Raw genomic sequence first — 144,179 nt, forward strand, 5'->3', positions numbered from 1 at the left:
TACACAAAAGAGGAAAATGAATTAATGAGAATTAATGAATTAAAGAGAATTTACAGTTTTGGACAAAGTTCTAACTAAAAGAGTGTATCATATAATGTAACCCCCTCATTTAATAAATATGTTTTTCATATTGATAAATACAACTCGTGGTGTGGAGGCTTTCCATAACTCAGAAACAAGGAAGAAGGACATGGTAGTAGGGACGCAAGAGGAAGCTCACTGACTTATATAAGGTCCAAATATGATACTAAATGGTGTGAGAATCCATCTCTTCCACAGAAGCCTTGTGATTTATAATTTGATCAGTTTATTTCCTATTGCCATATGTGAAAGGAAAATCACCTCCACTTTTTTTCTTTGCCATGAAAAGATGAAAAGAATCAATAAGTGTTTTGTATGTATTCTTGAAGAAGAGTTAGGATTCCTTAAAATAAAAGGTTCTGTCTTTTATATAATAAAAGAGCATGGATTATACTTTAAAACATCATAAAGATACCAGGAAGTATCATAAAAGATATGTTTTACATGAGATTCTATTACAAAATGCTGTTAAAGTGCGAGTGATTTGAAGAATCATTTCTTGGATTCAAGATAAGTTCATACCCCAAAAGTTACCTTTCAAGGTCAGTGACATCTACATTTCAGTTCTTCGCAAGAGAATCCAGTTTTTAATTAAAATCTACACATTCTCAAAATTAAATTCTCAAGCTAAATTATGGGAATAGTTGCGTTTTAATAGCCAGAATTTTCTTATAGCCTTCTGTGTGTGTAAATCTTGCATGGTATCACATCTAAGTTTCTTAATTTCATCATTGCTTGTTGTCCCCTTCTATTAAATGCATCATTTCCTGTGCCACACAAACTGATTTGTTTGTTCCCTGACTCCATAGTCATCACCATTGGCTTCCCAAAGAAAAACCTTTACTCTTTTTCCTTCCTTTTCCTTCCTTCAACCTTAACCTCAAATATACTGCTTCCATGTGAGCATTTGCCTATTAAATAGATTGATTCCTTTTTAGTAATATTTCCCTTGACTAGGATTCCCTTCTAGCCTAGCAATGGGAGATGATCTATATAGGTGTCTAACCCTTATGGCTCAAGGAGCCAGAAGAACTCCCTGAAAACAGAAAGGAGATATCCTGATTATAGATTACATCCTGATTATAGATTACTAGTTAAATCTGCCACCTGGGAAGCACCAACAGATAAATCACCCAGTGTTAAAAACTGGCTAAGCCAGGACAATAGTTGACGTTTACTTTTAAACACAGCTGGCCTACTGTTATAGCTTTTTCCAAAGTCAGTGCATTTTTAAAAGCTAAGCATTTCTTAAGCATTTTAAATGAAAAAATCCAAAATAACTATGTTGGAGACATTATGCTGCTGCTGCTGCTGCTAAGTCACTTCAGTCGTGTCCGACTCTGTGCGACCCCACAGACGGCAGCCCACCAGGCTCCCCATCCCTGGGATTCTCCAGGCAAGAATACTGGAGTGGGTTGCATTTCCTTCTCCAATGCATGAAAGTGAAAAGTGAAAGTGAAGTTGCTCAGTCTTGTCTGACTCTTTGCGACCCCGTGGACTGCAGCCCACCAGGCTCCTCCGTCCATGGGATTTTCCAGGCAAGAATACTGGAGTGGGACGCCAGTGCCTTTTCCGGAGACATTATGAAACGAATGTATTCATGTTGTATGAATTTCATTGTTTTTCTTTTTTTTTTAATCCAAAGAGCAAATTACCAACTATATGTTTTTAATACAAACACTACAGGTGAATTAAAAAAAATTAAGCAAGATATCTCCAGCCTTCGTTATGAACTTTTGGAGGACAAGAGCCAAGCAACTGAGGAATTAGCCATTCTAATTCATATGCTCAGTGAGAAACTGAGCCCCAGCATGCTGAGATGTGAATGACTCAGTAACCTGGAATTATGGCTTTGACTATAGCACAACTGTGGGCAATAATATTTCTAAGTATAAAGTACTTGAAAAACTATGGTGTAAATTTTTAGTATTAACTACCTTTATCATGTGAATCTTTAAAAGTTAGGTTTTAATTATCTTACTATTTTATCACATGCAATGGTCTTCATGTTAATGGCTTGCTTTGACACTACAAATAATGACATGCCATTGCATGTAAAGGCCCAGTATTAGCTACATTACTGACATTTTTTGTCCATTTTAGAATAAACACTATGTCTTTGCACTACCTGTTTGCCTACAAGTGACTGAAAGCTCCTGGGGACAGGAACCATGTCTTATTCATCTTTATGTCTCCAGGATCTAGTACAGTGCCTGGCACACAGTAGGTGCTCAATAAATGTTGTCAAAACCAACCAAACTGCCAACAAAATACAAATAAAAATTAAAAGGCCATCACTATGTAGCATACCTTCCCTTGTGCAAATGCTGAAGAGGTGTCTTTGTTTTTCTTTCAATAGAAACTGAAAAAATTTATAAACAGCTATGACTTGGTCAGATTTTCTTAGATTTTTGGCATCACTGATACTCTTAGAACCTTTGAACCCTGAATGAAGAATTTCACAATGAAATGGGTTAACAGAAAATATAATTACATTACATATTTGTTTCATAGAATTGTTCAAAGCAACACATTAAAGGTTTTTCTAAAGTATATGCTGTTTGCTTACTGTCTTAGATTTTCATTTGTTGTTTTTCAGTAATGTGAATTTAGTCAGCAGGGTGGTAAATTTTCTTTTAAGTTGAGGGGTATGCAGGGTTGTTAGTTATAACCTCCTAATTTCTACATCTGATGATTTAATGCTAATAAGTCATCAGCAACTGACTTCTTATCTTGGCTGTGAGCAACACTCCGAGTTTTGGAGGGTACACCTTGGGAAGGAATGAAGCAAAGGCCACGTACCTGGAGAGGCATGGCCAAGCATCACCAGGGGTGCTTCACTTCCCTTTGAGGCATCTCTTGTCATCATTGCTTATGCTGAGTAACATCTCTCTTTTTTTTTAATCAAGGCACTTCAGTTACACTTGTTACACAGAATAGATTGTGATATGTCTGTATCTGACTTACTATGTAAGTGGGCTGAGCACTGGTAATATTGAGGCTTCTTGACTACTAGGAAAGGGGATACAGGCTGGTAAGCTCCCTCATCTTTTCATAGACAATAAAATATGCAAAGTATTCTTTTTTAACCAGCTAGGTTTAAATCTTTCATTACCATCCTGATTCTCTTCCATCTGTTCCTATCAAATCTATGCCAGAATACAAATTATGGTCATAGCTCAAAGATCATTTTATAGGTTCTAAAAGTCAATTAAATATATAGCATTTTAACAGCCACTACATCACACAGAAAGGCTTTCTAGACATGAAGACAAAAATGAACATTAAAGGAACTACATAAAAATCTTTAAAGATTATTTCTTAATTTCTACTTTTGGAGACTTAACTAAATTAAGAAAAGAACTTTATACATTTTTGCTACCATTGTAGGATATTTCATTAACTTTTGTGCTATGCTAATAGTATTTTGTCTTAAACATTTAAAAAACTTTATGTATTTTATGTTATGCCTCAGAACTGAATAAAATGCTGAATTTTTTCATTGCTATATGTTAACATACTTTATATGAAAACAGTAAAGATACGAAGCTTCCGTGATATACAACACTTTGTCTTACATATAGTATTGTTTAGGATTCCAAGTGTGAATATTTTTTATTACAGTTATGGAGCAGAATACTAAGTAATAGTTTGGGGTGTAAAGATGTGGAATGTAAAAGTGTCAAATTCAGCTAGTTTAGGATTCTTAGAGTCTTGAGTGAAGATAAAATTCATGTGAGTCCATACATCTAATATTTTAGTACATGCCTTTTGCAATTCTAGAACTCTCAACATAGGTTGTTTTTCCATTATGTTTGTGTAAAATTAGCATTTTTTTCAGTTTATGAATTAATTTATTCAATCAATATTTATTGCATGTTAATAGGTGTTTAATAATGTTCAAGGGGAAAAATCAGTGTAAATAGCAGACAAAAATCCCCAGTCTCCTGGAGCTTATATTGTAGATTAATCACAGTCTAACATGAAAATAATATATAACAAACATTTATGTCACACAGAAGCAAAAGTTTCCTTGCTGGTGGTCTGTTACCTTAGAGTCTCTTCTTGGGTCATCTCCCCAGGGGCTCCGATCTCAGCATTGTGTGTAAAATTAGTATGTTATTGATACTTCACATTTTTTCTCTCTTTATACTTTCTGGGTGAGCTTCAAGAGAAGGATGTGATGCCAAGGCGTGGTAGATGCTATTGCTACTACGGATGCCCCCCTGCCCAGATCCCTTTTAATGGACCAGTGTATGTGTCTCTGAGATCCTGAGTCTTTGCTCCTTAATAGTTCCAAACTATCCTGTTCCCCAGGGAATTGCCATCAGCTGAAAGAAAGCAGCCTCATCCTGGTCTGGTAGTAAACAACCAATTTCCGTGAACGCATGAAGTGCTGTTTTCTTGTGTCAAGGTAGGGCCAACTCTTTTGTTCCAAGTCATGCTTCAGAACTCTGGAAAGGATGTAGGCTTCGGCTAGATTCCAGCTGGGCTTCCCTGGTGGCTCAGATGGTCAAGAATCCACCTGCAATGAGGGAGACCTGGGTTTGATCCCTGGGTTGGGAAGATCCTCTAAAGGAGGGCATGGCAACCCACTCCAGTATTCTTGCCTGGAGAATCACATGGACGGAGGAGCCTGGCGGACTACATTCCATGGGGTCGCAAAGAACACAGCACTCAGCACAGCAGAGACTCCAGTTGAGACCAGGTCTGTTTAGCTTCTTCCCTGTCACCACTTTCAATGGCTGCATAACGGCCCACAAAGTGGATGCACTATTTCCCTACTTAGTGGATAGTTAGGTCTCTGTTTTAAATAATGTCTTGAGTGTGGCTTCTAACCTATTTTTTTGTGGTTTTCATAGACTAAATATCCAAAATTGGAATTATGAGTTAAAACTATAGCCACATAATTTGTAGATTTGGATACATATTACTAAGTTGCTTTTGAAAATGGTTTTATTAGTAGTTTAAAGCATCATGGTTGAGCTCATGTTCTCTCTACAGCATATATAGTGGTATCATTTAAATGCTTTTCTCATTCAAAAGGCAAAAAAATGTATCTTTAGTATTATTGATTACAAGTGAAGGTAACACACACGGTTGTGTAGCAGCCATCTTCTTTGTGAATTGTCTGTTCATGTTTTTCTGATTGGAATAATTGTATTTCTTTTTAAAATATTTGTAAGAATTGTTTATAAGGATACTAACTGCACACATTTATCCCATTTATTTTTATATTTTCAAATTTTGTGACACATGAAATGTCTAATCTTTATTTTTCATATTTGTTTTCTCCTTTGTGGCTTCCTCTATTCCTTTTGTTGTTGTTGTTATAAACCTTTTTCTTTGACATCCAGTGGTCGCCCTCCAGCTGCCAGAGTCCCTGCTTCCTTCCCAACCCCTTCTGACACATGTCCTCTGAGAAACAGCCACTGAACTCCCACAGACCAACGCCCCGCCCCGCTCCTCTCCTCATCTCCAAATTCATCTGTTGAAGTCCTAACCCCTAGTACTTCAGAATGTGACTGTTTTTGGAGAAAGGACCTTTAAAGAGATGATTAAGTTCAAATTAGGTCACTAGGGTAATCCATTATCCTTCACGACTGGTGTCCTTACTAGAGGAGATTAGAACACAGAGGGAAGACCACGTGATGACAGAGAGAAGGTGCAGTGTATGCACCAAGAAGAAAAGTGACTTCGAGGACTGGTTTGGCTCCCTGCTGACACCTTGAGTTTGTACTCCTAGTCTGTGAGGTCGTACAGGAAAGTAAGTTTCTGTTCTGTAAGCCACTCAGTTTGTGGTACTTTATTATGGTGGCCCTATTTAAGTAATGTAACTTCCAACCCCCTACATTCCATAAAATTCTATAAATTTTCTATTTCATCTTCTTCATGGCTTTATTTTTCTATTTACTTCTACAATGTATATGTATTTTTATTGAGTCTAAATTGATATTTTCTCCAAATTGCCACACAGCTAAGCCATCTTCAAGCATTGTCATATATTTCCATACAGAGTTATTTTAGCCTCGGAAAAACATTGTCTGCAATACCCCGGGACTGAGGTAGAACCATCTCTGATCTCTCTGATAGGAAATCTTTTGTTTTTTTAAGAAACTCTTCTCAAGGGATTAATTCTTGTTTCACAAACATTTCTGAACTCTCCCTTAGTAGACCACAGAAATCATTTGTGAACTCTCTCCTCAAAGACCACAGAGACCACTTATCCATTTGCAGTATTTCTGCAGGCAGAGTATGATAGGCAAAGGACGGACTGATGAAAGTCAGTCAAGGAATGTCAGTGCCCAGACCTGGGTCACCACGACAGGCCAGCAGTAGTGTGAGGATCCCTTAGGCCTTTTTGGAGATCTGTGATTTTGAAGGTATTTTCATAATACTAAGATCCTATTTGCCCTTTTCACTGTGTTTACATTTGTACTGATGGTACAAAAGCAAGGGTTAATACTGGTGGTGCTTAAGCCTGGATCAAGGTAAGGGCTTTAAACTGCTGTTGTAGTCATTTTGTCCTTCTTTCCTTTGTTACCGACAGGAAACAAATGCTTCACGTATTAATAAAAATGTCCTTTATGAAGCAGTGGAAATAGTTAATTTTAAGTCTCTATGCTGGATTATCTTTTTTAATATTCTGTGGGGTGACATGTGAAGTATGCACAAAGAATTTCTAGTGAATACAGAAGTACATTAGTTGTTTCAAGGAAAAGCACTTGGTAGATTATTTGAGTTGCTGGCTGAATTCACTGATTTTTTTCAAGGTACATTCTTTTTTAAAGCATGACTGACAGGCAAATTATGATTATTTAGACTTGGCAACTTGGCATACACTTCCTTGTTAATTCAAGAAGAGAAACTATCACTTAAAGGAAAATAATTGACATTTGTTGCCAATGCTTAAAATTCAAACTTTTAAGCACACATTAGAATTTGTGTCCATCATCTGAGGCTGAAAACTTTCCAACACTTCAAAATTTTTCTGATGGAATCTTTGATGACATAATACAACATCCTCAAAAGTCTGTTTGTTAAATGAAGCCACATTCCACACTGCAACTAACTTTTCAAAAACTACCAGTTGTTGAGTTTGGACTTCATTTTCTTCATATACTAACAACAACAAAAACTACCTATACCAATAGATGGTATGCAGAAGTAGATCTGGGACTCACTCGCTTACTTTTCAGGTGGGCAGTCAATAGATTTGCAAACAAAGCCAGTCTTTTTACTTTTATTTTAGAAAAGAATGATTTTTCATTAAAATATATACATAATGAGTTCATCATTTTTTAATATTTTTTTAGAAATTTAGTTCTACTTGGTATCAACAGATAATTCATATAAACAAACGTCTTTGGAGTCCTCAACAGTTTATAAGAGCTTTGTAAAGGGGTCCTAGGGCCAAAAGTTCGAGAACTGCTGCTTGTAAACTAACTCCTACAGCGGTGAAACATTTCTGTGAGTGATCCTTTCCAGGGGCGGTGAAAAAGGTCAGAATCTACCCTGGCTTCAAGTCAGGGCTCCACACACAAAGACTTAGACGGGGCTACGAGCAGCAGCAGCGTCGTAGCTCGTCAGCGTCTCAGTCTCCCTGGAAACCACTCAACCGCTGTCTCCTGAACCCCGCCCTCCTTTGCTCTCCGCCTCTCATTGGAGCGGGTTCAGTCAGTGGGCGGTCTGTCGGGAGGTGGGCGGGGCTTAATCCCTCCGGAGCCCAATCGCAGGAACGTCCTGACGTCACGCAGGACGCCGCTGCCCTGACGCTTCGCCCTTGCATCCCCCGCTGAACCCGCAGTAGCTGGCGTTACCCCTCAAAGGAGTCGCGAGCATTTTCCCCTGAGGCCTGCGATACCGCGCTCTCTGACCCACCTTACCTGGCCCGGCGCTGTCCGCCGCGTCCGTGCCGCCGTCATGGATCTGAATCTAAACCGAGCGGATTATTTGCAGGTAAACCTGAGGGGTTGGGGCCGACGCTGCGCGAGGTGAGCCCCGCTCTAAGAGAGGATTCGACCCTTCCACTGCCGTTGGTTGCGGTCTGTGGGAGCCGAGCGGCGAAGGAGCGGGTGTGAGTGGAGCCCTCCAGACGCCGTCCGCACAGGCTTGTCCGCGGGGCCGGTCCACCGGCACTTGGGAAGAAGAGAACCGCCGCCCCGCCCCGTGGGCCGGCGTCCTGCAGATGCTCCGAGTGTCCTGACGCGATCCCGGATTCCTCCCCAAGGCGCTTCTCCGCCCTTCTGGCTGCAGCTACCTGTGGGGTTCAAACTCCTGACTCTCCTTCTCTACCCAGTCTCTCGTCCCCAGGGCCAGACACGTATTTCTTACTGTGGGCTGGACCTGGCGACTCGGATCGTAATAAAAGCAATGGTAGCCGTTTTCGAGGGTCTAGTTTATTCTCAGAGCTTACCTTTTGTACATATATTTTGTTGTTTTCGTCGCTCAGTCGTGTCAGACGTTTTGGGACCCCGTGGACTGCATGCAACATGCCAGGCTTCCCTGTCCTTCACTGTCTCCTGGAGCTTGCTCAAACTCATATCTGTTGAGTAGGTGATGCCATCCAACCATCTCATCCTCTGTCATCCCCTTCTCCTGCCCTCAGTCTTTCCCAGCATCAGGGTCTTTTCCAGTGAGTCAGCTCTTTGCATCAGGTGGCCAAAGTACTGGAACTTCAGATATATTTTCCTTCACAAAAATTCTCAAAGTCGGTACGTGACGATCAAAGGGATTCTGAGAAGGCAATTTGCACAATAGCCAAACGGATGCGGTTCCTCTGTGAAACAAAATCTCTGTTACACCACCCTGCCTCTCAGTATTTTAGCCCTAGACTTTCCCTCTTCTCCATCCCCTTTCCCAGTAACCCTCTTTTGGCTAATGGTACAAATGTTTGTCCTGCCACTTGAGACTTATGCCGGATACTTCCCACCTTAATATCTTCCATATACATCTGGTCACCACATTTTGCTGTTTCTATCTCGAAAGTATCTGCTGAATCTGTCACGTTTTCTCCTTCCATCTCTGTTATCCCCAGTTTAGTCCTCATCTCTTGGATAATGGAAATAGCCTCCATCCTCACCTCCCTCCAAGCCATCCTTCACAACACTGGCTAGACTGATGTTTCAAAAATACAAATCTAAGTAGACTAGTTTAAATTTTAACACTATTCCATAGAATACAGAATAACAGGATAGATCTGTATGCACAATATGTAAATTCTTTCATGGTCTATTGTCTCAATTTCTCTCCCTTTGGTCCCATTCTCCTCCCCTAACCATGCCCAACTAGTGACATTTCTCTGCTGAGCAAACCATGCTGTTTTCATCTTCTGTACCTTTTGTAAAATGATCTTCATCATCAGTTAGATTGGATGTCGTTGTCATCAGCATGTTGCTGTCTTAGCAAAAATCTTCTCTGTTTCATTTTCAATAATCTATTTCTAAAGATTTTTCATTACAAACTCTTCTTTAATAGCTGTATGAAGTTGTAAAAAAAAGGCTTCTAGATATAATTTTTATGTGTGAAGTACCTTACCAGTAATGTCACATAATTATGTTTGACTTGACAGCTTTATAGCGTGAATTTTACTGCTTTTGATTGTTTCCTATATTCTGACTTTTGTGGCATATTTCATTAGAAAATAAGTTCACTGCTGATAACAGTTATTTCATATCACTAATTGTAATTAAAAAACTAAGGCTTACTATGATTAGAATCTGCTGGTCCTTTTACTCTTTGAGGTATAACTTTAAATTAGTGTATCAGAAAACATTCACTAGGCAGCTGATGTGTTTCCTTAGGTGGGGGTGACCTCTCAGAAGACTATGAAGCTACTTCCTGCCTCAAAACATACAGCCACACAAAAGGTAATGTAGAGACGCTGATTCCGCCATATCTCTCTAGCTCTTACAGAGGTTTATATGCCCCTCTTTATTGGTAAGTTTTTTTTTTAATTTCAAAGCTAAAGTGGAAATGGATTTCTGTTAATTTGAACAGAGGTTGAAATACCAAGGGACACTTATATACAGTAATTTTCTTGTACATTATAAGTATCATGTACAGTCAGTAAGTAGTATTAGCAAACTAGTTGAAAACTATGTTCCATTTTTCTGGGAATAATTTTCCCTGCGTGTGCTTGTGCATGCCAGATTGTATATATAAAAAAAGAAATATAAAACACAATATGCTGTAGAGAAAATACTTTTAAAAAACTTTGTCATATTTTTAAGAGTAATTTTTAAAACTTTATATTTAACTAACAATATTGATTATTTTTATAGAAATATTAATCCTGTAATTTCTGTAAGACAATATAATTTCTTAGTAGACTAATGGGATTCTTTAATAGCTGCAAAATAAATGCAGTATTACCATATAATACATTTTATCAAGATAAATCAACAGATTTTTGATTATCATTTCTTGTATTCAGTCTACTAAAGCAACACTTTTCAAACTTTTTGGTTTTAGGACTGATTTATAGTATTTTTAAGATCACTTGATTATTTTGTTTATTTTTTATTGAAATATAGTTGGCGTACAATATTATGTAAGTCACAGGTTTGCAATAAAGTGATTCATAATTTTTAAACATTATATTCCATCTATAGTTATTATAACATATTGGCTCTGTTTTCTGTGTTACACTGTATATCCTTGTACCTAATTTTATACACACTGGTTTGTATCTCTTAATCCCGACTCCTGTGTTGCCTCTCCTCCTTTCCTGTCCCCACTGGTAACACCTGGTAGTTTGTTTTCTATATTTGTGACTCTGCTACTTTTTGTTATATTCACTAATTTGCTGAGTTTTCCAAATTCCACATACAAATGATATATGGTTTGTTTTTCTCTGTCTGACTTATTTCACTTAGCATAATGCCCTTTAAGTCCATCCATGTTGTTGCAAATGGCAAAATTTCATTCTTTTTTATGACTGAGTAGTATTCTTTATCCATTCATCTGTTAATGGACACTTATGTTGTTTCTGTATCTTGGCAATGATAAACAGTGCCATGAACATTGGGGTGCCTGTATCTTTTTGAATTCATGTTTTTGGTTTTTTTCAGATATATGCCCAGGAGTGGGATTGCTGGGTCATGTAGTAGTTCTATTTTTAGTTTTTTGAGAAAATTCAATATGTTTTCTACAGTGACTGCACCAATTTATATTCCCACCAACAGTGTACAAGGGTTCCTTTTCTCCACATCTTTGTCAGCATTTGTTATTTGTGTTCTTTTTGATGATAGCCATTCTGACAGGTGTGAGGTGATATCTCATTGTGGTTTTGATTTGTATTTCTCTGATGATTAGTGATGTTGAGCATCTTTTCATGTGCCTGTTGGTCATCTGCATGTCCTCTTTGGAAAAATGTTTATTCAGGTCTTCTGCCCATTTTTTAATCAGGTTGTGTTTCTAATATTAAGTCGTATGAGCTGTTTATATATTTTTTATATTAACCCTTTATTACTTGTATTATTTGCAAATACTTTCTCCCTTTCGATAGATGATTTTCTTTTCTTTTTTCCTATGGTTTCCTTTGCTGTGCAAAAGCTTTTATTTAAATCAACTATAAATCAACTATATTCAATCAACTATATTCAGTATAATCAACTATATTCAATAAAATCAACTGTATTCAATAAAATCAACTATATTCAATATAATAAATCAACTATATTCAATAAATATTTAAAAATCAACTATATTCAATAAATCAACTATATTCAATATAGTTGAATCAACTATATTCAATAATATAGGTAAATCAACTATTCAATAAAAATTAAAAAAACTAAAAAAGCTTTTAAAAATATCAAATAGGTCTGTCACAAACTTATTTTGATAATGTTTTAAAAATTAATCTTACAACATTCTTATGCCCTGGTGATGGGGAAAAAGTCACCTCCTTGCCAAATCCATCTGTATTCTCTCGTTCTCTTTACCTTGTAGGAAACCAGCTACTTCTGTAACAACTCCCACGGGCTTCTCTTTGGCCCTTTCTTATAATTCTTTAGTGAATATTTTCTTATAGGGCTGTCTTTACTAGGTTTTCTGATCTCTATTTTTTAAAACTATAATTTATATATTGTGGATCTTGTTTTCCCCATATAAGTTAATAAGGCATAATAACAGTGATTTTAGATTCTCTTCAATCTGTTACAGGTGGTTGTTGGAGATCATGATGGAGTAGTTATGTGCTTTGGCATGAAGAAGGGAGAAGCAGTGGTATGTGTATGTTTTGAATACTCCCAGGTTGAGCTTTTTCTAAAGCACAATGAAAAATGGGTTAAAGGAAGTAGTGATATGAAGTATGAGACTTCAGGCAGCATAAGAGTCATTTGCTAGCTGTTTGTAAAACATATTTGACATTCTAAGGTGATATATTAGTTTTTTTCTGCTGTGTAACAAATTACCTCAAATTTAGGGGCTAACAATGAAACACATTTATTATCTCTCAGAGACAGGAATCCAGCCTCGAGGCCTCATGTGGCTGCAACATAGATGTTAGCCAGGCTCAATTTCTTTCTGCAGCTCAGGGTCCTATTCCATGCCCACATGGTTGTTTAAAGAATTCAGTTGTTTATTTTTATTGAACTGAGATCCCCACTTTATTGCTGTCTATAGGCCCAGGCCTGCTTTCATCATGTGAGGCCCCCACACTTCCTGGCCGTGTGGTCTTCTCACAGGCCCTCTCACAACTTGGCAACCTGCTTCTTCAGGCCAATGGGAAAGTCTGTCCAGTCTGCTAAGATAGAGTCTTACATAACAGAGCGCAACCTGGACGTGACCATAGCATCATCTTTACCACTTAATACAGGCTCGTCACGGAGTGATTATTACATTATCATGTACACAGACTGTAGTTTTAAAGTGATAGGTCTGAGATGTGAACGCTTATCTTCATTATACGTTATATGGAATTTGCAAAAAGATGGAGCCGGTAAAAACTATCAGAAACTCAGTGTTTCCATTATCCATATATTCTTCCAGATACTTTATTCTCTGTGTATAAAGGCATTGAGGGTGAAGGAAGAAACCAATGCCAATAATAAAATAGAAATTAATAATGCAAATACTTCCAATTAGAGAGATATGAAGTTATACACTCGGGTTTTCAGTAAATTCTGTTCCTTTGTTTATACTACTAAAATTGGTAAAATTGTAAGGGAACCATGAGAAATTAGTTTTAAAAAGATGATTAAAATACTGGAGGAGGTAGCCATTTCCTTCTCCAGGGGATCTTTCCAAGCCAGGAATCAAACCCAGGTCTCCTGCATTGCAGACAGATTCTTAGCCAGCTGAGTCACCAGGGAAGCCCATAAAAAGATGATTAAAGTGTAAAATCATGTCCATTGGAACCAGATGGGGAGTCTCGGTAAAATGCAGATTCTCATTCAGCAGATCTGCAGTTGAGCCTGAGGGTCTGAATTTCTAATAAGGAAAATATGCTGTGCTGCTGCTTAGTGAGCCCTACTTTGAGTTGCAAGAATTTAGATTTTAATGATGTTATTGAAATATGTGTGGGAATAAACATTATAATGTGTGAAGATATTTAGCAAAAAAAATCCACAAGATGATTGAAGTAAGCACATTTCTATCTACAAGTTTTCCTATATAGTAAAACTATAAACTTTTGTAAGTTTAAAATCACCACATTTTTTATGGTAAAGGAAAATATTTACAATAAGTTTCTGTACTTAATTTTTCCCTTAACAATTTTTGCAGACAGTGTTCAAGACTTTACCTGGGCAGAAGATTGCAAGATTGGAACTAGGAGGGGTTCTTAATACACCCCAGGAGAAAATTTTTGTTGCTGCAGGATCTGAAATTAGAGGCTTCACAAAGAGAGGAAAACAGTTCCTCTCTTTTGAAACAAACCTCACTGAAAGCATTAAAGCTATGTATGTTTATTCTCTCTTTATTTTTACATGTTCATTTACAATATTTTGGATAGGTGACAAACATCTGATTAAGTATCATATCTTAATAGGTTATCTAGGAAATAACTAAAAATACTTTATGAGTCAGAAACTGAATTTGACCTGGAATCAATATATAATCAATTGGTTATTGAAATCTTTTCAAGACATTTATAGTATTTATATTCAGTTATGATTCATAACCAAAGTATAAAAGAAGTGAAAAAACTCTCCAGATATTTACATTCAAATAAATATACTCTTTATGATCACAATTGATGATAGCTATCTAATGAAAATAATATACTAGTATATAATTTTTGTCAAATATTTTACCTCCCCCAATGAAAACTTGATTCATTCTAAGAATTAGAATATATTTATGATTATATACATTTTATTAAATATAATTTTAAATGAACTTCTTTTTTCAACTTAAAATTCTAATGAAATCATTTTTTTCCACTGTTTATTATTTAGTTTCAGGTAGATTCTGTTTAGATAGCCTTATTCTATTTAGTGTGGTAGTAAGAAAGATATGGAGTAGGAAATGGCAACTCACTCACTCATTCCAGTATTCTTGCCTGGAAAATTCCATGGACAGAGGAGCCTGGTGGGCTACAGTCCATGGGCTTGCAAAGAGTCAGACACAACTGAGTGACTGAGCATGCAAGAAAGGTAACTGTCGAGTTAAAGCTACCTGAGCTGCAATCCAGTCTACTGTCTGCTGTGTGTTTAGGCAAGTCACTTCACATTTTATTAATATTATTCCTCTTAAAAAGGAATAATTGTTCCTAGTTTATAGAGTTATGAGGATTGAGCTAATATATTTAAGTCACTTATGACAGTGCTTGGCACATAGCACACATTGAAAAGAAACCTACTTTTTGATATATTAATTGTCTTCAGGTATAGACAGGTGAATTACCATTATCACGTCTTTGTTTACAGTTTTTCTGAACTCAATTTTTGAGAAGCTCGAGACCTTAAGAACCTCATTTTCAGCTTACAAAATCATGGCTGTACCAAAAGTCTAGAAATTAAGTATGGGAAATGAAAACAAACTGTGTTCTCTGAGTCTATGATAAAATGATAGTAAACTGTAAATAAATAAACTTTTGTTTTCATCTCTGAAAATAATTCAGGAGTTTCTGATGCTTATTTTTAAAAATGTGGATGTCTTAAATTACTTTTCCTACTCTCAGGCACATATCTGGCTCAGACCTTTTTCTCAGTGCAAGTTACATCTATAACCATTATTGTGACTGCAAAGACCAACATTATTACCTTTCTGGGGACAAAATCAATGATGTCATCTGCCTTCCAGTGGAAAGACTCCTTCGTGAAGTACCGGTGTTGGCCTGCCAGGACAGAGTACTCCGAGTTTTACAGGTTACTGTTGTTTGCATTTTTATAGTTTTTCATAATTTAGGCATGTAAATATTGATGAACAATGTATAATTGAGATAAATTACTTTAGTGACCACTACCACTTTAAATATCTTAAAATTATACCTGAAATTTTTTTTTAATGTTTTACTTGACTAATATTTTTTTTTTTTACTTGAGGCAAGTGTGTTGAAATCTTCAGCAAGTTTTTAGAGAGGCATATATGGAAAAAAGGACACTTTTGTCCCCTTCACCCCATACATGATAGCTGAGTTAGTTCAATTAGAATGTAGTACCTTTGCTACATTTACTTCCCCACTTTTATTTTTTTTTCGTCTCTCACCCTCAGTTCAGTTCAGTCTCTCAGTCGTGTCTGATTCTTTGTGACCCCATGGACTGCTGCACACCAGGCTTCCCTGTCCATCACCAACTCCTGGAGCTTGCTCAAACTCATGTCCATCAAATCAGTGATGCCATCCAACCATCTCATCTTCTGTCGTCCCCTTCTCCTCCTGCCTTCAGTCTTGCCCAGCATCAGGGTCTTTTCTAATGAGTCAGTTCTTCACATCAGGTGGTCAAAGTATTGGAGTTTCAGTTTCAGCATCAGTCCTTCCAATGAATATTCAGGACTGATTTCCTTTAGGATGGACTGGTTGGATCTCCTTGCAGTCCAAGGGACTCTCAAGAGTCTTCTCCAACACCACAGTTCGAAAGCATCAGTTCTTTGGCACTCAGCTTTCTTTATGGTCCAACTCTCACATCCATACATGACTACTAGAAAAACCATAGCTTTGACTATACGGACCTTTGTCGACAAAGTAATGTCTTTGCTTTTTAATACGCTGTCTAGGTTGGTCATAGCTGCAGTCACCATCTGCAGTGATTTTGGAGCCCAAAAAAATAAAGTCAGCCACTGTTTCCACTGTTTCCCCATCTATTTGCCATGACGTGATGGGACCGGATGCCATAATCTTAGTTTTCTGAATGTTTCTATCACCCTCTCCTCTCCACAAAAATCAAACTAAAAGAGGAAGTTGGGTTGGGGAGAAGGTATTAGGCTTTAACAAGGGAGAGTTGAGATCAAGATTGTATCATCTGAGTTTATCCAGCATTTATGACAGTATGTTGAACAGAATAAGCATGCAGTAAATATTTGAAAAATCATTTATTATTTATATTCCTATTAAAAACTGTAATTGACTAAAGCAATTATTTAAGGCCATTGTTATTAATAATACTAGTTACAACTGTCTTCTTGAAAGTGACTTTTTTTTGTTTTGACCTTGCTGTGCAGCTTGTGGGGTGTTAGTTCCCTGATCAAGGATTGAATTCAGACCCTTGGCAGTGAAAGTGCAATGTCCTAACCACTGGACCACCAAAGAATTCTGAAAGTGACTTTCAATAAAATAGACACACTCTCTCTCACACACACATACACACATCCAGGACCCATAAAACAAAGTTTAAATGTAAATGACAAAAATGTAATGAAAGTTTAAACATAAATATAATGGATGAATTAATTGGATCAAAATTTAGGATGATGATAGTGCAGTTGAACAAAAAGTCTAGCTATTTATTCTGTACTACCAGATGGCCATTTCTCAGCATCAGCCCCCCCTTTCTAAAATTAATTTTTATTGATGTTTATTTGCTTTACGGTGTTGTGCTAGCTTCTGCTGTACAGCAAATGAATCAGCTCCATGTTTAGACATCAGTTCTTTTTTTTTTCCCTGTGGGTAGTTAATGTTCAAGGTTCTCTCTAGGAGCATGAATGATTGATCTTTCCCCTAGCCTATGCTCCCAAATATGAGTTGTTTGAGTAAGGCTTTTAATAGGAGCTGACTCACATCTATTTAGAAATTGATCTGACTGAACTCTAGGATTCTGCTTTGTTTAACCAGTGATCCATGTGCTTACTGTGGAAAGTAAAAAGTTGAAGTCTTTCCTCCGACCTGCACACTTTTCCCTACTCCCCCTCTGCCTCTGTATGCAATCCATTACCCCAAAGGTAGCCTTTTTAAAACAGTTTGTGTTTATATAGTTAGATACAGTTTTGTGTTTATATAGTTAGATACAGATATCTGTGAATATTTAATGTTATTTTAAATAAAGTATAAAGCATATGACTCATATTCTATATGTATTTAAAATCTTTAAACAAAATAGTATATCAGATTTACTGTAATTTTGCAAATGTTTCTTCATTGAGAGATTTATTGTATTTTTTCTATGTGAATTTAATACTTCTACCTCATTCTTTAACAGCTTCACAAATACTCTGCACCAAATTAAAGCATTAATAAGTGACAAAAGTGAAAAAAAGACAGAATCTAACTTGTTTTCTTATCTAAATAGCAGGGCATTCTGCCTCTTTCTGGAGTGGGTTTTGGAGATACACAAAGGCAAGGCCAGAATTTTCCTTAGGAAATAACTTTGAGTCTGTTTGAATGTGCCCCAAGTTAGGGCAGAAGAAAAAGCTTGTTCCTAGAAAGTTTTGATAGGGAACTTTACCAGTGTCAAGTTTTCATGCAAAGTACCTAAAATGAAAATTATTCAAAGTGGAGGATACTTGAAATACTTATTTCCTTGCTCTTTTTATATATATATATAAAATGAGTCAACATGCAAAGTTGCTAACAAATAAAAGTTAATATTCACAATCTAGTTTTTTTCAATAGTTTTATTCTAGAGTTCTTTATATAAATATTGATGTTATCCATGAATCCTTTTATTATAAATATTTTCAATTTGTATTCTGTTTTAGTTTTAAAATACTTGTTCTCCTTCAGGGATCTGATGTGATGTATGAAATTGAAGTTCCTGGTCCACCTACTGTTTTAGCCCTACACAATGGAAATGGCGGTAATCAGGGTTTGATTTTTGACAATCAAATAAGGGAGTGAGTTATGTTATTTAAGTTTAGATGTTTCAGGGTTTTAATCATTTAACTATATATTAAGTGAAAATGGGAAACTGTAAAAAGAACTTGAACTGAAATAGAGAAAGTTGTCTTCTAACTTGCCAGTAGCTAACCGTAATGAGTCACTGAACTTTACTTTTCAGTTTCCTCATCTTAAAATTAGTTAATGAGGAAACCATCTCTTATGGTTATAAAATTCTGTGAATGTATAACCATCTTTCTAAAATAAGTAAATTAATTAAAATCTGTCTTTTCATAATATTTTAAATGAGATTTTTATATGGAAGCCAATATATATGAAAGTATTTTAATTTTAAAGGAATAGTGTGAGCTATGAGATAACCGTAATATGTTGACTTTAATTGTAACTAGGTGACTCTGGAGAAGACCTTTTGTTTGGAACGTCAGATGGAAAACTTGGGCTTATTCAGATCACTACAACCAAACCAATCCACAAGTGGGAAATTCGAAATGAGAAAAAGAGGGGCGGTATGTTTTTTATATAACTCTGATTCTGAATTTTAGTGATTATTGAATAGAATATCCTGGGAATTCCCTGGCAGTCCAGTGGTTAGGACTTCATGCTTTCACTTCCAAGAGCATGAGTTTGATCCCTGTCGGAGAACTAAGACCTTGCCTGCTGCATGGTGCTCGGCCCCAAACAGATAAATAGATCCACCTGCATTGTATAGTTCATCCTGCTTTCTTTATTCATAAGGTAGAGCAGACCTAGCAATGTACAGAGCCACCACATGTTTATTTACTGTTTGTATATTTAGCAGGTCTATCAGTTCTGCTGTAACTTTTTAAAGTAAGATGTACTAATGGGGCTCAGTGGTAAAGGATCCACCTGCCAGTGCAGGAAACATAAGAGATACCGATTCAGTCTGTGGATCAGGATGATCCCCTGGAGTAGGATGTGGCAACCCACTCCAGTATTCCTGCCTGGACAGTCCCATGGACAGAGGAGCCTGGTGGGCTACAGTCCAGGGGGTTGGAAAGAGTCAGGCATAACTCAACTGCTGAGCATGCACAGGATATACTGACAGTATTTTGGGATGGGTGGGCTTTTATGGGCTAATGTTTATCTATAACATCAATCTCTGCTCAAATCCAGTTTTCATTGTTTGCTGTAGGAAATTAATTAGAATTTGGGAGTATTTGGTATGAGTCAAAGAAGTGCAATGAGATCAGAGAATATTCCTTTTTGTCTAAGGAATTTATACCTTTCTAAGGGGAGTTTTTATCTGACTTGGTAAATTTGGGTAAATTTGGGTGGCTATTTATAAATACAGCATGAAATCTGATTGATGAGAAAATGTGTTAACAATGCAAAACATTTAAGGGAAAAGAATGTCTGGGAAAAGGAAAAAATAAAGGCAGAGAACTTGAGGCAGAGGTAAATTCAATTCATTTGAGGAGCAGAAGGAAGACCAGTGTGGCTAAATATGGCATGAAATGAATGAAGTCAGAGGTAGGCTAAGGCCAAGTCATGTAGGTCCTTGGGAGCCTTGTTAAAGGGTTTGAATTTTAGTCTAGGTGCAGTGGGGAGTCATTGGAAAACTGTAAGTGGGAATATGATGTGATCTAATTTACCAAAACTAAAACAAAAACACTCCATAGAGAGTGGATTTGCCTGGGAGTAGGTCGAAATTAGAGACAGGGAATTTAATTAGGAAGTTATTGCTATAGTTGTAATTTACTGGGGTTTTTTTTTCCCTACTCTGATATATAGATTTTTTTCATTCATAGTTAGTATATTTGACTGCAATATCAGTATTATTGCTAATTTATCACTTACCTTTTTTTAAAGGTATTTTGTGTGTTGACAGCTTTGACATTGTGGGTGATGGGGTTAAAGATTTACTTGTTGGAAGAGATGATGGAATGGTGGAAGTATATAATTTTGATAATGCCAATGAGCCTGTTCTACGATTTGATCATGTAAGTTCATTTTTAAGAAGACTATATATGTTTATCATTCATCAAACAATTATAGAAATGGCTGACAGTTTGTGTTTTATTAAATGATTATGTTAAAATCTTGTGTTTGGCTTAAAATATTGCTGCTTTGATATTATCAAAATCTTGTCTAGACTGCTCTTATATTTAAATAATAGATACTGCCCTCAAGCTAAACAATAAATTACTTTTTCATTTGATTTCTAAATATTCTATATCTAAAGTACTAAGCTTACAAATTTTAAGCCTAATTAGGCTTCTTTATCCCAAGGTATGGAGTCAAATGGAGATGCATTCTCACATAAACTGAATCTTTCATTTTCATAAAGTGGTGTTCTCCTGTCCAGGGTTTCCCTCTTCTGCCTCACGTGTGATGTGTTGAGGCTGTTTAAGAACAACAAAAAGCCACAACTCAGTATCAACTTTTCTTTCTTTGTCTAGTTTCTCTAATTGTGATAGAAGATCTCCCAGTACCTCCTTTAATTGCTTGTCAGTAAATATAGATGTTTTGGTGCACAGATAAAGTATAGTATTATATAGATAACATGGGGATAAAAACATTATACAACATATTTTCTAGATATATTTCATATTCATCTTACTTTGGTATAAAAAGTCACCTTGATAATGATGCAAATAATAGTTTAGGCTTAAAAGTACATTATAATCCTGTGTTGGGGATCTCTTGGTTTTTCTCATTAACCCTTGGGAAACTTCCCTATTTAAACCCCAAGTCTCCTCTTTGACTTCTTTTCCAAATGCCAGTAATGACATAGCATGTGTCCCCTCTGCCAGGTGTGGCACTAAGGATTCCTGTCTTTCAAGTCTTTCTTCTGTTTGATGATAGAGGTACTGCTTTCACATTATGTTAAGGCTGCAAATTTGTTGTCTCATCTTCATTCATGATGTCACTTACTTTGTTGTCTTTCTAATTAGGAGAAGTTCTCTTATCTGACACAGTCTGGACTGACAGTTGGTTAATCAAAAAAGTTAAGGAGCAGATCATAAAAAGATAATATATGCATACCTTAAACACTGCATTTAAAAATATATTTTTTAATTAATTTATTTTTGGCTGCACTGGGTCTTCGTCCCCATATGCAGGCTTTCTCCAGTTGCAGTGAGTAGGGCTGCTCTCTCGTTGGGGCGCGTAGGCTTCTCCCTGTGGTGGCTTCCCTGGTTGCAAAGCATGGGCTCCAAGTGTGCAGGCTTCAGTAGTTGTGGCGTGTGGGCTCTGGGATTGTGGGCGCAAGGGCTTAGTTGCGCCACACCATGTGGAGTCCTCCTGGGGCAGGGATCGAACCTGTGTCCCCTGCATTGGCAGGTAGACTCACAGCCACCGGACCACCTGGGGAATCCCAAACATCACATTTTAACTTAAACTTATAAATATATATTTACTCACCAATATTTTGAACTGTGACCAAGGTCTTTTTTTGTGAATTCCCCTAATTAGCATTCTATGTTGTTACTTACATAAGCCATGTCTATACTGTGTTGCCTAGGATCTCTTGTTTTATGATGTGTGACTGGTTTTACAAAATATAAGTTGAATTAACTAATTCTGCAACTCTAGTACTTTTATGAAAAGATACTTGAAGTACATAAAGTAAATGAATTTCATTAAAATCTTGTATTGGCAAAAAAATGTAGAAATTACAGTTTTTTCAATTTTTTAACTTTTTCTGAGTACATTAGGTTAAATAAGGTACTTCTAAGTGAGGAGAGAGTAAGCTATAATTAATCGTCACTTGAGGGGGTTTCCCTGTTGCTCCAGTGGTTAAGAATCCGCCTGCTAATGCAGGGGACATGTGTTCAATCCCTGCTCCCGGAAGATGTCACATGCCTCAGAGCAGCTAAGCCCGTGAGCCGCAACAGCTGAAGCCCATGTGCCTCCAGCCTGTGCTCCGCAGCAAGGGAAGCCACCGCAGGGAGAAGCCCCCGCACGCCTGCAAAGGGTGGCCCCCACTCTCCGCAATTAGAGAGAGCCCACAAGCAGAAATAAAGACCCAGCACAACCAAAAATAAATCGATAAAAGAAGAGAGGAAGGGAGGGAGGGAGGGTGGAAGGTAGAGAAGAAAGGAAATGGCTAAAAACAGTAACATAATGAAATAATAAGAACACAGTTCTTATAATATTGGTGATAAGAGAATTTCCTGAACAAGATTAAAAAAAACTTCAGAAGTCAGAAAGCAAAGACCAAATGTTAAATAATTTAAATATAGTAGTGATGAAAATCTGAAAGTTTAAAAATGTACACAGAAATGGATGCAGTTTTGTTTTTTTCAGAATTAACTTTAGCAGGAACATGAACAAACAAGTTCAAAGAATTCTAGTGTATATTAAGTACACTGGGATGCTCATTAAAAATGCACTTATACCAAAGACTTCCCTGGCAGTCCAGTGGTTAGGACTCTATGCTTCTGTTGTAGGGGGCATGGGTTGAATCTCTGGTAGGGGAACTAAGGTCCTGCAAGCCATGTAGCATGGCCAAAGGAAAAAAATGCACTTATGAACCTAACTTTATGCAAATATTTAATCAAGCCTCTGTTCCTTGAACCCCTCAGGAACAGCTCAGATAGTCTGCTTTGCGGAGTAGCTCAGTGGTTTGCCTTCTACGTTTTTGTTGCTGGTGTCCATTCCCTCTACCTTCTCCTTTAGAACAATGGTTTTGGGCTTTGCCTAGTAAGAGATACCTAGCAGAGCTGCTGGTCAAACCCATTAATGGGTTGCCAGCCCATTTTTTTTCTTAATGAAAGAGAATAGATTAGAATAAATCAGAGTACAATACAGAGTACAATACTTAAGCCTTTTAAGTTATTTCTGTTGTTGTGCAATATAAAACTTATTGATTACTTTTCAAATAACTTGAAAGCCACTGACCTAGAGTGTTTGTTAAAAACACAGATTCCTGGTTGACTCATCCAAGTAATTATTGTCAGACAAATTTGGGAAGTATTGCTTTAAAGATATATAAACTGAAAAACATGGTTTCTCTCCATAATAGCAAATTCCCTAAAGGTCCCATGTTAGCTATCATTTTCTTTATTCTAAAAAGCTACTTGGAGAAAACACATGAGAGGTGGTCTGTAGAATTCAGAAAATAAACTAAATGTGTTAAGAGTTTTGCTTATGTAATGTTTTTTAAAAAAGAACTTCCTTTTATAAATAAATTATCTTTGCTTATTGATGACTACTGTAGCGGTGCGGTACACGCAGGTAGATGAGTCATTTTTAGTCTCCTTTCCTCATATTAGAAACACTGGAATTTCTGGCCACTTGTGCAGGATTTTCACCTTTCCAATCTCAGTGTCTTAATAAGTATTCAGTAAAATTATATTGAATGTTGGGAGATAGGAAAATAAGTTTTGTAGCTTATTTAACTTTGTGAAATTTTATTGATGACATGCTTGATCTTAAATTCATTGTAGACGTTATCTGAGAGTGTCACATCAATCCAGGGTGGTTGTGTAGGGAAAGATGGCTATGACGAAATCGTGGTATCCACATACTCAGGTAAAGCAAATGGAAATGGTAATAGCTCATTGAAAGAATCAATCATAAAAAATATAAGTTTGATAATTTGCTTTTGAAAAAAATATAAATTTGATAAATTTCTTTTGATTATTTTTTTTAAAGTTTATTAGTAAGTAACTCTTAACCTCTAGCATTAAAAGCTTTATTGGTTAAAAATAAGAAAGAAAGGAGTGTTATTGATTTATAAAATAATTTCTTTATTATTAATGCTTTTTAAAAGTCTTTAGTATATCTCTAGTGTCTTTGAAAATTAAATGATATCCTTTGACTTAAAAATTATTATTTACTGAAATTTAGTTTGTTTTGTTACTATGTACATTTCTTATAAAACTTACTTTCTTCTGAGTTGGTCATTTTTGTATTTTCACAATAGTTACATGAGATTTTAACTTTCCATGAAAGTAATTTTTGAAAGGCAACTTATACTCATCAGCTCTTTTTTGCATTTGCTAGACTATGTTGACTTATTTCATCCTTGAAAACTAAAGTTATAAATTAAGAAGTAAAGGATTTCTTTAATCGCAGTATTACAGCATTTCAAGCAAAGCAAAAATGGTATCCGAAATAATTTCTTTATAGTTTGAATATCTTCCAGCTTGATTTCTTTTGTATTTTGTTTTGTTTTGCATATGCTTTTTTGAAAAAGAATAAGTCCAAAACTAAATGAGGTTGATGTTGGTGGACAAAGGGGCATGTATTTTGGGTTTAACACTGGCAGCACTTAATGGTACGTGATTTAATTCATCTCTGCAGGCTGGGTTACAGGTCTGACAACACAGCCTGTTCATAAGGAAAGTGGACCAGGAGAAGAATTAAAAATTAATCAGGAGATGCAGAATAAAATTTCTTCTTTACGGTAATTTTGGATTTTGACTCACCTTTTTTTTTTCATTTCATGAAGTATGTGATTATTGTTTTTTTCTTACTTATTGGTACCATATATTTTACTGGAAGAAATTATATAATTAATTAGTTTATCACCTTTTTAAGTGAAAGTTTATCAGTTTGAGAACATTAGCAGTAAATGCTGATTAATATTTGGAGTTAGAAATACACTTTTTATGTGTTTTTTTCTATGTTGATTTTTTTCTTAGATTCTTGATCTAAGAAAAAACAAAATACAATCTAGATTCTTAGATCAAGAATCTAAGAAAAATCTAAGAATATGTTTTTGCATTTGTCTACTATAGAGTGTTTTTTTTATAGACATTAGAAAGTAGCCAATATAGATGGCTCTATTCCTCATTAATTTTAATATTTACTGCTATTGTGGACCTTTCTAAATCTATAGCTTTGGCTTATAAGTTTTCTTACTGGAAATGAGTAATGTTGACTCCTTTAGACACAAGGATCGCTTGTTAATTGAACAAATCTCTTCCAAGATCCTTCCCAGACTTTCCCCTAAACTTAGGGTAGCTAAACCTCATATTGTTCTCTCCCAGTTACTATTTGCTTCATTTGCATTTGGCCTTTCCCTTTAACTGGAGCAACTCAAAGCAGTCACAGTTCAGTCTCCAACACTTGGTAGAACTTCAGCTGGCTCGTGATTATCGTTGATACTCTGCAATCTATGTTGTCTGTCTACTCTAATATTTTTCTGAAAGGTACATGTTTATTGATTTCACACATTTTGTTTCTTCTCATTAAATCTAAGGTATTCTACCCCAGAACAATCAGTTTGTCTTCTGATTAGTACTACATGTAACTGAAACCAGACTCATGTGTATTTGCAGCTTGCCTTGATTCTTACAACTTTTAGTTTAGATATTTTAGTTTTTAGATTATAGATAAATAATATGGAACCAGTTGGTCAGTGATAGGCAAAAATTTTGTTTCTATTTGTGTTATAGTTCAAATGCAACCAATTAAAAAATCCATTTTGCAGAAGTAAATGTCTGTCAAATTTTTGTGAACATTCTGAGGACCTCAAATAGTATATAGATGACAAAGTTTTATATTTTCCTCTAGGACTGAATTGGAACAGCTGCAGTATAAAGTGCTACAGGAGAGAGAGAAATATCAACAGTCTTCTCAGTCAAGTGAAGCAAAATCAGCAGTACCTTCATTTAGTGTAAATGACAAGTTTACATTAAATAAAGATGATGCCAGCTACAGCCTTATCTTAGAGGTGCAGACAGCGATAGATAATGTCTTAATACAGGTAAGTAAAATGCATAATTACTTTGTTTTATGACTGGATCTATTTTAGTGTCCACTAATTATTTTGGACACTTTTAGTTTTAGATAGTGATTTTAAACGTTTATCTTAATCTTCCATTAGATAATCAGTTTTCTTATAGATTATTTAAATTACCTCTTTACTTTCACCCTATACATATTAAACAAAAGGCCAGTGAACTTAAGTTTCAGAAAGATTCAGGAAGGACATTTAGGATTTTTTTCTTTGGATAGCCTTTAGGAAAATTTTAACAGAGATGTGATTTGTAAAACTTCAGTATTTAATATCCTGAATAGGATCTTTAAGTTCCAAATACTAAAATAAGAGTTTACAGTACAAGCTGCTCATTAACTGTCAGTTTCCAGATGGGTCAATAGGCAAAGCAGATGATTTCGAAGAGTGAAACCTAGAGATAATAATCTATAGCACCATTTTTCAATATATTTAATTATTTTTTTCTTATACTAGAAGATAGAGAGTGGAAAGGGATGATAGTAGGATGAATGGAAAATAAGAGTAAAGAGGAAGAAGAAGACAAAGTTTGAAAAGATATGGGGGAGAGGGAGGATTATTAATTAAAACTTACAGGCAGAAATTTCTCTTAAGTAATGTTAGCTCAGGGACTGCTACGCTGAGCAACTCTAGGTGCATCATTTATACAGAGCACAGTGCAAACTCATTCTCCTGGAAGCTACCTCTCCAGAGTAGATTAAAAATCACCCTCTTTCTGTGTTACAGGTGAAATAAAAAATTATAAAAATGGACTGATATAAATAAGCATTGGCTTCCCAGGTGGCACTAGTGGTAAAGAACCCGCTTGCCAGTGCAAGAGATATAAGAGACTCGGGTTCAATCCCTGGATTGGGAAGATCCCTGGAGAAGGGCATGGCAACCCACTCCAGTATTCTTGCCTGGAGAATCCCAGGGACAGAGGAGCCTGGCGGGCTACAGTCCATGGGGTCACAAAGAGTCAGACATGACTGAAGCTACTTATCTTGCAAGCATGCGTAATAAACATGACCATAGGTAGCCCATGGTAGCATTTTTAGCACTTAGACTTTTAGTCTAAGAAGACTATACTTGAAAAAGAGCAGTGAGAGATTAAATTCTGTAATCTCTGATTAATCCAAATTAGAAAAATAAGTCATAATATGACATTTATTCATATTATATTTATTTTCTAGAAGTACATATTATCAAATATAAGTTAAGAGAGTTCATACTCATATTTAGAGATTAACATAAACTAGAACCAACGAGAACCGTAAGAGAAAATATGCGTTGGAAAATTTCCAGTTTTCTACCTGAACCTTTCTTTTTCTTTTAATATTGATTGTAGAGTGATGTTCCAATAGATTTACTTGATGTGGATAAAAATTCTGCTGTTGTCAGCTTTAGCAGCTGTGATTCTGAGGTGAGTAAAAAATATAAAGAATTATTTAGATGCTTTCATTTCATTATGCCATTTTGTATAAAACCTGTAAATGCTATTAGAGTCAATGTTCCTTCAATATTTCCTTCCATAACCTTTCCCTCAAAATCTGTTTGTATTCTCTTTCTCTGTATTCAGATAATCCAGAAACTGGCGTGTTCTTTTAAATTCTTTCCTTTTTCTGATCTGTTTAATCGAAGTATAGTGGATCCCTCCCTCTTTTCTGTTGGAGATACTGTGCATTCTAAAAGCCCCAGTGGACGCCTGTAATTACAAATAGTACGGAAGCCTTGAATGCTGCCGCTGCTGCTGCTGCTGCTAAGTCACTCCAGTCGTGTCCGACTCTGTGCGACCCCATAGATGGCAGCCTACCAGGCTCCTCTGTCCCTGGGATTCTCCAGGCAAGAACACTGGAGTGGGGTGCCATTGCCTTCTCCGACCCTTGAATAATACTGTGTTTCTTTCAGTATCACTACTTTTGCACTTTGGAGCTCTTAAGTAAAACATGGGTTACTTGAACACAACATGTCATCTGATAACAGAGATGGTTACTAAGTGACTAATGGGCAGGTAGCATACAACATGAATATGCAGGATAAAGGACTGATTCATGTCCCAGATGAGATGGAGTGGGATATTACAAGTTCTCATCACACTACTTAGAATGGTGTATGATTCTGTAAGCAAAACTTATGAGTTGCTTATTTCTGGCATTTTCTGTTTAATATCTTCAGACCACAGTTGACCATGGGTAACTGAAGCCCCAAAAAGCAAAACCACAGATAAGGGGGAGACTACTGTAGTCACTGATTTCCGTCAGTTCCCCCTCCTGCTCTTTGCTGTCTGCTTTGCTTCATTTCCCCTTCTGTTAACCTTCCAGCTCTCACCACACTTGCTTGAACTACTCATCCTCCAGTTTCTCTACCTTCAGCACTGCCTCTCAATCACAGGAGGTGCTGTGCACCGCCATCCGAGAGGCCTTCCTAAAGTACAAACATCATGGTGTCATTTCTTTTCTCAAAACCTTTTAAAACCTTTCTTGAGCTGCATGTAAGTCGAGATCTCTCACTGTAGCATAAAAAACTTTCCATAATTCAGCTCTTGATTACAAGTCCAACTTAATCTCTCACTAGCTGCTACCTTCCCTCCCATGCACATGATTTCTGCCAAACTGAAGTTCCTAAAATTTCTTCAAATTGCTATATAGTTTCACACATTTCCTACAGTTAAACACGATCTGTTCCATCTGCCTGCCTTTCTGCACTTTTTCTTGCTGACTCTTGCTTACCCTTCATTCAGCAGACATTTATTGAACACTGACTCTGTGCAGAGTGCCTGGGATGAGCCCATATCCAAGCTTTTGGGTGCATTTGCTGCATCATTCCCTCTGTGTGGTACTAGCCGACTAGCCGTCTCCGCGCTAGGTGTAGCTCCTGATGAGTTAGGGTACAGAGAAGGTCTGGGGAAGGCAAGCCAGAGAAAGTGTGACTGGAACTGGCATTAAAAAGAGAAGGATAAAAAGAATAAAGAACAAAGTTGATAGTTATATTAGGGAATAATTTTCAAAATAATGTCAGAGTAAAACTTTTTTTAACAGCAGTTGTATTGTTATCATATATGCTTTGCCATCCCTGTTTGAGAATAAAATGCAAAAGATTAAGACCTATGTTTTTATGATCATTTAAAAAATCAAGTTAGTATGAACTTCAGATCTTTAATTCCTAAGTTACAGTGAAAGATTAGCCTGTTTATATCAATGCAGGATTCTTTGAGTATTTTATACTAATTTAAAACCTGTTTTCTAGAATGGTGACTTAAAAAACAAATCTTACAAAGATTTCCAACATATACAAAAGGAGAAAGAATAGCACAACCTCCATGAACTCGTCACTAACTTTTACATATGGCCAGTCTTGTTTTGTGCTCTTTACCCTCTCTCTCTCCCTTCCCCAAACCTAACTCCAGACATTTTATCTCTTTTAATTAGTCATTTTATCTGTAAACACTGAAATATGTAACATTTGTTTTTAATTACACAAAAGTATATTTATTTTTAAGTTGACTTATCCTCTGTGCTTGCTGAGTTTAAAACATTTGAATTTTCTTTTAATATTAGCATTCTTTTTATTTCTTCAGGTATTTATTAAAATAGGGAAATAGTACATGAAAATTGCATACCAAATAGTTCATGTTGTTTTGCCTGATTTTGCAATTCATGCACCTAGATATACTTTTTTTTTGTATTTAGTAGTTTATTATTCTATTTCAAGAACTTATATTACATGGAGTAACCTCTCCAATTTTATTCAACAAACATGTATTGAATGCCTATGGTCTACTTGACACTGTGCTATTTGCTGGAAATACATAGATGAGATATTTCTAAGTTGTCTGTACGTATGTGTGAAAATCAAATATGTTCAACACTGAACATTTATGTTTTTTGCCTTTATAACATAAACATTAGGAATTTTGCATTATCAGTTAAGTTTTTGGAAGGACAATTAATATTTTAAAATGCTGTGGGAGAGACTCAAGATGGAGAGAGCACTGAGCTATAGATTTGAATTTGAAGTCCAGTTATTACTCACTGGCTTTAGGAAAGTTACCTAACCCTTCATGCCGCGTTTTCTTCATCTGTTAAAACTTGTTGATAGGAGTAAGCATAAAACTCACAGCACAGTGCCACCCAGTGATAGGTGCGCAGTAACATGGTAACAGTCATTGTTGTTGTTGTTGCTGTTATTATTCTTAGAGGCATGGATTCATTCTCCTCACTTTTTGAATTATTCCTAGTCAAATGACAATTTTCTCCTCGCCACTTACCGGTGCCAGGCAAACACCACAAGGCTAGAGCTCAAGGTAAAAATGTTTGAAATTACCTTTACTTGAAAGTTCGAGCTTTCTTTTTCCTTGGGAAATCTTGCAACATGTGATATCATTTCTTTGCATTAAATTTCCCCCTGAAACAAGCATTCTGAATAATGTCTTTTGAATGACCTGTTTTTGAGAATCTGAAGTTGCTGTGCTGTGCTCTGCTGTGCTTATTTGCTCAGATGTATCCAACTCCTTGCAACCCCATGAACCATAGCCCGCCACGCTCCTCTGACCATGGAATTCTCCAGGCAAGAATACTTGGAGTGGGTTGCCATTCCCTTCTCCAGGGGAATCTTTCCAACCCAGGGACTGAATCCAGGTCTCCTGAATTGCAGGTGGATTCTTTACCTATTTGATTTTAATTCAGCCCAAACCACTGTCTCTTCTATTAACACTCAACTAATCACATTCACTAAGGTTTTTACCAATCCTGAATTTCCTCTAGTTGGAAATATTTTTTCTAATTTTCTATTATGGAAAGTTTCAAACATACATAAGAGTAATGATTCCTGCTTAAGCAATGATCAGTTCATAACAATCTTATTTATGCTGTAACTATCTGTTCCAAATTATTTTGAAGCAGATACAGGATGTAATTTTTTGGTAAGTATTTCAGTATATATGTTTAAAAGATAAGAACTCTTTCTAAACATAATCACAACAGTGTTATCACACCAAAGAAAATTTAATAATTCCTTAGTATCATCAAATGTTAAGTGTAGTGGTTTTTGCTTTTAATTTAACGTTTGATTCAGTCATAGTCCACATAAGGTAATTTGGTTACTGAAGTATCTGAGCATTTGCCCTGTATTTTCCTATTTGGATTTCTCTGATTGCCTTCTAGTGATGGCATTACTATCTATCTATTCCAGGTAAAATCTTTGAAGTTTCCTTTTGCAATGTACTAGGATAATCACTTTTATAATTAAATAGTTTGTAGCACACAAATATATTTTATTTATTTAATTTTTAGTGTGAGATTAAAAAAATTTTTTGGTACATTTGTAATCCAAAAATTAAGGACCATATAACTTTTTCCTGGTATTGCTGATGTTCTGAGACTCAAAATAAGATTTTCTTCAAGAGAGATGCTATTACACAGTAACTCTTTTCACATCTGGTTAAGGAACTTCCAGTTTCTGCTTGTCTAACAGATTGGCACACATTTAGAGAAAGCAGTATCATTAGTGACAGGATGAGGAAAAGGACGCTGTCAGTCATAGCTGAGAGAAATAATTGTTATAGCCACTTTGGTAAAACAGGCTATAGTCCTACTTGTTGGAATCTATTTCATAGCCATAAAGTCATAGTATTGTATCCACAGATATGTGTATAATTAACTGAAGCATTATTTGTAGAAGCGGAAAGGTGGAACCAAAGTGAACACTCAGTATTTAATGTTTGAATAAGTAGCTGTTTATCCATTCCATAGAATATTGCACAGCTGCAATAAAGAATGAGTTGATCTATTCCTTTTGTGAGTGATAGTTGCTCAGTCATGCCTGACTCTTTGCAACCCCATGGACTATAGCCTGCCAGGCTCCTCTGTTCATGGAATTCTCCAGGCAAGATTACTGGAGTGGGTTGCCATTTCCTTCTCCAATTCCTTTTAACATGAGAAAATTCCATGAAAAACACAAAATACAGATAAAAGTTCTCTCTCTGTATATATACATATTATCTATAATATGAAGAAATATATGAAAAGAATCATAGCTGTCTGATATGACAGGTCATACGATAGGGGGAAGGTTTGGGGGGGATGGGAGAGGGAGGGAGTATTAGGAGAGGCAGAGATAAGGGAAGATGTAGTTATTAGAAATAAAAAATATGTCTATGATATAAATAGAATTTATTCATGTGAAATTATGCATTTATTTTTGTACATCTTCATAGAGAGATATATGAAAAGTTGACTATCAAAATAGCAATAATGATCATCTCTAGGTGGTAGGATTTTAAATGACTCATATGTTAATCCTAATTTTTCTTCATTGTTTGGATTTTTAAAATAATGAATATGAAGTATATAATCAGAGAAAACATGACTTTTTAAAAATATTATGAACAATTGTGTTCTTTTTTAAAAATTATACTCTGTTTATAGTTATTATAAAATATTGGCTATATTCCCTGTGTTATACTAATTACAACATTCAGAAAACTAAGATCATGGCATCCGGTTCCGTCACTTCATGGCAAATAGATAGGGAAACAGTGGAAACAGTGGCTGACTTTATTTTTGGGGGCTCCAAAATCACTGCAGATGGTGAGTGCAGCCATGAAATTAAAAGATACTTACTCCTTGGAAGGAAAGTTATAACCAACCTAGACAGCATATTAAAAAGCAGAGACATTACTTTGCGAACAAATGTCCATCTAGTCAAGGCTGTGGTTTCTCCATTAGTCATGTGTGGATGTGAGAGTTGGACTATAAAGAAAGCTGAGCACAGAAGAATTGATGCTTTTGAACTGTGGTGTTGGAGGAGACTCTTGAGAGTCCCTTGGACTGCAAAGAGATCCAACCAGTCCATCCTAAAGGAGATCAGTCCTGGGTGTTCACTGGAAGGACTGATGTTGAAGCTGAAACTCCAATACTTTGGCCACCTGATGCAAAGAGCTGACTCATTTGAAAAGACCCTGATGCTGGGAAAGATTGAGGGCAGGAGGAGAAGGGGATGACAGAGGATGAGATGGTTGGATGGCATCACCAACTCAGTGGACATGAGTTTGAGTAAACTCCGGGAGTTGGTGATGGACAGGGAGGCCTGGCGTGCTGCAGTTCATGGGGTCGCAAAGAGTCAGACATGACTGAGCGACTGAACTGAACTGAACTGATACTAATTATGAATTTATTGTGGAAAAATTTATGTGCCAATGTAAGCTTACCCCTTAAAAAGAAGCTCTAAAGATACAGCTTTATCAGATGGATTTTTTATTTTCCTCCTGTATTTTTCTTCTTTAGCCTTTCCTTATGTTTTCTCTCTTTGCATTCAGAGAAATATTTTCAGTGTAACATTTGCAAAAAATTCTTGTTTTAAACTTTTGTTTGTGTTTTCCATTTAGGTAAAACATTGATTATTTTTTCCCCCTCACATGCCAGGGAAAGCGTGAGTTGATATGTCAATTTGATTAGAGAACCTGCCTTTGTAATATAAGAGGTTCTACAGCCCGTTTCATGAACTGGAGCAGGGAGGAGCTGAAAGGGGGGGCAGGAGAGAGAAGCTGGACCTCTTTCTATTTCCTTTAAAATTAGGTCTTCACAGTTATATGAATTAGAGTTTTCTATAAGTGTTTTAAATTTTCAGGATATCCAACTAAAAAGGTACAAAGAATTTCCTAATCCAAATATGTCATAATTAGATGATGAGTATGCTTCTTTGTTTTCATAGAAAGTCAAGAATTAAGTTATTGGAAACATTTTGGGTTTTTTTCTGGAAGTAGATTTTTTAAAAAAATTTTGGCTGCACAGGCTCCTTATTGCAGCATGGTTTCTCCAGCTGCAGAGTGGCACACAGGCTCTAGAGAGCTTGGACTCAGTAGCTGCAGCTCGCAGGCTTAGGTCCTCTGTGGCAGGCGGCAGCTTAGCTCCCTGACTAGGGGTTGAACCCGTATCTCCTTCATTGGAAGGCAAATTCTTAACCACTGGACCACCAGGGAAGGTCCCTTTCAATAGATTTTTACAAGAATAGCCATATGCTGTAATACCCCCATTTCTAAGAGAACGAAGTGTTAGTTATTGACTCACTTATCCTTTCAACAAAAATGTGTAAATTTTACCATTTTTTAATGCGAATCTTATACAGTGTACTATACACCTATGTTTTTGGATGTGATAAGGTGGTATATGAGAATGTTTATCTTTCAGAATGACAAATCTATAAATACTATGGTAGGGATGACTTCAGCTCCATTCAGTTCACTCAGTCATGTCTGACTCTTTGTGACCCCATGGACTGCAGCACACCAGGCTTCCCTGTCCATCACCAACTCCCAGAGCTTACTCAAACTCATGTCCATTGAGTCGGTGATGCCATCCAACCATCTCATCTTCTGTTGTCCCCTTCTCCTCCCACCTTTGATCTTTCCCAGCATCAGGGTCTTTTCTAAGGAGTCAGCTCATCTCATCAGGTGGCCAAAGTATTGGAGTTTCAGCTTCAGCCTCAGTCCTTCCAATAAACACCCAGGACTGGTCTCCTTTAGGATGGACTGGTTGGATCTACTTGCAGTCCAAGAGACTCTCAAGAGTCTTCTCCAACACCACCATTCAAAAGCATCAATTCTTGGGCACTCAGCTAACTCTCACATCCATACACGACTGCTGGAAACACAACAGCTTTGACTATATGAACCTTTGTTGGCAAAGTAATGTCTCTGCTTTTTAATATTCTGTCTAGGTTGGCCATAGCTTTTCTTCCAAGGAGCAAGCATACCTCCTTTGAGTGTTTGAGTGTCTCCTGTGGAGGTCCGGGTCAGAGGGATGACTGACAAATGGGTTAATTTTGCTTTGGATTGCTAAAATCTTTTAAAATTTTCTTTTACTGTAGTGGTAAAAAGTTCCTGTTGAATAGAATGTCATTATTTCCATCAGCATGTTACAGAAGAGATTAAGACCTAAGTACTTGATTACTTGTGTTGAACATTTTAAAGATAGCCATTATGTTTCTAGATTATTCTTACTTTCTTTCCTCTTTTGTGTTGAATCAGATTCGCTCAATTGAAGGCCAGTATGGCACACTTCAAGCATATGTGACTCCAAGAATTCAACCCAAAACATGTCAGGTCCGCCAGTACCATATCAAACCCCTTTCACTCCATCAAAGAACTCACTTTATTGATCATGACAGGTAGGACAAAGGGAGAGTTTATTTTCAGGATATTACATGATGCATATAAACTTTCTTGTTATTTTAGTAATATAAATTCTGGTAGCAAATTTGTACTTAAAAAAAAAAAATTAAATGCTATGTACAGGTTTCCCCCGCTATCTGAAAGTAGGGCATTTTAATGAAACCCTTCATAAGCCAAAATAGCATAAAGCAGAGAAGCCATTACCTTAGGACAAATCTTCTAATGGATGCTCCGAATCAATTGCGAGAAAGCACAGATGCTCACAGAGTTCAAAGCTGTGCCGCCTGGTGCTCAGAAGCTGAGTGTAGCTCCTGAAGGAGGGGCTTGGTGGGGCCTGTCTCGGGGCTTCTGGGGTGCAGGCTACTTCTCTAACAGCTTGCTGCAGAACAGACACTGAGGCTATTTTTGCTTTGTACCCTTTTTTGTAAAAGCAAAAATCTTCTTTAGATTTTTTTTGGTTACTGAACATAGGTACTCATGTAGGCCTTTCATAAAGTCAAAGTGGCATAAAGGGAGCTTTCAAAAAGTGGGGGATACCTGTGTTAATATTTCTGATAGAGATGAGTCTTTGTCTTATTTTAGTGGCTGATTTGAGCTGGGCTCTCCTTGGATTATGGGCTTATATATGTTCCTACATGACATTATGGAAATAATTTAACTCTCTGGGTTTTGGTTTTTTTATATCTGAAAATAAAGTTGGTGTGGAGATCTCAAGAGTTTCTTCTATTCTGTATTTTCTTAAAATTCTTTCTGTACCTTTAATTCGATAAACTTGTATTTTCTTAACTATCCATTTGATTCATTTTACATTTATTTAATTTACTTTACAACCTTTTTTGTGTATGTGTGATTTGCAGGATTAATTCCATATCCTTGCAAAATAGAAGGTATCATTCCTTAACTTTTCTAGTGGCATGCAGCGAGTGTTTCAAACCCACGTCTGTCTGTCTTTAAAAAGCCCAGTCCTTTGCTTTCACATTATGCTGATTTTTTTTCCTTAAATGTGTAAGTATGTTTGTAGTTTGTATAATAAAAATACTAGATGAACTTATGAAAAATGGAATTGACCTAAGTAAACTGAATTTTTATTTGTAAAGGCATGTTATAATGAAAACAAGCTATTTATGTCATTTAACTGTTAAAGTACAGGTATAGCAAAATGTTTATCTGATGGGTAAGATTAACCTGAGAAAAATTAAATGGCTGCTTTTATGTTTGTAACTACTATTGCAAAATTCTGTTTTTTAATGTATTAAGTATATATAATACTTCTATGTATTCCCACACAAATATGTATACTTCTATTAAATTGCAGACCCATGAATACACTGACTTTGACAGGCCAGTTCAGTTTTTCTGAACTTCACTCCTGGGTGGTTTTTTGCATGCCTGAAGTTCCTGAAAAACCTCCAGCAGGAGAATGTGTGACATTTTATTTTCAGAACACCTTCCTGGATACACAACTTGAAAGTACCTACAGGTGAATAAAACTTATTTGTGGTTCACATGTGTTTTTACATAAATGGAACTTCTAAATTTTCATATGTTTTAAGACAGTAATTTGCAAATAATGTAATTTGAAAACTATACTGTTCAAGAGAATCTATTGAAAAGCAAGTGGGATTAATGATTGACTAGCAATAAATATGAAAGATTGATATGTTTTCCATTCTCAACCATAACCAGTTAGAAAATAAATAATTTTTTAAAAATGTTTCAGAGCAACAATAACAAAATATTCATAAAAATCTGTGGGAATGCTCTTTTTTAGAAATATGTAGAACTTCATGAAGAAAACGTTAACATTTTATTGACATAAAAGACTTGATTAAATGGAGTAATATATTCCATGGTTATTAATGTGAAGACATTGTAAACATTCAAGTCCTTCCCAAATTGACTTGAACATTTATCCTAATTCCATTTTGAATTACAAGAAGAATGACCATGAGTTTCTTTATGCAAAAATAAGAAATGGCTCAGAATTTGAAATCTTCGAACATGCAGGCTTTTGACGCTACCACAGTAGGAGATGAAGGCCATTATACTCTCATACTCTTCCTCAGACTCACAGCTGCCCTCCTGCCCTCTTCACTGTCCCTCCCTCACATAGGCCCCCCTACTTTCTGTTTCTGGATATAGTGGAGGCCAAAGTTTTCCTCTCCTGTGTTCTTTTTCTGAATGTGTTGGGTAAGGCTGGTTTCTCTGTAATCTGCTTTGACCTTGTACCCTTAAACTTTTTCTTATTCTCTCACAGCTGTAGGTTGGTATTGTCTGTTTGATCTTTTATTTTAATTTTGTTGTTTGGAAGGGAGAGGGCTTCTTATCTTCCCTCTGTCTCTGTCTCTTAAGATTGTTTCCCTGAGCAGTTTACTGAGGTATTATACTTCTTGCTTTCTAGCTGAGATTTTACCACACTAACTTTAGCAAACAGCAGTGAACATGTCATTTTCCCTTTGAATAATAGCCTTTGGGATCAAGGCTATTGATCCCAAAATCTAATTGGGATCTAAATCCCAAATCTAAATCCCAGAAATCTAATTGGTTTCTTTTTTTAATGTATTTATTTCCCCAAATCTTGCTTATATAATTGGTTTTCGCATCAGTTCTGAGGGGCCATTTCACTGTACCCTCCAGGGGATCTTATCTGTGTCTAAGCCTGGAATCATGGCTTGTGTTTTGGAGTATGACAGCGAACCTCACACTTTAATCATAGTAGACAATTTGACAGGCCCCTGGCATGTTATATATTTTTATAGTAGCACATCTTTGCTTTTTATCATTCTGTATCCTTAAATATTCTTAACAGTAAAAACTCTGCTTATCTTTGAAGGTCCAACTCAGTAGCAACATTTTTGAAGTTTTCCTGGATGTTCTTCTCTGTTCCCATAGCATTTTATTCTTACCTGTCTTAGATTTTTATTGTTACTTGTTTGAAGTATGTAATAATTTTTATGCAAGCTAGTCTGTAAACCAGATTGTAAGCTTCTGGGCAGAGTTTATTTCTTTATTATTTTTGTTCGTATCCTTACGTGTCTAACACGTGGCTTTGAACATAGTGTTGTTTAGTCGCTAAGTCATGTTCAATTCCTTTGCAACCCCATGGACTGCACCTGGTCAGTCTCCTATGTCCATGGGGATTCTCAAGGCAAGAATACTGGAGTGGGTAGCCGTGTCCTCCAGGGAATCTTCCCAACCCAAGGATCTAACCCAGGTCCTCTGCATCGCGGGCGGATTCTTTACCACTGAGCCAGCTGGGAAGCCCCTTGGACATAGTGGTACACTCAATAAGTGTTTTTTGGCTACCTGATTAAGAAATATATATTGAAGAAGTATAGGAGTATATACTCTGGAGACAGACATGCTTAGGTTTGCATCTGGTCTGTGACTCACCAGCTATTCGACCTCAGCTAGGTTACTTTCTGAGTTTCAGTTTCTTTTCTGAGGAATGGAAATAATAGCACTTACTTCACTGAATTGTAACGCTTAAAGGAAGATAAACTGTGTAAGTCGTTCTACAGTGCCAGGTACTGTATATGTATTTAATGTGAAATTTCATTAAAGTTGAAGACTAGTGGGAAAAATCTCATGATATCTAAAATGTAATTGGGATCAAAATAAGTATGTATGATTAATCTTCCTAGAAAAAAAAATTAGCATTTGTCTACAGCTAGCCAGGGGCAACGGAGCCTGGTGGGCTGCCATCTATGGGGTTGCACAGTCAAACACGACTAAAGTGACTTAGCAGCAGCAGTCAGTATGAAACCAAATAAAAAGGCCACATTGAATTTGTAAAGATAGTATATATTAATTAGGTCATCATAAAAAGGAACCAAATGTAAGCAGGCTTAACAAACAAAAGGAATTTATCAGCTTGTATAACTAAGTAGTCTGCTTTCAGACACAACTGGATCAGAAGCTTAACTGATCCCTTTACCCCTCTCCATCCTAAGACTTCATCGCTTGTCATTGTTCAACTCTGATTCTGTCTGCTCTTGGTTTTCCTGTGTGGTGCCATGGGGGCCACCAACAGCTCCATCCAGCTTTATGTCTTTTCAGCTACCATAGCCTTGCTTTTCCACTAGTTCCAATAAAAGCCCCACGATTATCATCGTTAAACCATGAACCACTGTGGTCATGAACCACACATAAAAGCTTCTTCCTGAAGTCCCAGAAATAGGGTTGAGGCCAATGAAACTATAAGGATTGAGAAAAAGGGGAGAGAGAGGACAAAGGAGTTCCCTAAAGAAAAAGAAGGGTCCTGTGATTATAGATGTTACTCTTAGGTTTGATATTTAAGGATGAAGCATGGGGTCATGCTGTTAATCTATGTGTTACATAAGAACTGATATGAAAGTAAGCAATTCTAAATGTATTTTATATATATAAAGTATTAGCTATTAGAAATTTTATTAGTGAAAATGAATAAAAAAGTTTTAAATGAAGACTTAAATTGTCGTATCTTTAGGAGGCATATGTCTAACATCTTTTACTCAGTTTTACAACTATGTATAGAACTTGAATTACTACAACAGTAATAGGTTACATGTTTAAATATGCTTTACATTAATAGTGAGATGTGTATATAAAGAAATTTAAAACTAAATGACGTCTAAACACAAGGTTCTAGTCACAAAATATGTGTTTACGGGACATATTTATTGGATGTACTTCTTTCTAAAACTGTTTCTTTAAAATATTAATTTTATAGAAAAGGCGAAGGAGTTTTTAAATCTGACAACATTTCTACTATATCCATCCTAAAAGATGTGCTCTCTAAAGAAGCGACAAAAAGGAAAATTAACCTCAACATGTCTTATGGTAAAAGAAAAGCATAAAAAGAATCATTCTTTCTGTTTTAGGGGGGGTTGTTGTTACAATAAGAATGTTCCTGATCAAAGTGACTTATCTAATTGTGCCTGCCTCAACTTCTTCTAGAGATAAATGAAGTATCAGTCAAACACACTTTAAAACTAATCCACCCAAAGCTGGAGTACCAGTTGCTTTTGGCTAAGAAAGTGCAGTTAATTGATGCTTTAAAAGTAAGTATGCCTGCCACAGATTCATGATTATTATTTTATTGTGATTGGATTTCTAAAATGGTAAAGAACTTAAATTTTTATACTTTAAGTCCACTTTACACTGGACTGAATTTTGAAATTAAGGTGCTTTTATTTTTAATTTTAAATAAGGAATTGCAGGTTCATGAGGGAAACACAAACTTTCTGATACCAGAATATCGCTGTATTCTAGAAGAGGCAGATCACCTACAGGAAGAATACAAAAAGCAACCTGCACATCTTGAAAGACTCTATGGTTAGTTGACTATTCTAGTATACCTTGTCATATTCTTTTCTATTGGCTGTTTGCAAAGGATCATATGAGGGAAGCTGGGTGGAAGGAGACAGGGGAATATCACAGCAGTCATGACTGAGACAGGAACAGCAGTGTACTGCAAAGTGTATTTTGTCAAGCTGGTTTTAATGTTTAATATTTTTACTTGAGAATATACAAGTAAACATTAACAAATGAAGTAAATGTAATGCAGTTAATTTATATATATGAAGAAACCTGGTATGATACCTTATGAAACATTATAATTTAGGCTATATATCATACAAATACTATTCAGTTTTCATTGCTATTTTGAAATATCAAAATACAGCATTTAATATTTTTATGCAAAACTGAATAAGGGCTGTATATGTGATGTGTCAGTTTATAGTTTAGAACTCATTTTGCTTTGGTGAAAAGAAGTTGAGTGTTTCACAATATATTGAAAAAGCAAGAGCAAGAGGGAGATGTGAGGAGGCAGAGAGAGAGGAAGGAAAGAACAGCTTAAGGAAATTTTTTTTTCAATCTTTACATAAGACCTGATATGCATAGTATACCTATTTATTTATGCATCTTTATAATCAGGTGGGATATTTAATCCTTACAACAGCGCTGCAAGATAGATGATGCTGTCTCTGTTTTTTCACATTTTTTAAAACTGAAATCTGAACTTAAGAATTTGCCATATAAGTAGCTAGTGGCAAAGCCTTCATTAGGACCGCCTTGCCCCAAGATGCATGCTTTTTGCACTGTGCCAAGTCTTCTATGGAGTCAATTGGTATCATCTGTCCATATTGATCCTTAAGATCTTCCTAATAATTTATTTTATACCCAAAGACTTGCTCACAAGCTATAACAATAATATCTGATATATTAATATTTGCCACATGGCAAGCACATGATCTTTTATCCTCATAATAACCTAGAAGATGGGTGGTACAGAGCTGCCATCTCTTATCACCAATTTTGCAGTCCAGAAAGCTTTGAAATCAAAAGCATGTAACCAGTTGTTAGGAGAGTTATTAGCCAAACGATTTATATTTTGAAATTTGCCATAAAATCCCCCCCAAATAAATATTTTTTAATGCACCAATCCTTTTAGGTGTGTATGTTAATACAAATTACAGGTGTTAAGAAATTCTCAAGCAATCACGTTCATTAAATAATGTGTGGTTAATCAATTTAATCAATGACAAAAAATTATTCTTTTTTCTTTGTAGGCATGATCACTGATCTTTTCATAGATAAGTTCAAGTTTAAAGGCACCAATGTAAAAACCAAAGTGCCTCTTTTACTGGAAATTCTGGACAGTTATGACCAAAATGCACTGATTGCTTTCTTTGATGCTGCATGAAATATAAACAAGGTAAAGTTCCAAAGAAGTTGTCTGTTTAAATGAAAATTGTTAAAATAGAATTACAAGCTAACTGTACATACTTTTATTTCAAGTGCTTTTTAATACCATCTAAATATAAACGAAGTATAACTTGTTTTTTGTAGCACTTTTTTTTTTGGCAAATGTAATTTTTTTAAAGAGAATTTTTATTTTTTTAAAAAATGGAATGATTATAACAGATTTTAATGAATTTTTTTTCAAGTGGCTGTTTTAACTCTCAAATCAAAAAATATTGTTTGGAAAATAGACACATTTAAATTTTTAACAAGCTAACACATATGTATAAACTGCTTTACAGTTTTCAAAATGTATATACATATGTGATCTCAATTGATCTTCACAGTATGTTGATTATTTTGTCAAATCATGTAGGAAAACTGATTCTCAGTGAGACTGTGTTTAAGAGGACATGCTGTTATTTCATAAATGTGGGACCCAAGTTCTGGTGCCTCAATTATGTTTTGGTTACTATGTGTGTTGTCAACTAGGTGATATAACCTATAAATTTTTTTTCTAGGAATTGAGGTTGATTTACAACTGATTTTGCTGTTGCTTGGTAATGTTTTGTGACTTGTACTCAGTTTGTTAAATACTTGGGTTGGCTCACTGCTTTAAATTGTGGCCAGGGAAATCAGCCCTTGCACAGATTGGGGGGATTTTAACTTGATGTGCTGTAACCAGTAGGGCTATACAAATGTACTACATATGAATAGTACAGAAATAGTGATGGCTTCTTAAGATTTTCCTGCACTAATAAATACTAATTTCCTTTTTTATCATATATGGAGGGAAATATAACTTTAAGACTATGGAAGTCATCAATCTTAATTCCTATTTATTCATATTCAGGTGAATATTATACTTAAGATTGTGCTATTTTAAAGTGGCATAAGGATTATAATAGAAAATAAACTATTCTGTGTTTTCAAAAAGGGCACACTTATTAATTTGTTGGAAAACAAGTATATTTACTAGTTATGTGCAAGCCTTGTATATTAAATGTGAAAATTTGTTAAAGGCACATATTTCTATCAGTTTTATTTTAATAAGGCCATATTGTTTTCACTATATTTAAACAACCTTCATTTCTAAATGGAACACAAATTATATCTAGGTCACTGGAATTTCACTCCGTGCTTTTTGTTGGCTGCCATACCTTGGGGGGAAAAAAAAGAGATAAAAATTAATGGCTGTCTAGTTGAATTTCTTGTATATTAGTTTGTTATGTATATCAACAGTAATTCAAGGTGGCAGTTTAATTGAATCTTCATGAAGAAAAATAAAAAGGATAAGACTGTGAAGAAGCACGAAAATGGTAAGATGACACTATAGTCATCCACTTGAGTGTCAATTACATAAGCAGTGTGTGAAATGATTTATGCACGTTATTTAATACTAATGATAAGTTATAACATGTAGACATTATCACCCCGGTTAACAGATAGGAAAACTGAGAATCAGAACATTGAGTAATTTGAACAAGACCACCAGGCCAGTATGGCCGGACCCGATTTCAGACCTTGAGAGATTAGTCAGGCTAACTGGAGGTCCTAAGGCTAAAGGCCGGGTGGTGGCGGTGTGGTCTTTAAGTCATGTTTGACTCTGCGACCCCATGGACTAACCCGTCAGGCTGTAGGCAAGGCCCACTAATAATCGCTAAAAGGTACCCCACCTTGTACTAGCGGCAGCCCCTACCCTAAGACAGGAACCGCTTCGCTGCGGTATTTAAAGCCACCATAAGCATAGGCCCCGCCTCTCCGCCCTGCGCAGGCGTCTTTCCTTCTGCCGCCGTTCGCTGTTTCTTCGCCCCGCTCCGCCCCTGCTCGGCTGCCTTCGCAGCCGCCTTCATTCGCCTGCGACCGCGGCGCCCCGAGTGACGTCACAGGGACCGGCACCTTTCATTGGTCCATTTCAATAGTCGCGGGATACTTGAACTGCAGGAACAGCCGCAGCTCCGGCGGGCTGCTCGCTTCATTTCGGGGGCGTCCTCGTCCCTCCACGCCCGCCAGTTCTTGCGTCCGCCTTTCTCAGTCTCCTCGGTCCTACAAGGTCCCGAGCGGACGGGCAGGCTGGCTCGGGCTGCGGCGGGCGGGTACGGCTGGAGTGTTCCTCGGCTGGTCGGCGGGACGCAGTGCACGCTGCTTGGCGCCGGGCTGATCCCGCCGCGCCCCCGGGAGCAGTGATGTTGGGCAGCTCCGCGCACGGGCCTGCAGCCCGCGAGGCGAGTTCGGCGCTAACATTGCAGCACACGGCGTTCCAGGAGGACCAGGAGAACGTCAACCCCGAGAAGGCGGCGCCCGCCCAGCAGCCCCGGACCCGGGCTGGGCTGGCGGTACTGAAGGCGGGGAACTCGCGGGGTCCAGCGCCCCAAAGGCCTAAGACGCGACGGGTAAAGCAATGAGCGATATCCTCAGGAGGGAGGGCCGAGCGGGGGTTTTGCACGGGTTTAGTCGGCAGAGGAGAGTGGCGAGAAAGCATTCCCTGGGATTTAAGCGGGAGGCCAGGGTCTGGAGTCCCTTGATCCCTGGGTTTCTGTAGTGTAGGACGCCACATTACTCCCATTAGTTACTCTCCCATACTGTCCCTGACAGCACTATGCTTTCATGCTGCCTCTCACCTCTCCATTGGGAGTATTTTTCCATAGATAATGGGATCAAACCAAGCCCCACAACGTTGCGTGTGGTCTTTGCCCGCCTCCGCGCCTTTCTACTTTAAACCCCAGGTACTATTCCGACCTTCTTCATCTTCCCCATATGGGTAAAGAAACTACCTCTACTTTGGGCAAAGGTATAAAAAAATATTTTGCTTTTGGTCAATTCCGCCATCTTACTGAATTTGCTCTGTTGCTCCACCCTGGGGTGAAAGAGGAAAACCACTTTTGTTTTTTGCCATCTCTGTTAAATTTGGCATCTTTCGGCCTGCCACTCCAGCCATCTCGTGGCCTAGTTTTGCGTAATTCCAGTTGGTGTGACTCTGAAATCTTTGGTGTCACAGGAATGCCTATGACAAATTGAAGCATCTCTTCTTTCTCCAGCTACTCAAATTTCCTTGCCTAAACTTTGCCCCCAAAAGTTTTAATTTTCCTAATAGAGGATTTGGGACTAAACTCAGCAGTATAAGGGGGTGAAAGTAAAATTCCACTTAATAGGCTCAAAGCAGTTAATTATTTCATTTTAGGTTGCACCTCTTAAGGATCTTCCTATAAATGATGAGCATGTCACTGTTCCTCCCTGGAAAGCAAACAGTAAACAGCCTGCATTTGCCATTCATGTGGATGAAGCAGAAGAAGAGACTCAAAAGAGGCCAGCTGAATCTAAAAAATCAGAAAGTGAAAATGTCTTGGCTTTTAATTCAGCTGTTACTTTACCAGGACCAAGAAAGCCACTGGCACCTCTTGATTACCCAATGGATGGTAGTTTTGGTAAGTTTTAAAGAAAACTTGAATAAATGTAATTATTAAATAGGTTGGATTAACATTTTCCTTTTAAGACGTTTTACCTGAGCCTTACTACTAATGTAACAAGTTTAGAAAGGGTGTGACTTATCTCAGACCTCACAGCTAATCCGTGACCTGGTGACCTCCAAAAAGATTCCAATACTGTGCTCCTTCTGATACACTGCTGGTCACATCAATTTCATTAGATCCCAAAGACTTAATTGTCCCTCGAAATATTTGCTTGGTTGGGAGAATATATTTCAGTTAACTTTTTTCGTACCATTTCAGAGAATGCCATCTGAGGATGCAGCTTTAAATACTGAGATAGCCAACATCCCTTCCAGCTCTAAAACTTTGTTTCTGTAAAACCCGTCTGAGTGATTGTCTGATATCAGAGAAGGACAATTGTCTTCCTGTGAGTCAGAGTAACTGCTATGGACAGCTCTGTCTACAGTTTGTGCTGCTTTGCCATCAGGCTATGGGTTCACTCGACAGCTCACTGAATTCAATATCAGTTTTAGTTGTATAAATGAGAGGTATAGCAGAGAAGAACTTTGGAAATACAGTAATTTGTGTATTCTTATTTAAAATTTGCAGCAAATTTTAACCTCAAAGTAAACTTTGAGCTGAAATAATAATGGACAACATTCGTTGCCTCCAAAGATGAATTTACCAGTCATCCATAAATTGTACCGTTAATATGTTTGAACTGCCCATGACAAATCTGATTTCCTCTTTAGCACACTTGTGAGCCCTGCTTCCAATTGTTGCCTGGATTATGCTTTGCAATGTTAGACTTTGGTGTCTGCAAACTCTCTTATGACAAATCCTAGATATTATCTCAAAGTTTGGATTTTAACCTTGTTCTAACAGAACCACTGTCCTGCTATCATGTGAGATGAATGATGGTTTAACTTAATAACCTGCTCCCCAAATTCATTTTCCTGTAAATGGTCTATCGATATTTTAATTAAAATCATTCCAAAAGTAAGTGGACAGAGGTACTGAGAGTTAAATCTTATATGTATTTTGTCATAAAAAGCTCTTTTAGTTGGATGAAATAAGCTTATTGGTAGTATGGGACTCCTTACAAGGACAATCATTTTTAGCTCTTACTTCAAAAACTAAGTGAACTTAACTGTATTTTTTAATTGTCCCAGAGTCTCCACATACTATGGAAATGTCAGTTGTACTGGAAGATGAAAAGCCAGTGAGTGTTAATGAAGTACCAGACTACCATGAGGACATTCACACATACCTTAGGGAAATGGAGGTAACTGCTCCCTGAATCTACTCTTGATACTGCTGTTTATTTACTGTGGGGAAATGAAATTAAGATGATGTTTTTAAATTTTTTAACTGCCAGTTAATTACTCTAATACTATATTTAAGTTTCTAGCATGTAGCTAGTATCTGTTAATGATAGAATGTCTAACTGCAATTTTAACACTCAACAGGTTAAATGTAAGCCTAAAGTGGGTTACATGAAGAAACAGCCAGACATTACTAACAGTATGAGGGCTATCCTCGTGGATTGGTTAGTTGAAGTAGGAGAAGAATATAAACTGCAGAACGAGACCCTGCACTTGGCTGTGAACTACCTTCATAGGTTTCTTTCATCCATGTCTGTGTTGAGAGGAAAACGTCAACTTGTGGGCACTGCTGCTATGCTTTTAGCCTCGTAAGTCCAACTTGGTTCATTGGGTTAAAAGTGATTAAGTAGTATTTTTCTGTGTAGGGAAGAAATTGTGATTTAAAATACATATATTTGGCAAGTGTGATGTTTTAACATATAACACAAAGCAGGACTCAAAACTACTTGAGGGGTGGTAGTGTAGATGAAACTACAAATTTAGGACATTAATTTTCCTAGATCTGTCTTTCAGGGCACTTGAACCTACAGACTGGCAAGATTTTAATACACTAGGACCAGGTTACAAAGTGTGGTTCCTTCCACAGAAAAGTACCTTCTGTTAAATAAGCAAAATCCTACCTTTTCCCCATTAAGACATGAAAACTAAAATATAAAGCATTTCTTTTTCTAAGGAAATTTCCTAAATTTTCAGTTACTTGATGACCTTGCTCCCATCTTGGGAAGTCAGTCTCTCATTTCCTTGGACTTCAGTAGATTATATATCTGGGGCTTTTAATTAGCATTTACCCAATTTCAGCTAAAAATGGTCAAGTATCAGTGGAAACAGCCAATTGGTTTCAGATTCATTCCGTTTATTCTGCTTAAGGGATTTCAAATTGGGATAAACAAGCTTGCTTTTCTTTTAGGACTAATTACGTCTTTCATTGTAGAAAGTTTGAAGAAATATACCCGCCAGAAGTAGCAGAGTTTGTATACATTACAGATGACACTTATACCAAGAAACAAGTTCTGAGGATGGAGCACCTAGTCTTGAAAGTCCTTGCTTTTGACTTAGCTGCACCAACAATAAATCAGTTTCTTACCCAGTATTTTCTGTATCAGCAGCCTGCAAACTGCAAAGTTGAAAGTTTAGCAATGGTAAGTTCTTTTCATTCTGTTGAATGAAGATTCTAAGGTCACAATTGGGCAAGCTCTAGTTTCATTATACAGTCTTGCAAGGAATGTAGTATTCTAGGACAGATTAGTGCTACAGCACAGGAAAGAAAGCCTGTCACTCGCAAAAGATAATATAAATTGAGAAAGCACTGGGAATATGAGAATGGAAAATGAATGGTAGCCAGAAGGGTTGTTCTTAAGGCCAGAGGAAAAACACAGGATGAGAATGAAGCAAAACAATGCAGTAGTGGATATATTTACAGATGTGACTGTGAAAATGTTTTATATGGTTGTTATACAGCCAGTCTTAAAAGACAGGAAAAAATTAGGTCATAAAGGGAGGATTTGAAGTTTGAATTCCAGAGCTCTTATGATCATGAAGTTATTTACTTTTTCATTCCAGTTTTTGGGAGAGTTAAGTTTGATAGATGCTGACCCATATCTAAAGTATTTGCCATCAGTTATTGCTGCAGCGGCCTTTCATTTAGCACTCTACACAGTCACAGGACAAAGCTGGGTATGTATTACAACATCTTCACACATCTTACCTTGTGATTTTAAATGCCTGTGCCAGATAAGTAACTGTACTAGACAATTGATAGTTGTCTAAATGTACTGAACGGGAAGAGCTGTTCAACCATCTACCCTGTTTAAAGTGTCCTGTCTTACCTTTGTTAGGTAGAAAGCTTAGTTACTACTTGGATTTGAAAGATTACTTAAAGAATTTGGGTGACAAGGCCTGCCACTGGCAGGGAAAATCATTAAAATTGAAGTCAGCAAAAAGGAGCTTAAGAAAACTGGAAAATGTTCAGTTCAGTCGCTCAGTCGTGTCCAACTCCTTGTGACCCCGTGGCCTGCAGCATGCCAGGCTTCCCTGTCCACCATTGGAGGTGTTAAATACTGAAGTTTAACAAAACTCAAGCTTAATGCCAACTAACTTGTGTTTAATGTCTGTTACAAAAACAAAGTAAAATGGTTTTCTCCCCCCTCCTGCAGCCTGAATCATTAGTACAAAAGACTGGATATACTCTGGAAACTCTAAAGCCTTGTCTTCTGGACCTTCACCAGACCTACCTCAGAGCACCACAGCACGCACAACAGTCAATAAGAGAGAAGTACAAAAATTCAAAGTAAGAATTAACAGCAGTAGATATTACACAAGTTTGCTTTTCCAGGCTATCCTACAGTTCAGAGCTCCTTAATATTTTAACTTTATTATTTAAACAACCGCTCTCTTAGCAGCCATGTGTTCTGAGCTTTCTGTCCTATATTTGAGGGAGAAGAGGGGAGAGGAACAGGGCATGCATGCATGTTTGGGGGACCAGACTGGCTTTGTAAATATTAAATCAAGTAGGCAGAAATTTGTGAGTTCCTGATATGTGTATAATCCCATGATCTGCTTCACCCAATGAATGTTTACTAAAAATGGATTTTTTTTCCCTACTTACAGGTATCATGGTGTTTCTCTCCTCAACCCACCAGAGACACTAAATGTGTATCAGTGAAAAGACTGCCTTTGTTTTCTAAGATGTAAATCACTCAAAGTATATGGTGTACAGATTTTATCTTAGGTTTTAATTTTACAATCATTTCTGAATACAGAAGTTATGGTCCAGTACAAATTATGGTATCTATTACTTTTTAAATGGTTATACTTTGTATATCTTTTGTGCATGTACCTATCTTAGATATTTGGCTAATTTTAAGTGGTTTCTGTTAAAGTATTGATGTCAGCTGTCAGGATAATAATTAATAAATTGATTTGGAAAATTTGGTTTGTAAGTCAAATTTAATTTGAAGTAAGAATCTGACTTCAGGATTTCACTCATAAAAATTCATATCGGGACTGGGAAGGCTTCTCCTTCCGACACACAGGTACTGACATTCACTTCCTTAAGGAACTGGGCCAGCTGTGACTTGGGAATAGTCTGAGACTCTTTCAGGCCTGTGTACACACTATGAAAATACTTTTTCATTCGTCAGCTTTTTCACTTGTACACTTGACCTACCAAAATGTTATTTAAAACCTGTAGAGTTCTCCAGACATTTAAAGCGTAATGTAAAAAACTGTATAAAGTAGATTTTATGACGGATTTGTGAATAAAGTACTCAAGGTTGTTAGCGCTGAATAAATACCTCTTTAATAGTTATATACACAAACATACAACTGTGTGAGCCTTAATTGGCCGCTCTCTTCTTTCTCCTCCTCTTCACTGGCTTTTTACTTGCTGCTCTTACTTGTGCTGCACTGACGGTCTGTGTTCTGTGAACAAAGTAAATAACAGTATTAGTACTATGAGCTGATTCCACAAATGGCTTGCCAACTTTACTTCCTACACTGCCCCCTACTTTGGTGATCCAAACTTTACTTTTTCCAGTAGGTTGGATGTTTGCCAACTATGGCAGAATACTGTAACCTTGAAAGGCACCCATGCAGTTGTATAGAGAAACCATAGAAAGAACATCTGAATTGCTAATGAAAAAGGTGTCTGTTTAGAGGAGGGTAAGATGACAATAAGGCCTCTAAAGAGTCTTGAGTACACATTTGAAATAAATCAGAAAATTGTTACCTTATCTTCTTTGGATTCTTATCTGGTTCTAAAATGATCATTTCTTCTTCTTCACTGTCCGAGAGCACTATAGGGGCATCTTTAAGAAAATGTTAGAGGAATCAGATTTCAGATAGAAGAGGCCCAGGTGGCATTTGGCTGGAGGTTCACAGATCTGTTTGGTTCTTCCCTTCCCTGAGTCCCTTCCTTGGAGCTCTGAAAAACCATGTGTGCTGCTTTCACAGAAAAGTTAGGGGGGGTAAATCTATATATTTTATAAATATAGTCCATCTTTTATAGAACTAATCTGGAAGCAGTATGCCAACTGAAGTCCTTGTGCTTTCTAAAAGATTTCTGCCAAACTCCTCCAGAAACTGTCAATTTAAATCCCAAAAAACAGCCAGGACGTGGAAGCAACCTGGATGCCCATCAGCAGACGAATGGATAAGGAAGCTGTGGTACATATACACCACGGAGTGATACTCAGCCATTAAAAAGAATTCATTTGAATCAGTTCTAATGAGATGGATGAAACTGGAGCTTATTATACAAAGTGAAGCCAGAAAGATAAAGACCAATATAGTATACTAACGCATATATACAGAATTTAGGAAGATGGTAATGATAACCCTATATGCAAAACAGAAAAAGAGACACAGATGTATAGAACAGACTTGTGGACTCTGGGAGAAGGCGAGGGTGGGATGTTTCAAGAGAACAGCATCGAAACATGTATATCTAGGGTGAAATAGATCACCAGCCCAGGTTGGATGCATGAGACAAGTGCTCCCAGCTGGTGCACTGGGAAGACCCAGAGGGATGGGGTGGGGAGGGAGGCGGGAGGGGGGATCAAGATGGAGAATACATGTAAATCCATGGCTGATTCATGTCAATGTATGGCAAAAACCACTATAATACTGTAAAGTAATTAGCCTCCAACTAATGAAAAAAAAAAATTTAAAAATAAATAAATAAATTCCGAAAAACAGTATATGAAGAAACCATTTCCTATAAATCCACTTCCGATCCACATAAGAGTTTTCCATTCCTTTGTTTGTATGTGTGTGCTAAGTTGTGTCAGTCGTGTCTGACTCTGTGCGACCCTACAGACTTGTAGGCTCCTCTGCTCGTGGGACTCTCCAAGCAAGAAAACGAGTGGGTCACCACTTCCTCCTCCAGCGTATCTTCCCCACCCAGGCATCAAACCCACGTCTCCTAGGTCTCCTGCTTTGGCAGGCAGGCCACCTATATATATGTATACAGGCATATATAGTTTAAAAAAAAAAAGTATCAAGCTGAGTAAGGGTCCCAATCAATGGGGGTTTTTTTTTTCTTGCCTTACCAAAAAAAACCCAGTAGGTTCTAGGTAATATTTACAGGCAATAATCTTCCTCAAAGGCAGGCAGGTATGTGCAACTATTTTCTCAGATTTAGTAACTGTCCTTTAGTTTTCTACCAACCTACTTTATGTCTACATAGATAATTCATGATAGAATGTAACTGTCCATAAAATATCCACAGTGAGAACCATTTCTATAGTTCTGTTGCTTTCAGGATGTCAGAACATCTAGGACTACTACTATTCACGCACATCTAGGATGCTGTGGGTTCTCATACAGCCTGACTACGGTAGCCACATGCGGCTACTTCACTATATCAATTAAAATCCAGCACTCAGTTACACAAGCCACGTTTCACCGCTCAACAGCACTGGCCTAGGGGCTCTGTGCTGGACAGTGTAGACGGAACATTTCTAACACTGCAGAAGGCTGTATGGACAGCACTATTCTAATACACGTTATGATACTTCCTTTTTATATTTGAGGCTTCCCAAGTGGCTCAGTGGTGTAAAGAATCCGCCTGCCAATGCAGAAGACAGGTGTTTGATCCCTGGGATGGAAAAACTGCCTGAAAGAGGAAATGGCAACCCACTCCAGTATTCTTGCCTGGGAAATCCCACAGACAGAGCCTGGTGGGCTATCGTCCATGGGGTCGTTAAGAGTCAGAGACAACTTGGCAACTGAGCACACACTAAAAACTATACCAAGGAAAAACAGCATGCACAAATGAGGTTTAAGAAATTTATCCTTTTAAAACTGGCCTGGATATATAATAAAAAAAAAAACTAACTTATGCCACTCTCTTCACATATCAAAGAATACCACCATTCTACAAAGATAAGTATATTCTTAGAAAAGAACTGGGAGTTAATATTGCAGTTAGCCTCAACAGTTTAAATTAACATTTAATCCCTCTAAATAAGTAACTGCTGATATTAGATTCCTAAGAGAGAGAAATATATATATACACACACACATTACATATAGCTAAAGTGTCACATACCTTGGCTTCCAATATTAGAGACTTCTACACCTGGGTCCATTTTTACACCATCAAGAATGACAGCTTCATCACTGCCACCTTCATCCTCGTCTTCCTTCTCAGAGTCTTCAAGATGACCCCAGGAGTTTTCTATTCCCTCTCCGATTTGGGCGGTTCCAGGAGTCCACAGCACAGGTTTAGAAACACTTAGCAAGTTAAGAAAACTGAATAACAAATATACTGCTATTTGATGCAGTTTTGAAAACAATTAGAATGAAAGGTCTCTTCTGTTAAGTCTGAAGTTCACCTCAAATTCTTAGAAAAAAAATTATTAACGACTACACTATGGATGGCTGAACAATGAAGAAAAAAATGTGTAACTCAGGTGAAGATTTTATGGATAGAATGGGTGACAAATATCAAGACACACACTGGCTTGGAACATTTCAGTTAGAGTAATAAATCTGGTGAATGAATCAATTTTAAGAACAATGTAAAATGTTTGACTATGTCACTGAGATTCAAGAATTTTTCCAAAGGAAAATGAAACACTCTAAGTTGTTAAAATATAAAATTTTCTGATTTCTGAGGAGAGTTGAAGAGAAGGTAGATGTTACACCATCAATTTACCGCATCACTATCTTGTTTTGTAAATGTTTTTTTCTGTTTTCAGAAAACAAATTTCAGTATGCACGCACACAGCCCTAATCATGCCACAAGTATTATAAATCGTTTTTACTGAAAAAAAAAAAAATCACCCCGTAAAGATACACTTCTGAAGGAGGTTCAGCTTCAGAAATGATTTCTTCTGCTTTCTCTTCTACATCAGAGGTATCAATAGGGGCCTTTTCCATTTTAAATGCTGTAATCCTTTGATTTGCCATAGACTCTGCAAAGCCAAACTTGCCACCTTCTTTCCTATGTGGATTTTTTTAGGGAGTGGGGAGGGAAAGGGAGAATGAGATGGAAGAGAAGACAGGAAGGAAAAAAAATTAACTATTTTATCCTTTGGATAGATGAGACATTGGATGAGAAATTATTTGACTAACTTAATCTCACCCATTTATTTGGCCTATCAAGTGAGATAACAGAAAATTAATATAATTAACCATTTATTAAACCACGTGCCAAGCATGTGCTATGTGCTTGAGGTATACTATTCTCCAATCCTCAAACCAGCCCCACCAGGTAGGCAGTAACCTCCCAGGCCAGAGCAGACACTGAAGTGCCAAGACATAGCTATCACTTAATGTCATAGAGTAAGAAGAGACGGGGATCAACCCCAGCTTGTGTTCTGTTAATATAAGTTACCAGATTCTCTTTTTCCTAAGAAAATGTTAATTTTTTTTTAAAAGAAAATCATTGTGTGGCTTTTCAGTACAGATTATGCTTAAATGGAATGCAATACAATAAACAGTTTGATCAACTTTCAAAAACATTAAGTAGTATATTCAACTGCGACTATTACATAAGGAAAGATTTGAGTGTAAAAATTGTATGAGTATGTTTGTGTGAGAAAAGTCATTAACAGAAAAATTTATAACAAGACCATTCAATTCTAAAAAAAATTAAACTTACCTAACTTTCTGGTCGTTCTCCAAAGCTTTCTGTATTAGCTCTGTAATTTCCACTACTTTCACACCAGCTATTTTACTACATCTCAAAACCTCAAAAAAAAAAAAAAGACAACAAATCAAAGAGTTTTCTTTAGCAAAACTAAAAACATAAGATTAGTGTTTCTAACTTTGCAATTTAAGCCTTACTTTTTTTAAATTAGAAAATAATACAATATAAAAACACAAATTAAGACAAGATGTAAGAGACTTTTAATTAAGGGAACTGACCCAAAAATTTTTCTATGACAATGTAAGATACCGCTGAAAAGGCCACAGATACACTCACTTCCTTTCTGTGAGTGATCACTATCTCTGCTCAAGACAGAGCTGCAAAGTGTACCCTCAGAAGCTTTTATAAAGCAGATTCCCAGGCCTCAGGAACTAGTGTATCAGAATCTCTGGAAATAACACTTACTGTATACTTAATTTATGCCATACAGTCCAAAGTATCCATATTGATCCTTACATTCTCCTAACAAGAAGGTGCTGACATTAAGATTACTTCCTATTTTACAGATAGAGACTGAAGCACAAAAAGATGAAATAATCTGCTGAAGGTCAGTTAGTATAAGGCAGAGCTGGAATTCCAACCAAGTAGCTTTTGTGCTCCTAACCAGCTGCACCATGTGCTACGTGTCAATCTATTTTCTAAAAGCCCCAACATGAACCTTATATGCAGCTGGATTTGAGAATTTCTGCCCACTGTACCCAAATCTCAAAAGTAAAATTTTTACCTAAATCTACTTTACGGCACTTTATAAAAATATAAACCCCTTTCCTCACTGGGAAGAAGATTCCTCTATGTGGAGGGATTAGACTGTGGAGCGCCACCCAGGGGAGGGAGGGAGGAAGAACCCCTTGTAGCTAGCCACACGTCAAGAGCATCAGGACAGTCATGAAACCAGAGTCTAGCAGAGTCTAGAATTAATCACAGAAAATACCTGTTGGATTTTAGGCAAGAATCAAGAAAAAGCTTCTAAAAATAATAGACCTATTCTTAATGGAACATTAATCAAAATACTGACTTGATCTTTTAGCAGCATTATCCCACCACTGGACTGGATGGTACAAATCTCTCGATGCTTATTCATGGCAATCACCAGCAAGCCATCCATTACACGTTCTTCTCGTTCACTGGGATCCACCAATAAATACGTTCTGAAATGAATGTTAAGTGTACCTGAACAAATGTGATACTGAGTGCTTGTCAATTTTTTTAAATTGGATAACTGCTTTATAATACTGCGTTGGTTTCTACCATATATCACCATGTATCAGCCACCAGTTCAGTTCAGTTCAGTTGCTCAGTTGTGTCTGACTCTTTGTGACCCCATGAATCACAGCACACCAGGCCTCCCTGTCCATCACCAACTCCCAGAGTCTACCCAAACCCATGCCCATTGAGTCAGTGATGCCATCCAGCCATCTCATCCTCTGTCGTCCCCTTCTCCTCCTGCCCCCAATCCCTCCCAGCATCAGGGTCTTTTCCAATGAGTCAGCTCTTTGCATCAGGTGGCCAAAGTACTGGAGTTTCAGCTTCAGCATCAGTCCTTCCAATGAACACCCAGGACTGATCTCCTTTAGGATGGACTGGTTGGATCTCCTTGCAGTCCAAGGGACTCTCAAGAGTCTTCTCCAACACCACAGTTCAAAAGCATCAATTCTTCGGCCACAGGTATACCTCTGTCCCCTCCCTCCCACCTCCCCCCCCACCCCACCCCTCAAGACTGTCACAGAGCACCAGGTCTGAGCTCCTGGGTCATACGGCAAGTGTCCACTGGCTATCTAGTTTTACGTATGGTTAAGTATGTGTTTCAAAGCCACTCTCAACTTGTTCCCTCCCTCCTTCCCTGTGTCCACAAGCCTGTTCTCTGCATCTGCATCCCCACTGCTGCCCTGCAAACAGGTTCATCAGTGCCACCTTTAAGATTCCGTATGTATGTGTTAGTATATGACATTTGTCTTTCTCTTTCTGACTTAGTTCACTTGTGTAATAGGCTCTAGGTTCATCCACCTCATTAGAACTGAGTTAAATGCTTTTCCTTCTTATGACTAATATTTCATTGTGTATATGTACCACAGCCTCTCTATCCGTTCATCTGTCAATAACCATCCACGCTGCTTCCCTGTCCCAGCGACTGCAAACAGTGCTGTGGTGACACAGGAGTATATACCGTCTTTTTCAGTTCGTTTTCTTAGGGTATACATATATATATATATATGCCCAGTAGTGAGACTGCTGGGTTATGTGGTGGTTTTAGTCCTCATTTTTTAAGGAAATTCCATACTACAGTAGTTGTATCAATTTGCATTCCCACCAACAGTGCAAAAGGGTTCCCTTTTCTCCATACCTTTTCCAGCATTTATTATTTGTAGATTTTTTGATGATGGCCATTCTGACTGGTGTGAGGTGATACCTCATTGTAGTTTTGATTTGCATTTCTCTAGTAATGAGCGATGCCGAGCATCCTTCCATGGGTTTATACACTGTGTATACAGTAATGAGCAATGCTGAGCATCCTTCCATGGGTTTATACACTGTGTATACAGTAATGAGCAATGCTGAGCATCCTTCCCATGGGTTTATACACTGTGTGTACAATAATGAGCGACACTGAGCATCCTTCCATGGGTTTATACACTGTGTGTACAGTAATGAGCGATGCTGAGTATCCTTCCCATGGGTTTATACATTGTGTATACAGTAATGAGCAATGCTGAGCATCCTTCTATGGGTTTATACACTGTGTATACAGTAATGAGCGATGCTGAGCATCCTTCCCATGGGTTTATACACTGTGTATACAGTAATGAGCGATGCTGAGCATCCTTCCCATGGGTTTATACATTGTGTATACAGTAATGAGCAATGCTGAGCATCCTTCTATGGGTTTATACACTGTGTATACAGTAATGAACGATGCTGAGCATCCTTCCCATGGGTTTATACATTGTGTGTACAGTAATGAGCGACACTGAGCATCCTTCTATGGGTTTATATACTGTGTGTACAGTAATGAGCGATGCTGAGCATCCTTCCCATGGGTTTATACACTGTATGTACAATAATAAGTGACACTGAGCATCCTTCCATGGGTTTATACACTGTGTGTACAGTAATGAGCGATGCTGAGCATCCTTCCCACGGGTTTATACACTGTATACAGTAATGAGCAATGCTGAGCATCCTTCCATGGGTTTATACACTGTGTGTACAGTAATGAGCAATGCTGAGCATCCTTCCCATGGGTTTATACACTGTGTGTACAATAATGAGCGACACTGAGCATCCTTCCATGGGTTTATATACTGTGTGTACAGTAATGAGCGACACTGAGCATCCTTCCATGGGTTTATACACTGTGTGTACAGTAATGAGTGATGCTGAGCATCCTTCCCATGGGTTTATACACTGTGCGTAATGAGCGATGCCGAGCATCTTTCCATAGTTTATACACTGTGTACAGTAATGAGCAATGCTGAGCATCCTTCCATGGGTTTATACACCGTGTGTACAATAATGAGCGATGCTGAGCATCTTTTTATGTGTTTATATGCCATGTGTATGTCTTCTTTGGAGAAACGTCTGGTTAGATTTTCTGCTGATGTTTTGACTGGGTTGTCTGTTTTTCTGCTATTGAGCCTGAATGCTGCTGTTGCTGCTAAGTCGCTTCAGTCGTGTCCAACTCTGTGCGACCCCACAGACTGAGCCCACCAGGCTCCGCCGTCCCTGGGATTCTCCAGGCAAGAACCACTGGAGTGGGTTGCCATTTCCTTCTCCAATGCATGAAAGTGAAAAGTGAAAGTGAAGTCGCTCAGTCGTGTCTGACTCTTAGCGACCCCATGGACTGCAGCCCACCAGGCTCCTCCATCCATGGGATTTTCCAGGCAAGAATACTGGAGCGGGGAGACATTGCCTTCTCCATTGAGGTGAATGAGCCATTTGTATATTCTGGAAATTAATCATTTGTCAGGTTTGCTACTATTTCTCCCATTCTGTGTCAATTTTAAGATAATGGATATTTTAAAAAGATTTGTTATTGTTCACCCAAGTCATGTCTGACATGGGTGACAGACATGTCTGACATGAGCTGTAGTCCACCCAGCTCCTCTGTCCATGGGATTTCCCAGGCAAGAGTACTGGAGTGGGTTGCCATTTCCTACTCCAGGGGATCTTCCCAACCCAGGGACTGAACCCACATCTCCTGCACTGCAGGCACATTCTTTACCACTAATCCACTACGCCTGCCAATGCAGGAGGCATGGGTTCAATCCCTGGGTCAGGAAGATCACCTGGAGAAGAAAATGGCAACTCACTTCAGCATTGATGCCTGGAAAATCCGATGGACAGAGAAGTATCAATCTAATCACACCATTTTTAAAAAACAGCAGTATAATAAAGTCAAGAGAGTGTATGCAGGTCTGAGCCTATGAATTTGAGTCACTTTAATGTGAAGAGAGAAAAGAATTATTAAAACACTAATTTGGTTAATTTTAAAGCTTCCTTAATATCCTGTACTTTGAAATTCTTCCAGGTTCTGCTTATGGCTCATTAAAAAAATGCAAAATATCTCAGGAATAATTTTTAAGATACTGATTATATATTAAAATAATACTTTAGATATACCACATAAAATAAACTATATCAAAATTAATTTTACCTGTTTCTTTTTACCCTTTTAATGTGGCTACTAAAATTACACATATGGCTTACGTAGTAATTCTACTGGACAGTGCTATTTCCCTCTAATAAAATTCAGTGACTGAAAGATGAAAGTTTTTCTCCAATTCTCAGTTATAAAATTGCTAAAATATTTATACTTTTGTTTCTAAAGAGACTTAAGGCTCAAGTTTTCATTTAAAGGCACCTAAGCACCATTTAAAGGACCTAAGATTTCAGGTTTTCTGTTGTAGGAGGAGTTAGCAGTGCGTTGTGAAGAAACTGCTGGAGAGCTGAAGGAACCTAGATTTTTACCGATCTGTGAACCATCCCCCCTTGTGACCTGCTCTTATCCTATAACTATTCCATCTAATAGGCTCCTCAAATATACTCCAAAGTCTTCTTCCATTAATCCACAGTAAGTCTCACCCGCGCTCCAAAATTAGAGCCTAACATCTGTATCTAGGGAAGATACACTAACATGGTGTAGTAAACTCAAATTTCTAAGTATGCCATGAAAAGAAAAATGTGAAGTCTCTTCATTAGAGGAGAGTTTATCACTTCTATTGAGGAAACTCTCAGTACTGAGCATTCATCAACTAATGCTCTTACAAAGAAAGAAAAGAACTATAAAGTACTTTAGTATTAAAGGAAGGATTTGTTCATTTGCCTATGGAACATCTGAGTGGAACAAAAAATTTCTAGCTTCATTAGTAATTTTGGCCATGACGAGGATGAGACTTACCCTTGCTGGAAGAAGGCAAAACTGACACAAATGGGCATGTGATGGATGCTCAATGGTACAGGATCACGTTCTTCAAGTGTATACTGTTTGAAAATAAGTTTCAATAATTACAGTCACTAACTTATATACACACAAAAAAATCATCTTGTACATCAAATATTAAGGTAAAAGATGAAATCCCTTTAATCCTGAGTATCTAAATAACTTCTTTTGCAATTACCTGTTTGACTTTGCCATTCACCTTCCTTATAACTTTATGTATTTGTCAAAAAGGTTTATTGAGGTATAATTTACATGCCATAAAGTCCACTAATTATTTGTAAATAATCCACTTTCTAGTAAATATATCAGTTCAGTTCAGTTGCTCAGTTGTGTCTGACTCTTTGTGACCCCATGGACTGCAGCATGCCAGGCCTCCCTATCCATCACCAACTCCCAGAGTTTACCCAAACTCATGTCCATTGAGTTGGTGATGCCATCCAACCATCTCATCCTCTGTCATCCCCTTCTCCTCCCGCCTTCAATCTTTCCCAGCATCAGGGTCTTTTCCAATGAGTCAGTTCTACGTATCAGGTGGCCAAAGTATTGGAGCTTCAGCTTTGACATCATAGTTGTGTAATTATTAGCACAATCCAGTGATTTGTTTTAAACATTCTCATTACTCACCTCAAACCCCTTTAGCATGTCTGAAGTTGATCACTCTCACTCCCAGCTCAAAGCAACCACTGAGTTACTTTGTCTCTAGAAATCTGCCTTTTCTGGGCATTTCATGTAAGTGGAATCAATTTTCCATCTCCTGCATCTACCTCCTTTCAACTAAGCCTGTTTCATCTACCTTGAGGTATACATGACATCAGCAGCTTGATCCTTTTGCTGTGAGATAATATTCCACTGTGTAGATATACCACACTTTGCTTTTCCATTCACTAGTTGATGAACATTTGGCTAGTTTCCAGTTTTTGGCATAGCAAACAATGCTGCTATGAACATTCACATAGAAGTCTTTGAGTGAATGTATACTTTCAATTCTCTTTGAGTACACTCTTAGGGATAGAATTGGTGGATGTATTAAGTTTACACTTAACTTTTTAAGAAACTGCCAAGGTCTTCCAACATGGCTGTACCACCATCAATATCTGTTGAGTATCTTTTTTAATGAATAATTAATTTACTTAGTTTTAGCTGTGCTGGGTCTTCGTTGCTGCGTGGGCTTTTCAGGGCTTACTCTCTAGTTGCACGGGCTTCTCGCTGTGGCGGCTTCTCTTGTTGCACAGCACAGGTTCTAGGCAAGCAAGCTTCAGCAGCTGCAGCACATGGGCTCAATAGCTGCAGCTTATCGGCTCCAGAGTGCTGGCTCAGTATTTGTGGCATGGCGGCTCAGGTGCTCCATGGCCTGTTGAGATCTTCCTGGATCAGGGATCGAACCTGTGTCTCCTGCATCGGCAGGCAGATTCTTTACCACTGGGCCACCAGGGAAGTCCTGTACAGTATTTTTTAATCAGTGTCTTTTTTGCCTACTAATCATACTATACTTTCTTTTTTACTTCCTTATACCAACTCCCTTCCCTAAAAGAACATCTCCATTGTTAACAAAAATCTGTCTATATCTCTGTTCTTCAAGAGTCTGTTCCAACTTAATTCCTAAAAATAGCATCATGAATGACAGCTTAGAGAATCTGGGCATCTAATGTTTCCTTTTGTAAGTTCAAAAATCAAACTATCACCACAGTGCACTTTCAGTATCCTAGCACGTAATTTATATAAACTGAAATTGAGATACTCTGTACACACAAAAAAGGACAATGTAAATAGTCAAAGTTCATGGTTTTCGAAATGTGATCCTTATACCACCACTATCAGTATCACCTGGGAACGCTGTTAGAAGTACAAAGTCATACATCCTATCCCCATCCTACTCTGAGGATGGAGACTCGCAATATGTTTCAACAATCTTTCCAGGCTTTTCTGATGGCTTTTGCCACAGAATAAGAAAAAGCATCTCCCTGTGAAAATACTGAGAACTGTTTATTTTTCACACACCCCCTAAGAATAAGCCAGCCACTTTATCAAATGTTCAATCCAATCTAGTTCTATTCTAGAGCATCAAGATAGAGTGTACTTCCATTGGCAAAACTTCTGCATAGGAGATTTAAGAGATTTCAAGGGCGATTATGAGCACATGTAGTTTTTGCCTTGTGAGCAAATTTTAGAACATACCTAACTGCCATTTACAACAAAACTTCATTAAAAACAAGTCGTCCTGCACGTCATTCATTCTTAAGAAGGAAACTGGCTCACACCATGGGAGCTTACCAATGTGACTTCATCTCCTTGGACAGAGACATCAGGCCTTCGGAAGTGACATAAGGCTACAATTGCAGCAATGCTGGCAGCATCGATAATATTGCCATCATGATTTAATAAATGCAGGTCCACGCGTATTTGCCAAACCTGAATGTGAATTTAAAACAAAAATAAATCCTAAATGGTCACAAGCACAGATTTACAAAGAAAGATAACACTGTGTGTAAATTTTTCTCTTGCTGTTAAAACATGCCTTTATTCGTTCCAGTGTACCAGTAAAAATATATTTAGAAAAATATTAATCCAGACCAACACCTGAAATGCCAATAGTTCACCTTTCTATGAGTCATTTGACAACAGTAAAATATATACTCCAACTGAACAGAACCACTCTTATGTTTAGTACTAAGATTTTCCTAACTCCCAAGACTAACGTATTATTCTCTCCTAACAAAAAACTACAACACTTAGGTTCCTGGACAATATTTATGATAACCTTACAAGTAAAGGAAGTATAATATTCAAGTATGAAATGTGGAAAGATTAAGTGACTTCTCTGAAGCCAAAAAAAAAGGTTAAAATACCCTAATCAAGAATAAAAATACTATTAAATAGCACAATATGTTGACAGTAATATTTCCAATGTCAGACTACCAGTGACTCACTATGAGGCTCGTGTAGGTCAATGAACTTATCCAAATGAAGGACTTAATCAGTTCTTTAGTTCTTCATCCATACAGAAGGATAGCATTAACTGCTTCCATCAACTCATAAGAAAGAGATATAAGAATATGTAAAAACCACAAGTTCTTTGAATAAGGAATTTGTATACAAATCTAAGCTGTTATTTTCACCAGTGTTTTTTGTCCCTCCAAAGAGAGATTCTATAGAAAGTTCTATAGATAGCACTCCATAACAGCTGAAGTGAACCAGAATAAAACTGAATTAACTGAAGCTCTGAGAATGAAACTACTGGTACAGAGATTCACAAATCAACAGTACTTATCAAAAGATTAAGAATTTGGGGTATATTCCCCACCTTTTCACCAGCAACAACACAGAGAGATTCAGTGTCTATACACTTTGAATTTCTTAGACATCTTTCCAAGAGGCGATTCAACTTCACCAAGAGATCTGACTGCCTGTGAAAACAGGAATAGGCTAATGTCATGAAATGTAACACCAGGCATTAAGTCAATAGCTCATCCCTGTTAGGCTTTCCTTTGGTTAAAGCAGTTTTAAAAAAAAAGATTTAAATACCTGCCAGGTTCAAAAGCTGGGGCAGCCATCTGAGAGAGTTCAAGGTTAAAAAAAAGAATACCTTCTGTTGCCCTATTAAGTTTTGGAGAAACAAGTTCACAGGAAACCTGTCCAAGAACTCTGCAAAAATAAAGTACAAATCTGTTAATTAAAATGTTCAGTACAATATATCTCTATGGTTGAAGTTACATACAAAGTACAGTAGTAGAATATATACAGAAATAAAACATATATTGGCATACCCCAAAACATCTCTTATTATAATATTTACTATTCCACAGATTTTTAAGCATCAAGGACCATTACTCCTCTTTTCACAAATATTTAGTGATACAATCAGACATGCAACCTTGGGACACCTTAAGTTTTCATATGGCATAGTTCACCAACATTATCTGACCAATATCTCCACAACTTCCAAATGAACATTAAAAATCAAATTCTCACGTCACTCAGGAAAAGGAGGAAAGTAGGCCCTTCTCATGACAACAAATGTAAGGAACAAATTCAGTGCAATCACTGCTGGCTGTATATATGATTCACAGAGCTCAGAAACAACTGTGTATGACAGAAAATATATTCATGATTAAAAATGTAAACTGTAGTTATAAAACTAAAGTCCTACATTAAAGAAAATATACTTATTTGGGGCAGCTAAACAAAGTACTGTTCAGACTTCTTATCTGCTTTGTAAACTAAGTCAATAAAGTTCTTTTAAATTTCTCCCTATTGAGCTTATGCCTAATTTGAATTCAGTTACCTTGTTTTCCCAAGCTCCACAATGCAGCACCCATAATCTGTTCCAAATGAAATCTTGATGTTTCTATAATCATAGGTTTGTCTGCCATCCAGCCGCTGTAAGCAGAACATTCATTCGTTTATTCTTAATACAAATATCTATTACTCTTTGCTAGGCAGGCCCCGCGGAGAAGGCAATGGCAACCCACTCCAGTACTCTTGCCTGGAAAATCCCATGGACGGAGGAGCCTGGTAGGCTGCAGTCCATGGGGTCGCACAGAGTCGGACACGACTGAAGCGACTTAGCAGCAGCAGCAGCAGCAGGCAGGCCCCGGGCTAAGTATTTAGAGGTGTGATACTAACTACTCCACAGGGGAGAGTGGAAACTAGGTGCCCGGGCACTGACAGTCGCTGGCATGACCCGAGCCTTGAAAAGACCCCACCTGAGCCAAATAAATACTGGGGGTTTGGGGGGAGCACCAGCGGCTCCTCCTGGGGTTCCCCGGGCCTACGAGAGCTAAGTCCAAGCATCCAGGCCGGAAGGCTGCGAGCTGCATGCAACCCAACCGCTGACGCAGCGCTAAATTCCCAGTTTACCTTTTTCTCTTCAATGGCTCGGAGCAGAAAGCGGCGCTCGCAGTTTGACATTGGCGTCTCCTTCATGCTGTCGAATCAGGAGACCAACAAGTACTGGAATCCGCGGGGAAAACAGAACTCGAACCTCTTCACGCGCGCCCAGCTCGCACCGCGGCGCAGAGGATTGACGTCATCAAAGCGCCGTGCCTGAAGCTGTGAAAGCCGAGGCTGGAGGGGCGTCGCTAGTGCGCAGGCTCAAGGCGAAGTTACGCCATCCTGACTGAGCTCTTCCTGCTAACTGGAGAAGCAAAAGGAGGCGAAATTGAGAGAAAAACGGAAAGATCTGTTTGTTTTTTTCATTACAAAATAAGCGAGAAAAGGACCCTGACAAAACCACCAGTGACAGAAATTAATATCAGTAGAGCACTCACACTTTTACACTTCGGTCTTCAGTTCTAGCGGAGTAGACTAGAAGGTATTATTGCTACTTTACAGATGAGGAGGTTGAGATTTGGCTACTAAAAAGCTGCAGAGGCAGAGTTTGCTGCACATTCATTGGAGAAACACTGAAATTGGAGAAACGCCGTAAGTGAAGAGTAGCGGAAGAAAGTTGAGATGGTGAATTAGGGTATTACCGGCTGACGGTGTAACCTCGTAAGCCTTGAAAAGCTGACAAGAATTGAGAATGTTCGCAGTTTGTAACTAATCGTGTTATACCTACCACTGACTGAAACAAAATTTGCTGTTTTCTTACAGTCTCCCCAGTTATTTTAAGGTATTAACCTCCTTTTATAGCAGGCGTAGAGGAGTTCTAGTGTGTCTGTCTGCCAACCACTTGCCTTTTGGGGAGAGACAGAATCACGAAGTACAGATCTTCCTCCACTTAGAGTAGAGTTATGTGCAGATAAAGCCATGTTAACTCGAAAATATTTTAATACACCTAACCTAAGAATGTCATGGCTTAGCCCAGCCTAACTTAAACTTGCTCAGAACACCTACATTAGCCTACAGTTGTGCAAAGTCATCCAACACAAAGACTACTTTATAATAAGGTGTTAAACATTATGTGTAATTTACTGAATATTGTCCTGAATATGAAAAGCAGAATAGATGTGTGGGTACAGAACGGTTGTATCAGTTGTTTGGTGGTGGTGTAGTCACCAAGTCGTGTCCAAGTCTTGTGACCCTATGGATAGCAGCCAGCCAAATTCCTCTGTCTGTGGGATTTCCCAGGCAGGAATACTGGAGTGGGTTGCCATTTCCTTTTCCAGGGGATTTTCCTGACCCAGGAATCAAACCCAGGTTTTCCTGCATTGCAGGTGGACTCCTGGATGGCTAACCGAGCTGTGGTCGCTGCCAGTGTCCAACATGACCATAGAGTATCGGACTGCATATCCATTGCCTGGGAAAAGATCAAAACTCAAAACTGGGAAGTATGGTTTCTACATATTTCTTTCAAACCGTGGAAAAATTGAAAGTGGAACCATTGTAGTCTAGGACTGTCTGTAGTTAAAAGCAGGAGTTAATTCCACACTGAGCCCAGATTCTGACTCTGCGTTTTAATTGTTCTGTGACCTTCGCCAATGTAGCCTATATATTTCACTTTTACTCATCTGCAAAACAGCAATGATAAACTTATTTATTATGAGAAAAACAGGTTAGCACATGTCAAATGCTTAGAACAGGGCCTGGCTTGGTGTTGGGCACTAGTATTCACATATTACTGTTGTTTTATATGCTTTAGTAATAGGCAATGTAACTCCTACACAGGCTCCATTCCACTTTTGTCTCCTCTCAAGTGTGTTTTCCTAACAGTGATACATTATAGTCTCAATTTATACCTCTTGTAATAGGTGTACTCAATAATTACGTCTATTACTTGTGAGAGCTTCTTATGTCCTAAGAATGATTCAAGAGCTGGCATAAACAGGGTGGACAAACTCCTGACCCTTAAAAATTGTATATTCTCTTTGGAGGAGATAAACAATTAAAACATACACAAATAAAACAGTTTCACATACTAAATATTATCTGAGGAGTCTATTTTAATAGGGTTAGCTGCTGGAAGAGGTCACTATGTAGAGGTGACATCTGAGTTAAATAAATCATTCATGATGAGAAGGATCAGCCAGAATATCATCTGCAGGAGAGGAAAAGTCTTTCAAGAAGGAGGACCCATGTGAACCAAGACTGAGGTAAGGAAGATCTTGACATTATCCGGAGACCGAAATTGTGAAGAAGGGAATTGAACAGATCTTATTCAGACAGCTGACTGATTTTTTGAAAGGGGTAAGGCAATTGCAGGATATAGGTCATTGAAGTTCTTTAACAGCACAATTCATGTTTATAGCTTTGCAACAGAACTCCTAGCTACTAAGTTTATCATTTAAATCTTTGGGTTATTTTAGTGGGCATTTGGTAATTTCTCTTTCCTGTCAGAAAGGGTATAGGCCTTTATTGAAATAGTCTGTCTTTTCTTGGAAAACAACTTGGTGGTAGAAAAAGAATGGGCTTTGACTTCAGATAAACTTCAGATCAAAGGGACTCTAGGTGAATTAAATAATACTTATGAGCTTCAGCTTCTGTGTCTTTAGGTTGGAAACAATTGTTCTGTGTTAAGTGGTCTGAATAAAAGCCTCTGACGTGTTTTTGACATAATAGCTATTCAGATTGTTAGTTTTCTTCCTTTTTTGATTTGGCAAGGCTTTGCATGAACCTGCCCCAATGCACCTTGTCTGATCGCTATTCTGAGATTGCTGCTTGATTGCTTTGCCTGTGCTCGCCTACCTCTCCCTTTGCACCTTCCACTTTTATATCATTTCCATCATTCCTTCCTTCTTTACTATCTCAGGATTGTAATTTTAGCACTTCAGCATTTGCCTTTTATTGGAGTTAATCCAAAGGTGCATAATCCATTTCTACTCCCATGTACATACTATTATAAAATATATTTACTTCATAACCTTGTTTTTAGTAAGACATTTTTGAACTGCCCAAGGAATATTTGTTTGCTTTCAGGGGGAAATTTTTTTTGTAATTTGAGAAGAGATTCACATAATGTTGTACATTCTGCTCCTTAAAAAGAATCAGTTTGAGTCAGTATTTTGACCTAGTTGATCCATCTAAATATAACCTGGTTTTCAACAAAATCTTTCAGTATAGAACTTCTCTCCTCTTTATTGGACATCTGTTGCTTTGTCTAATCAGCATTCTTCCATTTCTTGGTAAAATGCCTTTTCCTGACCCTACATGATTCTGGTGTTATTAATAGCATGCATGAGTGTGATCAGGCCCTGCTAATTGTGGAACCCCATCCCTTTCTCCTCATTGACTGTACACCCAGGCTGGGCCAAAAAAGTTCCTCCATCAGTCTTGAATGTGTGAACTCTGAGAGAGAATAGGTCTTTCCTTCTCTAGGATTATAAACACTAAGGATCATGAAAGTCTAGAACTATTAGGGGCCATCTTGCCACCCGATGGAGAGAACCTGTTTGAAGATGTTCTCTAGAAGAGAGAGAGATCCTTTACGTAGAAGTAGCTTGTACCAATTTTTGCACTTCTCAGTCAATACATTTGAGTTGGTCTTTTGTTAAATGTGTCCAAAAGAATACTGACCATATATACTTCTATTAGAAGTGTATAAAGATAGCCATGTTGTATTAACCTTTATAGCACCCACTGAGACTGGTGGAGTACCTTGTGAAGAAGTGAATGAAAGGCCTATTTCATAGCACATCTGGTGAAAGAAATCAATGGGCAGATCACAAAATAAACAAATGAAAACTTATACTTTATTTACTGTATAATATAATACATCTGCTATGCAATTTGTCTATATAGAAATTGGTTTTCTATAACTTATCATGGAAAGAAATAATGCAAAATTTTAAGATGATTATTTCTACATAGTGGGATTTGGGGAAAAATTTTTTTTTCCTTTTGAATTTTTTTCTTTATGAATATCCCACATCTTCTGTAAGGCATGTGAGTAGCTTTTATGATCAGAAAGAGTTAAAAGCAATATCTTTTCTTGTTCTGACACATTTTACTATTTCTTTATTTAAAGGAATTTTGGCGTTCAAACATTTTATCAGAGATACTTGTTTTGATGTTTTTCAAGATTCAAACAGGAAGCTATATGATCAATATCTGAAAAGATTTTATGCCTTGTCAACTCCTATAGTGTGAATGTTTGTGTCTTGCCAAATACATATGTTGAAATCCTAATCCCCAAAGTTGATGGTGGTTGAAGGTGGGGCCTTTGGGAGATGAGGTAAGGGTGGAGCCCTCCTGAATGAAATTAGTGCCCTTATTAGAGAGGCCCCACAAATCTCCACCATGTGAGGATACTACAAGAAGTCTGCAACTTGAAGGAGATGGTGGCACAACCATCAGGGTGGCATACTGATCTCAGGCTTCCAGTCTCCTGAACTATGAGAAATTAATTTCTGCCGTTTATAAGCCACCCATGGATTAAGCTTGAATGGATTAAGACAACAACAGTTGAACACTAGTAAGTCAGATGTAGTATATACTTTCCTTCCATATTTTTTACTTCATGTAATAAATAAAAACCTTGAGCTTATCAAGTTTGGTTCTGGTTTCTATTGAATAATTGAAAAAGTTTCTGCTTTCATTCTTATCATTCACAATGCCAGGAATCTATCTCTCCTGTTATTATTAAGCTCTTCTATATGTTCAGAGGAATTAAGTCTTCAGCTTGTCATAAATACAACAAAATGAGGGGGAAGAGATGCAGGGGACCTTTTGATTTTCAGTGCACTCAGACTACTGGAATATGTGGGTGATCCTAGGCCAAAGAAAATTAGGCATATGGCTCTGTCTCAGGCATGTCTCTGAAGTCCTTTGGCTTATTCTCTTCTACAAAAAGAAGATTATACTCATTGATAAAAATCTGTAGGAAAATACTTCTGTCTTTAAAGATTGAGAAGGGTGTGCAAACCAAGGAATGTGGACAAGCCAGTAGAAGCTGGAATAGGCAAGAAAATGGATTTTCTTCTAAAGCCTCCTTTCCAAAATGAAAGTGGCCTTGGGGACATATTTTAGATTTCTTACCTCCAAAACTGTAAGATAATAAATTTTATGTTGCTTTGAGCTGTTAAGTTTGTAATAATTTGTTAACAGCAGCAATAGAAAACTAACATAGATTGCCAGATAAAATACAGAATGGTAAGTTACAATTGAATTTCAAATAAACAGTCATTTTTTTGGTTTTTGTTGGTTTAGTATGAAAAGGGAAAAGTGAAAGTGTTAGTTTCTCAGTCATGTCTGACTCTTTGCAACCCCATGGACTGTACAGCCTGCCAGGCTCCTCTGTCCATGGAATTCTCCAGGCAAGAATACTGGAGTGGGTGGCCATTCCCTTCTCCAGGGGATCTTCCCGACCCAGGGATTGAACCTGGATTTTCCACATTACAGGCAGATTTTTTACCATCTGAACCACCAGGGAAGCCCATGTCCAATTTGTTTTCCAAATATTTGCATAGAGCATACTTATACTGAAAAATAAAAATTCTTTGTTGTATATCTGAAATTCAAATGTAACTGGGCATCTTATATTTTTAAACAAAATCTAGCCACCCTAAACTATTATAGTTTGCCTTATTTTTTCACATATGTATTAATTTCTGTTTCTAGTTTTATATACCAAGTTTTCTTAAAGGACGATGCTTATGTTCATCATAAGCTATATTGTTATGGGGAGTCGTAGTATTCACAAAGCAATTTTTACCTGAATATTTCTCATTGCAATTTGAAGATACGTAGTTGAAAGTTGCTGTTGTTCAGTCTCCAAGTCGGGTCCACTCTTTGCAGTCCCATGGGCTGCAGCACGCCAGGCTCCTCTGTCCTCTACTCTCTCCTGGAGTTTGCTCAAATTCATGTTCACTGAGTCAATGTTGCTACCTAACGATCTCATCCAAGCACATAGCTAAAAGTATTGGATGGCAAAGGCTCTTTTTGTAGGTTTTAGGAACTTCTTCTCTGGGTACAGGAGGAAAGCCTACAGATAATATCTCATAATTTTAAAACTATAATGGGTCTGATAGATCATTAAGTATAGGACTTGGAAAGTCAAATGATTCGCAGGTTATAAATGAGTGAAGCTGATCAGTTTGGGACTTAGGAAGTGATAGGGACTGTGGTGACCTACACAGCACATGCCCTGTCTAAATGGATCAAAAAAATCATTGAAACTTTCTGAGAGCAAAACAAAACACGGGCTCTTAGTTTGCTTAGTCTCCCTCTTGTAGTCTCCATCACCCCAGTCCATCCAAATAAGCTCTTATTCTAAGTAAATGTAGTGTATTTGCCAAATAGATGCAGTCTTCTGAGCAGTTCCTTATTCCCTTTCAGCCAGATTGCTGGTCCCAGGATCCTCCTATATAAATTCCAGAACATCTACTGAGAAGATTTCATCTTTAAAAGCCATCAAAATTATTGTAACTTCTGAATGTGACCCACTGACCACTAGCATCAGTATCACCAGGGTGCCAGTTGACAATCCAGATTCTCAGGCCCCACTGCAGACTTACTGAATCAGAATTTTTGCAGAAGAGGCCCCGCAGTCTGTTTTAACAACTTCTCCAAGTGATTCCTACATACCCTAAAATCAGAGAAGTCCTGATCTAAATGTCTCAGGGAAAAAAGATACATCCGATTCTGGCGCATAGCCCTGGGATTCCCAGTCTGTTTTGTGCAAAATGTGCCTGCAGACATCATCCACTCCCCTCTCCCTAGAGGACACTGCTGCTAATGGAGAGTTTACAGATTTCTGGAGTGAGGTAGAGACAGCGAAGGTTTTTTGGACCTTGTACTATTGGTGCCAGCAAAGTTGTGACTTCCTTAGGATAATTTCCAACTTGCTGTTTACTCAGGAGAACTTTAAACCACAATCTAAACCTGAGCTATGTTTTAACATCATGAATTTTTTAAAACTTTATAATAGACATTGTTAAGAGCACAGCAAGACTGAGTGGAAAATACAGAGTTCCTATATACCTCCCCTCCAAGTATGCATACAACTTCTCCCACTGTCAACATCCCCTATCAGTGTGCTATATTTATTACAGATGAGGAATCTACATCAGTATCACCAAAAGTTCATAGTTTATTTTACAGTTCACTTTTAATGTGCATTTTGTGGGCTTTGACAAATGTGTAATGACATGTTTGGGCTTCCCTGGTAGCTCAGCTGGTAAAGAATCTGCCTGCAATGCAGGAGACCCCGGTTCGATTCCTGGGTCAGGAAGATCCCTGGAGAAGGGATAGGCTACCCACTCCAGTATTCTTGGGCTTCCCTGGTGGCTCAGCTGGTAAAGAATCCACCTGCAATGCAGGAGACCTGGGTTCGATCCCTGGGTTGGGAAGATCCCCTGGAGAAGGGAGAAGGGAAGAAGATCCCCTGCAGCTACTCACTGCAGTATTCTGGCCTGGAGAATTCCATGGAATATAGTCCATGGGGTCATAAAGAGTCAGATAATGACATGTATCCACTATTACCATATCATACAAAATAATTTTATTGCCCTAAAAGTTATTTGTGCTCTGCTAGTCATCTAGTTATCCTTCCTTCTCCTCTAACCCCTGGCAACAACTGATCTTCTTACTGACTCTTTTTTTGCCTTTTCCAGAATGTCATGTGATTGGAATTACACAGAGTTTACTTTCCAGGTTGGCTTCTTTCACTTTGCAATATGCATTTCAGGTTCTTCCATGTCTTTTTGTGGCTTGATAGTTCATTTCTTTTCATTACTGATTAATCTGTTGTAAGGATGTTCCACATTTTGTCTATCCATCCACCTATTGAAGGACATCTGCATTGCTTATACTTCCTTATTGTTGAGTTCTTTGCATATTTTGGATAACAGAACTTCAGCAGATTTGCCTTTTGCATTATTTTCTCTCAGTCTGGCTTGTCTTCTCATTGACAATGTCTTTCACAGAGAAATTTTTAATTCTAACAAAATGCAATTTATCAGAATTTATTTTGTGGATTGTTTCTGTAGTGTTGTAGCTAAAAATTAACCTCCAGTCCCAAGATTATCTAGATTGTCTCCTGGGTTCTGTATGTTGTGTACTTTTTCTACTTGAGCCCTAGAGTATAAATGATAATTATTTTAAATTCCTATATTGATCATTTCTGATATCCTTGCTATAATTGAAACCGGTTTGCTCTGTCTCTTCAAACTGTGCTTTTTGTCTTTCAGTATGCCTTGTAATTTTTTGTTGAAAATTAGACATCATGTGTAGGATAAAAGGAACTGAGGTATATAAGTGCTTTGTGATGTGTTGGTAAGTTGTGTGGGAGAGGAGCATTCTATAATCCCACATTTTGGTCTCAGATTTTTAGCGAGCCAGCATGACCTTTGCAAGTGGTCCTTAGGTGATACCATAAGGCTGGGAGGGATGAAGTTGGGTCCTTGTCTTTCCCCAGATGAGTGAGGCTATGGTAAAATCCCAATCTGTTGGGCTCTGCTTGCATGCTTGCTCGGTTGCTTCAGTCGTATCTGACTCTTTGTGACCCTATGGACTATAGCCCACCAGGCTCCTCTGTCCATGGGATTCTCCAGACAAGAATACTGGAGTGGGTTGCCATTTCCTTCTCCAGGGGATCTTCCCAACTCAGGAATCAAACCCATGTCTCCTGTAGTTTCTATTAATTTGTGTGAATTTCTGCTCTAGTAAATTGTGGTTTTCTGTGTCTGCCTGGCTGCCTGGCCAAATTCTGTGGCAGTGGCTTATCCTGTGACCTCACTTCTATGATAAATCTAAGAAAAGTTATTGACTTAGTTTGTTCAGCTTTCTTCTCATTGTGTGAGCAGGGATGACATTTCTAACCTGACTTTGTGTTGGACCAGAAACTGGAACATAAAAACTTAAAATAGATTTTTTAAATTTGAGAAACATGAATATAACACTTACTATATCCCAGGCCCTGGTTTAATGTGTTGTTGTTGTTCAGTCACGTCCAACTCTTTGTGACCCCAAGGACTGCAGCACACCAGGCTTCCCTGTCCTTCACCATCTCCCGGAGCTTGCTCAAACTCATGTCCATTGAGTTGGTGATGCCATCCAACCATCTCATCCTCTGTCATCCCCTTCTCCTCCTGCCTTCAGTCTTTCCCAGCATCAGAGTCTTTTCTAATGAGTCAGCTCTTCACATCAGGTGGCCAAAGTATTGGAGTTTCAGCTTCAGCATCAGTCCTTCCAATGAATATTCAGGATTGATTTCCTTTAGGATGGACTGGTTGGATCTCCTTGCAGTCCAAGGGACTCTCAAGAGTCTTCTCCAACACCACAGTTCAAAAGCATCAATTCTTTGGCACTCAGCCTTCTTTATGGTCCAACTCTCACATTCATACATGACTACTGGAAAAACCATAGCTTTGACTATATGGATCTTTGTTGGCAAAGTAATCTCTGTCTCTGCTTTTTAATATGCTGTCTAGGTTGGTCATAGCTTTTCTTCCAAGGAGTAAGTGTCTTTTAATTTCATGGCTGCAGTCACCATCTGCAGTGATTTTGAAGCCCCCCAAAATAGAGTCAGCCACTGTTTCCACTGTTACCCCAACTATTTGTCATGAAGTGATGGGATTGGATGCCATGATCTTGGTTTTTTGAATGTTGAGTTTTAAGCCAGCTTTCTCACTTTCCTCTTTCACCTTCATCAAGAGGCTCTTTAGTTCCTCTTTGCTTTCTGCCATAAGGGTGGTGTCATCTGCATATCTGAGGTTATTGATATTTCTCCCAGCAATCTTGATTCCAGCTTGTGCTTCATCCAGCCTGGCATTTCACATGATGTACTCTGCATATAAGTTAAATAAGCAGGGTGACAATATATAGCCTTGACATACTCCTTTCCCAGTTTTGAACCAGTCCATTGTTCCATGTCTGGTTTTAACTGTTGCTTCTTGACCTGCATAAAGGTTTCTCAGAAGGCAGGTAATGTGGTCTGGTATTCTCACCTCTTTAAGAATTTTCCACAGTTTGTTGTGATCCACACAATCAAAGGCTTTAGTGTAGTCAATGAAGCAGAAGTAGGTGTTTTTCTGGAATTCTCTTGCTTTTTCTGTGATCCATGGATGTTGGCAATTTGGTCTCTGATTCCTCTGCCTTTTCTAAATCAAACTTGAACATCTGGAAGTTCTTGGTTCACATACTGTTGAAGCCTGGCGTGAAGCCTTTTGAGCATTACTTTGCTAGCATATGAGATGAGTGCAATTTTGTGGTAGTTTGAACATTCTTTGGCAGTGCCTTTCTTTGGGATTGGAATGAAAACTGACCTTTTCTGGTCCTGTGGCCACTGCTGAATTTTCCAAATTTGTTGGCATATTGAGTGCAGCACTTTAACATGAGGTAGGTAAAATTATCTGTTTTACAGATGGGAAAATCCAGGGCACAGAGAAACTGAGTGATTTTCTCTTAAGGTCACACAGATAGCAAATCATACAACCAGCATTCATACCCAAACAGTCTGTCTCAGGAGACTGTGTTCATAACTACTTTACCATTGTGCTTCTTGTAAATGGGAATCCACGTCTATGCTAAGTGTGTGAACTTCACCTTAACACTGAACCTGCTTATTTTTTGTCTCTGTGAGGATCTTAAATTTCCTCACTTGATTACTTTGCCTTTGACATCTGTATAGATAAGAAAGCTACTACCATGGGCAGAGGAGCCTGGTGAGCTACAGTCCATGAGGTCTCAAAAGAGTCTAACGCGAATGAGTGACTAAATACCAATGAAATTATTAGATTATCAAACTCAATTTTTTATGCTTAGATTTGACACATAGTTAGAAGTACAACCAAGAAGTAGGGCTCATTAATGCAAAGAGACGTGCACTCCAGCTGTAATCCCAAAGCTTGTATACAGGCAAGAGTGAGATGGGTATTGAGTGTTTATTAACAAGCAGTGGAAGAAGCTGCATGTGCAGAAATAGTGTCCGTTCTTGACTGAGAGCCTCTTGCAGATTGTATCATTTGTATGACATTCCCTTCTCTCCTTTAGCCCAAAGCTCAAGGATGCTACACCTATATCATGACCAATTCTTCATTCAAATTTATAACTTCAAGGGAAAAGTTTCTACCTTTTCTTGTTTTCACCCTGTTTTGCTCTTTTTAAAGTTGCCTAGGAAGAAAGGCTTAGGTTGTTTCAGAAGCAGCAGTGTCAGCAGAAGTGGGAATATACCAGATGATGCCAACTCTCCAGTGAGGTAGCAGTGGATAACCAAAGCCAAAAGGTGGCATCAGGTGGCCTCGTGTCTTTCACAAGAAATATGGTTTTATCTTGAGATAGTACTTCAGTGGTAGACAGCCTTTAAGATGACCCCCAATGATCCCCACCTGCTTGCATTCAGGGCCTGTGTAATCCTCTCCCTTTGAGTGACTTGCATCTGGCCAACAGAAAATCTCCACACCAAGGAGATGACGCTTCTGTGATTAGATGGACTGCAGTTTCCATCCTGCTAGTAGGTTCTTTCCCATGTTGGTTTTGATGATGCAAATTTCTATGATATGCAAAGTTCCATGTGGCAAGGAACTAAAGGTGTCCTCCAGCCAAGAGCCTAGTAGATAGTGAGACCCATAATCCACAGCACAAGTGGAATTGAATACTGTCAACAATCACCTGAGTGATTGTGGAAACATGCATCTCAGATTAAGCTTTCAGATGAGATCCCAGCCCTGGATGACTTTTTTTTTTTTTTGCTGCACTGAGTCTTTGTTGCTGCACCCAGGCTTTCTCTAGTTGCAGCAAGTGTGACCTGCTCTCTAGCTGTGGCGTGCAGGCTTCTCTTCTTATCACGGAGCACAGGCTCTGAGGTGTGTGGGCTTCACTAGCTTTGGCACGCAGCTTAGCTGCCCTGTGGCACGTGAGATCTTACCAGACCAGGGGTTGAACCGATGGCCTCTGCATTGCAAGGTTGATTTTTAACCACTCGACCACCAGGGAATTGCTCTGGCCAATATCTTGACTGCAGCCTTCAGCAAGAATTGTAAGCAGGCCCAGCTGAGCTCTGTCTGTATTCTTGACTTCACAGAAACTGTGAGATAATAAATGTGTGTTGTTTAAGCTGCTAAGAAAGAATAAACAGCTAGTGCCATTTCTACCACAAATTCTTCTCAGTAAGCTTTACTTTTGGATTTCAAATTCCATTGGCCTAGTCTCATCTTTTAGAAAGAAATGCAGAGAAAACTCTTATTTAATATTTTTTTGCAACCTTCAAATCCATCAAAATGTTGCTAGAATATTTTATGAAGAAGTTTGTAAAACATAAAATGTCAGATCTATATCATTGAAATGTGCTTTCTTTAGTGATTAGGAAAATTTTTAATGATCTCTAAGAGGTGGCCTGAAAGGAAAGGATAGTTTGCATTTCAGGAATCTTGTTTTAGCTAAGTACTATTGGATTAGAACTATAATTTCTACCTCTGAAAATACAAAAGTCAGGGAAAAGTGACTTCTAATGTGCAAATGGAAAATCTTTGACCAACTTTGCTTTTACTTAAGAAAACAAAAGTAAAACAAAACTGAGCCTGAAAGGGTAACTTACTGAAGGTCACTGACAAACGATCCATTCAAAATTGATTTTTTTATTTGATCTGATAATGTTATCTGAAAAAGTAAAATCATATTGGAAGCTCTGTTATGAAACTGTGCGCATGTATGTGTGTATGCACACTCAGTCGTGCCTGACTCTTTGCGACCCCATGAACAGTAGCCCACCAGGCTCCTCTGTCCATGGGATTCTCCAGGCAAGAATACTGGGTGGGTTGTGAAAGAAATAGTATCTGCTTATAAATAGGGTCTGGAAGGAAAGACTGAAATTAGTAGAGGTTATATATTATAGCTGATCATGGTACTTTTTTTATTCAATCTTTCTTTCTGATACTACTGATAAGTTAGATTGTATAACAGGCATATGTAAGAATTCAATCATTTATAGAAATATTTTTGTGAGCATACGATGTACCAGTGTTTATTCTAAATACTGGGATAATGTAGTAAAACAAAATGCACGAAGTCCCTTGGAGCATTTGTTATAGAGACTGGTGGACACTAAAGATATCAACAAATAAGCAAATGTTCAAAACTGCCTGGCAGGGGTGAGTGAGAGAAAGAAAAGTAAAGCCAAGCCAGGCATGCATGAGGGAGAGTGGCTAGGAGGTTACTGTGAAGTCAGTGTCATCAGGAAGTTGGCCTCCCCAGTGATGAGGCATTTGAGGACGCCTGGAATGGGGGCGATGAATGATTAAGTCAGTGGACTTTAACAATCAAAATAACCCAATGGTTATGAAAAGGCTTGCTGGAAACAAGCAGGGTGACTTCCTTGAGTTTGTTTAGCAAGTACTTAGTACCCTTGGATGTGGTTTCTTGAGATAGAGTTTAATGGATAAAGAGCTCCAACTACCTGGTTTGAATTCCAGATCTTCAACTTGCTTGCTGGGTGACCCTGGGCAGGTTGTAAACCTCTCTGAAAACAAAAATGGGGCTCATAATACCCTAATAAAGTGGTCATGAGGACTGAATAATATGTGAAAAGCATTTAGGACAGGCTTCAGTTCATGTTTAACAGTAATAAACACTGCCTACAGCTCTTACTAAACTTCCTCTGTTACAATATTTTTTTTTAATTTATTGAAGTGTCATTGATTTACAATGTTGTGTTACTTTCTGCTGTACAGTAAAGTGAATCAATTGTATATATTCTTTTTCATTTTCACAGGCTATTGAATATAGTTCCCTGAGCTATAGTGTAGGAGCTGGTTTTTTATCAATCTTATGTATAATAGTTTACATCTACTAACCCCAAACTCTCAGTCCTTCTTTCCCCCACCCCTCCTTTGCAACCACAAGTATGTTCTCTATATCCATGAGTCTGTTTCTGTTTCATAGAAATTTTCATTTTGTGATATTTTAGATTCCACATATAAATGATATCATATGGCATTTGTCTCTTTCTGACTTGCCTCTCTTAGTATGATAATCTCTAGTTCCATCTATGAGAGTGGCATTATTTCATTCTTTTTAATGTCCAAGTAATATTCCATACTGGAATAGGAAATGGCAACCCACTCCAGTATTCTTGCCTGGAGAATTCCATGGACAGAGGAGCCTAGAAGGCTAAAATACATGAGGTCAAAAGAGTCGGACATGACTGAGCACACACACAATTTTCCATACAGTATTTATTTCTTATTAAATTAGGTCAACACATGTGACTCTCCAGACATATTACCATATGCCTTTGATATATGATGGCTGTAGCCTTCAAATTTGAGCACCTGATTTCCTCAATAGCTTTTCTGGCATCTAGGAAAGTTTTGGCACAAGATCCCAGAAATAGCTTACCAAACAACTTAGGTATAAAGTACATTGTTAGAACAAAGGTTTAAAGAAGTGTGTGGATATCAAGGGTTCTTCAAAATCATTTAAGAATCCCACACATTTTTTAAAATGTAAATTTTATGGTGGTTCAGGGCATGGACTTTGATCTCAGTGTTGGATTTAAATCCTGGCTAGAGGAACTGTAGCATTTTGGATATGTCATCTTACTTCTCCAAAGTGGAGTTGTTACAGCTGACATTCATAGAATTTATTATGCACCAGATACTTTTTTAAGACATGTACGTACATTAGCTCATTTAATCTTCACAACCCCTTTTGAAGGGAGTTATTGTTATTATCATCATGTTACAGATGTTCAACACAAGGCAGAGATCAAGTGACTTTTCAAGGTCATACAGCCATTTAAGTGATAGAGTCAGGATTTGAAAGGATGCTATCTGGCTTCAAGTCTGTGCACTTAAGCCATACACTCCACTGCCTCTTGGTAACAAGAGTTTCTACCTCATAGGTTCAGTTCAGTTCAGTCGCTCAGTCATATCTGACTCTTTGCGACCCCATGGACTGCAGCACACCAGGCTTCCCTGCCCATCACCAACTCCAGAGCTTGCTCAAACTCATGTCCATCAAGTTGGTGATGCCATCCAACCATCTCATCCTCTGTCACCTCCTTCTCCTCCTGCCTTCAATCTTTCCTAGTCTTTTCCAATGAGAGCTTTCCTAGGTCTTTTCTAATGAGTCAGTTCTTTGCATCAGGTGGCCAAAGGATTGTAGTTTCAGCTTCAGCATCAGGTAAGTGAGTGAGTGAGTAAGTTGTTCAGTTGTGTCCAACTCTTTGTGACCCCAGGGACTATAGCCTACCATGCTTCTCTGTCCATGGGATTTTCCTGGCAAGAGTACTGGAGTGGGTTGCCATTTCCTTCTCCAGAGGATCTTCCTGACCCAGGGATCGAACTGTGTTAAAACATGTGGTGTGTAAGCACTTAACACGGTGCAAGACACAGAGTAGGTGCTCAGTAAATATTTGTTACAAGTCATAGTAAATTATATCATAGCGAGTAGAATACCTGCATGCTCTGTTATAGGTGGCTTCCCAGGTGGCTCTAGTGGTAAAGAACCCACCTGCCAATGTAGGAGATGTAAGAGACATGAGTTTGATTTTGGGAAAATCCCCTGGAGAGGGAATGGCAACCCACTCCAGTATTTTGCCTGGAGAATCCCATGGACAGAGGAGGCTGGCAGGCTATAGTCCATAGGGTTGCAAAAAGTCAGACACGACTGAAGTGACCTAGCAAGCACACATGCTGTATTATGGCTGAATAGTTAAATTATTTTTACTTTTTAAGGTTCCTTTGTGTGTGTTCCATCAGCTTTGCAAATCCATTAGTCTAGTAACCCTATTTTGTTAGAACATTAACTTAGCTAGTGAAATTTGTTTGTACTGAGCCCATGGTGGTTCCTGATGATCACCTCTTATATTTCTAAATGCTCACAGACCATCTGTTTGAAACTCTATTTTAGAATTTTGCTTGCAATCAATGTCAAGCTCATAATTTACATATTTGCCTTTTTGCATTCTTTTAGAACTTGGGGGACCTCTAGCTCTCTTCAGGGTAAAAATCTGGTTTATGTTATTGGTATACTTCATTAGTGATGAAAACTGTTAGAAATTTTCTACATAATTTCAATTTTTTTGTTAAAGTAATGAGATATCTGTGTTGTTCTCAAAGAGCATTTGAATCATACAACTAGCAACTCTCCTATTTCAAACCCATGGCTGTATCAAACTGTGGGGCTGATCCAGCATAAAATAAGATTACTCATCTGTTAGAGGAAATTTTCTAGCAGGAACAGAAAAATTTAGGTAGGATATGAGTCATATGATCTGACATTCATCTGCTATCTAAATAAATCCTATTTCTTTTGACTAAACCATATGTTTTAAAGGAGTAAAAGAAAATGTAAAATTTTTATACATTGAATCCTCTGACCAATTAGAACTTTTAGACATTTAAATTTCTATGTTTATAGTTGGACTTTAAAAAAGCATCATTTGTCTTTTTGTAGTAAACCTTTTCAACTGCATGTTTTCCTTAATTTCTGATCATCTAATTATGGCAAAGAAATTAAGGTACACGTGTTTGTGTTTGTGTCTATAAATGGTATTGTTTAGATCAAAAGCTAGCAGTAAAAGTTCTTAAATGTTAAAATGTATACTCCAGAGTCTCCCTTCTTAAATTTTCCAAAGGTCAATTGAGTTATTAGACACAAAAATGAAAAGTCCTATCTTCAGTTGGTCAGGCCAGCATTTTATTAACACAATGTACATTTAAAATGGTAAGTGGCATCCGTTTCCATACCATAGCTGGAATCCAGGTACCGCTGAAATGGATTTTGCCTTGGTCACCAAACTTTAAGTTGCCCACCACCCTTGTTTTATCTTTTGGTCTGATAAAGGCTATAGGTAAGCTGCAGTGCAACTACAAAGGATAAGGGTGGGAAGAGAAGAAAAACAAGACAGACCAGAGATAGTGGATCATAGAAGAACCCTAACATATTATTTGAGGATTTAAAGTCTGTGTGAGTATATGTATATGCATATAAGTGTGTGTGTGTGTGTGTGTGTGTGTGTGTGTGTGAAATTTAGATTGACTTACACCTTCTTGCTGTTAAAACCAATGAAATCTGAAGCCTCTTACTCGGTTTTTCAATAGCATTTGATGTCATTTGTCTTCTTGAGATACTTCTTTCCCATGACTTTTGTGACCTTCCTGAAATACTTTTTTCTCTTTGTTGTTGTTTGAGTTGCCCAGTCATGTTCTACTCTGTGACCCCATGGACTGCAGCATGCCAGGCCTCCCTGTCCCTCACCATCTCCCGAAGTTTGCCCAAGTTCATGTCCATTGCATTGGTGATGCCATCCAGCCATCTCATCCTCTGATGCCCTCTTCTCCTTCTGCCCTCAATCTTTCCCAGCATCAGGGACTTTTCCAATGAGTCAGCTGTTGTCATAATACTGGAGTTTCAGCTTCAGCATCAGTCCTTCCAATGAGTATTCAGGGTTGATTTCCCTTAAGATTGACTGGTTTGATCTCCTTGCTGTCCAAGGGACTCTCAGGAGTCTTCTCCAGCACCACAGTTCAAAGGCATCAATTCTTTGGTGCTCTGCCTTCTTTACAGTCCAGCTCTCACAACCATAGTGACTTCTAATTCATCTGATTTTTCTACCTGTTTGGCCATTCCTTTTCAATCCCTTGTGGGGATTCCTCTTCCTCAGTTTATTTGTTAAGTGTCTGTGTGTCATGGGATCCTGTCCCAGAGAATGTCTCCATTTGTATACTCTCAGTTTTCCACTTCCATGATTTCATTGACCAGGTATCTGCTGATTACTCCCAAATATACTATGCTACCTCTAACCTCTTCTGGACTCTGAAGTTCTCTAAATGTTCTGTGGACATTTGAAATTTTTTTTGTCCACAACTGAACTTGTTATCTTTCTTCCCAACCTTGTTCTTCCTTGTAGTCTCTCTAGCAAGTGCCAACACCCCAGTTGCTGGTAAGCCAGTGTGGTGTTCTCATATCCATTCTTGCTACACCCACCTCTCTCATAAATCACCAATTCCAGTTGATGACATCTGCTTGAACACCTAACCCATTTGTTTTCTCTGATGCTGTCATCATGACCAAAGTCCAGGTTGCTGTTTTCTTTTGCATAAATTATTGTACCAGCCACAAACATGGCCTCCTGGTCTCCAGTCTTTCTTCTTCAAGTTCATTTTCTACATTATGATGCTTCCCAAACACAAAGCTAACCATGCTGTTTTACATAACAACCAATGACTTCCCATTGGTTTTAAGATAAATTCCAAACTCTACACTGTGGTTTACAGTGCCTTTTATAATTTTTGTTTGTTTGTTTATTCGGTCGCTCAGTCATATCTGACTCTTTGCAACCCCATGAACTGCAGCACACCAGGCTTCTCTGTCCTTCACCATCTCCTGGAGCTTGCTCAAACTCATGTCCATTGGGTCAGTGATGCCATCCAACCATCTCATCCTCTGTCGTCCGCCTTCTCCTCCTGCCTTCAATCTTCCCAGCTAGGGTTCTTTTCCAGTAAGTGGACTCTTTGCATCATGTAGCCAAAGTATTGGAGCTTCAGCCTCAACATCAGTCCCCCCAATGAATATTCAGGATTGATTTCCTTTAGGATGGACTGGTTGGATCTCCTTGCAGTCCAAGGGACTCTCAAGAGTCTTCTCCAACACCACAGTTCAAAAGCATCAATTCTTCGGCCCTCAGCCTTCTTTATGGTCCAACTCACATCCATACATGACTATGGAAAAACCATAGCCTTGACTAGATGGACCTTTGTCAACAAAGTAATGTCTCTGCTTTTTAATATGCTGTCTATGTTGGTCATAGCTTTTCTTCCAAGGAGCAAGCATCTTTTAATTTCATGGCTGCAGTCACCATCTGCAGTGATTTTGGAGCCCCAGAAGATAAAGTCTGTCACTGTTTTGTTTCCGCATCTATGTGCCATGAAATGATGGGACCAAATGCCATGATCTTGGTTTTTATTGGTTTTTTGAATGTTGAGTTTTAAGCCAGCTTTTTCACTCTCCTCTTTCACCTTTATCAAGAGGCTCTTCAGTTCCTCTTAGCTTTCTGTCATAAGGGTAGTGTCATCTGCATGTCTGAGGTTATTGATATTTCTCCCCACAGTCTTGATTCCAACTTGTGCTTCATCCAGCCTGGCATTTTGCATGATGTACTCTGCATATGAGTTAAATAAGCAGGGTGACAATATACAGCCTTTTATAATTTAGTTCCTATTTATTGCCCCAGTCTCTTCTGTGAACTCTTCTGTCTTTATCTAGTCCTCAGCTATATTGAATTATTTTCAGTTACTCAAAGGCACCAAATTCTCTCTCACCTCTAAGCAGTTGCATTGGAGTTCCCTCTGCATGAATACTTTACCTCACTTTTTTTTTTTGTTTTCTGGCCAACTTGTAACCATTCTTCACTTCTCAACTCAGAGAAAGGAAATATTATTTCATGAAAACCCAGACTGGATAAGCCCCTTCTCTGTGTTCCTAGAGCATTCAAGGCATACATTTTAAGCCGTCTGTTTGTCTGGCTGTGTCTCTCACTTATCATCATCTGGAGGGCCTGTTTCATTCACTTTTCTATCATTAGCACCTGAGCCTGACACATGGCAGGTACTTAGTAAATACTGAGTAAGTGAGAGAAGAGCAAGAATAGGATGGAGATGGGAACGTATTTACTGGGATCCACAAGGCCTGCACTGCGCTACCGACAAAAGCAATCTTCAGTTACTTTTGCCTTTTTACTGTGGTCCAGGCACTATTCAGAGCAACTGCCTTACATTTAATTTTCCCAACGACCCTGAGTAGAAGAGGGTTTTGATGCTTAGATAAATAAGGTAGCTTACCAAAAGTCAGACATCTTTAATTTGAGGCTTTCTCCTCTTTGGTAGAGGAGCTGTGTGTTCACCAAGTCTAACAAGGCAGATTACTAACAGTATTTTGCATGAAAGTACCACCAACATGATTATGATAGACTTAATAAACACATATATTCTTCAAATTAGAAAATGCCATTTCATTTTAAATAGCCATACATCCTTGTTATGAGAAAACTGTAAAGAATATTTTTAAGAACCTTTGCTAACACTGTATAAATTAAGTATAATTTCAATGAAACTACCCTCTTTCAAAATAGTTTTGAAACGTTCTCAAGAAGGATGGATGGTGTTTTCATCATAAACAATAGTATGGACTATACTAAAGCCAGTGAGGTGAGCCAAAGCACCACATACCTTTCAACCAGCCTATCAATTTAAGATGCATAAACAAATTGGTTCAGTATTGGGAAACTTTACAGAATTAAAAAAAAGCACCACATATTTAGCCATCTAAATTGTATTTCACCAGCTGCTTAGTGCATTCTATTTTCCTGTAAGAGATTAGTCAATATTTTGGTAATCAAGACTTGGAAGGCAGTTTGAAATTCTGCTTTCCACAGAGAAAGTGATCAGTATATATTTTCCTGAAGTGATTTTTAAATGGCAGTACTCTCAATTTTATCAGGAAGGAACTACAAGCTAGTTGATTAACTTTGTGTGAAAATAAATCCATAGCAATAAGCACTGAAAAGAATTATAGAAGACTTAAACTAGTGAATGTGTTAGAGTGGTGGGATGTTTTCTCCCATAATTTGACAGATGCTCTGTTTGCCATTGGTAAAAGTCAGGGACAAGTACAAGGTCTACCAGCAGTGTGTGCCTGGGCAGCCTCTAGTATCTGGCCCACATCTACCTAAACTCTTGTTAAGCAGCCCTGTGGACTGGAAGTAGGTGGCTTCAACCTGCAATCACTCTGCTCAGGCTATGATGTCTATTTTGGCTCAAGACTTATGACACCAAGTAACAAGATTCATTCTGTTCCAAAGTGCAAAGCAAATTGTGCTGATTAGCCCAAATTCTGTAAACGCCCTATGCTCAGTAACTCACGGTTGTGTCGGGTACTTAAGAGCTTTCAGTGGAGCCGAAGGATAGAAACAGGGATGCTGGGGGTTGACTTCTTCCCTGTTCCTTACTGTAGGCGTCACATGGGTGGCTGGGGAAAAAATAGGGGAACAGCTGGAGCGAAGCAGGGCCCTTGGCAGCAGAGCAGGGTGTCAGAACCCAATTTGGCTAAGCAGAGTGCCATTGGTAGTTGTATCAGGAGTGCCAGATCCTTTCAGGCTGCCAAGAGAGAGCAACTGTTGGTGAGTGGGTAGAACAAAGAGGCAAAGGGAAGAACGTGAGCCTGTTTCCAAGGAGGGGTGGGAAATAAGTAATGGAGAAGATGTCTTCAGAGATGCAACATGTTAGAGGCTATTTTCTGTGTGTATGTTGGGAGGTCAGGGGTCATAATCTATATTAAGTGAATTACATATAAGGTAAGGTCAGTGTGTGTAAGGAGATGATACATAGTGAGGAACTTCCAGTGAAGCCAAGATGGACTTTGTTCATGGGCTCACTCTGACTCTACACAAGAGGTTTAGAGACAAGTACAGGTCTCTGATCATCTCTATGACAGGGTGGGCTTGGCACAAGAAGTAACCCATTAGAACTATGAAGCTCTCGTGTGACTCCTGGTCCAGAAGAGGGCTTCTTGCATTTCAAGGAGACCTGATAGTAGAACCCCAGGAATCCACCAGGCTTGCCAAAGCAGACTGAGTAGTCCAGTTTACCAGGTATGATCCCTTGAAAATAATGTGTCTAACTATGGATGAGTGACCTCCGGGTAGGATTAATGAAATATTAATATTCAGCCTATTGATTGCTTATTTGTAGTTCATTTAATACAAATTTTGACCTTCTATGAAGAAACACCTGCCATCTCTGCGGGCGTCTACCCCATTGCTAATTACCCACCACTCCTTGATAATTTGACCTATCTGCCTTTTTGTTCTGCACCCTCCCCCTCCTCCACCCTGCAGACCTTCTTTCTTGGCAGCTCAATAAATAAGCAATGGGTCCAAAGGAAATCAACTAGAAAATCTTGAAATAAATGTTTATCTCAGTTTTATCTTACTATTTCCACCTCAGTCTGCTTGTTTTTATCACTTTGATACACACTATATTAAATTATAATACTCTTTTCCATATTCTGCCCTGTAATTGTTTTCTACTTTTTAAAATCTCTGAATATAGTTTCTTCTTATGCAGAAAATAACAATTCCTGAAAGTTGGGGGTGCATTTTTGTTGTTTGGTGTTCTATCTAATGCATAAGGATTGAAGTGTGGATGATGCAGATATAATGTTAATACCAAGTGTTTTTAATTCTTTACTTAGTACCTGAAAAAGTACATGTGCAATTAGACCTTTAAAACCCATTTGTCAATTACCTCGATGGCTTTAATGTGTTTTTAACTGTAAATCTCTTTTGGATAAACTATTTGACCTCTTTCAGCATAGTTTTATTAATATGCTTCCCAGATCTAGATTTTTATGGTATAATAATAAAACCAACCCACTCCAAATCACTACTTTATTATGTTTTTTTCTAAAATGTTCTGAAATATAACAACAAAGTATATTTGGCTGAAGAATATTGACATTATTAAATTTGAAGATAATTATAAATGACTCTCTGGACTTAAAGTATGTTCATCTTTGAAAACAATTCAGGAAACTCTACTCATCTCTTCACATTGTTGGAATTGAATTTGTGCACTTTGAAGAAAATACTTTGTTCTAAATTGGAGAAAGTAGTTGGGATCAAATTAGATAATGTATATAAAAGTGCCCTATTAATTCCTTGGTAGATATGTCATTAGTATCATTAATGATGATGATAGTTATGGAACAGCCGAGAATACATTTAGGCACATTTGGAACTAGAACCTCACTGGGTGGGGCTGTCACCCATGAGACAATTAGGGGCCGCCAAGCTAATGCTTCTCAAATTGAATGTGCCTAGGGATCATTTGGTGATATTGCTGAACTACTTACTGTTTCTGATTCAAAATCTGGAGTCTGGCCTTGGTGTCTTCATTTCCAAAAAGCTTCCAGGTGATGCCAACACTGCTGATCCAAAGAAAACACTTCATTCAGCAAGGGTGTAAGCCTTCATAAAGTTTGCCGAATAGGGAAAAAAAGAATATTTGGCAGAATGAAGCCAAGCCTATGTTCTCTGGAGTGGAGACCATGTGCAATCCATTCTCAAAGCAAATTTATTAAAACAGGCAGAGAAAGAATCTTTATATCCTATTTTGCCTTTGTTTTAAATTGTAAATATTTTATTTTCAATTCAGTTGACCTCAAAAATATCTACTGAGCAACTATTAGGAGAGTGGGCTCAAATTACATAACTTTTGTACCTGGCACCCTTAAACACAACACAAACACAAACACACACACCCTCAAAGTGCCTGAATAATTCCAGCTGAGTATGAGAATGGAGGAGGTGGTGGTGGTGGTGTAAAAAAATTGCATTCTAGGATACTTTTTTTTCCTTTTTTGGTCACACTACACACCAAAAAATAAAACAGGAAGCATGTGAGACCTCAGTTCCCTGATCAGGAATTGAGCCTATGTTCCCTGTAGTAAAAGCATGGGTTCTTAATCACTAGACTGCCAGGGAAGTCCCTGACGGTCCTAAGATTCTTTTTAGGATATTTTTGATCACAGTCCCTCTAAAAGCTACTTGAAAAACACTCTTTCCCGAAAACATTTAAAGTTGACATCTAAAAAATTTTATTATAAGTGTATACTACTAAAGTTTATGTTGTTTATGACACATTGGAAATATCTGGTTTTTTTAAAGCAAACTATCACTCTTCAGTGGAAATAAAAGTACCACGGTGATTTGAACTTGACACCATCCATTTAAAACACTAAAAGGAGCTCCTCTCAGTCAAAAATTTCATTTTGCCTCTTTTTCTCCCTCAGCTTCCATTTCTATTACATTTCTCCCATAGATTTTAATCCTAATGTAATAGGCTTTTACATGCCATGTAGGTCCACCCAAGATGGATGGATCTTGGTGGAGGTTTCTGACAAAACGTGGTCCGCTGAAGAAGGGAATGGCAAGTCACTTCAGTATTCTTGCCCTGAGAACCCCATGAACAGTATGAAAAGGCAAAGAGATATAATGCTGAAACATGAACTTCCCAGGTTTGTAGGTTTCTAGTATGCTACTGGAGAAAAGTGGAGAAATAACTCCAGAAAGAATGAAGAGATGGAGCCAAAGCAAAAACAATGCCCAGTTGTGGATGTGACTGGTGATGGAAGTAAAGTCCAATGCTGTAAAGAGCAATATTGCATAGGAACCTGGAATGTTAGGTCCATAAATCAAGGTAAATTAGAAGTGGTAAAACAAGAGATTGGAAGAGTGAACATCAACATTTTAGGAATCAGTGAACTAAAATGGACTGGAATGGGTGAATTTAATTCAGATAACCATTATATCTACTACTGTGGGCAAGAATCCCTTAGAAGAAATGGAGTAGCCCTCATAGTCAACAAAAGAGTCCAAAATGCAATACTTGGGTGCAATCTCAAAAATGACAGAATGATCTCTGTTGTTTCCAAGGCAAAACATTCAATATCACAGTAATCCAAGTCTATGCCCCAACCAGTAATGCTGAAGAAGCCAAAGTTAAGCAATTCTATGCAGACCTACAAGACCTACTAGAACTAACACACAAAAAATATGTACTTTTCATCACAGGAGACTGGAATAAAAAAGTAGGAAGCCAAGTAATACCTGGAGTAACAGGCAAATTTGACCTTGGAGTACAGAATGAAGCAGGGAAAAAGCTAACAGTTTTGCTAAGAGAATGCACTGGTCATAGCAAACACCGTCTTCCAATAACACAAGAGAAAGCTCTATGCATGGGCATCACTAGATGGTCAATACCGGAATCAGATTGATTATATTCTTTGCAGCCAAAGATGGAGAAACTCTATACAATCAGCAAAAATGAGACCAGGAGATAACTGTGGCTCAGGTCGTGAACTCCTTATTGTCAAATTCAGACTTAAATTGAAGAAAGTAGGGAAAACCACTAGACCATTCAGGTATGACTTAAATCAAATCCCTTATGACTATACAGTGGAAGTGATAAATAGATTCAAGGGATTAGATTTGATAGACAGAGTGCCTGAAGAACTATGGATGGGGGTTCGTGACACTATACAGGAGGCAATAACCAGGACCATTCTCAAGAAAAAAAAATGCAAAAAGGCAAAATGGTTGCCTGAGGAGGCCTTACAAATAGCTGAGAAAAAAAGAGAAGCTAAAGGCAAAGGAGAAAAGGAAAGATATACCCATTTGAATGCAGAGTTCCAAAGAATAGCAAGGAGAGATAAGAAAGCCTTCCTCAGTGATCAGTACAAAGAAATAGAGGAAAACAATAGAATGAGAAAGATTAGAGATCACTTCAAAAAACATTAGAGAAACCAAGGGAACAGTTCATGCAAGGATGGGCACAATAAAGGACAGAAATGGTATGGACCTAACAGAAGCAGAAGATATTAAGAAGAGGTGGCAAGAATACACAGAACTATACAAAAAAGATCTTCATGACCAGATAACCATGATGGTGTGATCACTCACCTAGAGCCAGACATCCTGGAATGCGAAGTCAAGTGGGCCTTAGGAAGCATCACTGTGAACAAAGCTAGTGGAGGTGATGGAATTCCAGTTGAGCTATTTCAAATCCCAAAAGATGATGCTGTGAAAGTGCTGCACTCAATATGCCAGAAAATTTGGAAGATTTAGCAGTGGCCACAGGACTGGAAAAGGTCAATTTTCATTCCAGTCCCAAAGAATGTTCAAACTACCGCACAATTGCACTCATCTCACATGCTAGCAAAGTAATTCTCAAAATTCTCCAAGCGAGGCTTCAACAGTACATGAACCATGAACTTCCAGATGTTCAAGCTGGATTTAGAAAAGGCAGAGGAACCAGAGATCAAATTGCCAACATCCGTTGGATCATTGAAAAAGCAAGAGAATTCCAGAAAAACATCTACTTCTGCTTTATTGACTATGCCAAAGCCGTTTGATTGTGTAGATCACAACAAACTGGAAAATTCTTCAAGAGATGGGAATACCAGACCACCTTACCTGCCCCTTGAGAAATCTGTATGCAGGTCAAAAAGCAACAGTTAGAACCAGACATGAAACAACAGACTGGTTCCAAATTGGGAAAGAGTATGTCAAGGCTGTATATTGTCACCCTGCTTATTTAACTTATATGCAGGGTACATCATGCGAAATGCTGGGCTTGATGAAGCACAAGCTGGGATCAAGATTGCTGGGAGAGGTATCAATAACCTCAAATATGCAGATGACACCACCCTTATGGCAGGAAGTGAAGAGGAACTCAAGAACCTCTTGATGAAAGTGAAAGGAGAATGAAAAAGTTGACTTAAAGCTCATCATTCAGAAAACTAAGCTCATGGCATCTGGTCCCATCACTTCATGGCAAATAGATGGGGTTGGAACAGTGAGATACTTTATTTTCTTAGGCTCCAAAATCACTGCAGATGGTGAGTGCAGCCCATGAAATTAAGACACTTGCTCCTTAGAAGAAAAGCTATGACCAACCTAGACAGCATAATAAAAAGCAGAGACAGAAGCAGGTGCCACCTTCACCCTGAACCCTCACTGGGGCAGAGCTGCCACAGGCAAAAAGCATCTTACTTCTATGTACTCAGGGTTGCTTCTGTTGTGTCCAATTCTTTGTGACCCTTTGGACTGGCTTGCCAGTACTCTCTGTCAGGGGGGTTCTCCAGGCAAGAATACTGGAGTGTATTGGCCAATACTGGTTGCCATACCCTTCTAGAGCACTATATTTCCTGCTGCCCTAGCCGCCAACTCCCCTGAGTACCTGGTGCTGCCAGAACCCCTGTGACCCAAGCAGCTACACCACCTCCACACCTCACCCTCACTTGGGCAGACCAAAGCCCTCCAGGCAGCCTCAGGAGCAAATCCAAGTATATGGGATGACTCACATGCAGAGATGGAAATAAAACCACAATTGAAACCTGGGGGCAGTGTGGCTAAGGAAGACCCAAAACCTTCCCACCAGCTGCACAAGCTGCAAATTATATCCACATGATCAACTAGGCAGACTCTGTGTCTATGGAATATATGAAAGGACATTGACAGCTCCCTCATAAGAAAACGTGCTAGTTCTGATAGCTGTGGACATTGGAAGCAAGAACACACAGGAGCAGGACCAGTTTAGTATTTGAGCTGCCCCCACAGCAATTTCAGGGACCAGCACCGTGTTGGAGGGCATCCTAGGGAGAGATCAATTTCTGAGCCTTTGGAGTGGGAGCACTGACTCCAAGACCCTAGACTAGGAGAGAACTAACCCTGGGGGTATCAGATAGTGAGGACTCACACAAAGGAAACCACTTGAATACAAGACCTGGCATCACCCAACCACCAGTAGCACCCTGTGCAGGACGCCTCATCTAAACAACAAACAAAACAAAAATACAAACCCAATCATCAGCAGACAGGATTACCACCTCACTCAGCCTTGCCCATCAGAGGAAAAACAAACAAACAAAAACTCAGTACAAATCTCACCCTATATGAAGCTCACACAAACCACTGTACCAACCTTAGGAGGACAGAAACCAAAAGGAAGAAAGAATTCAACCTTGAAGCCTGGGAAAAGGAGACCTCAAACACAATAAGTTTAAAAAAAAAAAAAAAAAAAAAGAAAAGGCAGAGAAATACTACACAAATGAAGGAACAAACTAGAAACACAGAAGTCCAAATAAATGAAGAGGAAATAGGCAAACTACCTGAAAAAGAATTCAGAATAATGATAGTAAAGATGATCAAAAACCTTGAAAACAGAATGGAGAAAATGCAAGAATCAATTAACAAAGACCTAGAAGAATTAAAGAGTAAAACATACACAGACAAACAGCACAATTACTGAAATTAAAAATACTCTAGAAGGAATCAATAGCAGAATATCTGAAGCAGAAGAACGAATCAGTGAGCTGGAATTTAAAATGATGGAAATAACGTCTGAAGGACGGAAAAAAGGAAAAAGAATGAAAAGAACTGAGGATAGTCTCAGAGACCTCTGGGACAATATCAAATGCACCAACATTCGAATTATAGGGGTCCCAGAAGAAGAGAAAAAGAAAGGTATGAGAAAATTTTTGAAGAGATTATAGTTGAAAATTTCCCCAACATGGAAAAGGAAATAGTCAATCAAGTCCAAGAGGTGCAAAGAGTCCCATACAGGATAAACCCAAGGAGAAACACACCAAGACACATACTAATCAAACTAACAAAGATTAAACACAAAGAAAGAATATTAAAAGCAGCAAGGGAAAAGCAACAAGTAACATACAAGGGAAACCCCATACATTTAACAGCTGATCTTTCAGCCAGAACCTGTGCAGGCCAGAAGGAGATGACAGTATATAAAGTACTGAAAGCAAAAGATAAACAACCAAGATTACTGTACTCAGCAACGGTCTCATTCAAAATTAATGGAGAAACCAAAAGCTTTTCAGACAAGCAAAAGTTAAGAGAATTAAGTACCACTAAACCAGCTTTACAACAAATGTTAAAGGGACTTACATAGTCAAGAAATACAAAAGAAAAAAAGATCTCCAAAATCAAACCCCAAGCAGTTAAGAAAATGGCAATAGGAACATACATATCAATAATTATTTTAAATATAAACAGATTAAAGGCTCCAACCAAAAGATACAGACTGGCTGAATGGATACAAAAACAAGAAATGCACTTCAGACCTAAAGACACATATATGAGAGGATGGAAAAATATATTCCATGCAAATGGGAAGCAAAAGAAAGCTGGAGTAGCAATCCTCATATCAGACAAAATAGACCTTAAAATAAAGAATATTACAAGAGATAAGGAAGGACACTACATAATGATCAAGGGATCAATCCAAGAGGAAGACATAACAATTTTAAGTATCTATGCACCCAAATAGGACCACCTCGATACATAAGACAAACACTAACAGACATAAAAGGAGAAACTGACAGTAACACAATAATAGGAGGAGACTTTAACACCCCCCTTACACCTATGGACACATCATCAAAACAGCAAATTAATAAGGAAACACAAGTCTTATATCATATATTAAATGAGATGAATCTCATTGATATCTTCAGGACATTCCATCCAAATGCAGAAGAAAACACCTTCCCCTCGAGTGCACGTGAAACATTCTCCAGGATAGACCACATCTTGGGTCACAAATTAAACCTCATTAAACTTAAGAAAATTGAAATCATATCAAGTATCTTCTCCAACCACAACGCTGTGAGACTAGATATCAATTACAAGAAAAAAAGCTGTAAGAAACACAAGCACATGGAGATTAAACAATACATTTCTAAATAACCAACAGGTTACTGAAGAAATCAAAAGGTAAATCAAAAAATTTCTAGAAACAAATGACAATGAAAACATGACAACACAAAACCTATGGGATGCAGCAAAAGCAGTTCTAAGAGGGAAGTTTATAGCAATACAATCCTACCTCAAGAAACAAGAAAAAACATCAAATAGACAACCTAACTTTACACCTAAAACAACTGGAAAAAGAAGAACAAAAAAACCCCAAAATTAGTAGAAGGAAAGAAATCATAAAGATCTGAGCAGAAATAAGTGTAAAAGAAATGATAGAAACAATAGTAAAGGTTAATAAAAGTAAAAGTTGGGTTTTGGAGAAGATAAACAAAATTAACCAAACTCATCAAGAAAAAGAAAGAAGGATCAAATCAAAAAAATTAGAAATTAAAAAGGAGAGGTTACAACAGACAATGCAGAAATACAAAGGATTATGAGACTATTATGAACAACTATATGGCAATAAAATGGATAACCTGGAATAAATGGACAGATTCTTAGAAAAGTTCAATCTTACAAGACTGAACCAGGAAGTAATAGAAATTTGAACAACCCAGTTATAAGCACTGAAATTGAAGCTGTGATTAAAAATTTCCCCAAAAAACAAGAGGCCAGGGCCAGATGGCTTCACAGGAGAATTCTATTCAAACATTTAGAGAAGAGCTAATGCCTATCCTTCTAAAACTCTTTCAAAAAATTGCAGAGGAAGGAACACTTCCAAACTCATTCTACAAGGCCACCATCACCCTGATACCAAAACCAGAAAAGACAACACACAAAAAGAAAACTACAGGCCAATATCACTGATGAACATAGATGCAAAAATCCTCAAAAATTTTTAACAAGGAGAATTCAGCAACATATCAAAAAGCTCATACACCATGATCAAGTTAGGTTTATTCCAGGAATGCAAGGATTCTTCAATATATATGCAAATCAATTAATGTGATACACCATATTAACAAATTAAAAAATAATAATCATATAGTCATCTCAATAGATGCAGAAAAAACCTTTGACAAAATTCAGCACCCATTTATGATTAAAGCTCTTCAAAAAATGGGCATAGAAGGAACCTACCTCAATGTGGTAAAGGCCATATATGATAAGCCTGCAGCAAACATTATTCCCAATGGTGAAAAATTGAAAGCATCAAAGATGGTAGTAATAACCCTATATGTGAGACAGAAAAAGAGACACAGATGTATAGAACAGTCTTTTGGACTCTGCAGAAGGCGAGGGTTGGATGATCTGAGAGAATAGCATTGAAACATGTATATTGTTTCAAACACATATTGTCATATGTGAAACAGATCACCAGTCCAGGTTTGATGCATGAGACAGGGTGCTCAGGGCTGGTGCACTGGGATGACCCAGAGGGATGGGATGGGGAGGGAGGTGGGAGTGGGGTTCAGGATGGGGAACACATGTAAACCCATGGCTGATTCATATCAATGTATGGCAAAAAAACCACCACAATATTGTAAAGTAATTAGCCTCCAACTAAAGTAAATAAAAGAAAATAAAGAAAAGGAAAGATAGTCCCATTTGAATGCAGAGTTCCAAAGAATAGCTAGGAGAGATAAGAAAGCCTTTCTCAGTGATCAATGCAAAGAAATAGAGGAAAACAACAGAATGGGAAAGACTAGAGATCTCTTGAAGAAAATTAGAGATCTCAAGGGAACATTTCAGGCAAAGGTGGGTTCGATAAAGGACAGAAATGGTATGGACCTAACTGAAGCAGAAGATATTAAGAACAGGTGGCAAGAATACACAGAAGAACCGTACAAAAATCTTCACGAGCCAGATAATCACAATGGTGTGATCACTCACTTAGAGCCAGACATCCTGGAATGCAAAGTCAAGTGGGCCTTAGAAAGCATCACTATGAACAAAGCTCTTGGATGTGATGGAATTCCAGTTGAGCTATTTCAAATCCTGAAAGATGATGCTGTGAAAGTGCTGCACTCAATGTGCCAGCAAATTTGGAAAACTCAGCAGTGGCCACAGGGCTGGAAAAGGTCAGTTTTCATTCCAATCCCTAAGAAAGGCAATCCCAAAGAATGCTCAAACTACCACACAATTGTACTCATCTCACACATTAGTAAAGTAATGCTCAAAATTCTCCAAGCCAGGCTTCAGCAATACGTGAACTAAGAACTTCCAGATGTTCAAGCTGGTTTTAGAAAAGGCAGAGGAACCAGAGATCAAATTGCCAATATCCGCTGGATCATCGAAAAAGCAAGAGAGTTCCAGAAAAACATCTATTTCTGCTTTATTGACTACGCCAAAGCCTTTGACTGTGTGGATCACAATAAACTGTGGAAAATTCTGAAAGAGATGGGAATACCAGACCACCTGACCTGCCTCTTAAGAAACCTGTATGCAGGTCAGGAAGCAACAGTTAGAACTGGACATGGAACAACAGACTGGTTCCAAATAGGAAAAGGAGTATGTCAAGGCTGTATATTGTCACCCTGCTTATTTAACTTATATGCAGAATACATCATGAGAAACTCTGGGCTGGAAGAAGCACAAGCTGGAATCAAGATTGCCGGGAGAAATATCAATAACCTCAGATATGCAGATGACACCACCCTTATGGCAGAGAGTGAAGAGGAACTGAAAAGCCTCTTGATGAAAGTGGAAAGAGGAGAGTGAAAAAGTTGGCTTAAAGCTTAACATTCAGAAAACTAAGATCATGGCATCTGGTCCCATCACCTCATGGAAATAGATGGGAGACAGTAGAAACAGTGTCAGACTTTATTTTTTTGGGTCTCCAAAATCACTGTGGATGGTGACTGTAACCATGAAATTAAAAGACACTTACTCCTTGGAAGGAAAGTTATGACCAACCTAGATAGCATATTAAAAAGCAGAGACATTACTTTGCCAACAAAGGTCCATCTGGTCAAGGCTATGGTTTTTCCAGTGGTCATGTATGGATGTGAGAGTTGGATGGTGAAGAAAGCTGAGCACCGAAAGAATTGATGCTTTTGAACTGTGGTGTTGGAGAAGACTCTTGAGAGTCCCTTGGACTGCAAGAAGATCCAACCAGTCCATCCTAAAGGAGATCAGTCCTGGGTGTTCATTGGAAGGACTAATGCTGAAGCTGAAACTCCAATACTTTGGCCACCTCATGCGAAGAGTTGACTCATTGGAAAAGACCCTGATGCTGGGAGGGATTGGGGGCAGGAGGAGAAGGGGACGACAGAGGATGAGATGGCTGGATGGCATCACCGACTCGATGGACATGGGTTTGGGTAAACTCCAGGAGTTGGTGATGGACGGGGAGGCCTGGCGTGCTGCAATTCATGGGATCGCAAAGAGTCGGACACAACTGAGTGACAACTGAACTGAACTGAACTGAAAATAAATAAATTTACGAAAGAAAAATGAGTCTTAAAAAAAAAACAAACTGAAAGCATCACCCCTAAGATCAAGAATAAGACAAGGGTGTCCACTTTCAACTATCATTCAACATAGTTCTGGAAGTCCTAGCTACAGCAATCAGAGAAGAAAAAGAAATAAAAGGAATCCAGATTGGAAAAGAAGAAGTAAAGCTCTCACTGTTTGCAGATGACATGATACTGTACATAGAAAACCCTAAAGATAGTATCAAAAAATTACTAGAGCTAATCAGTGACTTTAAGAAAGTCGCAGGATACAAAATCAATACACAGAAATCACTTGCATTTCTATATACTAACAATGAAAAAAAAATCAGAGAGAAATTAAGGAATCAATCCCATTCACCATTGCAACAAAAAGAATAAAATATCTAGGAATAAACTTACCTAAGGAGACAAAAGAACTGTACACAGAAAATTATAAGACACTGATGAAAGAAATCAAAGACAACATAAACAGATGGAGAGATATTCCATGTTCCTGGGTAGGAAGAATCAATATTGTGAAAATGACTATACTACCAAATGCAATCTACAGATTCAGTGTGATCCATATCAAATTATCAATGTCATTTTTCACAGAACTAGAACAAAAAATTTCACAATTCATATGGAAACACAGAAGACCCTGAATAGCCAAAGCAGTCTTGAGAAAGAAGAATGGAGCTAGAGGAATCAACCTTCCTGACCTCAGATTATACTACAAAGCTACAGTCATCAAGACAGTGTGGTGCTGGCACAAAGACAGAAATATAGATCAATGGAACAAGATAGAAAGCCCAGAGATAAATCCATGCACCTATGGATACCTTGTTTTTGACAAAGAAGGCAAGAATATACAATGGGACAAAGACAACCTCTTCAATAAATGGTGCTGGGAAAACTGAACAGCTACATGCAAAAGAATGAAATTAGAACACTTCCTAACACCATACATAAAGATAAACTCAAAATGGATTAAAGACCTAAATGTAAGATCAGAAACTATAAAACTCTTATAGAACATAGGCAGAACACTCAATGACATAAATCAAAGCAAGATCCTCTATGACCCACCTCCTAGAGTAATGGATATAAAAACAAAAGTAAACAGGTGGGACCTGTTTAAGCTTAAAAACTTTCTCACAGCAAAGGAAACTATAAGTGAGGTGAAAAGACAACCCGCAGAATGGGAGAAAATAATAGCAAATGAAGCAGCTGAAAGGATTAATTTCTAAAATATATAAGCAGCTCATACAACTCAATACCAGAAAAACAACCCAATCAAAAAGTGGGGAAAAGACCTAAACAGACATTTCTCCAAAGAAGACATACAGATGGCTAACAAAAGCATGAAAGATGCTCAACATTGCTTATTATTCAGTTCAGTCCAGTTGCTCAGTCGTGTCCGACGCTTTGTGACACCGTGAACCGCAGGCCTCCCTGTCCATCACCAACTCCTGGAGTTTACCCAAACCCATGTCCATCGAGTCGGTGATGCCATCCAGCCATCTCATCCTCTGTCGTCCCCTTCTCCTCCTGCCCCCAATCCCTCCCAGCATCAGGGTCTTTTCCAATGAGTCAACTCTTCGCATGAGGTGGCCAAAGTATTGGAGTTTCAGCTTCAGCATTAGTCCTTCCAATGAACACCCAGGACTGATCTCCTTTAGGATGGACTGGTTGGATCTTCTTGCAGTCCAAGGGACTCTCAAGAGTCTTCTCCAACACCACAGTTCAAAAACATCAATTCTTCAGTGCTCAGCTTTCTTTACCATCCAACTCTCACATCCATACATGACTACTGGGAAAACCATAGCCTTGACCAGATGGACCCTTGTTGGCAAAGTGATGTCTCTGCTTTTGACTATGCTACCTAGGTTGGTCATAATTTTCCTTCCAAGGAGTAAGTGTCTTTTAGTTTCATGGCTGCAGTCACCATCCACAGTGATTTTGGAGCCCAAAAAAATAAAGTCTGACACTGTTTCCACTGTTTTCCCATCTATTTCCCATGAAGTGATGGGACCAGATGCCATGATCTTAGTTTTCTGAATGTTGAGCTTTAAGCCAACTTTTTCACTCTCCTCCTTATTATTAGAGAAATGCAAATCAAAACTACAATGAGATATCACCTCACACCAGTCAGAATGGCCATCATCAAAAAGTCTACAAACAATAAATGCTAGAGAGGGTGTGGAGAAAAGGGAACACTCTTGCACTGTTGGTGGGAATGTAAATAAATTGATACAGCCACTATGGAAGACGGTATGGAGATTCCTTAAAAAACTAGGAATAAAACCACACCATATAACCGAGGAACCCCACTCCCAGGCATATACCCTAAGGAAACTAAAATGGAAAAAGTCACATGTATCCCATTGTTCATTGCAGCACTATTTACAATAGCTAGAACATGGAAGCAACTTCAATGTCCATCAACAGATGAATGGATAAAGAAGTTGTGGTACATATACACAATGGAATATTACTCAGCCATAAAAAGGAACACATTTGAGTCAGTTCTAATGAGGTGGATGAACCTAGAACCTATTATACAGAGTGAAGTAAGTCAGAAAGAGAAATATATTCTAATGCATATATACGGAATCTAGAAAAATGGTACTGAAGAATTTATTTGCAGGGCAGCAATGGAGAAGCATAGAGAATAGACTTATGGACTTGGGGAGAAGGGAGGAGAGGTTGACATGTGTGGAGAGAGTGACATAGAAACTTACATTACCATGTGTAAAATAGATAGCCAACGGGAATTTGCTATATGTCTCAGAAACTCAAACAGGGGCTTTGTATCAACCTAGAGGGGTGGGGTGGGGAGGGAGATGGGAGGGAGGTTCAAAAGGGAGGGGATATATGTATACCTATGGCTGATTCATGTTGGTGTTTGACAGAGAACAGCAAAATTCTGTAAAGCAAAGTATTACTTTGCCAACAAAGGTCTGTCTTGTCAAAGCTATGGTTTTTCCAGTAGCCATGTATGGGTGTGAGATTTGGACTATAAAGAAAGCTGAGCACCGAAGGATTGATGCTTTTGAACTGTGGTGTTGGAGAAAACTCTTGAGAGTCCCTTGGTCTGAAAGGAGATCAAAGCAGTCAATTCTAAAGGTAATCAGTCCTGAGTATTTATTGGAAGGACTGATGCTGAAGCTGAAACTCCAATACTTTGGCCACCTGATGCAAAGACCTGAATCATTGGAAAAGACCCTGATGCTGGGCAAAATTGAAGGCAGGAGGAGAAGAGAACGACAGATGATGACGTGGTTGGATGGCATCACTGAGCTGACAGAGATGATTTTGAGCAGACTCTGGGAGTTGTTGATGGACAGGGAAGCCTGGCGTGCTGCGGTCCATAGGGTCGCAAAGAGTCGAACACAAATGAGCGACAGAACTGAACTGAATTGAATAGGCTTTTCTATTGAATTTGCTATACTGGCATTCATATCATGCTGCTTTTACCTCATATATGTATTCTATGATACACATTTGATTAGAATGTCATAAATTATGAATTCTGATAAACAATTATTAGATGACTTTTAGTTGGCACTAATGTCCCCAAACAACACACACAGGAGATATGCAGCAAGGCTTAATGGGAAGTCTTACATCTAAGACACAGGAGAAGAGCACACAGGATTTCTCCATATGTCATCTTGCCATTAGAGGCATTTAGACCTAGGACCCCATTTATGTAAAATTACGGCGCTGAGAATGGACATAAATCATTTGTTTAACTATGTAGCAACAGGGGCTTCCTAGAGGTGAGATGACTTTCTTAGAAAAGAGAACTAGTTGGAGCTTAGTGAGGTTGACCTCAGCTGGAAGCTACTTCCCAATATTTTTAGCTGAATCATTGCTAGGCTGTCTAATGGGGCAGGGAGATAGAGCCACTGAAGCCTTTCAGCAGACAAAGGGTATGTTCCTTGTCACCTAAATAGTAAAATTTACTAGAAATATATTTCTTGATGAGATGTGCAGGGGAGAATACATTATGGTTTCCTCATTAAAGGAGTTGTTTAAAGGATTATTCATTTGGCAAAGTACAGTATTGAGATTAGGACTAGGTAAGAGATACGGCTTTCTTGTTGAAATGGGAGGAAATTTGGAAAGAGGAGTATGAGAAGAGACCCTTAACATTGGAAGGTGAAAGATACCAGTCTCAAAAAGCTACATGCTGTATGTTTCCAACTATATGACATTCTGGAGAAGACAAAACTGTGGAGACTGAAAAGATCAGTGATTGCCAGGGTAAAGGTGGGAGAGAGAGGAGTAAACAGGCAGAAGACAGAGGATTTTTAGGTTAGGGAAACTATCCTGTATGATAGTGTCATGGTGAATACATGTCATTATTTTCGTTAAAATCCACTGAATGTCCAATGTGAAGAGTGAACTTTAATGTGAACTGTGGACCATGGGTGGTAGTGCGTCCCTGCGTATTCAGCACTTGTAACAAAGGGAGCCCTCTGGTGGCGGGTACTGATGGTGGGGCTTGCTGTGCCAGTGTTGGGGCCAGGGGTGTATGGAACTGTACTCTTCTAGTCAGGTTTACTTTGTATCTGAAACTGCTCTTAAAAACAGTCTGTTTTTTAAAAGAGAGAAAGAGAGAGATCCTTGGTGACGGGCATCTTCCTAGGCAAACGATTTTAGGAAAATGTAAGTGGAAGTTGAAGATCTGTACATGACCACCAAAACCATCCATGCTCGTGTGCCATTTAGAAAATCTTCATGTATCCTTAAGCATAACTGAAACCTAGTTTGAAGATTTGGTTTAAGGTTATGGGAGATGAATAGACACAGAAATGTAGTATGAAAAATGAGTTATTCATTGAACAAATGGTTTGGGGAAAACAGTGTAGTCATATGGAAAAAATATGGGTGGATCTCTACCTTACCCTTCACCAAAAATTAAATTCTGGATGTAACAACAGTTTAAACATCAGGAGAAAAAGCTATAAATGTAATAGCAGAAACATGACCTGGAGACACTGCCAGATGTGATTAGTGAGGTAGGCAGTGAATCACACAGTGGGTTTATGTAATCACAGATCAGCACTGCCGCTGCTGTGTTACCATCCTGACGTGTGAAATAGTAATGAGAATAACAGTTAACTTTTATTGGCACTTACCACTTTTTTGGAAGTGTTCTAAGCTCTTAATAGGTATTAATCCATTTAATTTTCACCACAACCCGAAGCTGAGGGTATCATTCCTACCTCCATTTTACAGATGAGGCAACTAAGTCACAGAGTTGAAGTCATGCTGGTCAGGGAAGCCAAGACTTATTAATTCAAGCAGCCTGGCTTTAGAACCCAGGAACTTAATCACCATACTCGATTATGAAGCAATGCTTAATTCTATGTGCTTTTAAAACATGTTAGATACATAGACTAATATTAGATTTTGAGAGACTTGTATCCACAGCAGTAAGTTTAAACAATTTGTGCATTTATTTTCTAAAGAAAAGAAAGCTTTGGGAAAAGAGTGTTTTTCATTAAAAAGATAATTATTTTATCCTTTATGTATTTCAGTAACTGGAGAGTATAATTTTAACATCCTTGCAAGGTTTATTTCACAAGTTAATTTCATGGTATTTATTTTTAAAAAATCACAGTGTGTAGACTTGTTTTAGAAACACACTGCCATTAAGCATGAACTGTTTAACAAACATGATTATCAATAGTTTGATGAGCAAACTGTTGTTTTTAAATTAATATTCTGCTTGTGTTGAGGTGGAGTGCAAATGTTGTCCCATTATTTCCTTGGTAGGGTAAACCTCACTGGAAAAGCATGAATACCAAATAGCACCCCAAATACACTAGCTTTATAATGTGATGTGATGTGATGTGAAGTCGCTCAGTCGTGTCCGACTCTCTGCGACCCCACGGACTGTAGCCTACCAGGCTTCTCCACCCATGGGATTTTCCAGGCAAGAATACCAGAGTGGGTTGCCATTGCCTTCTCCAAGCTTTATAATACTGTCATTAAATGATTATTGTAACATTAAAGATAATATATTGATATAATAATGGACTGTCAACTGCTTAATAACAAAAGCACTCAATACTCTTTAGTATTAAATAATCTTTATGATGAGATCAATTTTGGTTCAAAATTAGATAAAAACTAATAAAACCTTTTTCTTGGGGTGCTGGGTATTTAGAAAGCTTCATTTTTAAGCCTGTGCAATGGAGTTTTACTCATTCTAATCTCAAAGAGAAGAAACACAATGCCTGCAGTTGCACTGACATGAAGTCCATCCTCAGCATCTTATCTGGGAGGTCTTCTTAATATAATAATCCTTCTCACACATCCTTTTTATTTGGAAATTATTTGGGCTTGATCAGAGAGGTTCAAGAGTTACATGTAATACTCATGGGAAAAAATAATCTTCTTGGCAGCTGATAGAATTCCTGTGGGCAGGAACTTTAAAAGAGAATTTGATAAACTTACAGTTAGAAGCTAGCTCAGATTGGTGCTCAGGTTTCCTGCCTAACAAAGAAAGCAAGTAGGAAAAATGATGACTCTGGGGAAGAAAGGGTTAATAGGAGTGCACACCTGAAGTTGTCCAACAGCCCATCGGGGCCTTTGGGAGCAACAGAGATGTCCAGTGCATGTTTGTTGGCTCCACAGTCTAAATTCTTCCTTCGCTAAGTTCTGCGTTGTTCAGTGATGCTTTGTAGCATGATTTTCCCTTTAGAAGGAACCCAGGCTGTGCTGAGTCCTGCACATAGTGAAAAGAGTGACTGCTTTGGGGAGCCACTGATCTGTTGGTCACATGTGAGAAGCTTTGCTTCCTTAAAGTTAAAAGGAAAAATGTCATGGTGGGGGTTGAGCAATGAGCAGTGGTTCGCTAACCTCTCCTGTTAATATGTCAGGAGCCCTTCCCAGAGCAAACTGCTTTCCTGAAAGAAGGCGCCCTGGGTTCCAAGCCTACTCCATCATCATGGCAACTGGGAGCAATTCACTCAGATAATTTCACTCTTCCACCACCCCTGGTTTGGGCAGTAAAAATGATAAGTCATTTGCATTTTGGGACCAGAAGGGACATGGCTATCATTATGTTCAATCCCCTAATTTAGGAAGCAGAAGCATAGAGAAGTTAAAGACATGCCCAGAGTTACATGGCTCTGCAAGCATGGGATGGTTAGCCAGGCCTTTTGTTTCCCACCAGTGTTCTTTCCACAACAACATAAGAGTTGAAGAAATGTGGAAAAGGAGGAGGAAAATCATACTGGCAAGTATAGCTGAGGCATCAGCAAAAACGACAAAGCTGATAAATGGCTGTTTTCTTCTAGGAACAGACTTTTTCATCCGAAGAAATATACAAGATAGAAGAAAACATGAAGAACCAAAAAATATGTTGGTAGCAGGTGCTGAGTTTTGTATAATGAGTTGTGTGTTCTTCCTTCTCATAGGTGAGAAGAGGGTGGGTGGAGAAGTGCAATTCTTGGTGGTGTCTAGTGACAGTCAGAGCCCGCCTGCTCAGCCATACAGCACATGAAGAGACCATGATTAGGAAGGGCACATGGAAGGGCCAGGTGCACAGCAGCCAACAAGGAGTATACGTTTTTTCCAGATGCCGCAGAGCTTCGTTTTCATTATTGAGTAATCACGGTAATCACATCACTCAGTTCAAGCAACAGTATCCGCAAGAGCAAAAGAAAATCTCATGACGGTATTAGTAGTCTAGTGCCACCAGTGTCACACACATCCTGAGCTTTCTCTTTTTACAGTGTTTCACAGGGCATAGGAAATGATGGGATGATCTCTATACTGCTGAAGTTATAATCTGTAACATTTAAATTCTTCAAAATGTGCCTTAAAGGTTGCTGTCTCCAGGATGCTGCCCTCTTGGTGTTTAGATGCTCAGTTCCTTAAGTTAAAAGAAACTGAATAAAGCAGTACAGAGGCTTTGCCTGTCCCAAGCCAGCAGTCTCCAGCCTGAAGTAACAATTTCTATGGGTAGGTGGCATAGGAGTTTAGAAGAGTCCTCGGATTGGTTCACAGATGACGCAAAAGCCAGAGGGAAGTTGGGTAAGCAGTCATTTGTTGGCTGGTTTATGATGATGATTACAAAAGGAATATCCAGGTATATTTCCTGGTGAAGGCCTAGTCTCTCACCAGGAGTTTCTGTTGTAGAGTCCAACCAGCATTTACGATAGCAGGCCTTCTAATATGACATATCACAGAGGCAATAATACCAGGCCTATACCTTAACCGCTGTGGAACTGGCCTCTCTAAATACAGAAAACCCCGAGGAAAATTATTTTTCACATATACTAAATAGCAGTGTGATTTTCTGCATTAAGAATAGTCAACTCCTCAGGAAATAGTTCTTTAGGAAGGATATGTACATGCCTTCTTATAACGTACAGTCAAAGTAGATTATTTAAATACTTTAGATCATGTGGTAAAGCTCTTGTTTTACTCAAAATAAAACATATTTATATGGGTGGTAAACACATAGAATAGAATATATATTAGTCAAAGATCTCTAGAGAAACAGCAGAAAATAGGAGATCTAGTGAGATAAAGACAGATAGATATAGTTTATTATAATGAATTGGCTCATGTCATTATGGAGGCTGAGAAGGTCCACAGTCAGTGAGCTAGAGACCCAGAAGAGATGAAGGTGTAGTTCCAGTTTGAAAAACAGCAGGATTCTATTAATAAGAAAGAGATATGAGGTGCTTGGTAGACAACCAGGGATGTCCAAGGTCACTCAGCTAGCAAGAAATAAGGCCAGGACGCGTGTCCAAGCCCATCAGGCTGGCAACACCGTACAGTGTATAGTGCAGGGACGGGTATACTGGACTGGGGCCCAGGTCTGCCACCGCCAGTCTGCACCCCTGTGTCTATGTGTGCCTGGAGGACGGCTTGGACCCCCAGATCTGGGAATGCAGGCCCTACTTGTTGGGTTGTCAGAGCTCACAAGGTGGCATTTCACTAGGGGAGTATGCATGACAACCAATTCTACTTTTCCCTAATTCTTTTTTCCCCTGGGGCAATCCAGTTTTAGCCTGGTGTATGTACATTATTCTGCAAGCCTACAGCTCTGATCATTATCAGCTCACATAGAAGCTTGCAGACCTTCCATTAGTGGTGACAGTTTCACCACTGTCATTATTAAAGTTGTGCTGAACAAAGGGCATATTGCTTTCTATAATGCTCAGGCGTTTCATTTTGCCGCATGACATGGTAATGATCAAGTCTAGGGTCAGTCACAGTCACATCAGCTTTCTCCAATGTTCCTGCTAACTTGCTGGAAAGAGTCTGAATTAAAGAAATAGCATTTGGATGTTACCACATCTGTCACTTAATATTTTTCTTTTTTAATATTAGACAGACTTGGGTATCTTCCTTTGTGTTTTGAGACATTTGAAGCTAAGGACAGGATCTAGAGTTGCTGTTGTGATTGTTTCCATAGAATTATTCTTAGTGGTGAATCCTGGATACATGGTCTACCACATAGCATGATCTCCAACATGCCCCTCAAATAAATTTCGCCCATAGATTTCCTTCCCTCCCTTCTAAACTTCCTTCCTTCCCTCCTTCTGACTCACTGGAATTTCTAAATGTTTATATCAGATTTAAGCAGCCCATCATGCACATTTTATGTATTGCCTTATAGCTCATTTTGTAAGCATTGCAAAACTGCCCAGCTCATTCTTTTTGGGATGGAATGGGGGAAGAGATGAGGGTGTTGGAATGTTACAGTTACTGTTGATTAACTTTAGATGACTCGCCATGATAGAACAACTCACTTTTCTCTCCTACAGTAGTGAACATTCTCATAGATTTTCTAATTCTGATCGTGAGGGTTTTAGGGATGATAAAGTATGTAAAAGGCAATACCAGAGAGGCCCAGATGAATATGGTGTTATATCTGTATGTGAGGCAGGGGCAAGGGAGATGAGGCATCGAAGGAACATGGATAGTTTGGAGCCATTCAGAGTTGCCAGGATCACTAGGACAGATTCAGGCCCTGACTAGCTAGGACAGAGCTGCTTAGGGCTTGGAAACTTCCCTAGAGCATGGACCTCATTCCCAGCACACACACGCGCACTTTAAAAGACATTCCATCTAAGCAGAAACCAACGACCCAATTTGTATGGTCCACAGTATCTGTTACTTAAAGACCCAGTGTTACTAATCATGATCAATAATACATTTTGAGGCCATGGTACAAAATATTTTTTTCATTTCCTTTGGATATATTTCAGGCCAAATTGAGTCAGCCTTGTGAAGCTACCTGCAAATGTCTTTTTCTCTAGTCTCCTAGTCTTATCCTGCCTTTGTATTAGGGAAGTTGCTTCTAACTAGCGGGTACGCCCAGTAGGTAGGCCCCATCCTGGGATCTTGACAGATTTTACAGCCCTTTCTGAGTGTCTTCTTAGGGCTCCACACTCTTTAGAGACACACAGTTACAGGGCAGCCTCTTCTGTTACTGTTAATCACTTCCCATAAACACCTTTGATGCTCCTTATGATAAAAGACCCCCCCTTGCTTTCAGAGGTGAGGGTGAGGAAGAACAAAGGAGGCAAAGGGATGGAGAGCCCCATCCTGCTACACACCATGGATGTCCATAGGCAAGGACTTGGAGCAGTTGTTTTGAGACTCATGAAGAGGGGATGGAGGAGTTGAAATTGTGCCTCTGAGTGGTGGATGAGGCTGGCTGTGTTATTAAAGGATATGCAGGTCCCCTCTGTGGGCAGTGCTATTCCACCTTACCAGTGTGTGCACCAGGGCTTTCTCTTCAAATGATGGAACTGGTCAAGCTCTTATCTACAGCGAGTGTCCTTCTGGTTTTTAAAATTCATGGATTTGCTTTCTGAGGATTTCTATTGAATGCATATTTAGGCGGAGAAAGATGGTGTCTTATTCCTATGGAGTCACTTGTAATAATATGAACTGAAATTGAGACCATCTTATGAGATATATAAATATGACCAGAGGCTAAAAAACATTGGGAGCATCTAATAAATGTAATATGTTATTTTTGTGGCAGCAATATTATTTTAAATACAAATTTTATTGAGAGTGAATATGAGGATTTATTAGTCAATATTTATAAATTCATTTAAGCTGCTGAGATAAATGGATAATCTAAATAGTTACAGTTAGGAAGGCTGAAGTGGATTTGAGTTTGGTGACATAAAATCCTTATTTCTTGGCCTCTTTCCTCGGCATTCTGTAGGGAAACACTGGTTCATTTGAAGCTTCAACCTTCAAGATTTCAAAGGAAGGAGATGAGATATGTGTAAGCAGAAGGAATGTGTCTCTTTGTTTCTTTCAAGTTTGACACTCAAAAAGAAAAAAACAGTCATTGATTTGACAGTCAAAGACAAGAAAAGAGCACTTTCCCCCATGAAATAAATAAGGGTTGGGAATGCAGCCTACCGCTTACCAGCTGTGTGGTCTTGGGCAGGTCGCTTAACCTCTGTGTGCCTCAATGTCCATCCTTTAACAGCTTGACTATCCAGTGGCAATGTGCCAAGTGGCATATACCTTTTCTACCAGACACCTTGTTGATTATGAGTGCTTGACATATGCAAAGTGTGTACGTCATATTTCCTTTTTCAGTCAGTATTCTCATCTGCAAGCTGTCATTAACCACTAATGCTTTTCTGCAATAAAGAGATTTACTGGAAAGCCAGTGGGGGTTCAGAGAATAGGAAAGAGGCAGTTTAGAAAAAGGGCAGGAGTCAAGGATGCCACAGACGCAGCAGCAAGAGCCATGCCTGTCACTCCGGGAGCTGGTCTGGCCTGGGAGCCCCTCTGCCCCATAATGCATCTGACCTCCAAACATTTTGTCCTGTCCCATCTGCTCTCAAGCTTCAGAGTCCTGGAACCAAGGAAACATGGGTGAGATCCTGGCAAGGCTCTTCCTGCCCTCCCTTCACTGGATCAGGAGTGAGTAGAAGATGTATCTGACCTACTTGATTTCCACAGTGGGAGGTGGCAATAGAAAGCAGTCACTAGGATCTGTCCTTTTGCCAACAGTACATAAAATAGAGAATTCTACCGGTAGGAATATGTGGTGCCTAGAGCAGAGGTGTGTGGATTCTGGGTAGTCAAAAAAAAAAAAAAAAAATCACAGCTATCTGCTTTACTCATGTAAGACTTCAGATTTTCCTCAGTAACTCTATGAGGAGTGATATGCTGGTAAATGTTTAACAACTGGCTCTCTGGCCTTGATTTGTAGCACTTGTACATTTCCACAGGGCAAATGCTCCTACTGTGGCCAATTTCAAGCTACCTCCATGACATCAGAGCGGCTGGAGATGCACACTAGTGTACCACTAGGTAACATTTCAGCTGTATAGCTTGGACAGATGTAAATAACCTCCAATGCATAGATGATAGTAAAGTCTGGTGAAGTAATTAGGAAGTGATGAGTTTTGAGTATTCCTTACCTTTGTTAACATAATTTATTTAATTGTAAGTTTATACAATAAGGGAATGACCAGGTGGCTCAAGTGGTAAAGAATCTGCCTGCCGGTGCAGGAGCCACAGGAGACATGGGTTCGATCCCTGGGTTGGGAAGATCCCCTGGAGGAGGAAATGGCAACCCACTCCAGTATTCTTGCCTGGGAAGTCCCATGGACAGAGGAGCCTGGTGGGCTACAGTCCATGGGGTCACAAAGAGTAGGACATGATTGAATACTCATGCATGCACTTAAATGATTTCATTTTTAATGATTGTATTTTAGCACATGGCTTGCAAAATTTTTGAAAAAAACTTTGAGCCAGTTCCAGCATTCTATTGCCCATGAAGTAGATCTGTAATGTTATTGAGATAAACAGATAGAGAGACTTGAGAGATTCCTTACACAGTAAGATGCTTGGTGGAGAGGCCTAGGGCCTGGGGATTTTGCAAAGCGGTAAAATGGGGACTCTCAGCAACAGAATAATAATAGTGTCTTGTCATTTACTTAGCAAAACACATTCTTACTCAACATCCCAATCATTTTTGATCCTCACAACAAACTCAAGAAAAAGGGAAGCAAGATATGTAACAGGTGAGGGGATGGAGAGTCCAAGAGCTGAAGACTCCTGCCATGTGGAGCTGAGACTAGAATTGGGACTTTGAGATTTCCAGTTCGCAGCTTTTTCCATGCCATCCTATTTCTTTGAACCCCCTGCCTTTACTGGGAGAGCCACATATTGCAGACAGCCCATTAAATAATCTGGGATGTTGTATGTCAGCCCTTATTCCCCAAATTCATTTCAGGGGCCTCTCTTGTGTCTTTACAAATAAGGAATGAAATAAAGTCGGAGGCTCACAGAGTGGGCAGTGATGACCCGTTGTGTTAGCAGCTTTGATAGCTGTACACCACGTTGGCCACCAATGTCCCCTACATCGAAGAGGGCTGAGCTGTGAGGCCGATTCAGTACTGCAGGAGTGACAGCGTATGCCTTCTGAAGCCAACTGTTAATGGCGCTACAGCTTCTGCCTCCTTTCGGACCCCGGGGGGAAGTGCCCTCAGCTCTGGGATCCTGGGCTTTGCAGGTTGCTGGCAGAGGGCTGTGCAAACACCCGAGCAGCCCTGTGGGGAAGCCCACACTGGAAGGAACTGAGACCCCCGACAGCCAGCACCACTTGCCAGCCGTGCAAGTGAGCTACCCCGGAAGTGGATTCTCCAGCTCCCGACAAGCCTTCAGAGGACTGCCTCTTGGGCTAACATCTGATGGTAGGCTCCTAAGAAACCCCAAGTCAGAATCACCCAGCAAAGTGCTCCCAAATTATTGACCCACAGAAACTGTGAGCTATGAACAACGTTTATGTTGTTTTGAGCCACTTAGTTCTTGGGTAATTTGTTACACAGTGGTAGATAAACTGGATTTTTTTTTCAGAGCTGTACTGTATGGACTGTGGGTAATCTTAACTACAGAGGGTGGTAGGGGCTTAAGGAAGCATTTTAAGTAAATTGTTTTTTGTGTTGTTTTTGTTTTCCACCAAAGAAATTGGATTCTCAGTCGACCTCAGAGGGCTTCGTACAGTTTAACTAGAAATGCATTTTTCTCTTTAATGCTTTTCTAAATGAGTGCCACTCTATACTGAGGACATTTGCAAGTCTGAAGAGCAAGGCAGCTTGAACTGGCATTCACTCAGGCACCCTTAAGTCATCTCGCAGCCCTTTGGACCCCGCCTTCACTGTCGCTTTTGGGTCTCTGGGCCATAGCTTTGCCTGACCTTTGGGAAAGCCTGGACAAGGGAAAATAACGAAACAAATCTACTAGGAAGGAGAAAGGGTAGAGACCCCACTAGATGTTGGAAGTGGAAATCTTAAAATCATTTGCAAAACATCAGCCCCAACACCCGCTGGGAGGCTGAGCCGTCACCTCTTCTCCCTGTGTCTCCACCCACTGAAGTTCGATCCTAGAAAAATCTGTTCATGTCCCCAAGAGCTCTGCACAGCATCTTGGCGTAGAGAGGCTGTTGTGCCTACTGGGAGGGTGGGAGCCAGGGTTACACCGGCTCCTTGGCGCGTTTCCTCTGAGTTGGACGAGGCTGCGTGTGGACCTCCGAACCGTGGCCCAAGACGAGGCGCCTTTGCGCGGGCGGGAGGAGCCTGGCGGTGGGAACCTGCAGGCGCGCCTCACCGGCAAAGGCAACCCGCGCGGAGCGCGCACGGCCGCTGAGCGCCGGCGCCTCCAGCATGGAGTGGGAGCTCAACTTTCTGCTCTACCTGGCGCTCTTCTTCTTTCTGCTCTTCTTACTTTTCCTCCTGCTCTTCGTGGTCATCAAGCAGCTGAAGAACTCGGTGGCCAATACGGCCGGGGCGCTCCAGCCCGGGCGTCTCTCCCTGCACCGGGAGCCTTGGGGCTTCTCCCGCGAGCAAGCGGTGTGACGGGCGCCGCGCGCACACTGGCGGGAGGGCATGGAACCGTGCGGGCACCGGGCCGGGGCTCGCCTCCATTCTCTGGCCGCACGGCCGCCCGGGTTCTAGGGCCAGGCTCGGCTGCCTCGCTGGCAGGTCCGTTCGGGCATGGGAGCTGTTGGCAAATGGGCGAGTTTCTCTGCTCCTCCGGGAAGCTGAGGGCTCACGGCGCGCTGGGATGTCAGGGATGACGGGTGCCTGGGGTCTGGGCTGGTGGTGTGCTTTTAGGGAGGGACCCTAAGCTTTTCCGGGGCGGGTAGAGATATAGAAAAGAGAGAAGTTCAGCTTTTGAAGCTAGAATGGCTTTGAACACCCGCTAGCTCTTCTTTCCAGTCCAACTGCATTTTTATCTTGTACCCCAGGGATCCAAAACTATTCAGATGATTCAGTCCAGGCACTTTCAAACAAAATCGAATGTCAACCTAACCTTTGGGATAAGAGACAGGAGAAAACAGGCCACACTGGGAGTATTCCACATACTGTTTGAATGTCTGTGCTGTGGTAGACCCTACGTGGGGTTCAAGTGGTGGTGCGCGGGAGAGGGGATTCAGTGGCCCATTTGTTATGGGGTATCTCCCCTTCCTCCTGATCCCTGCTCCTATTCTAGACTCCGACCCTGTAGGTGCCTGCGGATTGCTGCGACGGGTGGGTTTAGAATCAGCAGGAGGGTGAGCATTAAGAGTCGAGTCACTGGGAGATTTCTTGGGGTTACCATGGAGGGCTGAAGAAATGAGGCCATTTACGCGTGGTAGGGCAACAGGGATGGAGAACACGGGAAGATCGAGGCTGACGTTTCTGCCAGACTGTCCTAGGGGGTTAGAATGATGCGCTTAGGCTGTCGTAGGTGATTGGAATGGTTAGATTGACGGGCTGAAGTAACTTCTCACGCGGGTGCCCTAAGTACCCTCCAGCAATGTTAGTTTGGGAATGACTCCATCTTCCAGGCGCTCTTTCCTCAGCCTTGGCCATCTCAGGTTCTGGAGCGGAGCTGCTGCCCTGCGCTGGTGTGTGGAGGACGGTGGAGTGCCAGGCCGGTAGCCAGGCGGGCGTAACCAGAGACAGACCGCTTCTGCCATGGTAAGCAGGGATCACCCTTGGTTTTGCTTTGCCCCTGGGTAAACTTCTAAAGACACAGGCCCTTACAAAAGTGAGGGGTTAGGATGAAGGAAATAGGTGCAGTGACATAAAGGGCTCCCTCCTTCCCAGAGCCAGTGAGCTTCTATAGAAACCAAGGAGTCAAGCCCATTCCCAACCTAGTACAGCATCTAGGTAGAGGATCATAAAAATTAGAATGGGATAGGAGAAATGATTGCGATTGATAAATATGCCCTTTTGGAAAATAGAACAGGGGTTCTTGAAGTTGAAATATGTAGTGCAGATATAGTTTGTCTTTTCAATAAGGGAAGATTTTGGTTCAGCCATGTTTAGGGTAAGATAAGCCATCCATATCATGACTGTAACACTGAAAACACATTAATTTTAAGCACAAAGACTGACCATGTAGAAAGGCTAAAAACAACAAAATGCTAAGTAGTAACCTAAATTGAGAATATGAAAGTGAAGTGGAAGACAATTATTTTAATAATTCGGCAGAAGGAAAAATAATCTCACTACTTACGGGGAAAGTTTTGGTATGAGACATTCAGATAACTTCCTACATTTTCTATTTCACTTTACTGGAATGGAGCTGTTGTGAATAAAGTAAGCAGTTTATTTTAAATATAAGGTCATAGGTAAATTCATATATATGTATGTATATATATGAATTTTAAATGTCATAAGTAAATTCATACATATATATGTATGTATATATATGTATATATGTATGTATACACACACATACCTCTCTTTATGGGAGGTATAATAAGACTTTATTTGAATTCCCAGTTTGAATCCCAGAATCAACTACAGTGATTCTAAATTACACTTTGAACAGTAGTTCTCTAATTTGTTAATACCTCAATAGTGACATTTAATTATACAGTTGTATGGTTATTACAGACTTTGAAGATGAGTATAGGAATAGTTAATAAGCAGTAATAGCTTATAAGGATGAAAATAATCACTTCAACTTTATAAATAATCAGAATGCAAATTATTCTAACCACATGTTTGACTTGATTTTATAATCCTTTATTCTTCCTAGTAATGCCACTCGTGTCCAAAAGTTTAAACCGCCCCTGATTCTTCTAGACAGGAGAATAGAGAACTCAGGGTGAGTAGTTTGCTGCTATCCCAGTTTTAAGTCAGTTTCTTTGCTGGTTCTATTAACTCAACTTCCTACAAAAGGAGTGGTTGCCTTTCGCTTTTGTGGCCAGTGCCATTTTACGACCCCCTCAGAATCTAATTCATGAGTTACTAAGTTCCCATATCTACAGGCAAAAATGAATACTTACTCCTTTTGTCCAACCTCTGTCTTGAGCCTGCCTTAAACCCTAGGAATTAAAGATTCTCATACTGCCTTGTTCTATTCATTTATTCAGTTGTTGGTTTTCAAAACCCATCATAGACTGATCTCACATTAGAACTACTTTTGAACTCCAATTTTTTGCTACCTGTATACATTCTTTTTTCAAAAAAAAATTATTTATTTACTTGGTTGTGCCCATATTGGCATGTGAGTTGCAGCATATCTTAGTTGTGGCATGTGGGATATAGTTCCCTGACCAGGGATGGAACCCAAGCCCCCTGCATTGGGAGCTCAGAGTCTAGTCACTGGACCACCAGGGAAGTCCCAACCTGTATACATCCTTGATCTAGTGCTCCAACATCCACAATGGTTTAGGTGATAGGCTTGTAGATATTGATTGCTCCATCCGCTGACCACACCCAGGTCCTGACAATCACTACACTAAGTCTGTTTTTGAAGACAGTGTACATATGAGCTAGACATTAAAGCATTTGAAAAGTCAGGAACATTTAAAATAACTGCTCATTATATAAGTATAACTTGATTATAGAAAATTGCTATATTTTATTTTCAGTAAGAGGTTTTTAGTGATTCTTCAGCAATGTTAGAAGCTGAGTTGAATTTCTTATATTATAAGGAAATGGGCCATAATTCAGTTGTTATATTAGTATTCTATTTCAACTGTTCTTATTTCACTGTTGTTTCTAAATTTCAGCTATTTTAAATGACTCAAATTTTATTAGGATGATCTTGATTGTTTCACTGATTTCCAAACTTGAAAATACAATTAATCTTCAGTTCTACTTGAAAAGATAAACATTTTATGTTGGCTAAGAATGCCATCACAGTCACACCTGAAATCTAAAATATCTAATGAAGTCAATTCCTGTGTCTGAACTTCAGTTTTAAGCACAGCTGTAGATGCAGGACTGATGCCATCTGGTGTGATTCCACAGAATAAGAGAAAGTTTTCCCAGAGTGTGCCATGCACTGGCTTTTCTGGGAATGACAAGGTGCCAGGATTTGTTTTTGGTTCACTTGCAGGGGTGGAAACTTGGAACTAGGTGAGTAAAAAAAAAAAAATGCAATACCCCATTTTTAGCTTGACATTTCATGTTTCCAATTTTGCCTATAGTTTCAAAATAAGTGCAATAGAGTCGAACATTTTTAATGGCCAAAATTCTGAACATTGTCAATGGTAAAACCATTTAGGATAGTGGTAAATGCTTTTTTATTCTCCATAACTACTAATATAGGGACTTGCAGAATACTAAGGGTATACTGATGTAATACAAAGAAAGTACTTGCAGAATACTGTACTCTGTTTTTAATTTTTATAACTCCTCTAAGGTACTTGTGCTTATTTAAGCTAAATCCACAATTAATTAAAATTCCGAGACCATTAGGAAATTGCTGTCAGATGTCTATGTTACATACAAGGGAGAATTAAAAATTGAGTTGTAGGTTGTTGATGTGGATATTTCTTTTTGGGGGGTTTGAATTAAGGAAATCAATGATAAATTCTTCATTTTTTACTTTGTCTATACAAAATAAAGTTATAGATGAAATAATGATATGATTAAGTATCTGAGTAGTTAGCATCTTACCATATGAGAATTTGGATAAGCAGAAGGGTAGACCTGTGTTCAGAAGGGTAATCAGAACATAATAGACATTCAAAGAAAAACTTCCTGATGGATTAATCTAAACATCCTCTTATTTGCCTTAATAGCAGCTATTTTACACAATAAACCTGCTCATTTCCTCCACCTCTGGTCTGTTGAGGCGTTGGTGGGTTCAAATAAACTTTTGTTCTATTAATATGATTCTGCTGCTGCTAAGTCACGTCAGTCATGTCCAACTCCGTGCGACCCCATAGACGGCAGCCCACCAGGCTCCCCCGTCCCTGGGATTCTCCAGGCAAGAACCCTGGAGTGGGTTGCCATTTCCTTCTCCAATGCATGAAAGTGAAAAGTGAAAGTGAAGTCGCTCAGTCATGTCTGACTCTCAGCGACCCCATGGACTGCAGCCCACCAGGCTCCCCTGTCCATGGGATTCTCCAGGCAAGAGTACTGCAGTGGGTTACCATTGCCCTCTCCTAATATAATTCTATGAAGTTACTTAAACTTACTGAATATGCACATATTCTTCAGGCAAGATATTTTTTCCTTGCAGAGGAAAATTTTCTTTTTGGTGGTCTGCTTTGTTCTTGGGTGACATGGAGGCTGGGGGGTCAGCTCCTGCTGGCACTGCCTGGTTCAGTAGCTCACAGGCATCCGGGTCAGAGCAGCCCCTGAGGTTCCTGTGGCTTTTCCCTTAGGTTCCAAGATGGTGGTTTCGGTTCCCAGCAAGACGGAGGAAGCCCGAGGGGAAAACAGGGCGTGCCCGTGTGAGGCTACCTCTTTTTAAAGAGCTTTCTCCGCAGTCCAACTTTTGCTCAAATCTCATTGGCCAGATGGTGTCATTGGCCCCTGCTATCTCTAAAGATGCCTGAGAAATGTAGTTTTTGTAGGTGGACATGTAACCACCTTCAACAAAAATCTGAGTTCTCTTCATAAGGAAGAAGGTAACGGTGTATCTTGGGTGAACAACTTGTAGTCTGTGCCCCAAATACAAAATACAGTGGTAAAGAGGCATAACGTTTGAGATGGTTCAAAACGGCAGCTCCTTCACAACTGGCAGCACTCCAAGCAGACTGCTGTGGTCCGAGAGTGACCAGAGTGAAGACAGGCCAGGTTTTCTGGTGAAACACTCACAGCACTGACTGCTGTCTCAGCCGGTGTACCTGTCCCCATCAGGCGTCTCCAGACGAGGACCCTGGGAACCAACTCTTGGACTTTCTCGGAGGACGTGCTTGCTTCTTGGAGGCTTGAAATGAGATGAGGAATGTTGTACCTTGCTGCTTCCACATCTGCGTTGTTTATCTTTTCTCTAATCTTCCTAAAAGATTTTTGGTGCAGTCTAGTTGTGTATTTGATCCCCATAAAAGGATCACTCTTTTCATGTACAGGGGAGGGTAATCTATGTAAAGAAAGGCTACTTTACTCCCTGCTGTGTCTCCACCACCTCATCTAGGAATATCATAGAAGAATTGCTTCTTGGAGCTGCCTCCATAAACAGCCTACATCCTGGCTGAGCAAAGAGAGAAGAAACACTTCCCACATCCAGGGCTGTGCAAAAGAACTTTCTGTGATGACAGAAATGTTCTGTATCTGCAGTGTCTAATACAGTAGCCACTAGCCACCTGTGGCTAGTGAACGACTGAAATGTCACTACTGTGATTGAGGAAGTAAATTTTAATGTTATTTAATTTTAAATACTTTAAATGTAAATAGCCACATGTGGCTAGTGACTAGTGTTGTAGACAAACCTTTCTCTTTCTTGTGTTTTAGAACTTGCTGGGTGTGTGTGTGGGTGGGGGTGGGGTGGTTGAATAAGTTGTATACTTGGCATTCCATGGGCTTCACTATTCCACCTTGCCATCAAACTTGTCTCCCCGACAAAGAGGAAAACTGGTATTTTGGAGCTAAATTCAGATGTTACTTGACATTTACACATTGAACATATGTATTTGTATGTGTTTCTGTGTGAATAGAATGGTCTTCTGGGAATAGGTCCTGTGATTGATTTTAGTGATAACTGATGATGGGAAAGTGGTGGTGCTGGTCACTTTACTTTCCTAGTGAACATTATGTGTTCCTTGTCATAGTCAGTAGAGATTCTGTTGTGCAGTTCGTTCTGTTACTTTATTTTTGTAATACTGTGGCTGCTAAATGATTATTCCATGTCGTTTTTCAAAATACTTTGTGGTTTATATTTTTTAAAAGGCTATGAAATAAAAAATAGTAGATCAGCCTTATGTGTAAGTGAATTATTATTACCCGCACCCTTTGAAGAGTTAATTAGGATGAGATCAATGGATGGAAGGAAATATTTATTTTTGTATCAGATTTTCTTATGGGTGTGCCTATATGCCAGTTAATGTTACCTTTTAAAAACATTTAATGATTCTTTCATTGTATACAGAGTTTGGGTAAACTGTGGGGTGGCAGTGGTATCGAGTTAACTCTTTCTTCAAGTCTCTAGATGTTTTTCTACACTGAGCATCTCTTGACTCTTGCTTTAGTGTCCTGAGTTGTTTGGGTTTGTTTGTCTTTTATTATTGAGTTATTCTTAAAAATATCCTGGACACTGTTTCTTTATCTAGTGTGTGCTTTTTTCTCTAGTTTGTGGATAGCCTATTCATTTTCTTAACATGTCTTTAAAAGAGAAATTTTTATATGGTTGATTCATGTTGATATATGGCAGAAACCAACACAATATTGTAAAGCAATTATCCTTCAATTAAAAATAAATAAATTTTTTAAAAAGAGGGATTTTTACATTTAAATTTCTCTACTTTTTTTGTGTTATTGCTTTCTATGTGCTCTTTAATGGAATTCTTCCTTTCTTTTGAGTCACAGAAATATACTCCAGTGCTTTCTTCTAGACTGGAAGTTTTATAGTTTTAACTTTTACTGTGTCTGTTATCCACCTCAGTGTAAATTTTTATGTATGCTATGAGGTAAGAATTGGGTTCTTTCTCCCCTTGCCTCATATTTTTCCCCCTTTCCTTTCCTTATTGGATTACTTTGGCCTCTGTCACAAATCAAATGACCATATAAATGTGGGACTCTCTCTGGGCTCTCATTTCTGTTCCATAGAGTCATCCTGAACTACCACCTCACTGTCTTCCTTACTGCATTTTCACAATAAGTCTTGGTATTCACCACAATGTTATCAATCCTAACTTTTGTAATAAACTTCAACTGAAGACTTAGTCTGTGTGCATAAATTCACTTGAATAATTTCAGTTGAAAATATTTAAATTCGATAAGAACCCCCCACTTGTTACCATGCTTCCTTTATTCTAGCTTATAGCTCCACCTGTAATCTAAATCTAGATCTGGAGTAGAACATGGTCCAAAAAATCATCATAGGTAGAAAATATCCTTTTTTCCCCCCTGTTACTAGAGTTGAGAGAAAACTGTACTTTAAAGTGATACAAAACAAAACAGGAAGCACAGAAGCTTTTGAGTTGTTAGGGTCCCCGCTTCTTTACCAACAGAAGTCTGGCCACAGATGGATTGCCTAGCTCAAGTATCAGGACATTCATTTGGATGTTTTCCACTTGTCTTCGTGGTTTCTTGACCTTTGAGTAATTAGATCGTGCTTCTTAGAAATTTGGCTGAGGTGGTTTGATTGGCACCAGATCATGTCTCATGCCCCATTTTATTTGCATGCAGTTTTCCAGACTTCCAGTTTTCACATGTTCTTGTCCTTTATATATCTCAACTGGGGCCTCATTGGGAAGTGTCTTCTCATTATAGGAAGAGTAAAGGGTCTCATCCATCTCCTACAACTATAATCTCACTCTGTTCCTTGGAGCTAACAGTTCTTAACAGTTTGCTACATATCTTTTGAGATCATTTCCTGTGTATTTTCATGGTCTTACCATGTGACTTTGACATTGAGAGACAAGGTCTGTGTCCCTTCCCCTTGAATCTGGGCAGACTTGTGACAGTAGAAATTTTCAGAAGGAACACTGTCTTGTCAAGCTACATCAGGAGAGGCAATGCAGTCTCTCCATTGTTTGAGGAAATATCTACTTTTGGAGCCCTGAGTCAGCATGTAATATGGGAATATTCTGAGCCTATCATTTTTCTGAAGAACCCCAGGTCCAGGTCCCATGTAGGTGCCGTAGTTGAATGTTCCCACAAATACCTCAACAAATGCCGAGTCCTGCCAGCTGAGCTTTCAGGCTCCTGGAGCAGAGACCAGGCCGTCTCACTGTGCCTTGTCTGACTTTTGGTGGTTGCCTTAAGTCATTCAGTTTGGGAGAGTTTGTTACAGCAATAGTAACTGGATAATATGTCTCACAAAGTTGTACAGAGTACTTGGCAATGTAACAAGTACATGCTCTTTGAACATTAAATTTGTTGCCCGTTTTCTACAGATTGTATTTATACAAGTGTGATTGCTGGGTCAGTTGGCTTAGAAATCTCAAGAGTTGGTAGATACTGACAATCTCCATCCTAAGTGACTATGCCAGTATATACCTATCCATGTTCTTACACTATTTGACATCATGGATTTTTTAAAAATTTTGTGTTGTAGTGAACAAAAAACAATAAAACCTCATTAGTTTGATTTGAAAGATTATGAGGGACCTTATTCCTCTTGTTTTATATTTATTGGTAATTTTAATTTCCTCAAATCTAAGTGCCTATTCATGTATTTTACCTATTTTTCTAATAGGTTATCTTTTAATAAGTAATTTATATATAGAGAGATATATAATGAATATGTATATAATATATTCATATACATAAGATGGTACATATATAATGACCGTATGTTGTCATTGTTGTTTCATTGCTAAGTTGTGTTCGACTCTTTGTGACCCTATGGACTGTAGCCTGCCTAGGCTCCTCTGTCCATGGAATTCTCCAGGCAAGAATACTGGAGTGGGTTGCCATTTCCTTCTCCAGGGGATCTTCCCGACCCAGGAACTGAACCTGCATCTCCTGCATTGCAGTCAGATTCTTTACCACTGAGCCACCAGGGAAGACCATTATAATGATCGTATATAGTATATATAATCACTAAATGCATATGTATATATACATACATTTATTATTATTAATCATTCATTAGCTGGAAGTTGAAAATATTTTCTCCTGGTCAGTTGTTTGTGTTCCCTTTACTCTTGTTAATTCTGCATTTTGAAGATCTTTTTAATTTATAAATTTGATAGGTAAAAAAGTGATTATTTGTTATTTTTATTAGAATTCATTCTATCATTAGTTTGAGTATTGATCATTTCTCATTCTTCTTTTGTGAGTTTCTTACTCATGTCTTGCCCATTTTTTCTACTGGTGCATTTTTTAGTTTCTTACTAAATTTTTTGTTGATATTTATTTTTCTTTTCTTTTCTTAAAGAATTTTATTTATAAATGTGAACACAATGAGGTTAAGGCTTCTGTCTCTCCAGGACTACCAGTTTCCATTTCTTCTTCTTGGATACCAGATTTTTATGTATTTTTGTAGACTGATAAAATATATTATATTCATTCATATGTATTTATATATTTTAAATTTACATAAATGAAGTCACACTATATGCACATTGTTCTATTCCTTGCTTTAAAAAAAGTGTAACAATTATTCCTTACTTATTTATCCAGCAAATATTTATTGTGCACTCGTCATATGTTAGGCACCATCCAAGTTATTTGGGATTTGAAAGTGAAAGTGAAAGTCTCTGGTTTGTGTCTGACTCTTTGAGACCCCATGGACTATACAGTCTGTGGAATTCTCTAGGCCAGAATACTGGAGTGGGTAGCTTTTCCCTTCTCCAAGGCATCTTCCCAACCCAGGGATCAAACTGGGGTCTCCTGTGTTGCAGGTGAATTTTTTGATTTACTAGTGAAAAAAAAAAAAAAAGACAATGGACTCCTTCCTTCAAGAAGCTTATGTACATTCTACAAATGAGGCTGCTTCTTTTTAACTATAGTATTCCATGCACTGTAGTATTCCATGAGTAAAGGAAGCACCATTTACTTATCTATTTCTTTTGTAATGGGTATTTAGTTGTTCCCAGGCATTTGTTATTTCTAAAAATACTACATAATCCTTTGACATAAATCTTTAACAAATGTTTCCATATATTTATAAATATAAAATCCTAGATGTGGAATCTCTAGACATGTACATTGTATAAATTTTTTGTTATAGAAATTTGAAAGATATATAAATGAGGGAATATTGCTATAAATTTTTATTCTTATTGATTATTTAAACATTTTATTAATTTTTATTTATTTGTTTTTAATGATATTCCATTATCTCAGTGTACCACAAATTGTTTATCCACTTACCTATTGAAGGATGTCTACTTTCACATTTGGGTAATAATGAATGATTATTAAAGAAATAATAATAGTATAAAAATAAATAATAATGACGCCTGAAACAAACTTCTGTATGCAGGTTTTTGTGTGGACATGGTGTTCAGTCCATCTGGGTTGAAAGAAGTGCAGTTGCGGGTCACATGGTCAGAATGTGTTTACTTTTGTAAGAAACGGCCCGCGAGGGTTCATAGGTGAGGTCAGAGGTTTCATGGAGGTGTCTGTGTAGATCTTTTGCTCATTTTTAAGTTGGGTTTTTTCTTACTGATGAGTTTTAAGGCTTCTTTATGTATTTTGGATATCAGACCTTTTTCTGCAGAAATGTCTTTGTGAATATTTTCTACCAGTTTTTGGCTTGTCCTTTTGTTCTCTTAACAGTGTTTTTCGCTGAGCAGATGTTTTTAATTTTAATACAGTCTATCGTATCAACTTTTTCTTTTATGGGTCATGATTTTGGTGTTGTATCTAGATTTTCTCCTATGTTACCATCTAGGAGCTTTATAATTTTGCAGTTTACGTTTAGGCCTATGATCCATTTTGAGGTGATTTTTTGTGAAAGGAATATGATCTGTGTCTAGATTCATTTTTTTTTTTTGCATGTGGATGTCTAGCACAATTTGTTGAAAACACTCACGATTTTTTAAAAAGCAAAGTATGTCAGTGGAAGATGAATCCTCATCTCTTCATGCTCCAAAGTTTTACTCATTAAATTGCCTGCCTGTTCTTATCTGTTTTACCAAATAGAAATGATTGACATATTCTGAATGTAATGGATTATCAAGCCCTTACTGGATTAGACTGGTCCTCCCTATTTTCCCATTGACTTTTGGTTGCAAGTGAGAGAAATCCAAACTCAAACTGGTATAAACAAACAAAGAAAATTTATTGTCTTAGTAACTGAATGACCTCGGGGTAGATTTCACTGAGGTACAGATATGCAAACAATGTCATTGAAATCTAATTTTTCCTTCAACTTTTAGCTCTATTTTCAGATAGTTACCATTCAGTCATGTCTATTAACTAATTCTGGGAGATAGTGAAGGACAAGGAAGTCTGGTGTGCTGCAGTCCATGGGGTTGCAAAGAGTTGGACGTAACTGAATGACTGAGCAGCACCAACAACATACCTATTAAGGATCTACTCTGCAGCCCTGCTTTAGATGCTGCGGAAGCAGTGGAAATAAGATAAGAAAGGAAGGTCCCTACTTTTATTGGATTTGAAAGTGAAAGTGAAGTCGCTCAGTTGTGTCCGACTCTTTGCAGCCCTATGGATGTCCATGGGATTTTCCAGGCAAGAATATTGGAGTGGTTTGCCATTTCCTTCTCCAGGGAATCTTCCCAACCCAGGGATCGAACTTGGGTCTCCTGCATTGCAGACAGATGCTTTACCGTCTGAACCACCAGGGAAGCAGTAAAATTTCAAGACTCAGTCTGATTGGACTAGCTCAGATCACGTGCTCACCTTATGAACCAGTCACTTGGTCAGCTGTGGGCTGATCGGACCTAAACCTGGGGAATATGTTCCATCCCTAAAACTAGGGATGGACCTGGACCATCGTAGTCTATGAGACTAAGAATGGGATGGGGCTAGGTACCCAAATGAAGACCAGAGTTGATGTTCAGAAAAGGCAGAATGGCTGCTGGGAGACAAGTGATAAATGTCTTTTTTAATTATGTCTTCGGGAGATTGACTAAGAAAATTCTCCAAGAAGATATTTTTTTAAACCATAATTCTTTAGGATTTAGGATGTATTAGGACAAACTGGCAAGCTTTTACAACACTCATGTTTCTTGGGCCTCTGAGAACCTGATTCTATCCAGAGTTGTACGTTTGAGACTCCCTTGCCAAAGAATTAATGGCTCACATTGCTGGACGGTGTTCTCTCTTTAAAAGGAGAAAGTGCTTGGGCGGACCCTGTGGCCCTTTCTGCCTTTCTTTTTCCTGCTGCTTGAAGGGTGGCCGTGGCGGCTCCCTCTCCAGTAGGGCCCTGTAACATGAGCACACCATTGTGATGGAGGTCTGTGCTGAGAATGGCAGGCGTCTAGAGTGCATATAGGATAGGCACAGCAAGAGTGCTCCTCGTGGTCACCTGTAGTGTATGATCTCGTGTGGACAAAGTCTGCTTACCTCAAATTTCTTAGGTAACAAATGCCTAAGTTACTCAGCATACTTATTCCTCCCACACACTATTAATGTATTGGTGTTTCTGACTTCTTCTGAGATTTAGAAAAGATAAATTTCTAATCAACATAGATGCTAATTGGATATGAATGTTTGCTCACATTAGATTATCACAGTGCTAGTTTTTATGTGGGGCATGAGGTATGTATAGACTTTTTATTGGACCACTTGTAATTATTCATAAAACCATGATAAACTTTTCTAAGAATCACCTGAAATCACATTGTAATAGCGAAAATGGTTTTCTTGATGTTTACTGAGTTTCAAACCATGCATAGTAAACATGATAAGGATTCAGGACACCTTGAGGGGACTCACTATGTCCTGAGGCTTCTGGAAAATGTATTTATTCCTCAGCAACATCCCAGGAGAATGAAGATTAAGCAGTGAAATTCTTTGAAATTAGAGAATATAATGGAGAGGTCTGGGAATGTAAAGAAGGCAATATAATGAGATTTCCTTTTTAAAGTGTTTTTCTTTTGATGTTTCAATGTTAGGTTTAAAATATGTTTTTTTGATTATATGGCCATTTCAGTTTTTGTCAGCTTTATACATCATTTTAATTGCTTTTGTTTCTGTCCTAGAGCCTTGTACCCAGACGTGAAAATACTTGAAAAGTTAAAATTGCGCTCACAAGTGTGAGTTACTGATCATGACCATATCATTATCCTGCCAGCTTTTGGTCTGAAACAATATTGAAAAAGGCATAATCTTTAAAGAAGAACAAATAAAAATGGGAATTTTACATATCCCCAATACATATATGTTTGGGTAGTTTAATAATTCCAGTATTCCCCTCTCTACAACTCTGTATGACATTATCTCCTAAATACTAATTTTGTGTGGACTGTAGATTTTCTTCAGCTGCTTTGCAGTTTCTTAACAGTTGTTTGATGTTCCTTCTGTTTGGTTGAAATTCTAACAAAGGGACATAAACTCAAATTCTTTCAAAAGTCAGGTAGGTAGCATAAAGACAAAAGTATGGGTGTCTGTGTGATATATATATATGTATGTATGTGTGTATGCATGCAGTTGTACCTATATGTGTCTGTGTGATTGAATGTGTTTGTTGGTTGTATGTTCAGTTTTGTGTGTGTGGTTGTGTGTGCTTATGGTTACATGTTTTCATAGTTGATGTAGTTGTGTATATTTCTGGCTGTGTCTTTATGTGTATGTTTTAGTTGTATGTATTTGTAGCTGTATGCGTTTGGTTTAGTTGTGTGTATATTTGCAGTTGTGTTTGTTTACGGTTACATGTTTTCGTAGTTGATGTAGTTGTCTGTATTTCTGGCTGTGTCTTTATGTGTATGTTTTTATGTGTGTCTTTATGTGTGTATATTTGCAGTTGTGTGTGTGTATGGTTGTCTGTGTTTGTGCATTGTACTGTAGTTATGTGTGTTTATATGGTTGCGTCTGTTTGTAGTTGTGTGTGTTTGTGGATTATATGTCCAGTTGTGCGACTGTGATTATATGTAGAGTTTCCATGATTGTGTGTGTTTATAGGTGTGTGTGTGTCTGTAAAGGTGTGTGTGTGTGTGACTGTGTACACACAGATGTGCTAGTTCAGAAGTTTGTAAAATATCATGCTGGCCAAACAAAACATTATAAAAAACAAATCTTTATGCTCAGACTTAAAATGCCTTAGTTTTAGTGTAAGGCTGTTAAAGTTGTCCTTTATTTATTTGTTTATAGAAAATGTTAGGCAGTTTTAAAGGTTGTACTGCATCTACAGCTATTACAAAATACGGGCTATACTCCTCATGTTGTGTGACGCCTCCCTGAGCTCGGCTTACAGTAGTGTTTACTTCCCACTTCCCCACCCTTACATCGTTCCCTGCCCCCTGCTGCTTGGTGACCATTTTCTGCTCTCTATATCTGTTGAGTCTTCTTCTTCTTTGTTATATTTATAGTTTGTTGTATTTTCTAGATTCCACATATAAGTGATAGTATACAGTAGGCTGGATGGCATCACTGACTCAATGGACATGGGTTTGGGTAGACTCTGGGAGTTGGTGATGGACAGGGAGGCCTGGCGTGCTGCAGTTCATGGGGTTGCAAAGAGTCAGACACGACTAAACGACTGAATTGATACAGTATTTGTCTTTCCTCTGACTCACTTCACTTAGCGTTATCACCTCCAAAACCATGCATGGTGCAGCAAATGATGTAATTCCATAATTTTTTTTATCACTGAATAGTATTCCATTTCATATATGTATATATACACACCACATCTTCTTTATCCATTCCTCTATTGATGGGGACACTTAGGTTGCTTCTGTATCTTGGTAATTGTAAATAATGCTGCTATGAACATTGGGGTGCATGTATCTTTTTAAATTAATGGTTTTTTTTTTGGATATATACCCAGGAGTGAAATTGCTGAGTCATATGGTAGTTCTATTTTTAAATTTTCTGAAAAATCACCATAATGCTTTCCTTAGTGGCTATACTAATTAACATTGCCAGTGTTCCTTTTTTTCCTCTCCAACATTTGTTATCTTTTGTATTTTGATAATAGTCATCCTAGGAGCTTCCCTGGCAGTCCAGTAGTTGAGACTCTGTGCTTCCACTGCAGGAAGCACAGCTTTGATCCCTGGTCAGTGACTAAGATCCCACTCTCAGCATGGGCAAAAGAGAAAAGAAAAACATAGCTGTCCTAGTAGATGTGAGGTGATATCACATGGGTTTAGTTTGTATTTCCTTGACAATTAGTGATGGGCTTCCCAGGTAGTGCAGTGGTAAATTTGTAATCTGCCTGCCAATGCAGGTGATGCGGGTTCAATCCCTGGGGTGAGAAGATCCCCTAGAGAAGGACATGGCAATCCACTCCAATATTCTTGCCTGGAAAATTCCATGGACAGAAGAGCCTGGCGGAATACAGTCCATGTGATTGCAAAGAGACAACACGACTGAGTGGCTTATCATGTAAGATAATTAGCGATGTTGCATACATTTCCACATACTTGTTGGTTATTTGTATGTTATTTTTTTAACCATAAATTGGAACCTATTCTGTATGTTGTTTTCTTATTTACTTGTCTTATATAACAATGTTCTGACAATTTTTATTCACTTACTTTTTAATTTGAACCATGTTGTTTGTAATCACACCAGAGGTTCCTTGAAAATAACTGAATAAATAGCCTGCCATGGAGAACTATCAGAAAAGATAAGTTACTAATTATCCAATATAGCTATTCATCTGCTTCACTCTGCTTCAAAAGTTATAGTCATGGCAATCAAATAACATGGCTTTTATCCATGTGAAGATTCTTTTTAGGATAATAATGCTAAAATGTTCTCTATTCTAACACACTTGCTATAAATTTGTTCTGCTTTGATCTTCACCTTTCCTTCTGTCTGCTGCTTTTATTAACCTTACTATGCAGCTTTGGTTGAAAGCAGTAAAATTATTGTCAGAGGTTATCTTAGACCAAAATAGACACTTTCAAACAGTTTTGACCAAGATTCATAGTAAAAAAATGCATTTTGTCTTGTTATCCAATACACAGACATGTACATGAAAATAAATTAAATGTATTTCATTATCTAGTATACTTATATGAAATACATTTAAATATTTTTATTTAATATAATTCTAGTCTATTTTATGTCATCAAAAAAAAAAAAATACAGCTTGCCCCCTCCCACTCCATCCAGTAAATTGATTTCAGGACCTACTTCTGGGCCTTTGTCTGCATTTTATAAAACAGATTTAGAAGGAACTTCTGCCTTGTTGCTAAAGGAAATCCATACTACCTATGAAAATAAAATCCAAAGCTGCTTAGAAATTGTTCCTATCCCAGCTGCAATCTAAATTATTAATTAAAAGCTAACCTTGATAAGATCTTATATATTTAGAAAAAAATCTTGAAACATAATATATATGAAATATGTCTTGATATTGAGAAAAACAGTATTCTCATTTAAAAATCTTCCTGAAGTTTTAAAATTAAGGCTGATCACCTTATATGTGGGGCTTCCCAGGTGATGCTAGTGGTAAAGAACTCGCCTGCCAATGCAGGAGATGTAAGAGACATGGGTTCGATCCCTGGGTCGGGAAGGTCCCCTGGAGGAGGGCATGGCAACCCACTCCAGTATTCTTGCCTGGAGAATCCCATGGACAGAGGAGCCTGAAGATCTACAGTCCGTAGGGTCGCACAGAGTCAGACATGACTAAAGCAACTTAGCACACCTTATATAGTTTTATTTTAAACGTATGTTGGAGGAGGTAATCATGTGACTGTTTAGATACCTGACCTTTCTCCCCTCAATGGAGCTCTTACTGCTTTATTTAAATCCATGCTTGTCGGTGGGTCCTTACTGTAATGTGACATGCCAGGACATGTTCCCACTTGATTATGAAAGGGTTTTGTGACATTACTTTTCCTTCTTTAACTCTCAGCTTGATACTTTCCTTTTTAAGTTAGTATAAAAAGCTGCAAATTTTTGTGCATTTTAAACTCTGAATGCATCCAAATTTTGTTGTGTCCCATAAGCAGCGACATATGTTTTGATATACAATTTTGGACTAGTTAAGATGAAATTCTCTGCATTTCTTTACTCTGTTGTCTTTGAACTGTCAATAGTAGATGGCAGAAGCTAAACCTGTATTATAGGGTTTAGGGAAACAACAAAGGCTGGTGAAGCCCCCTGCCCTGAGCACAGTGACAGTGGTGAACTGAAGCTATGACCACCATAGGTCTAACGGGTAAGGAGAAGTGTGGTTACCCAGCAGGGTAGTGGCAGGAGATGGTCTCTTGACAGACGCCAAGGGCTTCCGAAGAGGGCCAGCACCACCCAGGGTGACTCAGCAAGGAGGAAACAGGAATGGAATACTCAGATTGCACAATCTGCCCAGTGATTCATTTTCTGCCAGTTCCTCCCAACGACCAAACCCTGCCAGAAGTCAAAGACAAGGATGTAGATCTGGCGGGTCAAATGGGAACTAATCCAGCACATAGATCTACTTCAACATTTTAAGGGCCACATGTATTCCATTATTAAAAGTCATGTTCGACTCTTTGCAACCCCATGCACTGCAGCACACCAGTCTTCCCTGTCCATCACCAACTCCTGGAGCTTGCTCAAATTCATGGCCATCGAGTTGGTGATGCCATCCAACCATCTCATCCTCTGTCATCTCCTTCTCCTCCTACCTTCAATCTTTCCCAGCATCAGGGTCTTTTCCAATGAGTCAGTTCTTCACATCAGGTAACCAAAGTATTGGAGTTTCAGCTTCAGCATCAGTCCTTCCAATGAATATTCAGGACTGATTTCCTTTAGGATTGGTTGGTTTGATCTCCTTGCAGTCCAAGGGATTCCATTATACCTAATACATAATTTACATAACAAGTCTTGCACAGATGTATCTTTAGATTGTTTTCAATTATTCATTAGTGTAAATCAATGACTGTCCATGTTAACAGTCATTGTGCATATCCATAATTATTTTCTTAGGGTGAATTCCTAGAAATAGAATTGTTGAGTTAAAGCATTTGCACATTTTGTATTGTCATAAATTTAATGATTTATTTTCAGAAGGGTTATATCCACTTATATTCTACTCAGTAGTACACCAAATTGTTCATTTCCTTACACCTTTGCAAAAAGCTTCTGTCAGTCTTTTATATCTTTTCCAATCTAATAGATTGAAAGCAAGCTCTTGTAGTTTAAAAATTATTGGTAACATTGAACAAATTTTCACAGGTTAATTGGATGACTTTTATCTAGGACATGTCATCTTAATATCAGGGTGCAAATAAAAAATGAGATGTTATTACATTGTTACAATTACCATATAAGATGGAGTCAGCTCCTTAACAAACACGATGCCAAAAAGATAGGTTATTCCATTGATATTTTGCCCTATGGTCATTATTACAAAGACCATGGTCATTATAAGGTCATTATTTAAATAAAATGCAGTATTTAAATAAATGATTTGAGTCATTAGCATCTTTAGGAACAAGTCACACCATGGAATTTAGAACCAGGTATGAGTGGACTTACTTGCCTTGTACATGTATGTGGGGAAGCAGAACTTTACCCTCATTAGAGGTGATAAAGAATAATTTGAGTTCTTTCACATGAGAACTCTTTAAAATTCCTCTCTTCTAGGTTAAACATCTGAAGCTTCTTTGGGAATATGCCACACTCTACCATTCTGTTTGCTCTTCTCTGGAAGGCCTTCAATTTGATCATATTCCCCTTAAAAAGTGGTGCTTTTGGCATAGGTATGGGTGATCAAGTCCTCTCACACACTCTGACAGGTGTGTGAGTCTGAGCGGATACACTGGAGGGCAGCTTGGTAGTATCTACTAACACTGAAATTGCACATGAGGAGCAATTCTACTAATTCCTGTCTGTTATAAAGAAACATATAAATGTAAAATAGATAACACTGTGCGTCTGGCCATCAGTCCCATTTACAGTGGATCAGAGGCTGAAACAAAAGAAAGCTGGACCAGAGGGTGAGAGCAAAGGGTAAGCCTCCAGGACACTGTAGAATTAGAGAGGAAGCAAAAGGGCTTGAAACCTCGTCGTAGGATCTGGGCTTATCCCATGATGAGTAGAATTAGGCAGCCAACCAGAACTTCAGGCTCATTGGATACCCAGTTGGTGACAGAAGGACTGATTCCAGATTCCCATCACCAGCACACCCAGCCTCTGAGATGGCTGGTGTCCTGTCTCACCTGGGCACAGTAGATTCCAGCCAGGAAAGGCTGAAGTTGAAAGAACTGGAAACCATTGACCTACATCTAGAATATTATCTTCACCCTGCAAAATAAGTATAATTCAGTAGCTTTCAGATGGCTTCATTTCTAATGCACACAAACTATATTTTTAAATATGGAATTTTGATGTGGGTTGACATTAAGCCTTCCTTCATAATTTGCAGACTCTTCACCCCCACCCACTCTGCCTGCTTTTTGAAAACGGGACCATTTGCCTGCCTCAAAACTCAGTTTCTACCCTGTTCCTGTGACTCCTCTGCATCCCTTGCAGTTTTGGTGTGAAACCGCCTCTGCCAGCCTTGGTTTCTCAGAACTCAAGCAGAGGAAGGGAGGGCATTTGGACAACAGCTTTCCCCCCTGCCAAAATTGCCAATCATTCTACTACATTCGTTTCTCTGCCAGTTTTCTCTCTGAGTTAAACTGCATTATTATATCGGGTGTCTGGCCAGGATGCCAATCTTATAAGAATTTCACTTCTCTCTTTCTCGTTTTACTTCCAACTGAGATCATCTCCATGATTCCACTCTGTTAGCTTATGGATTTCTCTCAGCCCACATTGGTCACTCTAATCTTAGAGAAAAAGCGCTTAAAAACTCAGACACTGATTCCAGACTGTTGCATTTAAATCCTCCTTGTATCACCTTTCTGTGCCTCAGTCTACCGTCTGCAAAATACAGATATGATGTAATAGAGCAGGGCAGAGTGGAGCCCTTGGCACATTGCCACTGCTGCTGGCCATCACCCCACATCCCCTGAGCAGGCAACAGTTGCCTAGGGACCGATAGTGGTCCTCCTCAGTCACTGGTCGGGGCTGCCGTGGGCCCACCCCCCAAGTGACTGTCCATGAGTGAGACTGTTAGTGACCCTGCTCAGTCATTGGTCAGTGCTGCAGTGAGCCTCTCCCCCAGATGACCAACTGTCAGTGAGCACATGGAAGTGGCTCATTCAGCCAATGGGCATCAGAGTGGTGGTTGTCGGGTGAGGAGGGAGAGAAGTGGTGGATCCTGTCCAGCTCACCCAGGCCTCCAGCTCACTCTGCCTCAGGCTGGAGAACAGGCTGGGGGCTGTGTCCTGCGGGGCTCCAGAGCCCTTGCCAAGGCTGCCCACCGGTTGGGCCCAGGCCTTCAGGTGGCAGTGACTCTCTGCCCCATCCCAGCCTTTGTGCCCTGATGGCAGCGGCCATCTGCAGCATGCAGGATGTGACTTCTCCCCATCCCAGCCTCTGTGCCCTGATGGCAGTGGCCGTCTGCAGCGTGCAGAACCTGACCTCTCCCCATCCCAGTCTCTGTGCCCTGATGGCAGCGGCCGTCTGCAGCATGCAGAACCTGACCTCTCCCCATCCCGGCCTCTGTGCCCTGATGGCAGCGGCCGTCTGCAGCATGCAGGACCTGACCTCTCCCCATCCCGGCCTCTGTGCCCTGATGGCAGTGGCTGTCTGCAGCGTGCAGGATGTGACCTCTCCCCATCCCAGCCTCTGTGCCCTGATGGCAGCGGCCGTCTGCAGCATGCAGGATGTGACCTCTCCCCATCCCAGCCTCTGTGCCCTGATGGCAGTGGCTGTCTGCAGCGTGCAGGACCTGACCTCTCCCCATCCCGGCCTCTGTGCCCTGATGGCAGTGGCCGTCTGCAGCGTGCAGGAGACCCTCGACTCCCCATCCCAGCCTCTGTGCCCTGATGGCAGTGGCTGTCTGCAGCGTGCAGGACCTGACCTCTCCCCATCCCGGCCTCTGTGCCCTGATGGCAGTGGCCGTCTGCAGCGTGCAGGATGTGACCTCTCCCCATCCTGGCCTCTGTGCCCTGATGGCAGCGGCCGTCTGCAGCGTGCAGGACCTGACCTCCGCCGTGTTGGCGGTCTGAGGAGCCTGCGGGCCAGCTGGGGTCTGGGCGCCTGGCTGCCTCAGCAATGACCACCGGGCAGGGTCTGGGGGCCTGGCCCTGAGGGAACTGCCAGCTGAGACCTGCCTCCTCTTAGTTGGGACCTGGGCCTCAGAGGGGGACACTTGTGCCTTGGGACATGGCTTTTTCTTGTCAGAATAGAGAATACCGTTTGTTTGGTGGACATTTATAGGAATTTGGTTAGCTGCCCATGGCTTGACCTCTGGAACAAAGAATCTGACAAGAAGTTTCCACGAATAACCACACCCCTCCCTCACTTTTCCTAGCAAAGGGCTTTGCTGAAAGCTCTTCAAAGTGCGGGATTTTTAGAGCATGAGCCACCCATCTCCTTGCATAGCCCTGCAGTAAACCTTTCTCTGTTCCAAACGCCAACGTTTTGGTATTGTTTGGTCTCACTGTGCATTCGGTACATGAACTTGCACTTTGGTAACAATAATACCTGTAAAATGCCTCGAATACATATGGCAGGATCATATGTGACATATGGTAAGTGCTCCGTAAGTGTGAGCTAGTGTTTCTATTAGAAGATACTCTTCCATTAGTGATTCTAGCGTTCCTGTTTCACCATAGCTTCTTTTTCTAACACAGCGTTCCTTTCCTTTGGCTAAAATTGCAAGTTAACTTGATTCATAACCTATACTTTGTTAATTTATATATACACATGTGAGATAATAGTATCGTTCCCATTCAATTCCTTATTTTCTGCCAAAACTTATCAGTCTTCTCTGATGTTATTGTTCTCATGTCCTACCTCACATTTTCTGTATGAATATGGTTTATCTGGGCATCTTTCCTTTCCTGAAAACTTCAGATTTCAGGTTGACACTATGCAATCAAATGTATTTCTTCCAGCCCGTGTAAAAATGCTCTGGCCTCCGCAGGAGACCACTGTCCTAGAAATCTGAACTCATTCCTACTTCTCACTTCTCACATGCTTCTTTATCTTGCAGAGTCAGTCTTTTCCTGGAAGGAGAGACACAGACACATCTTATGCCTGATGTCCTTCAGCTTCCTGCCTAGAACTTAAAAATTGCACAGAGAGACATTTTGGACAGTTCTGACAATGGTCTGTAAACGCAGGTGAGCCATTAGAAGTTAGTCCTAAAAGGATTTGATCAAGAGCAGACTGTCCTAACTCAGATATAATCAAGAGGCAAAAATATGTGAGCACACAGCTAATGGGGATCTGAGTGGTCAGGGAGAGAGATGCAAAGTAGGACTCTAAACACTTGTAGTGTGAGCTCTCTTATGTCTAGGAAAGTCTGAAGGGTCACACATTCATTATGCTTGTGAGGTTTCCGCCCAGCAACGTGCTGGAGATGCACAGAGTATGGGTTGTGTGATGAAGGATATGGGGAACAAGGACTGAAGTGTTCCCACATTCATTATACCTGGAGGTTTTATTCCGTGTAAAGAATCTCTGAATTATAATAAAAGCCTTTACCACATGTATAATCTTAACTGGATCCTTTCTCCTGTGGGAATTTATGATGTATAACGAGATGTAAGCTCAGACCTGCCTCTGATGAGAGCTCCTCTCCACATCCATTAAATTTCATTAAATTCATAGTCTCACTCTCTTATTTTCTCATGTGAAACTTCTGTGCTGGGAGAGGGAGTCTGCCTTTTGTATTTCATCATACTTATCCGACCTGCTCTCGAAAACTGCGGTTCCCTTTAAAGGTGGAGTTTGGGATCGTCTTTTATTTCCATGGGCATCTACCACATATCTTCTTAAACTAATGACAATAACAGCATCTACTAATATTAAGGACTTAGCGTGTTTCAGGCTCTGCTGCGCAGTGACGCGGTTCTGACATCGCCGCAGGAGGGCGCTGTTCTCACCCTGTGTTCTTCCCCTGTGCCGTCTTTCCTTGTATCGTTTGCACCCATAACACGGGGCACCCCCAGTTTGCCCTTCCCCTGGGGCCCAGGGTCCCCCATTGTGACCAGAGGACTCGGTACCCCAAATGTGTTTTGGGGAACACATTGCCACCCTGACTGACCTTAACTCTTTCTGGTCCCAGGTGGGAGTATTGAAACTGTAAGGAACTCTCCAGAAAATAGACTCACTGTGATTGTGAGGTGAGCCGCCCTAAACAGGTTGCTTGTGATTTCAGTGGGTGAAAATGCTTATCAAAATCCAAACCAAAATTTTTTATAAAAGCATATTTTAGCTATTTCAATAATACCAGAGAGTGGAATATATCAGAAATACTGCACTGTTTTGAAGATTTTCTAGAATTTAACACCTCCATAACACATTTGTCCATAAGCACAAACATTCTTCAATTTACAGTTCTTGTTACTAATTCCATGAACACTGGGATTATTATTTCCTGGGCTGATGCTTCTCTAACTTGCTTCCAGCAGCAGAGGAGAGAGAGTAAACGTGCATCCCAAGAACTACTAGATTCTAGCCTAAAGTGACTCTTTGGAAAAGAGCAATGTCTTTGAAGTCCCAAGTTTCACTTCACAAGTTGTATGGGTTTTGCTTTCGATTCCTTAGTATATGTAGGTGTTTTTAATTTCACAAATAGCATTGAGTAACATGGCTGGGAAATGTGGCATGTTTAACTTCTGGTCAAGGAGTTATAACTTCTGGAAAGGCAGGAAGGGACCGGACGTGCAGTGTCCTTCAATAAGGAGAGCGCTTCAGTCTGTGTCTCCATCAGGATGTCCTTTGCTTATCTTCTCTGTGTTTGACCCCTCTTTGCTGCTTAGATCATCTTTCATTTTGTATCTTGGCCTTTCATATTTGTTTTGATTAATATTTTGATTATTTTTTGAATAAATGGAGTCTTGAAAAAAACAAGCCTTTCTGGTCTTCAGCAGTGCCCTTTCTTCCATTTCTGAGGCTACCTTAACTCAAGATAACTCCCAAACTCCTCTCTGAATGAAACCCATCTGAATAAACTTGGGCTTGTCTTCATTCTTCCACTCTATCATTTTAGTACTGTTCACATTGTCAGATCTTGTTTTATTTTTTTTCCATTTATTTTTATTAGTTGGAGGCTAATTACTTTACATCATTACAGTAGTTTTTGTCATACACTGAAATGAATTAGCCATGGATTTACATGTATTCCCCATCCCGATCCCCCCTCCCACCTCCCTCTCCACCCGATCCCTCTGGGTCTTCCCAGGGCACCAGGCCCGAGCACTTGTCTCATGCACCAACCTGGGCTGGTGATCTGTTTCATGATCTTGTTTTAAAAATAACTAAATAATGTATGTATAGCAGCCTTACATATTTTTCCAGGACACATTTAAAATGATTCCTATAAATACACACAAGATCATCACAAATGGGAGAAAGAGAAAAGCATGAAGTGACTAATAAAAGTATGCTGTTTATGATATCTATAATGATGATAGTAAATAAGGCTGGTAAACGTAAGAAGCAGCTAGGGAAAACATGAGTTCACATGGGCTCACTTAGGGGCCCAGTCTTTATCTTCAGACATCCTTCATGGATTTTTGCCCAACTCAGAGTAGAAATGCCACTGATGACTATCACCACATTTGGGTGAATTTAGAAGTGTGTTGCTGTTTCACTGTTTTATTTATAGCTCTTTTTCACTGCCCTCATTTACCCCCACCCCCATCATCCTTTATTAAAGTTGAAATGTTGGAATTCATTAATGACTACAGGAAGAGTGCTGCAGAATACTTTGTTGATTTGACTGACACAGGAACTTTCATGTGATTTCGGCCTGGAATTACTCAAGGAGGTGAAACATTTATTAAAGATGTCAGATTCTAGACACTCATGTTACCAGTTGTGGTAGATTGTATCATTTCTTCAAAACATTGCCTGCCCCTCTTTAGTGAATTTATTCCTGCAAAATCCCTTCCTGGGGAAGGATTTTATTGGTCAGGCCTAGCCACATGACTTACTTAGCCAAACAGCTGTGAGCTGCAGTAGCACATGCCTCATTCAAGAAGATGTCATAAGAGTCACCCTGTGGTTTTCCCACTGTTCTTTCCCTCTACCATGAGAACAAGATGCCCAAGTTAAGGTCATCTCTTTTAATCAGGATCCTGGAGTGAGAAAATCATGTGAAACAGACCCTATGAGTGAGAAACAAATCTGTTTTGTTAGCCACTGAGATTTTGAGGTTGTTTATCCCAGCAACATTGGAGAAGGCAATGGCACCCCACTCCAGTGCTCTTGCCTGGAAAATCCCATGGACGGAGGAGCCCGGTGGGCTGCAGTCCCTGGGGTCACTAGAAGTCGGACATGACTGAGTGACTTCACTTTCATTTTTCACTTTCATGCATTGGAGAAGGAGATGGCAACCCACTCCAGTGTTCTTGCCTGGAGAATCCCAGGGACGGCAGAGCCTGGTGGGCTGCCATCTATGGGGTCGCACAGAGTCGGACACAACTGAAGCGACTTGGCAGCATCACAGCAACATAACCTAGCAGTGGCCATGTGACACACCACTGAAATCTTATCAGGCAATTTTACCTATCCATGAGCAATGGTAGATGGTTTTTGATATAGTTTTTATATCTTTAATATATTAGTCATGCAAGAGAAGTGCAGCTGGAGACTATAGTCCTTAATTATTTTCAGCAAAATCCTTTCTTAAATTTTACTTTTTGATAAATAAGGACATATAGGGTCTAACATTGTGGTATTTTTCCTTCTCCTCTTTGTATTTTAAAGAAAATCCATAAGTGAGCGCACTGTACAGACCTATAGTACTTTGTCAACTCAACTGGTTTTCTAGGTACAATTATGAGATATTATGCAACAGTCAAGATTCCTGGGTTTCAAGGTCTCGTAGGTTGGGTTCCCCTAGAAGAAGAATCTGAGATGGAAACTGCTTAGGGTACAAGCAGTTTAACGATAACTCCTGGAGTCAATACCTGTGGAAGGGAAGGGAAGAAAGCATGATTGGGCAGAGAGGAAAGCTGGACTGTCAGAGAGTCTGGAGAGAGGACTCAGCCAGCCTCACAGGGAGCTCTGAAGTGGTGTGAAGAACCAGGCTTCAACGTTGGTGGCCTGACACCGTGGCATGTTGGCATTAACCAACACCTGGCAATGGGGGTGCCATTCACTGGGATGGAGCAGCCCCTGCAAGGAGCCGCTGCAGAGATGGGGGCAAGAGGGGGACTCGGCTGTGGACACATTAAGCTTGCGATGCCTGCTGGCCATTCCATCAGCACCCAGATATGTGAGCCTGGAAATCACGGAAGGGGTCAGAGTTATGCATTTGGGAATTCTACCACAGAGATGGTGTTTTAAGCCGTAAGAATGAATGAGATGGCTTACTAAGCGTGGTAAGAATGAGTGAGACTGCTCAGGAGTGAGAGTGGGTAGGAAAGAAAAAATGGAACCAACCAAAGACTGGACCTAGTGCACTTCATGGTCCGAGTGAGCGGAAAGGAGGCGGCTCCAGCAAGAGATGGAGCAGGAGCAGTCGGAGAGGTGGCAGGGGCCCCGGCCAGACAGCTATCCCAGAAGCCAAGCGGAGAAAGTGCCTCAACAGGATGCACAGAAGAATGAAGGCACCAGGCACAGGGTCTCAAGGATGTTTCACCAGAGTCAGCTCCCTGGGCTGTTTGAACCTGATCCACATCAACCAGCATCTAGGCTTATGTGAAGGCTTACAGAATGTGCATGCATGCTTGCATCCCTTTGGAGCATTGACAATAAAAGTCCAGCTCACCATTTCCAAAACAAGCCTGATATTCTAGACGGGCGACTCAGGTTATAGAAGATGTTTCAAAGCATTCAATCAGGACTATATTTCTTTCATTTCTATCTTTCTGAAAGCACCTATTTTAACAAGTTGTTTTTGGACTCTTGCCTGGAAAGCTAAAAAAAGCCAGAAGCTGTCTGTTGTCTTGAGCCTGCAGCCTAGCACAGTGCATGAGAAGAATGTGTGAATATCCATTGGGGCACTGGTACAGCCATGCCCAGAAGCGGCAGTACCAAGGAAAAACAACCTGGAAATTTCATTTGCTGCCAGCTGACTTTGAGAATGCTTTTCTCTTTTCTTAAATAAGACTTTTGAAGAGAGGGAAGCAGCAATAGGAATTTTAAAACAAATATTTTCAGAAGACAAAAAGATTGACTTATTTTCTTAATAGTACCTTCAAGCAGAAATGTGAGTGCACATTTAAAAACTGTAATGAAGACGACTTTTTTCTTGATAAGAATACAATATTTGGGGAGAGTATGGATCAAATATTTCCTCCTGAATCACTGTGTCATGCTACATTCGGTATGATTTCATGAAATTCAAATGTATTTTAAGACACAGAAATGGAAGGAAGTAGTTAAATAAATCAATATTCAAAGTAATTTAAAGTAATGAAGTTTCCTTTCCATAGGAAGTAATAATTTTTTAATGTTTAATTATTTTAATGTTGTTCATTTCAAATTTAAGTGTATTTCATAGGACAGCTATTGGAAAGTTTGTACCTCTGCGCAAATTTTCTTTTTTAAAGGAAACTTTTTTTTTTTTTTGCTTTTGAGTAGCTTATTAAGAATAAGCAAATTTGTTAAGCAATGATCACTTATTTCTAGCAAACTTTGGTTGGGTATTTATGAAAATTAATGGTAACTGATTTCTTCACACCCTGGGTTTAAACATTAGTATGTTACTGAATTATTGCCCCAACCTGCATCCTTTAGGCCCCACGTCCCTTGAGTCCAAGCAATTATATGAGAAACCACTTGGGGGCGACGTCTCACTGCAGGCGCTGCCGCCTGAGCCCTGCGAAGGGGAGGGCCCCCTAAAGCTCCAAACCTTGGTTTCAGATTGGGAGAAGGCAGCCCCTTGCTGAACTGCTTCATTTCTTTTCTTTTGGACTTTCACTGCCCCACGGCAGCTCTTTCTCTGTGAAAACAGGTCCTTCTCCTGCTGTTTGAGGCTTCTTTTTCCATAGCAGGATTTTTCCAAACGTGAGCTGATAGGTTATGAAACCAATTTAGTGAGTAAGGAAGGAATTATTAATAACTACACAGGTTGCAGGCATAAATTGGGACTGTCCTGGATGAGCCATTCATATTCTCACCTGCTAGCCCAGAATCAGAGTTAAAGAAAATGAAGCGAAATCAGAACAGAAAATATCAGTGTCACATATGTTAAGTGTGAAATTGAAAGTATTAGTCACTAAGTCATGTCTGATTCTTAGTGGCCCCATGGGGTGTAGTCTGGCAGGCTCCTTTGTCCATGGGGTTTCTCCAGCAAGACCGCTGAAGTGGGTGCCATTTCCTCCTCCAGGGGATCCTCCTGACCCAGGGATCGAACCCACGTCTCCTACATGGCAAGCAGATTTGTTACGCTTTGAACCACCAGGGAAGCCCATAGAAAGTGTAAATAGTGTTTAACGACATTTGTTGGGAGTAGGTAAGACCGATTTCTTACTGGAGTCAAGGATGAAAACATTTGAAAGTCACGCTCTACAGGGCTGAGACTAGCCTGCAGAGGGGACTTTGGGAAAGGCCATTATGCTTTCCTTGTAGGTTATTCTCTATTCCAGCCTCCTTTCACCCTAAGGCTCTCAAAAATCACATCTTATGATTAAACTCATCCCACTTGAACATTAGCACTGGGCCTGGACTAAAGCAAAGTTCCCTGAAACATCTTGTCTTTGCTTATAGGATAACACTTCTCTTCTCTGAAATCGTTGAGGAATGTAAGCGGTTTGTCTATCATTTGCTGTTGTTTAGTTGTTAAGTGGTGTCTGACTCTTTGAGACCCCGTGGACTGTAGCCTGCCAGGCTCCTCTGTCCATGGATTTCCCAGGCAAGAATATTGGAGTGGGTTGCTATTTCCTCCTCCAGGGGATCTTCCCGATCCAGGGATCAAACCTGCATTTCCTGCATTGGCAGGTGGATTCTTTACTGCTGAGCTACCAGGGAAGCCCTCATCTATCATAAGTGTATCTAGATGTGAACTTTCATGGAATAGAAGCCGATGCACACACACACACACACACACATATATATATATATATATATATATATGTATGTATGTATGTATATTTCCCTCTCTCTGCAAGCTCCTTGAGGGTAAGGGCCTTCTGAGAAAATAGCAGCAAGCTGACAGGTAGACGGCCTCGGTAACTGCTCATTGAACTCCACCGGTCTGATGACTGGGTTTTCCCTCCTGCTCAGTCCTGTGAAAACTGATACCCACCTGCTGTTTCTTGTGGTGTAACTGCCCTCTTTGTGGAATGGCGTCCGTGTGTTTTCTCACAGCAAGGGCACTTCTCCAACAGGAGAAAGCGTGCACTCTGGGAGTGACGCTGCACTCAAGGAGGGCTCAGTGAGGGCTCACGGAAGGCAGGTGGCAGGCCGCTGGGTGCGGGTGAGTGCTCAGAAATGCCAGCTGTGGCCTTATTAAGTGAGCAGAGGAAAGACAGAACAACACAGGAACAAACCATTGCTTTTGTGTCTCTTCACAGGAGGAGGGAGGGCCTTTAGTAGAGTCTTCTCTTGTGTTGTTGGAAGAGGGTGTTTGCTATGACCAGTGTGTTCTCTTGGCAAAACTCTATTAGCCTTTGCCCTGCTTCATTCTGTACTCCAAGGCCAAATGCAAAGAAATAGAGGAAAACAACAGAATGGGAAAGACTAGAGATCTCTTAAAGAAAATTAAAGATACCAAGGGAACATTTCATGCAAAGATGGGCTCGATAAAGGACAGAAATAGTATGAAACTAACAGAAGCAGAAGATTATTAAGAAGAGGTGGCAAGAATACACAGAAGAACTGTACAAAAAAGGTCTTCACGACCCAGATAATCACAACGGTGTGATCACTCACCTAGAGCCAGACATCCTGGAATGTGAAGTCAAGTGGGTCTTAGAAAGCATCACTACAAACAAAGCTAGTGGAGGTGATGGAATTCCAGTTGAGCTATTTCAAATCCTGAAAGATGATGCTGTGAAAGTGATGCACTCAATATGCCAGCAAATTTGGAAAACTCAGCAGTGGCCAGTTTCTAGTTGAAAAGGTCAGTTTTCATTCCAATCTCAAAGAAAGGCAATGCCAAAGAATGCTCAAACTACTGCACAATTGCACTCATCTCACATGCTCAAAATTCTCCAAGCCAGGCTTAAGCAAGATGTGAAGCGTGAACTTCCAGCTGTTCAAGCTGGTTTTAGAAAAGGCAGAGGAACCAGAGATCAAATTGCCAGCATCCACTGGATCATAGAAAAAGCAAGAGAGTTCCAGACAAAAAAACATCTATTTCTGCTTTATTGACTATGCCAAAGCCTTTGACTGTGTGGATCACAGTAAACTGTGGAAAATTTTTAAAGAGATGGGAATACCAGACCATCTGACCTGCCTCTTGAGAAACCTATATGCAGATCAGGAAGCAACAGTTAGAAATGGACATGGAACAACAGACTGGTTCCAAATAGGAAAAGGAGTACATCAAGGCTGTATATTGTCACCCTGTTTATTTAACTTATATGCAGAGTACATCATGAGAAATGCTGGGCTGGAAGAAGCACAAGCTGGAATCAAGATTGCTGGGAGAAATATCAATAACCTCAGATATGCAGATGACACCACCCTTATGGCAGAAAGTGAAGAGGAACTAAAAAGCCTCTTGATGAAAGTGAAGGAGGAGAGTGAAAAAGTTGGCTTAAAGCTCAACATTCAGAAAACTAAGATCATGGCATCCGGTCCCATCACTTCATGACAAGTAGATGGGGAAACAGTGGAAACAGCATCAGACTTTATTTTTGGGGGCTCCAAAATCACTGCAGATGGTGATTGCAGCCATGAAATTAAAAGACGCTTGCTCCTTGGAAGGAAAGTTATGACCAACCTAGATGGCATATTAAAAAGCAGAGACATTACTTGATCAACAAAGGTCTGTCTAGTCAAGGCTATGGTTTTTCCAGTGGTCATGTATGGATGTGAGAGTTGGACAGTGAAGAAAGCTGAACGCTGAAAAATTGATGCTTTTTTTTTTTAATTACTTAAATTTTTATTTCACAAAAAAATGTACATAGGTTTTTAAAAATTGATGAATCTGTTTCTGTGGAGTGTATCCCCAGGACTATTATTGCTTGTTTAAAAATTTTGTTTTGTTTTAACTAAAATTCACCAGTCTTAAATGACTTTTAATTAGTTATATATATATATGTATACATACACATACACACACACACACATATACATCAGGTCTAGCTGAGTAGACATGTTTAAAGGGTATTTTTGCAAGGTTTATTAGTCCTGCGTCGTGAATAGCATAATTTAAAATGTCTCGCCTTTTAAAATGCAGCATGAAGCAAGAAATCACTCCCCCATATTCTCTGTACACTCCGTGCCCAAGCCTTGCCTTCTGCTTACAGTGTGCTTCCCTTTCTGGGCAAACTCCTACTCACCCTCCAACACCCAGCTCAAATGCCACATCCTTTAAAAGAATTCCGTGTGTTCCAGTGGTATCTTATGTATATATTCTACCACTATTCTTACATATTATTTTCACTGTTTATAGGTCTGCCTCCCCAAAAGGGAGGAGCTTTGTCTTCTTCACTTTTCCACCTCCAACCCTTAGCAGAATGCCTGTCGCAGAGTTTTTCCACAGTAAATGATCGTCAGAGACGCAGTGTGGAAGCTACAAATCTGAGCTTAGATTCTAGTCTGCTTCTTTTTAACTATAGAACTTTAGACAAGGCAGTTAACTCAAAAAGGTAGCTTCTTCATGGATAAAATGAAGATAATAGTGTTTACAACTTAATAATTTTGTGATTTAAAAACACCCAGTTACATCGATGCCTCTTTGAAAAATGGACTGTG

The 144,179-nt window shown here is 39.1% G+C and overlaps 4 protein-coding genes and 1 long non-coding RNA gene across 8 annotated transcripts; 4 read left to right on the plus strand and 1 right to left on the minus strand.

The window, feature by feature from the left end:
* The first annotated feature begins 7,815 nt into the window (after positions 1 to 7,815).
* Positions 7,816 to 45,141, plus strand: BBS7 (Bardet-Biedl syndrome 7). Of its 4 annotated transcripts, none has more exons than XM_070463849.1 (20): positions 7,816 to 8,040; positions 9,885 to 9,950; positions 12,250 to 12,312; positions 13,813 to 13,988; positions 15,212 to 15,398; positions 18,188 to 18,260; positions 18,691 to 18,807; positions 20,132 to 20,262; positions 23,713 to 23,797; positions 24,572 to 24,674; positions 25,787 to 25,979; positions 27,337 to 27,411; positions 30,226 to 30,291; positions 35,014 to 35,153; positions 36,473 to 36,637; positions 39,869 to 39,978; positions 40,096 to 40,199; positions 40,350 to 40,473; positions 41,712 to 41,857; positions 45,065 to 45,141. In XM_070463849.1, the coding sequence occupies exons 1-19, from the start codon at positions 8,005 to 8,007 to the stop codon at positions 41,843 to 41,845; spliced, it is 2,148 nt and encodes a 715-aa protein (XP_070319950.1). In that variant the 5' UTR covers positions 7,816 to 8,004; the 3' UTR covers positions 41,846 to 41,857; positions 45,065 to 45,141. The 4 variants fall into 4 exon arrangements, with proteins under 4 accessions (XP_070319950.1, XP_070319949.1, XP_070319948.1 ...); XM_070463848.1 differs by lacking the exon at positions 45,065 to 45,141 and adding an exon at positions 42,405 to 42,908; XM_070463847.1 differs by lacking the exon at positions 45,065 to 45,141 and having other exon boundaries at positions 41,712 to 42,908.
* CCNA2 (cyclin A2) lies at positions 43,972 to 49,623 on the plus strand. The gene is made up of 8 exons (XM_020908307.2): positions 43,972 to 44,276; positions 45,065 to 45,308; positions 46,484 to 46,596; positions 46,781 to 47,004; positions 47,628 to 47,835; positions 48,257 to 48,370; positions 48,850 to 48,983; positions 49,304 to 49,623. Exons 1-8 carry the CDS (start codon positions 44,070 to 44,072, stop codon positions 49,356 to 49,358), a joined length of 1,299 nt encoding a protein of 432 aa, XP_020763966.2. The 5' UTR covers positions 43,972 to 44,069; the 3' UTR covers positions 49,359 to 49,623.
* A 345-nt stretch (positions 49,624 to 49,968) lies between these two features.
* On the minus strand, positions 49,969 to 64,800 carry EXOSC9 (exosome component 9). The gene is made up of 12 exons (XM_020908306.2): positions 64,645 to 64,800; positions 64,070 to 64,164; positions 63,310 to 63,429; positions 63,089 to 63,191; positions 62,059 to 62,196; positions 59,746 to 59,828; positions 55,366 to 55,498; positions 54,303 to 54,391; positions 53,496 to 53,642; positions 52,746 to 52,930; positions 50,424 to 50,502; positions 49,969 to 50,116 (listed from the first exon to the last, which is right to left on the minus strand). The coding sequence occupies exons 1-12, from the start codon at positions 64,708 to 64,710 to the stop codon at positions 50,032 to 50,034; spliced, it is 1,323 nt and encodes a 440-aa protein (XP_020763965.2). The 5' UTR covers positions 64,711 to 64,800; the 3' UTR covers positions 49,969 to 50,031.
* Positions 64,801 to 64,897: 97 nt separating this feature from the next.
* LOC139033889 (uncharacterized) lies at positions 64,898 to 118,488 on the plus strand. Its single transcript, XR_011486375.1, has 4 exons — positions 64,898 to 65,208; positions 65,943 to 66,818; positions 113,183 to 113,300; positions 116,954 to 118,488. It is a non-coding gene; the product is annotated as an uncharacterized lncRNA (long non-coding RNA).
* Positions 111,912 to 112,292, plus strand: SMIM43 (small integral membrane protein 43). The gene has a single exon (XM_070463851.1). The coding sequence runs from the start codon at positions 112,002 to 112,004 to the stop codon at positions 112,191 to 112,193; it is 192 nt and encodes a 63-aa protein (XP_070319952.1). The 5' UTR covers positions 111,912 to 112,001; the 3' UTR covers positions 112,194 to 112,292.
* Positions 118,489 to 144,179: the final 25,691 nt, after the last annotated feature.

This window comes from Odocoileus virginianus, unplaced genomic scaffold, assembly GCF_023699985.2.
Source record: "Odocoileus virginianus isolate 20LAN1187 ecotype Illinois unplaced genomic scaffold, Ovbor_1.2 Unplaced_Contig_7, whole genome shotgun sequence".
Lineage (NCBI taxonomy): Eukaryota > Metazoa > Chordata > Mammalia > Artiodactyla > Cervidae > Odocoileus > Odocoileus virginianus.

What these genes read in the sequence shown, in the direction of transcription:
- BBS7 (XM_070463849.1), top strand. Translation starts at nt 8,005, where the DNA reads ATGGATCTGAATCTAAACCGAGCGGATTATTTGCAG. An exon ending in TAGATAATGTCTTAATACAG is followed by an intron (nt 25,980 to 27,336) that starts GTAAGTAAAATG and finishes TATTGATTGTAG; the next exon opens with AGTGATGTTCCAATAGATTT. An exon ending in TTAGCAGCTGTGATTCTGAG is followed by an intron (nt 27,412 to 30,225) that starts GTGAGTAAAAAA and finishes AATTATTCCTAG; the next exon opens with TCAAATGACAATTTTCTCCT.
- CCNA2 (XM_020908307.2), top strand. Translation starts at nt 44,070, where the DNA reads ATGTTGGGCAGCTCCGCGCACGGGCCTGCAGCCCGCGAGGCGAGTTCG. An exon ending in CCCAATGGATGGTAGTTTTG is followed by an intron (nt 45,309 to 46,483) that starts GTAAGTTTTAAA and finishes TAATTGTCCCAG; the next exon opens with AGTCTCCACATACTATGGAA. An exon ending in GAGAAGTACAAAAATTCAAA is followed by an intron (nt 48,984 to 49,303) that starts GTAAGAATTAAC and finishes CCCTACTTACAG; the next exon opens with GTATCATGGTGTTTCTCTCC.
- EXOSC9 (XM_020908306.2), bottom strand. Translation starts at nt 64,710, where the DNA reads ATGAAGGAGACGCCAATGTCAAACTGCGAGCGCCGCTTTCTGCTCCGA. An exon ending in GCTGAACCTCCTTCAGAAGT is followed by an intron (nt 52,931 to 53,495) that starts GTATCTTTACGG and finishes TAACTTGCTAAG; the next exon opens with TGTTTCTAAACCTGTGCTGT. An exon ending in CTCTAATATTGGAAGCCAAG is followed by an intron (nt 50,503 to 52,745) that starts GTATGTGACACT and finishes ATTTTCTTAAAG; the next exon opens with ATGCCCCTATAGTGCTCTCG.
- SMIM43 (XM_070463851.1), top strand. Translation starts at nt 112,002, where the DNA reads ATGGAGTGGGAGCTCAACTTTCTGCTCTACCTGGCGCTCTTCTTCTTT.